The sequence below is a fragment of the Rhineura floridana genome, chromosome 21 (assembly GCF_030035675.1).
Source record: "Rhineura floridana isolate rRhiFlo1 chromosome 21, rRhiFlo1.hap2, whole genome shotgun sequence".
Taxonomy (NCBI): Eukaryota; Metazoa; Chordata; class Lepidosauria; order Squamata; family Rhineuridae; genus Rhineura; species Rhineura floridana.
Window position 1 is genome coordinate 13,171,641 of NC_084500.1, and position 105,948 is coordinate 13,277,588.

A 105,948-nucleotide genomic window follows, 5' to 3' on the forward strand; every position below is an offset into this window, starting at 1 on the left:
ACTGGCTCCTTATTTTCAGAGCTGGGTGCTGCCTGGCTGTAGGCTTTTGTGGGAGAGGGTCCTTGGCCTAGATTACCTCAATGAGACATCTCCCTGCATGGGCCCACCTCTTCCTTCGTGTCTGTCTGGTTCCCCTGCCCTGTTGGGCCCAGCCTGCAGAGCCAAATGGAACACGGGAAGCTGCCTTATACTGTCAGACATTTGCTCCATCTAGTTCAGTATCGGCTACACTGACTGGCAGCAACTCTACCGAGGCACAGCCCACTCAACGCAAATGTCAAACAATTTTAAAAAACATTCCCCAACCAACCAACCAACGCTTAAAGCGGCACTCTCTTTCCTAGCCTACCCACCATTTTATCATTTCTTGAACTTACAGAGGCTTGTGAAGGCATTTCTGTCAATCTCCTGCTCTGGCCAATCAGCTCAGCCAGTTCTAATCCAAAAGTGTAACTATGGCAAAGAGGGCCCACCTGGGCTGACTGCTTGTCAGGCCTACCAAGAAGGCCCCTGCTCTATCTGCTAAGAGGTTTATCCAGCACAGCCAGTAGAGCTAATGGAGGAGTCAGGCCTGCTTCAAGAACAGCCCAAATGGTAGCCTTAGCCTGGTTCTGAGCATACTTAGAGCTATTTCCCTGAAGGCCACATCTCCTCATTGGTAACCGGAGAAGCAATGGAGTGTTTCCTACTTTGAGGAACTTTTTTGTTTAGTATTTGTGTGTGTGTGTGTGACCTTGCTAGAGAGAGAGGGTAAGTAAGTAAGCAAGTTTCTATAATATCTATTTTTTTAACTTAATTTTACTTTTGCATTTATTTCTGTGAATTGGGAGGAGCAACAGTGGTTGATTTGTGTATGTGTTGCAACAAACTGTATCAACCATTTCCCTGCATTCACTTATTAAAAGCTGGATGGAGCAGAGCTGGTTGATCTGAGCCACCTGCAATTTCAGAGTATTTTTCAGAGTTTTTCCAGAAAACGTTATGTGGATCTGGTTCCTGCAAGCCTCTCCCCGAGTTTAAATTCAGAATATTTTCAGTAGAGAGGAATGGAGGGAAATCCTTGTGCTGTTCTACCTTTATGAGTTTTTCAGTGATTTCTAAAATGAAAAGTTAGAGCGCTCTGCGTGTCACGATGTGACTCCATATCCTTCCCCAGATGTTCGCTCTAAGCTCAGACATAACAGAGGCTGATTATGGTTAGTGTGGTGTGATGTACTCTGCACATGACCAGAGATTATTACTGAACATTTTCTGAGGCATGCATTGCATTTATGTTCTGCTGTCCTCTAATGTGTCCTGGCTTAAATTAAACAATTTTTTTTGGCCTTTTGATGGGAATACTTTGTGCTTTTAATTTAAAGGGCAAAGTGTTTTGGAACATGAAAAGTTAAATTGATTTTTTTGAGGGAAGAAAAACTGCATGTAACTGGAAGCAAGTGTTCCTCACATTTTTAAAGTTTTTCAGTGTGTGTTTCGCTATTTATTTATTTATTAAATTTGTATCCTGCCCTTCTTCCCAGAAGGAGCCCAGGGTGGCAAACAAACACGCTAAATGCACTATAAAACATCTTAAAAGCAAAAGACTTTAAAACATGTTAAAACAAAACATCTTAAAAAGAACTTTAAAAAAATGTGCAGGTGAAATCAATACATGCATTCAAAAACTCATGGCCTGTGGTATGGCTTAATTTCTAAATAAGAGCTATGGAGTCACTCATGTCTGAAAAGCAAAGTTGGCCCTCTTACATGGAACCTCATCCATCGGCCATAGAAGTGCAGAGAATGTATAGATATTTTAGTGAGGACACAGTGGCGCTCTGCACACGTGTAATGGAACGCTTCCCTACATAAGTGCTGTACAAGTCACATCGTGATGAAAACAGCGAGGTTAAAAACGAGTCAGACTGTCACCAGCTGCCACGGCAGAAACCTTCCACGTGCAAGGCAGATACTCTGCCACTGAGCTACAGCTGGGCAAGGGAATGGAGGCCTTGTTCCCTACTGCTGCTCGCTCCTTCAGAGAGGCCAGGTGAACAGGTAACAGGAAAGAGAACAATGGGGGCTGGGGGACTCCAGGAGTTGGCAGTGGGCCACATGACGTGTCCGGTGCTTCCAACCCCTGACACCAGCCCTGGCTGGAGAAAGCCTCCAGGGTCAGAGGTGTTGGAAATAAAACACCAACGCTTATGTAACAAGTAACCTGAATCAGTAGCGCAGGGGGAAGGGGGATAGACAAAAAAGCAACTTATTCTTCCGTCCCTCTTTAGCTCACTGATTCTTAGGGTCGCCATAAGTTGTCCTTCCCTTCTTTTCCTGTGAAGTCAGTCCGATACAGGGCCAGTGACTGCAAGCCTCATGACTGCAATGCATGGTTTTATTTCTTTGCAGTAATAAACCTTCAGTTTCTTTAGGAGGCAGTATCTACTAAAGATTTTGGAAAGCTATTTGTCTGTTCTCTACGCATTTTTGGACACCTCTTAAGATACCGTAGCAACATTGTGTATGGTGGCTCCTGGGGCCTGAGATTGAGAAGCAGGTTTCTGTCCGTGCAGTCGGATGCCGATTTTGAATCGAGATGGTGGACTGAACTTTCAACACTGCACTGATTATTTTGGGGTTCCCGAACAACGCCACCTACGAGGCTACTAGCGGGGCCTATGTGTCAGTTGCTGGGAACCGCAAGCGTGGAGAGTGCTGTTGTACACATTAGGGGCATCTGGTTGGCCACTGTGAGAACAGGATGCTGGACTTGATGGGCTGCTGGGCTGATCCAGCAAGGCTCTTCTTACGTTCTTTCTGGATTTATGCCTCCCCTTCCTCTCACTTAATGGCCATTTCCATGAGTCTGTGTCCCAGCAGCCCATGCAAAAGGAAGTGGGAGGAGCCTTGCCAGATATTACCTCCTCGATGGGATCAGATGTGTGATTTAGGGAGATTTCCCTTCTCGGGGCTTGCTTAAATTTAATTTGAGCCAGGATTACTATTAATAAAAGTATTGCCTTCAAGGCGATTCCGACTTATGGTGACCCTATGAATAGGGTTTTCATGAGGCTGATAGGCAGTGACTGGCTCAAGGTCACCCAGTGAGCTTCATGGCTATGTGGGGATTTGAACCCTGGTCTCCCAGGTTGTAGTCCAACACCTTAACCACTATACCACACTATTAATACTAGACCTCATAAGGACATACATGTGTCAGGCCATCTGCCCACTTCAGCCCAATATTGTCTGTTTCAGGGAATGCCAACTTGTTTGGGTCAGTGGGTACATTTGGAATGTTGAGGGGGACGTGGGTACCAGGTACAAAATGGCTGCCTTGGGGTGTAGGTGGCATAACTCAAAACGGTGGCCACATCTAAAAGAGCAGAAAAAGAGACAGGATCTCATAACAGCCCTCTCCACTTCCTCCCCAGTTGATGGGAAAAGGCATCTATATCTGCTGCCACCACCACACCTATTAACAGAGAGAAACTCTAGACCCTTCTCCTCTGCCCAGTTCCAGTGCAGAATTGCAAAACACTATCTAAGGTCACATCCACACCATACATTTAAAGCACCCTTTTATACCACTTTAGCAGTCGTAGCTTCCCCCAAAGAATCCTGGAAAGCTGTAGTTTGTTTGTCACAGAGCTACAGTTCCCAGCACCCTTCACATACTACAGTTCCCAGGCTACTTTGGCGGGAAGCCATGCACTGTTAAAGGGTGTGGATGTAACCTAACAGTCTAAGTGCTTTTGGAAGCTGAGATGTATATTTTCAGTACTCGCTCGATTCCTGGGATTGTTATGTGTTTTACTTGTTTTTAACATTGAATTTTAAGCCGTTGTAATGTGCTCTGGGACCGGCTGGTGAAGGGCAGGTGGTGGTAATAATAATAATAATTAGTAGTAATAATTAATAATACTAATATTAATCCTTAAAGACCAAATTTAGCATTGCTGCAGTGAAATACTCCTCACTTGATTTGTGAGCCAAATTCGGCCCTCCAAGCGCCTCTCTCCATCCCTTGGGACTCTCCCCAAGACACACGTGCTCTGCCCATGTTTGCCTCCGGCCCTGCCCACTACTGCCATGTGGCCCCCGGAAGGCTGTCTAGAAGGGAATGTGGCCCTTGGGCTGAAAAGGGGTCTCCCCCCTCAACCTGGGGCTTTAAACCAAATAAATGTTGCTGGAGGGAAACTGAGCTTTTTCTTTCATTTTTGTCAGCTTTCAAACACGGTTGAAGCAGCGAGCCTTGATGTTGATTGGAGAGTACATTTAGGAACAGCTCTGTGAGGCTGGCTAGGAAGAGGTTTAGTGGGTGGCTTTCAGCTTAGCAGCCGGTGCTGTGCAAGTGTTGACAGCAAGCAGGCTGATCAGCAGGAGGGGAAGGGAAATGTTGGCCTCTTAAGCAGCTTGACTTGTGGCAGATTTGTCGTCTTTCCTTGTAAGCTTGAATATCTGGAATATTAAACCATGACCACAATGAAGCTCTTAGGAAAATGGCACTCTCTGTTTCCAGCTTCTGCTCTTTCTGTCACCATATGTGGAATGATTTGCCTACGACCGTGTTTTAAAAAAGGTCAGGCAGCGTTCCATCTATCTGTATTTGGGGGCAGATAATTGGAAGCGCTTCTGTTTGTTTAACAGATCACTGCTGTTAAATTATCTGTTAAGCCTGCTGTGCGATACATACTAAACAAAGGTTGTCCCCCACCCAAATATCACACTAAGTGGCATCTGCAGCAAAATGTTGCAGCACATCCTTTTGACACTAAGCCCAACCTTTACAAAACTTATTCATTTGCTCAGGCTTTCCAAGTTGAATAGCTGGTCTCAATGGTTTTACATTTGGGCCTCTTTTTTTAGTTGAATGGATGCTGCTGTTTTTGTCTTTTTCGGCCCCTCTAAGCTGGCGGGGGGCTTTTGGTCGGTGTATTCAGCGAAATGTTATTGATGCAATAAGAGCGCGTTAGTGGTGGATTTATACTGGACTGTCCATGTGTCATTCCTCTTTATTCTGTGATGTGACCCCAGTATTACCACATTATTGCCATCTGGAGGGGTGCTCTTGCACTATAGCGCAGCAAAAGCTGGATCCCCCCCCCAAACAACCATGGAAGATTTGTGGTATAAAAAGCTACAGGATTTCAGCAGGAAGTTATGCACCAGTTGGAAACAAATCAGTATGTCCACCCTGATACTTCTGCAGGCACAAACAGTATTGACAGTAGGATCATGTATAACCACCCGAATACAATAATGAGCACCAATCATAATGAATGCACAATCAAAAAGATGTTGGGTGTGGTTCTTAGATTTTACTGTTGCACTTTATTGTATTCTTTTTAAGCACTTTGCTTCAGTGCTTGTGCTCTAAGACAGCACTGAAATGTTCTAGATTAACTTTATAAATTAAAAAAATAAATAAATTGAAGTTGAGCAACGCAAGGTCAAGAGCTAAGAAAGAAAAAGAACAGGACATCTTCGTTGTCTAAATTATTTTATTTGTGGCAGATTGTCTGGTTAATATTTTCTTCCCCAAAAATTAAAGTAAAGCCCTAGCTATTAAATTCCCCAAAAGGGCATGGAAAATGTCTCTGGATAAATCTCTCTATAAAACTTCAAAATAAACCTTCAAGAGCATATTACTTCTCTGGGTTTGGATGTCGACCGTCACTGTATATATCTTTTAAAAACCGAACATTAAAGAGTAAGCTTTCCTCTGGAAAAAAAAGGAAATGGTCACTCTTCTCCTGCTGAGACTTTTTGCCAACAAACTGCTGTTACAAGGGAGAAGAAATGAGAAGAGAAAGTGTCCGCATTGCCAAACAATATTTGGTTCACGTCTTCCGCCGTTTTAGTGTGCTTGGCTTCATCGATGTATATTGTTGTGAACTGGGCTTGCGGGTTTGTTTTGTGGATGCTGGACATCTTTGCCAAAGTAGCAGCAAAGTTATCTCCATGGGACATATAGGGTTAAGGCCTCCCCAATTATGGGGGTTGCTGGTTTAGTGCTTTGAACAAAAATGCATTGGAGGTTCGGCTGTCTTGAAAAGGAACTGAAGTGGACCACAGACAGAGATGGCTGACGCTCTTGCAGCATCTCATTCCCTTCTGCTCCTTGTTCGCTCCCTTCAAATCCCCCAGTAAGGCACGAAGGTTCTTCTTTCCCTCATGTAAACATCCGGCATAATGCCGTACGGAGTCTGTACCATTTTAACGGTGTTCCTCCCGTACAGCTTTCGTTCGTAGTCTATGAGCTGTCTCCAGAAGCCCACATTGGGATGTATGACTGGGCGTCTCGACTTCACCCAGTTGTAGGCCTCATACAGGCTGACGTTCTGGTACTTCATAAGGTAGGCGATGCAGAGGGTGGCCGATCGGCTGACGCCGGCCGCGCAGTGGACCAGGGTGACGCCGTGCTTCCGTGCCACGCTCTGGATCTTGTCAGCCACGCTGTCAAAGTACAGGGAGATGGGGGCGTTTGGCATGTCCGCCACAGGCACTTTGATGTACTCGAACTCGGGGAAGTTGTAATTGGGGAGCTCAATGGTGGCGTTGACAATGCAAGTGATCCCACGAGCCAGAAGGAGCTGCCGGTTGGCGGCCACGCTTCCCTTGCTGATGTACAGGAAGGGGGTGATCTGGGCAATGCCGCCCAGGGCCCCTTCGGAATACAAGCGAGGAGTCATTAGAGTTCGTGGCAGAGAATAGTGTCTTCGGGAGGTCATGAGGCGGGGGTCCTGGCGAGGGCCTTAGGCTTCCATTCCAGGTGCACAAACCCAGATTAAAAGTCTTGTCGTGATGTTCAGTGGAGTTCTGCCTGCGTCACTACTTCACCTGCAAAACGCAAAGGAGCAGCCGCTTTAAAAACATGCCCGTACATGCAGGAGAGCGATTAGAGCATCAAAGTTGCATGTGGCAGGGCTGCCTAGCTGTGTATCTGCCAATACAAGTTTGGTTTGTTTATTTTCATTTATTCGGTTTGGAGCCTGCCGTATCTCCCAAAGGAGCTTACTTCATGGGGTGGGGGAAACCGCGTGTGCTGCTTTTGATCACCTTGGAAGAAAGGCAGCACGATAATTAAAATAAAATAAAGACAGTCTGGGCCTATGGGCACATCTGCAAGCCAGAAAAACTGTTGTGGGCTCCTTGCGTGGACCGCAGCCACAGACGCACACAAACACTCATCCTCCCCTCCCCATCAGCAATTAGGTTGGAATAAAGTGTTTTTGCTTTTTCCCTAATTTCCCCCCCCCCTTTTTTTGGCGTGTGTATGTGTGGGAGATGTTCCTGAAGGGTGCTACAATGGGCTTCTTTTCTGGCTACAACAGAATGCTCTTTTCAAACTTAGTTGTGGTGCCTGGGGGGGGCATAATCAATGGTTTGAGGGGGATACATCTGAGGAGGAGAGGAGTGATCCTTTTTTCAGCTGGGGGAAACATACACACATCTGAAACCACCCCCTTGTAATTCGACTTAGAAGCCTTCTGTTGTAGCTTTGAAGCTTAATTGCAGGGGTGTGTGTATGTGGTGTTTTTTGGCAGGTGGGTCACAGTTTACTCTTCCCCCCCCCCAGCTGTGGCCCTCTTCCCCCACATCACCCCCACGGTGCAGTTAGGTTTGGGAAGAAAGCCCTATTGGCTCCAACAGAAGGCTTCTTTCAGGTAGGGCAAGGAGTAGGGGACCAGAGCCCTGCGAGCTCCCGGGAAAGGCCTCTGCGGGCACATGTGTGCTCACGGGTGCCATGTTGGTGACCCGTGGCATAGGGCTATATCCAATTGAGAGTCCCTCAAACCTTTTTAAAACTGAGCATTTTAAAAATTAAAATCTGACTTTCTGACGACTCCTGAACATTTCTGTGCGTGGACCGATAGGCAAAATAATAAGAATAAAAACTAGGCAGAGAGGAACTGTAGGCTAATAATAAGCTGTAATAGTAGCATGAGGGGGCAGGGGCTGTATGCCAAAAAAGAAAAAAAAAAGCCTGCATTTAGATGGCTTTTAAATAAGGGTAACAGTCAGTACTGCCTGCAGAGATCCTTGGGAAGTGTAGTTTTTCCTGCCTGTCCTTGTTCACATAACTAGATATGTGAAGGCCTGGGGGGAAAAACAGAAAAATTAGGGGGGGGGAAATCCCCCTCATTTTTTTCTGATTTATCGGAGGAGAAAGACTTTGGAAAAAATGGGGAAAAACCCCTGTGCTTTCATCCCCCCCCAATTTTCCCATTCACCCCTGCCCAGACCTTCACATCTCTACACTTGACTCTGACTGCATGCATGCCACACATTTAAAACACATGGCTTTATCCCAAAGAATCTTGGGAACTGGAGTTTACCCCTCCCAGAGCTACAATTCCTTGACAAAGGAATTAGGAATAGTTCCCAGGATGCTTTGGGAGAAGCCATGTGTGGCGTGTATGCAGCCTATAACTCCCGGGGTTGGTTGGTTAGTTTGTTACATTTATATCCTGCCTTTCCTCCAAGGAGCTCAAGGTGGCGTATGTGGTTCGCCTCCCAATGCATTTTATCCTCGCAACAACCTTGTGAGGTAGGTTAGGCTGAGAGGCTGTGACTGGCCCAAGGTCACCCAGCCAGCGAATCGGGATTTGAACCATTGTCTCCCAGGTCCTAGTCTGACGCTCTAACCACCACACCATGTTCAGGGAAAGCTATGCCCCCTGACCCCAGGGAATAATTTTACATGTCCAGGCACACCCTTGGTTGGGCTGCTTGGTTGCTGTAGCCAAGGTACCATTGCAGCATTATGAGGTAAGGAAGCATCTACAGGGTTGGGGGTGACTGTATCATTGGGGGCACATCCAGGTTTTGGGACGGGGGGCTTTGGTAGCCCTTTAGTTGACCCCTCTGCATTTTACTTGGGAGTTGGTGCCCGCTAGACCCAGCAGCTGCCATTTAAATTTCCCATAATGCCCCTGACTATAGCCTCACTCCAAGGAATTGTGGGTAATTTTAAAATAGTGGCTCCAAGTTGCCAGTTACTTTTTTTTTATAAGTGGGGTCCCACAACGGATGTCAAGCAGTGTAGGCCCTACCAAATTGCTGGGACCCTCAAGAGCTTCCCAAAGAAGCAGATACTAACCCATGCCCTATATTTAAAGCACGTTCAACATAAATTTAAAGCTCATGACTTCTCCCAAAGGATCGTGGAAACTAGTTTTCTCCTCACAGAGGTATAATCCTCAGCAACAGTTCCCACGATTCCTTGGGAGAAGTCATGCCACTCCCGCTTTAAGTGTGCTTTAAATGTATGGTGTGGAGTGGATCTGACTGCAGGGGAAAAGCAGCCACTGTTTCCAAGGTTAAATTATTTTTGTTTTATTTTATTTTTTTGTAAAAGCTGCTAAATAAATAAAAGCAGCAAGGCATTGTGTGCCTGGGGTTTTCATTTTCATGCGCTTGATTTAATAATCGCCTCAGGCACATAGAGTGCCTTGCTAGGCCCCCAAAACAAAACAAAAAGTCTTTGCACAACACCAGATAAATTCATGATGGCATATGGCTGCAATTGTGCTTGTTTTGCAGTGTGGTATTTTAATTCAAATGCCACAGAGAGCGGGCAGTGACATACAGCAGGGGTGGGTCCAGGAGCTGCAAGACCCAGGTTCAAATCCCTGCAGAGCCATGAAGCTCGCTGGGTGAACTTGGGTCAGTTGCTCTCTCTCAGCCCTCCTCTACCTCATAAGGTTGTTGTGCGAATGCAACGAGAGAGGGGAGAACTACGTATGCCATCCTAAGCTCCCTAGAGGAAGGGCTGGCTAAAATGTTATTAATAATGATAATAATAACACCTTAAAACATGCTTCCTCAAACTGATAGCTCTTTGGAATGTAACCTAAATCCCAGGAAGGTGCAGGAAGAAATTAAAAAAGCACTAGACTTTGGTGAGCAAGGGGAAGATTTGGCCTTGTTTGTATTTTCCTTTCTGTACTTTGGATTGATTTATTCCTCTTTCCCCCCTCCTTTCCTTGTATAGGATGTGAGTGGCGGGTGAGGATCCAGGAGATGGGGTGGAAATGGTTGGTGCTTGATGCTGAAAAAGCAAGAATGGAATAAAACTGAATTGGAAACACTTGGCTAATTAATTCATGCAGAAGCTTTGCACCATCTGAGCCATGGTTTTGTTGGAAGGCTTGTTTGGTTCCAAAAATGCTGGAGGGTGGAAGGAAACAGCTCTGGCTTGTTTGGCAGGATAAGTCCTCTGCAAAGGACAATAGAGGTAGCTGAATTCATCCGAGCCAACTTTTGGAGAGATAAAGGGCTGGTTCTCCCATGCATGTGCATATCAATCATTTTCTCTCTCATAAAAACATAAAAAGAGCTCTGCTAGATCAGGCCAGTGGCCCATCTAGCCCAGCATCCTGTTCTCACAGTGGCCAACCAGATGCCCCAAGGGGAAGTCCTCAAGCAGGACCTGAGCGCAACAGCAATCTCCCCACTTGTGATTCCCAGCAACTGATATTGAGAGTCATAATGCCTCTGACAGTGGAGATAGAACACAGAGCCATCATGGGAGGGAAGAGCAATAGTTCAACGTTGTGCCCATTTCACAGATGACATATTGAGGCTGAGAGAAAGTGATTGCATTTAATGGTGTCCAAGGACATGGCAACTTGTCTGGGATTTAGGGCTAGTCTATGCACATCAAGGAATTGTGTGATGCAAGCTTTCCTAAGACCAGTAATGTGTAGGGTCCCTTCTTGATAGTCACACCCCACACCCTCACAGGCATGCCCCCTTTTCCACTTTCCCTAATCTCCCCTGCTCTCCCTGTCATCTCGCGAGTCCACACTCCACTACAGGAGGCGTCCCTAGGAGCCAATCAGCATGAAAGGGGAGGCTGTGTGCTAGCTACTGAGAAGAGTCTTCTCAGTGTCTGACTTGCCTCCTTTCACCGTGATTGGCTCCAATCGGTACGAAAGTACAAGGACTCTTCTCAGTGGCTAACACACTCCCCTTTCATGCTAATTGGCTCATACATAGGGACCTGGCTGGGACCCTGGTCCCAAAAAGTAACGGGACTATGACTCCAGACAACTACACCCCTGCTCAAGACTGAACCACAGATCAGGCTGTGTGAGAGACAGGTAGGGGAATCCCGCATTTTTTAAAACATGTAAAAAAACAAGCCTATCAGCAGAAACGAGCCTAACCTTCTCTCTGATAAGCTTTGTTTCTTGGGCCCAGGCATTTAAATATATATTATATACACTTAGTTATATTTATATTTATTTATTCTCTCTCTCGTATATATCTGGAAGATTCAAACGTATAACTCTCCCCACCTGAAATGGTATAGTCCTGCAAAAAATGCACTGAGGGGTTCTGCTTGCAAGCCGGAGAGGGAGGTGGGGGGCCAAGTTATAGGAAGTTTGGGCGGCAGGCGCCGGAAGGGTGCTGCTAGCAGACCACGCCGAAATAGGGGAACACGGGACAGATGCATTATATCCATCCCATGTTCCGGGTCTGCTCAGAACCAGACGGAAACTGGGGGACGCAAGGTTCCTACCGACCTTCGACTGCTGTTATGTAATGCCAGGTCTGTGGCTCAGAAAACCTCGCTCATCCATGATACGATCTTGGATGGGCGCGCAGACCTGGCATGTATTACGGAAACTTGGCTGGACGAAGCCTCTGCTCCAATTCTTGAGGCCATGTGTCCGCCAGGTTTCCGTTACGCACAGCAGCCGAGGGTGGGAAGGCGGGGAGGGGGTGTGGCAGTCATCTATCGAGAGTCCTTGGTTTTTGCCAGACCTCCCCTCCATAGGACTCAATTTGTTGATTGTATGTACTGGAGGTTGGGCCCGAAGGGCAGTTTAGGGATCTTGCTGGTGTACCGCCCACCCCGCTGCACGGCAGATTCCCTGGCCGAGGTGCTGGAGGTGGTCTCGGCTGTACGGGCATTGTCCCCAGAGCTGTTGGTTCTGGGTGACTTTAACGTGCATGCCGAGGCCGCTCTCATAGGAGCCCCTCGGGATTTCCTGGAAACCATGGCTTCCTGGGAACTGTACCTAAGTAATACTGGGCCCACCCATGTAGCCGGTCATGCTCTCGACCTAGTATTTGTCCTGGGAGAGGAGAGAAGTGGTCTGAAGTTGGGAGTGATTCTTGCCACTCCTGTGTCATGGTCAGACCACTACCTGGTAAATATGGACTTCTCGTTGCCATGCCCCCTCCGCAGGGGTGAAGGACCTATTAAAATGGTCCGCCCTAGACGCCTGATGGATCCGGATGGATTCCTGACTGTGCTTGGGGAATTGGAACCTGCTGAAGGTCGCCCGGTCGAAACCCTGGTGAAGGAGTGGAACGTGGGGATCACCAGGGCATTAGACCGGGTGGCTCCGAAACGTCCTCTCCCCCTGAATAGAACTCAGCTAGCACCATGGTATACACCGCGGTTGCGTAGTCTGAGACAGGAGGTGAGACGACTAGAGCGCCGGTGGCGGAAATCCCGCTCCGAAGATGTCCGGACACAGGTTAGAGCAGCAGTAGCTGCCTACCAAGTGGCAATAAAGGTAGGAAAGAAGGCTTTCTTTGCTGCCTCTATTGCGTCTGCGGAGTGCTGTCCCAGGAGGCTGTTCCAGGTGGTCCGAAGCCTGGTCGGTCCAGTTGCTCAGGAACCCTTGGAACAGTCAAAGGCCTCCTGTGACTTATTAGCAAAACACTTCGCCGATAAAATCGAACACTTATGGAGCTCGATCCCGTGCACCGTGGACACAGTGGATGAACCAGAGTTGGCCAGTTGCATGCCGGTAAATTGGGATTGGTTTCGGCTTCTCCCTTCTGAGGAAGTGGACAAGGTGCTTTCATCTGTGAAGCCAACCACTTGTCTTACTGATCCTTGCCCTTCGTGGCTCCTTGTGAGCTGCAGAGAGAAATTGGGCGAGGGGATCAAAGCGGTGGTAAACGCATCCTTGAAAGAGGGTGTGATGCCATCAGCCTTCAAGGAGGCAATTGTAAAGCCCATCTTAAAGAAGCCCTCCTTGGATCCCCAAGTATTCGATAACTTCCGCCCAATTTCGAATCTGCCATTTCTGGGCAAGGTCATTGAGCGAGTGGTGGCCAACCAGTTGTCAGCACACTTGGATGAAACGGATTATTTGGATCCATACCAATCGGGTTTCAGGACTGGTCACGGAACTGAAACAGCCTTGGTCGCTCTGGTAGATGATTTGAGGAGGGCATTAGATAGGGGAGAATCCACCTTTCTTGTCCTCCTCGATCTCTCAGCGGCTTTTGATACTGTCGACCACAGTATCCTTCTGCTTCGCCTGGAGGGATTGGGAATTGGAGGCACTGTATTACAGCGGTTCCATTCCTTTCTCTCCGATAGGTACCAACAGGTAGCGTTGGGGGAGGAGGTATCAGACCCTTGGCCTCTCAATTGTGGTGTGCCACAGGGCTCTATCCTCTCTCCCATGCTATTTAACATCTATATGAAGCCGCTGGGGGCAATCATCAGGAGATTTGGGCTGCAGTGTCATCAATATGCGGATGACACTCAGCTCTATCTCTCATTTAAATCTTCACCAGAGTTGGCTGTGGAGACCTTGTCCAAGTGCCTGGAATCCGTGAGTGGATGGATGGGAAGGAACAAGCTGAAGTTGAACCCTGATAAGACCGAGGTACTACTTGTGGGGGACAAGAGAAGGTTGGGCGACATTGACCTGAAGTTCAACGGGGTGAGTCTACCCCTAAAGGACCAGGTCCGCAGCCTTGGGGTTGTGCTTGATTCCAGGCTGTCCATGGAGGCTCAGATTTCGGCAGTGAGCCGGGCAGCCTGGTACCAACTACACCTCATACGAAGGCTGCAACCCTACCTTCCTGTTCACCAGCTCCCACTAGTGGTACACGCCCTGGTCACCTCTCGTTTGGACTACTGTAATGCGCTCTGCGTGGGGATACCCTTGAAAACTGTCCGGAAATTACAACTGATACAAAATGCGGCGGCTCGACTACTTACGAATAGTCGCCGCCGAGATCACATCACACCAGTGTTGTTCGACCTACACTGGCTACCAGTTGTTTTCCGAGCCCAATTCAAGGTGTTGGTATTGACCTTTAAATCCCTACACGGTTCCGGCCCAGTTTATCTCACGGAGCGCCTTCAACGCCACCAATTATGCCGCCCAACAAGATCGGCCACACAGGGCCTTCTCTCAATCCCGCCAACAAAAACAGCCAGATTGGCGGGTACTAGAGAGAGGGCATTCTCAGTGGCGGCCCCCACTCTTTGGAACTCCCTCCCACAAGATCTCCGGCACGCCTCTTCCCTAAATGTGTTTCGGAAAGCCTTAAAGACCTGGCTCTTTCAGCAGGCCTTCGGGGTATCTGGGGAGGGTTAATTGTTATAACTGAAATGCCTCCTGCCCAGTTTTAATATTGTTGCTGCAGATGTGTTGTTTTTATATTGTATTACTGTATTTTATCAATTGTATTTTAACAATTTTGTAAGTCGCCTAGAGTGGCCATTGGCCAGATAGGCGACAAAGAAATTAAATTTATTATTATTATTATTACTTGCTGACCAGGAAGTTTCTCTTTCAACCCAGTGCTGCCATCACAATGTTGTTTAGGTTCACGGGGGTTCAGAGCTTCAGTTGGTTTTTTAAATTTCTTGCGCTGTTTCTGTTTGTGTGGGTTCTACACTGTACTGTATTTTACTCGCTGCCTATTTTAAAAGTGGGGCACCTCACCAGCTAGAAGAACAGAGTAAAAATATTGAGGAACAGCCTGACTATAATAGAGTTGGTATATAAGGTGTATAAGCGTCGAGAACTGGGAAGCCTTGGCCCATAAGCGTCCCAGTTGGAGGTCGGCCATTATCAAAGGTGCTATGGACTTTGAAGAAGCACGAGTACAGGGCGAAAGGGACAAACGAGCTAAGCGGAAGGCACGTCAAACAAATCCTCATCGTAACCATCTTCCATCTGGAAACCTATGTCCTCACTGGGAGGTTGTGTGGATCCAGAATTGGCCTCCACAGTCACTTACGGACTCACTGTTAAAGACCTTATCTTGGAAGACAATCTTACTCGGCCACGAGTGATCGCCAATGAATGAATAAGTGGTGATTCTGAGTACACACAGAATCTGAACTAAACAGGGTGTGGACTGTGAATTTCCTTGGCCATAAATGAACCCTGCATTTTTGCAAGCTCTAAAGCTCTGCAGACCAGGTTGCTGTGGCTTTGGTTCAAGTTGGCCCGAGCATCTTTCTGCAGCGAAGGTGAGCGGGGACAAAGCCAGAGGGCCATGCTAAGCGTTTTATTTTTAAAGTCGAATCCAAGGCTTCTGTTTGTTTATCCACAGCTCAGCTTTTCCAACTGGGAGGGAGTCAACTTTGTTAAGAGCTTCCTTGATATTTTCCTGCCCTTTTGAAGTTTTTCTTTTTCTTTTAAAGTGGCTTTGCGCTGGCACTCACAGCCAAGCCTAAAATGTCTTGTTAATAAATATGCTTTGGCGCAGAAGTGGGAAGGCTTAAGAATCTGATTCACACCCAAACTAATGGCAAATGTTGGAAATTACTAATTGCATCATTATTATTATTTGATTTATTAGTCGCTTGATACCCAAAGGTCTCCAAGTGACTTACAACAATGTTAAAAACAAAAGCTAATATATCATGCAAATGACAGGTGGGAGCATAACATAAGAACATAGAACAGGCTTGCTGGATCGAACAATGGCCCATCTAGTCTAGCATCCTGTTCTCACAGTAGCCAACCAGTTGCCAATGGGAAGCCTGTAAGTTGTTGAATCAGGGAGGATCTTGTAGAATTCTCTTGCCTTCTGTACTAACCAGTGCAGGCTGGTCCATTAAGGCAATGGGGACACTGCCCCTCCAAACAATGTCCTTAAAAACACACCCAACTATAAAAGCCCAACAACGCAAAATTCTAAAACTATCTGAAGGCAGTGGAAAATACATCATCTCATTAACTCTCGTCTAAGCCAGGAGTTAAAACCAAGAGCATATTTCAAATCCTAATAAGAGGCTGGGAGCTAGTTTTCAAAGGAAAGTTGTGTGTGTGAGAATAAAGAGTTGGTTTGCGTTTCTGAAAAACAACTTCAGTTAGTTTAGCACTCTGTTTTCTGGAAAGCATTTTTTAAATCTTAGCAGGCTTGGGGTAGTGCAGGGTGCAGAATCCATGGCCCTCCAGAAGTTGGGTTTTCCCATCACTGGAAAAGTAGGAAGCACAGCAGCGGTCTATTATAGCTTTGTTTTTAAAACAGCCATGTTTCTAGTCCTCAGCAATAATTTTAAAAATGTTTCTAAAATCTTGAGTTTCTACACTTTTTCTTTCCTTCCCGCCATACATTTTTCTGGTTATCCTTCCTAGCATCACAATGTTTTATCACCTTCACAAGGCCCACTTATAAGAGAAATCTATGATTGATTGGATTTCCCAATGTTAGTTGTTCTTGGTGCGGGTGTTTTCTATCAAGATGCAAAATTTGTATATAGGGCTCTGATGAAGTCACTACCTTTTTCTTTCTTTCTTGGAAGGCAGATTTCACTGTTTTGCCCCATTCCAAAGGCTGCTAGGCTTGTTCAGTCTCTGCTTAGCCTGAACAAAACTTCAAATTGCTTCATCCATCTGAAGAGGTGCCTTTATGACATCAGCATTTAACTTAGCCAGTCACCCTGAACTGAACTGTGTCATGTTTGAAAGGCTGTTGTGTAGAGTTACTTAGCACATTTAAAGCACATTTCTGCCCCCCCCCCCGCAAAAGAATCCTGGGAACCCTTGTTTGTTAAGGGTGTTGGGAATTCTGCCTTGTTAGGGGTAAACTATCTGCCAACATGAACAATGGTCCCAGTCATCCCTTAGGGTTCGGGGTGTGGGTATCAATAGATTCTTAACTTATAAAATCCCCAATTAAAATCAATTTGGCTATGAATAGCAATTCTCTCTCAGCTTCTGCATCTTGCCCAGATCTTAACAATCCTCAGAGAAACTGAGTGGGCCATTTCCAGTTAGAATGATCACTAGCAATAATGGAACGGCTTCTCTGCCAGTGTGGCCTGTTCCAGGTTTTTTTTTTGGGGGGGGGGGGAGGGGATGTCTTGGCCTAGTGCAGCGGTTCCCAGAATTTGTTCCCTGCAGACCACTTGAAAATTGCTGAGGGTCTTGGCAGACCACGTAAGGATTTTTCTGCCTGTTGTAGCAATTGCACTGTGCAGTGCTAGAATTCCACAGACTTCAAATTGCAGCACAAGAATCAAAAGCAGCAATAAAAATACAATTAAAAAATCAATATAGTATATAACGCAATGGATGTGCTATCTCCCGTCTTCAACCACAAGTCCACTCCATGCTGTGGATCGCTTGAATGAAGCTTGCGGACCACGGTTTAGGAACCTATGTGCCTGAAACTGCAGCCCCCTCCTATATCAGCCCTCCCCAGCAAGCTTATGCAGTCGTGCTATGACGCCAATCATGCCAGGCAGCAGCCATTTAAATTTCCCACAATGCAACAGAGTGACAGTATGTCAGCTGCACTGTGGGAAATTTAAGGGGCAGCTGGCCCAGGGCCAGTATTGGCAATGAACCCTGCAGGGGCTTCTGTAGCTGCCTGAGGGTGCTTTACGGTGATGCCAAGACTGTCTGGCGGCCTTTGAGAGCTGCTGCCACTGCTGTAACAGCATGCTATATATTGGGCTCAGATGGACCGATGGGTCTAATTCTGTATAAGGCAGGCCAATACATTCAAACACTGTATTAAGAAGCCCCTATAAACATATAAGGCAGTCCCCCCTCTGATATTGTTACCCTCCTGCTGCTAAATACCAATTTAAGTGACAAGATCTTATACTACTTGTTTCCGTCTCATTTTTTCCTCCTTAGTGGCAGTACAAGGCAGGTCCATATTATCCTTTTTTTTTTTTAACAGTGTTTTTAAAACTTCCTGGGGGAAAAAGTTTTCACACCAACCTGTCTGAAGAGGAGGAACCTCAGCACATAAGTAGAGGGTTCTGAGGGGGTTTCTAGGGTGCGCGTGGCATGTTGGCCAGGCCTTTGGAGCCTTGCATGTCTCCCTGCATGTACTGAGAGACTGCTCTAGGACGCCCGATGATGCTCTGGGGTTGGTTGCACATTGTAAGCAGAAGTGCTGGTTGTAGCCGGTGTGGTGTAGTGGTTAAAGTGTTGGCTCAGGAACTCAGGCAGCCCAGGGCAGATGGAAAATGGCCCATCTGGTCCAGCAACCTGTTTTCAAATTGGCCAACCAGATGCCTATGGCAGTGTTCTTCAGCCTTGGGTTCCCAGATGTTGTCAGACTGCTGCTCCCATCAACCCCAGCCAGCTTAGCCAGTGGTCAAGGACGATGGGAGTTGTAGTCCGACCACATCAGAGGGCCCAAGGTTGAAGAACGGTTACCTATGGGAAGCCCACAAGCAGGATCTGAGTGCAACAGACCTCTTCCCCACTTGCGATTCCCAGCATACTGCCTCCGACAGTGGAGGTAGGACATAGCTATTGTGGCTACCAGTAGCCGTTTCTCATAGCCTCCTTCACTCCATGGGATTAACTCTCCACTTGGCAAGCCAGCTGGCCAGCCTTTCTGTTCTGCTCAGATGATTCTGATGAGGATCCTGTACTTTTTTTCAGAGGGGGAGTGTGTTTATCTACTTTGCTTCATCACTGTGGAGAGACTGGCAGCCATCCATTTTCCGTAAGATTATGGGTTTGCAAAGACCCTCCTGGGCTGGGGGGGGGCGCAGGCCAAAGGCAAAGAGTCCTCTTTGATCTGCCACAGAAGCCTGGGCCGAGTGATAAGGAGATTCAGAGTTGCTTAGCATCATGAATCCCTGCTCTTGACCTCACAGGCTCAATCTGGAACTCGGGCGGCTGCGTCTTGATTGCCACGCTATGCCCAAAAGATACACCAAACCTCCACCTGTTGGGGTGCCATTCTTTGTTTTGCATTTAATGTTTAACTCCCTGTGAACTTCATTTGCTTTAATTTCTTCAGAGATTAAACCACAAGGTAGCAGCAAACTCTTTAGGTGGGGCTCTGCTATGATCAAATTATCAAAGCGGATGATGTGGCTACTTCATTGAGTTGGAGGGGGCCTTGTCCAACTTGGGGAAAGGGGGGCTGGAATTCAGCAGGGACTCAGTTATTATCATGGGAGTTTCAGTATTTCACCTTTTACTTCAGTTTCAGTTCTCAGTATTTAATCCCTACTCACTTAACGGAAAAGAATTTAGACCAGGGGTTCCAAACTTGTTCTTCCCCACCAACCACTTGAAAATTGCTAGGCGTCTTGGCAAGCCACTTGATCATTCTTTTCCTGCGTGTTGTAGCAATTGTAATGTGCTGTGCAAGATGATTTTTAATTGTATTTATTGCTTCTTTTATTGCTTATCTTTTATTTTATGGTAGTACAATTTAAAATTCCATAGAATTTAATTTGTAAATGTTCTTCACAGACACACTCTGGACCATCTGAATGGAGCTTGCAGGCCACTGTTTGGGAACCCCTGATTAAAAAAAGTAAGTGTCCATTTTTGAAAATGTTATTTTAATCAACTCTTATGGGCCGTATCCAGCTAGAGTAGATCCACTGAAAAGAACGGACTTAAGTTAGCCACACCCATTATTTTCTGTGGGTCTGAGTAGGATTAACTTTGGACAGAAGTTACAACCCTATAATGTAGGGAGCATAGGAAGCTGCCTTATACTGAGTCAAAGCATTGGTCCATCTAGCTCAGTACTGTCTACGCTGACTGGCAGCAGCTCTCCAGGATTTCAGGCAGGGAGTCTCTCCCAGCACTGGAAATGCTGGGGATTTAACCTAGGACCTTCTGCATGTAAGGTAGATGCTTTATTACTGAGCTGTGACTCTTCCCCAAAGGAATCTATCTATCTATCTATCTATCTAATCTATCTAATCTATCTAATCTATCTATCTAATCTATCTATCTATCTAATCTATCTAATCTATCTAATCTATCTATCTATCTATCTATCACACATACCATTAGATAGACTTCAGCAGACTCCAGAGCAAACCCAGATTTTTGTTTTATGTATGTTTGTCTTGTCTCTTGGCCTGGGTGCTTAACACTGAAAAATTGTCTGCGAGGAGCCACAATTTGTCGTGGCATGTTGGTTGCTTCATATTGTTGGGATGGGGGCACTACCTTGTTTTTAGGTTACAATTCCACCCTGGCCCAACCCTCTGCTTGATGCAGGAAATCTAGAACTAGAACAGATGTGGGGTACCTTTGGCCCTCCAGATGTTGCTGAACTCCAGCTCCCATCGTCCCTGGCCACGCTTGCTGCAGCCGATGGGAGCTGGAGTTCAGCAACATCTGGAGAGCGCAAAGGTTCTCTACCCCGGAGCTAGAGCGTCCCCAACAAATGGCTATCCAGCCTCTGCTTGGACCTCCAGTGAGAAACAGCCCATCTCCTGGACAGGTAATTGGTTCCACTGTCAACTGGCTCTTACCACTAACAGGGCCACTGAGAAGCAGGAGGGGAAACTTCAGCGTGCTGAGAGGAAACTTAAGGTTCATAGAAGTACGGGTAACCTTACAGAGGAAAGGGATCCCAGTGGGAACTCTGAAGAAACGGCGACATTTCTTAACTAAGAAAGAGCACCAGAGTTTGCTTTTTTTCCTCCTTCCTTGCCATCTTTTTTCCTTTTGTGTCGTGTCTTTTAGATAGTAAGCTTGAGGGCAGGGACGTGTAAGCCGCTCTGGGTGCCTTTTTTGGCTCAATAGCAGTATAAAAATGCTTAAAGTAAGTAAGCAAACCAAAAACAGCCCAATGAGTGCCCATTTAAAACTGTTGCGGGAGGAGCAAACAGAAAACCAAGGCTGTCAGTTGGTCCCAGGCTATGGTCTGAAGGCACATGAGGCCAGCACCAGGGTCGGGTCTGGTCAGTGCCTGGATGGGAGACTGCCTGGGAACCGTATGTAAGCCGCCTTGGGTTTCATAAAAAAAGAAAGGTGGGGTACAAATGTAATAAATAAATAAATAACAAAACCAAGGGTGAGAGAGAGGGAGGGAACAGAATGGAGTATTCTGGAAGCAAGCATGGCTGGCCCCAAACATTCCATACTGCAACATTTTGTTACAGGTCCCAAGCACCTCCAGTTATGACCCTTCTCGTAATTTAGGAAAGTCCAGTCTTGTGTTTTGAACCCAGGTTTAACCAAAGTCTGGGCTAGTCAGAGTTGGAATAAAGGAACATAGGAAGCTGCCTTATATTGAATCAGACTGTTGGTCCATCTAGCTCAGTATTGTCTACACTGACTGGCAGTGGCTCACCAGGGTGTCAGACTGGGAGTCTGTCCCAATCCTGCCTGGAGATGCTGCGGATTGAACCTGGGGCCTTCTGCATGCAGTACAGATGCTTTGCCAGTGTGCCATAGCCCAAAATGATGTCCTCTCGGCTCGCAAGGCAGAAGGCAGGGGCCATTGCTAGCCAATTGTTTTTATAGAGTTCTGTACTGGTGGCTTCAAATCACGGAACAGCGGGTTAAAAAAACCCACTGCAGCCAAGGTCCCCCCCCCCTTGTGGTTGGCTGGCACACGTCTGTTATTCTGTAGATAATTCTCTGCAGGCTTCATAAACTCATCTGGACAGTCATTCAGCAGAACTAACAGCAAATGAATTCCAATTTCCCCTCTGAATAGAAGCTCTTGGCCTTAAAAAATTATTGCATCTTTTTTTAAAGGAGCGTGGTATACAAACAAAGCGCAAGCTCTCTAATGGGAAAAGAATAAAGGAATGGGAAATATATATATTGAAGGGGCGGGGGTTCAGTTGATGTACCACAAATGCCAAAGCTCTTGATTCTAATGATAGTGAGGGAGTGTCTTGTATCGTTATTTTTCTGCACAGAAAAATAACAGGCGGTGGCCCTTATATTATAAAGGCTGCTGCCTGTAATGCTATATAAGGGCAACTGTGCGTGGGCACAGTGGTGCCCTGGAGGTCTTCCCCTGGTGCCTATTAAAACCGCTAAGGCTCCCACTCACTGCCCCCTTGAAAAATGCATAGAGTTGAAGTTTGGACGAGTGACACTATTTCCCACTTTCTCTTTTAGCTCTATGTGCTTTTCAAACTTCAGATGAATTCCACTGGGTCTGACTTTTCATTTTTCGAAGGGATCCAAGGAAGTGTGGGTGCATGCGCATGACGCTTTCAGTCTCTTGGGAGGGGGCTGATCCGAAACCCGGGGTGTGGGAGAGAGGAGAGGAGCTGGTGCCCACGGCACTAACTCAGAAATCCAAATGTGCCCCCTGGAAGGCCCCGAAAGGGTTGGTGACCCCTGTCTTACAGTATTAAAGTAAGCAGCTCTCCTAAATCCAGCACCAGAAAATATAAACAGGAGTGTAACCCCTGCAGTGCTCCAAATCCATCTGAGGTGAGGTGGTTGGCAACTCAGGGAAATGGCATTTTTAGGGTGTGGCAGCACCCCAGTGTTGGAACTGCCTCATGAGGGAGACTGGCCTGATGATTGCTCCGTTATTATTCCTGCACCCAGTAGAGACCTCTCTAATGAAATTGGAACTGGTAGTGGTGGTGTGGCTTTTAATTGCTGTGTCACTTTGGGGTTTTATTTTAATTGTTTGCTTCATATTATGTGTTTTATTCATCAGCTGCATGACTCGAAAGAGAGTCACCCTGAGGGAAGGGTCTTCAGAAAATTTAAATCCATGGTCATCTCAATGAGATCTTCACAAGTGGGCGGGTTCACATGAGAGAGTGTGGCCACATCTGCACCTTACATTTTCAAGCACTATTATACTATTGTGAATGCTCGTGCGTCCCCCTCCCAAAAAAACCCTGGGAATTGTAGTTTGTAATGGGTGCTGTTAGGAGATGCCCCTATTCCCCTCCCAGAGCTACAATTCCCAGAGTGATTCATCAGTCAATCCCTCTTCCCAGGGAACTCTGCAAACTGTAGCTCTGTAATGCGAAGGCTTGTTTCCTGAATGTTTTGGTAACAATCGCCCTTGTGTGTTTGGGATTGGGGTTAAGCCCTCCAGGTCAGAAGGGCACGTCTTCCTGTTGGGCTTGACGCCATTTCCACATTCAGCTACTGGCCCCAGTTCCAATTAAAGAGCTCTGCTTCATTAAAACACCCTGTTAATCATGCCCTTTTCTCTTAATTACATATAAGGGGAGGGGGGCATTTCCCTTAGACATCTCTTGAAGTTTAAAGTCTGGCCTTGAAGGGGAAAGGAGTGGTTCCTCAAGTAAAGACGGCCAGGCAGCCTAAATGAATTTGACGCCATCAAGCGTCCCTTCTCCTAGGACATGATGTGCTTTCGCCGTAGGGCAATATTTGCGTCTGGCAAACCAATCCCTCCCCTTTATTATCTTTTATGCCTTTGACTGTGAAGGCAAAGAAGGTCAAGTGGGCGATGGATTTGAGGGAGATGGCAAGTGATCACAGTTGTCAATGCTTTGCCAAGGGGATTGCCGATTTTGTATATATAGGGTTGCCTCCAGTGCTAGCCCTGCTCAGAGTAGACCTATGAAAGTTAATAGACTTGGCTAACATCGGTTCGTTACTTTCAGTGGGTATACTCCGAGTAGAACTAGCATGGTTATTGGCGGCCAGCTTGGCTGATGCTAAAGGATGATGGGAGATGTAGTCCAGAGACTTTGGGAGGGCCTCAGGTTCCACATCCCTGGCATAGACAATGGTAAACGCATGAATACGTGCCTGCATACCTTCTAGGAGAGGGGAACCATTGGCCCTCCAGATGTTCCTGAGCGACAACTCCCATCAGCCCCAGCAAGCATGGCCAGTGGCCAGGGATGATGTAGTCCAGCAGCACCTAGAGGGCCTAAGGTTCCCCACACCTGCTCTGACCCCATATGCCAACTGCTTGGGAATGGCTGCAGAGGCAAGCTTGTTTTTTTTTAAGTGCTCTTGCTGCAAATGAAGATAGATTTAGTTTTCTTTTATGATGCACATACAAAGGTAGAGGGGTGTAAAAACAAATAAGGTTCAGGTTTGTATTGTGTTTTCTGCAACAAGCCTCGGGCAGGGGTAGGCTGCCTATCTGCGATGTTGCAATTTCAAAATATTGCTTTTGACTTGCTCTTGGTGAGTTTTTTGTTTTTTTGGAGGGGGAGATTGTTTCTCTCCCTCCCTCCTTCTTTAATGTGCTTTAGGCTCCGTTTCTGTGCCTGGGTGCTCTGTTTGATGCGATAAGAGTTGGAGGCCAGAGCAGGTGCAGATTTGCCTCCGAGGGGAAAAAATCTTTAGCTTGAGATGAAGGTGCTTGGAAATCCATGTCAAACCAATAACGAAATGCCAGTCCTAGGTAGTGATATAAATAAAGGCAGGGGCAAGAAAGCAGAATCTGTGGGTTGTAGCCAACTAAGTCCTACTCAGAGGACACAAATTTAAACTAATGAACCTAATTTTAACCCATCAGATTTAGTGATATTTTTATGGATGCTTTTTTTGACTGATTTTATCTTTATGTGTTATATACTGCCTTGATAGATGTCTATGCAAGTGAAGATTATAAGTAAGTAGTCGTGTCTGTTGACTTCAGTGGGTCTACTCTGAGTAGGACTAGCATTGAACACACCCCTGTAGTCCTTATTTATTTTTTATTTTAATTTGTATTTGAGTGTGCGTATGCTAAAATGAACGCATCTATCCATCTTCAGTTCTCTCCGATTCTCCTTTTTCTGATCTTGAATTCAATTCTCCACATTTGCAGATTTATTTATTTTTTAAATCTTTATGGAAATTCTTAAGCATTGTAGTGTGAGTTTCTCCTAATGAACACATTTTTCTATGCAGTTTTGTATATTCTCTCTCTCTCTCTCTCTCACTCTCACACACACACACACACACACATTTTGTATCCATCGCTTGGCTGGAGAACTACATTGCAAAATTTGGAAAAGTGTGATTTTCCATTAAGAATAGAGCAGTTGGCTGCTTTTTGTGTCTGTTGAAAAGGGAAACTCCTGGTTGTGCCTGTTGAAGCCCGTTATGCAACAACTCAGATACCAAATATTGCTTTATTTGGTATTGCAGGTTTTCAATTTCATTGTTTGTTTATATACAGTATTTATTATTTTTTGTAAATTGCTGAGAGTCTGTCTTGGTATTAAGCAGTATGTGAACGTATGACATAACATAATACGTGAAGGATGGCTGTGTTTCAGTTCGCGTATTGTTTCAGAAAGTACAGATTTGGTTTATTAGCCTTTAAATGCACACTGAATCAAATTTCCCCCCAGATTCCTTGTGTGTACATGCACGGGTGTAAGGAACCTTTGGCTCTCCAGAATTTGCTGAATTTCAGCTCCCATCTTCCCATGCCATTGGCCATGTTTGTTGGGGCTGATGGGAGTTGCAGTTCAGTAGCATCTGGAAAGTTACAGACATCCCATTCCTGGTGTATATGCTATAAACCTTGGCTAGTTTTATAGGTGGACATCATCCTGGATTATAGCCCTCCTCAGGTTGGTGCCTTCCCAATGTTGTTGTACTACAGCTCCCATAATCCCTGGCCCCTGTCAATGGTGGCTGGGGCTGGAGGGCACCACGTTGGGGAAGAGGCTGGCTTAGACCATCTATCATGGGAGTCTGTGTTGAGGGAAGGCCAGTGAACCCTGTCCCTTTGCCCCTGGGGGTGTGAGACCTGGGTGTCGAGCATGTGGAGATTCAGTTCCTTTTCTCTCTCAACTGTACCTTGTTCAGGTTGTGGCCTCCTTTCTCTTTCTCTTAGAAGTTAATGGGAGGCACTTGAGAAGTTATCGAGCCAGGCGCCAGAGGGCATACACTAGTGCAAATTTGTTTTGGGGTCACTGAAGTTCCTTGGAAGCTTAGGCAAGGCTCCTTAAGAACAGGGGTTGGGAAACTGCAGGTCTGGGGGCTGAATCCGACCCTCCAGGCCTCTCTGCTTGGCCCTTGGAACTCTTCCCATGCCACACTCCTTACTCTCCCTGCTTCAAACTGAGAGTGTTTTTGCTTGGCTGGGATGCGTCCTGGAACTTTGATCATGCCTCTTCCTTACCTGGATGGAGGATGGAGGGACATGTGTGAATGTGTGTAGAAACTAGCCTGCTGCGCAAAGGTCAATTTTAAATTAGTTGCTCTGCCCACTTTTGCCTCTGGCTCCGCCCACCACTGGCATGTGGCCTCCGGAAGGTTGCCCAGAAAGGAACGTGGCCCTTGGACTGAAAATGTTCCCCACCTCTGCTTAAGGAGAGCAGTCAGTTAGGAGTTGTTGGAAAGATGGAAGAGTTTCTCAGCACTGATGCAGAGCTGGGTTCCCAAAAGGCAGGAAGTTTTGAAGACATGTCTCTGAATTTATCCAATGAGACGTAGCTAGATAAAGCACAGGAGGCTATCAAAATGGGGGTGTCAACTGCACAGGAAGTGGAATGGAGGAAGCTGCCTTCTGCTGAATTTTAGACTATTAGTGCTGTCTACACCAGGAATTCCCAAACTCTGGTCTGTGGACCATCAGTGGTCCATGAGCTTCATTCAGGTGATCTGATGGAGTGCCCACGCTACCTATTCATATTGGTTTCTAACTGTATTTTTATTCCTCTTATTTCTTATGTCGGGTTTCATTCTATGGAATTCAAACCGTAACGCAATAAAATACAATAGGTAAGAAATCAAAGAAGCAATAAAAATTACAATTAAAAATGTGCATGTAACAGCACATTACAGTTGCTACAACAGGCAGAAAAATGATTAAATGGTCCGCTAAGACCCTCAGAAATTGTCAAATGGTCCATGGAGAAAAAGGTTTGGGAACCCCTGGTCTGCACTGACTGGCAGCACCTCTCTGGGATTTCAGACAGGTGCCTTTTTCGGGCACAGGCTGGGGATTGAACCTGGGATCTTTTGCATGCAAAGCAATTGCTCTACCACTGAGCTATGTCCTTGTGAAAACCCATAGCATATCAGAGAAGCCAAGAAATCTGATGGCAAGATGTATTTTCTAAGCTTGGCACGAGAAATGTCGAACCTGGTGTGGGATGTTTATCTGACAAAAGAAATATTATTTTGTATGATGCGACATGTATTACAGTAAAACTTTTTTTAATGCTTCACAGAGGGTGCTGTCAGAGAGTAATAAGCTAATCGTCCTTTCCACAATGTGGACCTGAATTTATGGGCGCTTCTAGACGGCCTGTTTATTGAGCATCCGTTCCCATTTTGTGTGCAGGGAGATTTGGCGACGTCCATTTAATGAGCAAATCAGAATGAGAATTCTGATTCACTTGCAGGGAGGTTAGATGATGTGGTGTCAAAACAAGCATTACCCCACATTTTCCAGTCCATTTCCCTATCACTTTCTGTATCACAAAAAAAGTCTGGTCTTTTGGAGAAAGTGAGTTTTTGAGCTAGAGTGCCAAATAAACTATAATTGCACAACCTCAATTTGTGGGTATTTGATTGAATCCCACCTAAAAATAGCGGCAGTCTCTGGAAGCACCCTGTGGCTCAGGATAGCAGATCTGTAACGGTTCTCTCTCTCTCTAAAGCTGATCTCTGTGTATATATATAAACTCAAAGCTCCTATTCCTGTCTTTCCTAATCTAAGGGACCAAAGAGAAATATTATATTGATTTTCCCTAACAAGAGCCTTTTGTTTAAAAAGGGCCGAGGGAGATATAACTGACAGCTCTCTGGTAAAATGAGAATCAAGCCTTATGGAGAGCAGGGATGAAACAGAGGTTTGCATGAATTCCAATTTGTCCTAATTTATCCCCATCCCAAAATTAATCGCTCTGTGTGTGTGTGGATATAAAAATACAGATATTTAAGTGCAGAGTTATGTAAGGTGTGACTTTAAATCAAATATTAGATCGTCCCAGCTCTACTGTGGAGCTTTAACTAAACAAGGAATGAGGCTTCTCAATATGGTTTGGCTAGCTATGAAGGCATAATCTCTTCCTAATTTGCCACAAGGAAGACAGACACACAGACACACACACACACACACAGAGCCACAAGAACTCTAGTTTAGCCTGAAGATCTGTGTTTCTTTTTGGTATGCTTAGAATGATAGTTTCCTAGAAGCAATAAAAACATCAAAAGAACCCCACTGGATCAGGCCAAAGGGGGCCCATCTAATCCAGCGTCCTGTTCTCACAGTGGCCAACCAGATGCCCCAACAGGAACCCTGCAAGGAGGACCTATTTTCTGTTATTTTACCTTGAAAATTGAAGGTTTAAGAACCTTCTCAGGGTGGCTCATGTATAAAACTAAGCAATGCAATAAAAATACAGATGGCTAAGACTTCTAAATCTGTAGAAGCGTGGTGATAGAATAAAGTTAGCCTTCTCTCAAATTTCGGGTAGCATGCAAGGTATAAACTATATCCAGATAATAAAATCTAGCACATTGATTAAATGCTTTGTTGAAAACATCTGTGGAATATGCTGGAAAGCCGGGGACTTTTTTTTTGAAAAGAATGTTTTTGCCTAGCGCCGCAATAACATCAAACCTAGCCCCTTGAGAGCCTCCCTCGCAAGAGCATTCTATATTTTTAGAGCAGTGGTTCTAGGGCCTAACTTGAAAACCACAGCATCCCTCACAAGAACATACTCGCAGTGGGCGTCAGGCTTGCTTGTGGGGAAACTGGAAGCTTGGAATTCTGCTTTGAAGCAAACTACCGTTCCCCTGGTCAGGAAAACTGGTACGCTAGCACTGGGCCTGTTGGATTATGGGTACATCCTGTGACAAGCTGGACCTTAATTGCTTTTCAGGCCATGTAACTGGCCACCTGACGAGAGAAATTGTACACACTTATATAGCACACGCCTTCACTGATTGTGTATTTGTCTTAGGCATCCTTATGTGTAGCCAGAGTGTCACCATCCACACGTGAAAGGAGGGTGTCACCTGGCCCAGGGGAAGGGGGTACCCAGAGGTTTGCAAAAGTACAAGAAGTATTTTTTAAAAAGAAAAACCCAAAGAGATAGAGGAGGGATGGGTACTCTTAGTGGGCACTAGGGATAGGTGAGAAGTTCAATTCAGTTTGCATTTAAAGCTGAATTTATCATATTTGAGAATATGAGAACTGAAACACAGCCATCCTTCGAAATTCGCACTTATCCGAATTTTGTAATGCAGTTCTGTAAGCAATGTTTACAAAAATACATACTTTAGGGGAAATTGTGCACAAAACCAATACGTTGGTGAAAATACTGTGCCAAAATAAATTATATTAGGATAAATGGCTTGCAAAAATGTGTACATTAGTCCAAACTGCCTACAAAAAATGTATTTCTTAGGAGAAAATTGCACTAAAATGCTGGAGAATTTTCATGAGGATTTTTTTTTTAAAAAAAATTGCAAATTGCTGCAGAAATGGGGAGGACCACATTTAAGATTAGAAAAACTAGAAGCAGAGAGAACCGAAATGGGCAGATCATTCCGTCCCTGGTGGACACAGAATGCTAACTTGGAGAATTTGCAGCTTTGGGTCCCCCAAATGTTGCTGGACTACCATCGTCCCTAGCCATCTTAGCCGAGGGCCAGGGATGATGGGCGTTGTAAGCTATAGGCTGGTCCACTGGGGCTAGTGGGGCACTGCTCCACCAACCTTCGTCTGTCCTCAGCCAGCCCGCACCTGCCTGCCTTCTTACTGACAGCCAGTCACTGGCTGTCAGCTTCCTCCTCCTAGGCTCAGTGTTGCCCTTGTAGAACTCAGCAGGATGAAGGAGAGGAACTAAGCTAGATTTAATTGGCTTTGTTTGTCATTGGCTCTGGCTCTCCCTTGCCTTCCGCCCCACCAGTCCCAATGGGCATCAGCCACCATTGGTTGTAGATGTAGGGAGGGGAGGACAAAAAATACTGGGTGGGAAGGAGCATGTAATGGAGTATCCTGGATTGATTGGCTGGCTGGAACCCAGAACAGCAGCAGTTTGTTTACACTGCAACATTTTGTTGCAGGCCCTGCTTTAACTGGCTAGGCATGACGTGGATTTGCAGGGATCGGCACTGATCTTAGGATAGTGCATGGCTGCAGGCATAAGCTGTGCTCAGCTGTCAATCTGGCATCCAAAACAGCTGCCTTTCTGCAGCGGCCTAGGCGACATCTAGGCTAGAGTTCTTCCTGAGCAAAGTGTTGGAAATGTAATTTCAAGAATGCAGACTCTGTCTGGTTGAGAATGTGAAATAAGTTTCAAAAAGAGAGAAAGAAATTGGCCGAATGTGACAGCTGTGTAAGACACCTGAGAACCTCGTTCGCTGGTGAGGGTGTGCGGATCCAAGTTCTTAAAAGATACTTCCAGGGCAGATAGAGAGGTGAAATTTGCCATGCTTGCCAGCCTCACCCAAATGTTCAGATTTTTCTAAAAACCAAGTTGTAGGAATATAGGGAGCTGCCTTTTATTGAGTCAGACCATTGGGTCCATCTAGCTCAGTACTGTCTGCACTGACTGGCAGCGGCTCTCCAGGTTTCCAAGCAGGGGACATTCCTAGCCCTACTTGGACATGCCGGGGATTGACCCTGGGACCTTCTGCGTGCACGGCAGATGCTCTACCCACAGAGCTATGGCTCTACCTCTCTTTTTGAACACACACGTGTAGTGCTCAGCTTAGAGCGAACCAGAGCAAAGACAGGTTGGAACGTTAAGGGGGGGGAGTTCCGTTTCCCCTTCACTCCTTTAGTCAGCCATGGTTTGGGGAAGGGAAGAGGTTTCCGGTGGCAGCCAGGGGCCGCTTGCCGAATGCAAACTGGACATCATTAGATGAAATGGCAGGGGGGTCCTGAAGCCACCCCAGCTGTGGAATTGCTAGGTCACCTTAAAGCAGGGGTGAGGGACCTGCATGGTTGCCAGACATTGCCGGACTACAACTCCCGTCATCCCTGACCCTTGGCCGTAGTCTTTGTGGATACAAGAGAGGAGTGTCGAACTCCTCTAAGTTGGAGGACCAAACTCTCTCTGCCCAAGTTGATGCTGAGGAGTGACACTCAGAGCTATATTGGCAAAGGGAAGGCATTCACCTGGCACCTCTGGTGAGCTGTCTGTTTTTCAGTGTTTACAGCAGGGGGCGAGGAGCGCCTGTGCCCCTCCAGATGCTGTTGGACTCCGGCTCCCATCAGCCCCAGCCACCATGGCCAAGGACCAGGAACAATGGCAGTTGCAGTCCAACGACATCTGGAGGGGCACAGGTGTTCCGCGCCCCTGTTCTAATCTCTGATCTGCATGTGCGCGTGCGTGGCCAATTGGAGACTGGAGTGAGTCAAAAGCCAATCGCTCTTGGATTAATAAAACTCTTAGATGTATTATATGAGTCCGTCGATTGCTCCAAAATACTTTGCATGCGTTATCCTAGTTACCCTTACAACAGCCTGATAAAGTACGCTAGCGTTTTTTGTCCTAATTTTAGATGGTAGGTTGTAGCTGAGGGGATAGGGGCTTGTTTAAGGTCACCCATCTTTGATGGTGTGGACAATTGGGTGGGCATCTCCCTTCACGCCCGGCTTGACACCTGGCTGGTTGCGCTGGAGACAGGAATGCTGGATCTGACAGACCTTTTGGTCTTTTCCAGGGGTGGCTAACCCTAACCATTCACATGTTGAACTTGAGCTCCCACTGTTTTTCACCATTGGCCACGCTTGCTGAGGCTGATGGGAGTTGGAGTTCAGCAATGTCAGTGGTGGGCACCTGGTTCCCTATCCCTGGTCTAACACTACACAGTGTATATTATGGCTTGGATTCGAGAGATGTACATTCAAATCCCACCGTGTAAAAAATTACAAGCATCTCCCTTATCAAAATAATACATTGTGCATTAATACATTTAAAGCACATTCGGTGCACATTTAAAGCATGTAACCTCCTCCAAAGAATCATAGGAAGTATAGTTTGTTAAGGGTGTTGGGAAGTTGTAGCTCTGTGAGGGGAAAACTACAGTTCCCAGGATTCTTTAAGGGAAGTCATGTGCTTTAAATGTGTGTTGGATGTGCTTTAAATGTATGGTGTGGACCTTGTGTGTGAGACAGGTTGTCCACCCAGCATTAAAAAGCCGGTAAACTCAACTGCGTGGCCTAGTTAATGAAAAGGCTCAATTCCATCTGTAACCCGTTTAAATCAATAATTAACAACAGATCATTCTGACTGGCTGTCTGCCGTAAAAATGTCAGAAGGATGTGAGCCAGGAGGAGGGGAAGAAACAACCCTCAAAAGATATTTCACCATCTACTTTTTAAAAAAAGAACAGGGTAATTTGTTTTTCATTCCTTTTTAACAGAGAGGAGACTCTGCAAAAAATTGTATTTGGCTAAATCTTGACTCCCTTTCCACCCCCAACTGGGTTGCTCCCCCCCCCAAGTGATAACAAGGAGGGTGGATTCCACCCAAGCACGTTTGCACTACTCTGCATTATTACTAACAACCACTTCACACTAGGTAGGATACTTAGAACACCATACCAAAACGCACGCACACAAACCTCTTGGCAAATACCCTGGGGTGGTGGCAAGTTCTCTAGGGAAGGGCCGCAGCTAAGTGGCAGAGCATATGCTTTGCATGCAGGAAGCCCCCGGTTTGATCCCTGGCAGGGCTTAGGAGGAACCCTTTGCCTGGAACCCTGGAGAGCGGCTGCCAGTCAGTGTAAACAATATTGGGCTAGATGGACCAAGAGTCGTTCCATATGCTTCTGCTTAAAATAGATTCTTATGGGTGGGAGTTCAAGCCGCTTACATGGACAGAAGTACATCCAGGGTGTCCCCCCCCCCCAAATTTATTTATTTTGTACCGGACAAACCTTGCTAATCATGCTAAAATCCACCAGCCCTCCCTCTCTCCCTTGATTCCGCTTGCAGTTCACTTCCCAAACCAGCAGCACCCAGACTTCTTGGGCCAGCCTTTATGCCGATTGCATCACTTCTTAAACACACGCGTGCTCACTTTAGCATGTTCCCAAGGCACCTTGCCTACACTCTAATTAATGAGATGGAGAGGTGTCGTCCTTTGTTTCTCTCTCTCTCTCTATCCCCCCCCCCCAAAAAAAACCTGCTATCACAAGATCAGCCCAAGAGATCATGTTTTCAAGATTCCTCCTTCCTCCAAATGTTTTAAGGTCTGGAGCGGGCTTACCTGGTCTGGAGAAGCGTCAGCCCGAACAAGGTCCCTCCTGTCTGCTCTCACCAGTACAGCTGAGAGGCAGGCTGTCTCATCCTTGCTTATGAATGGGAGGACCGGTCTCTGGTCTTTGGGATTACTGAGCGCTGGGGAATGTGCCTGGAGGGGGGGGGAGCTGACAGCTGATCTCCAAGCTCCGCCTCTTTGCTCCTCCCCCCCCCAGCTCTTTGTGTGTGTCTGATGGTGTACAGGGTTACCAAGAGACGGTTGTGCAGGCTAAACCAGGCAAGCAGCGAGAGCCTATAATAAGCAAGATGAGTCAAAGCTTCTCCAGCTGTTTTTTTTCCTATTTTTAATTTTTAAAGGCACCGAGATGTGACGGCTCTTTGACAAACATGATTGGTGGGAGATTAATTTGAGCCAACGTCTGTTAAGGGCTCATCTGTGTTTGCAACGCACCCCCACCCACCCACCCCCACCAGCCAGCCCCGGGAGGACCTCTCGACCTTGCTGTGTTGAAGCGATGGATGGCAAATGATCAATAAATCGATCAATCCCTCTGGGCCTTGGCCCTGTGACGTAGGAACTTAGGAAGCTGCCATTTACTGAGTCAGACCACTGGTCCATCTGTTGGACCGGCAGCAGCTCTGCAGGGTTCCAGACAGCCTTATCCGGAGGGACCTTCTGCATGCAGGACAGATGCTTTAGCATCTGTGGCCCTCCAGCTGTTGTTGGGCTCCACATCCCCTCGGCCCCAGCCGGTGTGCCCAATGGCTAGAGGTAATGGCAGCTGTGGTCCATCAGCTTCTGGAGGGCCCCAGATTCTCCACGTGAAAGGAGTGAAATGCTCTGTGGACATAGGAAACCGCCTTATGCGGAGTCAGAATCCTTTGGTCCATCTTGCTCAGGGCTGTCTGCGCTGACTGGAAGCAGCTCTCTAGGGTTTCAGGCAGTGGCCTCTCCCAGCCCTACCTGGAGCTGCCAGGGATTGAACCCGGAACCTCCGGCATGCAAAGCAGATGCTTTGCTGCTCAGCTGCAGTCTCTCCCCAGAGTGGATTTCTCCGAGCCCAGGAGGTGAAAGGGCGATGTTTCAGCTGTTGTTTCCAGTTGCTCTGCCGGTGGTGGTGATCAGGATGGCGGCATCAGTTATAGTGCACAGCAGGTAGAGATTCGTTATAACTTAAAACTATGCAAGTGGGGTCTGCAACCGCAACAAAATGTTGCAGTGTGGAGTTCTCCTTTGCAGGATGCCAGCCAGCCATGCCCTTCTTCACACTGCATCTCCCACCCTCAGCCAGCTTTCTGTGCCCATTGATCATGGTTTGTTTTGGGGGCAGGTTGCCTCTTTTGCCCCCTTAAAGATTTTTTGTTCTCCTGCTAACCTTGGGGTTCCGCCTGTGACTGTTGACAGGCCTGGCGCCAGAGGGCAGCCGGGTTGGGCACTGGCCCGAGGGCCCAGGAACTCACAGGGGCCCTGGGCCTGGCACTCCTTCCACTGCCTGTCTTTCTTGCAGCGTGGGCCCACCGGCACCGCTATCGCCTTCACCTCCTCTGCGCTCGGCCGCCTGTCCCTGCAGCAGATGGAGGCTCTGGGTGCTCCACTGAGAGCCCTTCCACAGCCCCTGCCACCAGAAACACATCTGGCCTCCATGGTGCGGGAACCTTTGCCTTATGGACACTTGTGGTCACACACATAGAGGAGGGCCGCGATCTCGATCGTCCCAGAGTGCAGGACATGGAATAATGGGCTCAAGTTGCAGGAAGCCAGATTTCGACTGAACATCAGGAAAATCTTCCTAACTGTTAGAGCCATACGACAATGGAGCCAATTACCTAGAGAGGTAGTGGGCTTTCCGACACTGGAGGCAGCTGGACAGCCATCTGTCAGGAATGCTTTGATTTGGATTCCTGCATTGAGCAGGTGGTTGGTCTTCATGGCCTTATAGGCCCCTTCCAACTCTGCTATTCTATGATTCTATGTAGCTGCTGCGCGAGGCACCATGGGAGAGTGAGGTGAAGTTTCCTGTGGCACGGACGCTGCTTCTGAGGGGCAGGGCCTGATGTGTCCCGTAGGGAGGGGACGAGGGGTCCATTGTGCTACCTTCCTTGTGTGTGTGTGTGTTGGGGTGATATCCACACCATGCATTTGAAGCACTCTTATCTCTCTTTAACCATCATGGCTTCCCTCAAAGAATCCTGAGAACTGTCATTCGTTAAAGGTGCTGAGAGTTGTTAGGAGACCCCTGTTCCCCTCCCAGAGCTACAATTCCCAGAGTGGTTTAACTACCAGCCCTCCTTCCCAGGGAACTCTGGGTGTTATAGGTCTGGGAGGGATCTCGTTACCCAGGCGTGGGGAACCTTTGGCCCTCCAGGTGTTGCTGAGCTACAACTCCCGTCAGCCCCAGAAAACATGGCCAGTGGCCAGGGATGGTGGGGGTTGTAGTTCAGCAACATCTGGAGGGCCCAAAGGTTCCCCACACCTATCCTGACCATTTTCAGGAACGATGCAATTCACTGCCACGTTGTGATGACTGCTGGGTTGGATGGCTTTAGAGGGGGGGTGTCAGACAAATTCATGAAGGACGGAACTATCAATGACCACGTCACAATGGCTATTTTTTACCTCCACCGTCAGAGGAAGTATGCCTCTGAATGCTTGTTGCTGGGAATCATAAGCAGGGAGGGCGCTGTTGGACTCGGGTCCTGCTTGCGGGCTTCCCATGGGGGCATCTGGTTGGCCGCTGAGAGAACAGGATGCTGGACTAGATTTTATTTGTTTATTTATTGCATTTATATACCGCCCCATAGCCGAAGCTCTCTGGGCAGTTTACAACAATTAAAAACATTAAAAACAAATATACAAATTTAAAAACACATTTTTAAAAACAATTTAAAAACACATGCTAAAATGCTTGGGAGAAGAGGAAAGTCTTGACCTGGCGCCGAAAAGATAACAGTGTTGGCTCCAGACGCACCTCGTCAGGGGCATCATTCCATAATTTGGGGGCCACCACTGAGAAGGCCCCCTCTCCCTTGTTGCCATCCTCCGAGCTTCCCTCGTAGTGTAGATGGGCCTTTGGCCTGATCCAGTAGATAGGCCCTCCTTATGTTCTGCAGGGATCAAGTTCTAAAGCTGAGAAACGGTCCCAAGATTTTGTCTCTGCGGGACTTTGTGCCTTTTCAAAATGTTTAAAGGGCCCTGGCAGCTTCCTTACTTGCACCCTCAGCAGTTTCAAATAAGACCTCTGTGTAAGGTTGCCGTCCAACAGGAATTTTACAGGCTGGATAGAATTTCACCCCTCCGGGCCAGCTGCCAAGACGAGACAGGCTGGTGTTGGGTATGTGTGCGTGAGTGCTCATTCTAAGAATCCTCATTCCTCATCAGTTCCATTCAGGAAAGAACTTTGTAGGCGCTTAAGAAGCTGCCTTATATCAAGTCAGACCAGTGGTCCATCTAGCTCAGTATTGTCTACACTGACTGGCAGCAGCTCTCCAGCGTTTCAGACTGGGGGCATTCCCAGCCCAGCCTAGGATCCAACATGGGACCTTCTACATGCAAAGCAGATGCTCTGCCGCTGAGCCACAGCTGACATCAGCCCTGCAGAGGTGTCAAAATAATTTCTGAGGTCATGCAAGGCAGACCTGTATTATTCTTCCCATAATAATGTCGGGCTGAGGAAATAATTGCTTGCTCAAGTCAAGGCCACCTCGTGAGGTCAGGGCCGAGATGAGTCTCGAACCCAGGGCTTCCTGGTTCACAGCCTGGCCTTGTGAGCCACAAATGATCCGCTGTGATGTCATCAGTCACATGAGGCTGTCTGTGTATCGAAGCACACACAGAAGTGGTGTGTGTGTAAAACCATGGGGGAGTGGGAAGTAGAATGGCATATCTTTGAAAAGGGCAGGAGTGACCGGCTGGCTGGGACCCTAAACAGAAGTGCTCCACGCTGCAACATTTTGTTGCAGGTCCTGCTTGTTGTAATCATTAATAGTAGCAATAATGCCTTCTTGGTTACAAAGTGCTTTATATCATAGAATCATAGAATAGTAGAGTTGGAAGGGGCCTATAAGGCCATCGAGTCCAGTCCCCTGCTCAATGCAGGAATCCCACTTAAAGCATATACAGTATCTTGCAGTCGTTCTTATAAGGAAGCCCAGAATGATTTCCCCCTTATTGCAGATTGCGATGGTGGTGGGAAGGCCGCACAGTGAGTTGAGGTCATTGTTTTAACCAGGGGCTTCTTGGTGGACGGTTCAGTCTCCTCCAGATAGGCACCTGCCAACAGGTTCATGACACCTGCTGTCAGTCACAGGGTGCACTTGTCAATGTTGCGATGCCGGGCTCTGCCTTTCCCCAGATTAAAGGGAGGCCAACGGCGAGGTTTGGAAACTGGAGAGGGACTGGGTTGACGGGTTACTGCATCCTCTTATGCCCTTGGATGAATCACTGGCTCCAGACCAATGACGCCAGCCTTCTGTTGCTCGTACCATGCATAGAATGCGGCCGGACCAGTTTGCCGGTTAGTTGGAAGAGCAAGCATCCGGGTATCAGGTTTGCACTGGCTGATACCATTAATGCTTTACCTCTTGGGAAAACCTCAGGGCTTATTATTACGGGGGGAGGAGGAATGAGTACTGAGGACCAGCGACTCTGTCAGTTTCAGTTTCGCTCATTTTCTCATTTTTATTTCTTGTTTGTTCATTTAACAAAAAGCTTGGAAGTTGTTTAAAAACACTATATTAGAAGCTCAAGTGGAGTGCATACCGCAGATCAGAAAAGGTACCGCCAGGGCCAAGAAGATGCCAGCATGGTTAACGAGCAAAGTCAAGGAAGCTCTTAGAGGCAAAAAGTCTTCCTTCAGAAAATGGAAGTCTTGTCCGAATGAAGAAAATAAAAAGGAACACAAACTCTGGCAAAAGAAATGCAAGAAGACAATAAGGGATGCTAAAAAAGAATTTGAGGAGCACATTGCTAAGAACATAAAAACCAACAACAAAAAATTCTATAAATACATTCAAAGCAGGAGACCATCTAGGGAGACGATTGGACCCTTGGATGATAAGGGAGTCAAAGGTGTACTAAAGAACGATAAGGAGATTGCAGAGAAGCTAAATGAATTCTTTGCATCTGTCTTCACAGTGGAAGATATAGGGCAGATCCCTGAACCTGAACTAACATTTGCAGGAAGGGATTCTGAGGAACTGAGACAAATAGTGGTAACGAGAGAGGAAGTTCTAAGCTTAATGGACAATATAAAAACTGACAAATCACCGGGCCCGGATGGCATCCACCCGAGAGTTCTCAAAGATCTCAAATGTGAAATTGCTGATCTGCTAACTAAAATATGTAACTTGTCCCTCGGGTCCTCCTCTGTGCCTGAGGACTGGAAAGTGGCCAATGTAACGCCAATCTTCAAAAAGGGATCCAGAGGGGATCCCGGAAATTACAGGCCAGTTAGCTTAACTTCTGTCCCTGGAAAACTGGTAGAAAGTATTATTAAAGCTAGATTAACTAAGCACATAGAAGAACAAGCCTTGCTGAAGCAGAGCCAGCATGGCTTCTGCAAGGGAAAGTCCTGTCTCAGTAACCTATTAGAATTCTTTGAGAGTGTCAACAAGCATATAGATAGAGGTGATCCAGTGGACATAGTGTACTTAGACTTTCAAAAAGCGTTTGACAAGGTACCTCACCAAAGGCTTCTGAGGAAGCTTAGCAGTCATGGAATAAGAGGAGAGGTCCTCTTGTGGATAAGGAATTGGTTAAGAAGCAGAAAGCAGAGAGTAGGAATAAACGGACAGTTCTCCCAATGGAGGGCTGTAGAAAGTGGAGTCCCTCAAGGATCGGTATTGGGACCTGTACTTTTCAACTTGTTCATTAATGACCTAGAATTAGGAGTGAGCAGTGAAGTGGCCAAGTTTGCTGATGACACTAAATTGTTCAGGGTTGTTAAAACAAAAAGGGATTGTGAAGAGCTCCAAAAAGATCTCTCCAAACTGAGTGAATGGGCAGAAAAATGGCAAATGCAATTCAATATAAACAAGTGTAAAATTATGCATATTGGAGCAAAAAATCTGAATTTCACATATACGCTCATGGGGTCTGAACTGGCGGTGACCGACCAGGAGAGAGACCTCGGGGTTGTAGTGGACAGCACGATGAAAATGTCGACCCAGTGTGCGGCAGCTGTGAAAAAGGCAAATTCCATGCTAGCGATAATTAGGAAAGGTATTGAAAATAAAACAGCCGATATCATAATGCCGTTGTATAAATCTATGGTGCGGCCGCATTTGGAATACTGTGTACAGTTCTGGTCGCCTCATCTCAAAAAGGATATTATAGAGTTGGAAAAGGTTCAGAAGAGGGCAACCAGAATGATCAAGGGGATGGAGCGACTCCCTTACGAGGAAAGGTTGCAGTATTTGGGGCTTTTTAGTTTAGAGAAAAGGCGGGTCAGAGGAGACATGATAGAAGTGTATCAAATTATGCATGGCATTGAGAAAGTGGATAGAGAAAAGTTCTTCTCCCTCTCTCATAATACTAGAACTCGTGGACATTCAAAGAAGCTGAATGTTGGAAGATTCAGGACAGACAAAAGGAAGTACTTCTTTACTCAGCGCATAGTTAAACTATGGAATTTGCTCCCACAAGATGCAGTAATGGCCACCAGCTTGGATGGCTTTAAAAGAAGATTAGACCAATTCATGGAGGACAGGGCTATCAATGGCTACTAGCCGTGATGGCTGTGCTGTGCCACCCTAGTCAGAGGCAGCCTCAGGAGGGGAGAGTGTTCTTGCACTCGGGTCCTGCTTGCGGGCTTCCCCCAGGCACCTGGTTGGCCACTGTGAGAACAGGATGCTGGACTAGATGGGCCACTGGCCTGATCCAGCAGGCTCTTCTTATGTTCTTATGTTCTTAAACACTACTTGATTGCAGAAAATCTCTAAGTGGCTTACAAAAAAGCATTACTGTAAACCGCCCGGAGAGCTTCGGCTATGAGGCTGTGTACAAGTATAATAAATAAATACATAAATGATAATTACAACTGTCAATAAAAACAGTTAAAAGCAAATAATTTAAAACATTTTAAAAAAGGATCTAAAGCAACAGTAGACTAAAAGAGTTGAAAGCACATCAGCATCTGTGTGTCTGGATAGATAGACTATAAGCAAAGGTGCCTGCCTGATGTCAATAAGCAGTGAGTTGCAAAGCGTAGGTGCTGCCACAGTGAAAGATCAATGTCTTACAAGTGCGTAACGAGTATTATGTAGTACCTGTAACAGGGCCAATTCCACAGATTGAAGCGACCGAGTGTGCCCTTATGGGGTAAGGTGGTTCTGCAAGTGAACTGGCCCCAATCTGCGAAGGCTTTATATACCAATAGGAACACCATTTTTTCCAATCTTACACTCAGTTTTCTCCATATTTCCCTATCAGTTTGCTTTTGATTTATTTTTCTAAAGTCCTCATGAGAATTCAACAGCACTTTGGTATGAAATTCTCTCAACGTGCATATTTTTCTGTACCATTTCCCATAACATCCAGACATTTACAAAGCTATTTCCCCTAATGTAATGCATTTTTGTACCTTCTTTTCACGAATATATGCGCACTTTACCCTAGTATGTGCATTGCCGTGTGAATTTCGAAGGATGGCTGAGTTTCGGTTTGTATATCGTTTCAGAAAGTGCAAATGATGTTGGTTCACCTTTAAGTGCAAATGGAAGCAAATTTCTCCTTCATCCTTACTGAGAACTCAAAAATCGAAGCTTCTTATGCTGGTGGATGATGGATGGGTGAGAAATCAACCTGTGCAGCAGCACAGCGGCGTCACTGGGGCGGTGCAGCAGGTGCGGGCTGCACTGGGTGACACCACCAGATGGGGGTGACACCCAGAGCTGCCCCCCCAGGCATCGCCTAGGCACCAATGAGAGTCTTCGCATGGCCGGCTGCCTTCTTTGGCTGCTAGAGAAGACAATGAGGCGGCGGCGCGCTCCCAGGCCTTGTCGTTCGGCCGCGCGCTCCTAGAGGCCGCGGGTGTGTGATCGCTCAAGAGTCTGAGAGAGAAGGCGCTGCAGGCCGCACTGGGTGACACCAACCCTAGTGATGTCACTGCAGCAGCAAAAGGCCCCAACATAGGCCCCCTCCAGACTGGTGTGTTTTTTGCAGGTGTATTCTAGAACACAACAGTGCATTACTGGTGGATTTACACTGGACCGTCTGCATATCATTCCGCTGTATTATTTGTTCTGTGACGCTTTCCCAATATTACGCCATTATTACCATCAGGAGGGGCACTCCTGCAGTGGAGTAAATGAAAGGAGGACAATTGTTTTTTTTAAAAAAAAAATTAAATTGTGTTTTTTATTTTTTTGTGTGTTTTAAAATTTGTTTTTATTGTTTTTAATTGCTGTAAACCACCCAGAGTGCGTCAGCTATGGGGCGGTATATAAATGTAATAAATAAATAAACCCCATTTGTGGTATAGGAAGTTGGAGGATTTCAGCAGGAAGCCACAGGACGTGCACTGATTTAGAAATGAAGCAGTATGTCCACCCCGAAACATTGCAGGCACAAACAGTGTTGAAATCGGGACCACATGTAGCCTTCCAGATACCATCATGAGCACAAATGATTTATGAATACCCAATAAAAAGGATATCTGGAGGGGCCCAGAGTAGGGATGGAGTTCCCTACATGGTTCTGATCCGCTTGCATTCCAGTAGTCCGTTGCTTGATCCCGATCCGCCCTTTTTTTGTTCCTGCTTGCTCTCGCACTTGCTGGTTGGATCTGCTGTATATGTGTTTGGGTGATTTGATCCATGGTGGGGGTTTTTTGGGTGGCCAAAATTTCGTATTATCAACGTAGATACTTATGTAAATGACAACAGTATTTGACATGGTTTTTTGGCAGCGGGAATAACATTGTGTAATTTTTAGGTTGTTTACAGATCATAGTGTTCCACGTGGGTTTTTTTGGCAGCAGGAAAACAGTAATCATAACTGCAGTTACAAATGCAGCACCTGTGATTATGAAAATAACTCAGTGTAAAATAGGGGGAAAAGTTTGAAAGAATGAATTCTTGCCGATTTGCAGCCATGACTGCAAAATCTGTGCCGATTACAGCTGCGTCTCGCAGCAAAAAATGCCGGCCCAAAAAGGATGGTGAACTATTGAATTCAGCTGGAATCCTGTGCCAGGTCAAATTTAGTGGATATTCTGCCCCATCTCTAGCCCAGTGTCACATTTGACTTCAGAAGAGGAAATGTCTCCAAAATGAAGGGATTGGCTGGGGTGCACGTGGGGGAAATTGAAAGGCAAAGTCAAGAGGGTGAAACTCTCTCCGGAATGCTTGGTGGTTAGACAAAACAGAAGCTCAAGTAGAATATATATATCTCAGACCAGGAAAAGTACCAGTAAGTTCAAGAGGTCGCCGGCGTGGTTAACTGGCAGAGTCTAGGAAGCTATTTGAGGCAAGAAGGTTTCTTTCAAATGTGGTGAACAAAAAAGGAACACAAGCAGACAAGAAGGAATGCAGTAATAACAAAAAATTGAGGAACATATCGCTTAAAGCATTAGGAAAGGAGTTGCAAATGCAGCACCCCTGCAGTGGTGTCTTGAGGTCTTACCCTGGCACCCACAAAGCCTGTGAGTCTCCTCCATCTCACTCACTTGGTCATGCAGCAGTGGTGCGAATGGTTACCTTTTTCTCCCTTGAAAAACACGTAGAGCTGAAGAAGGAAGTTGGAAGTGTGCCTCTCTTTCCCACTTCCTCTTTCAGCTCTGTGTGCTTTTCAAGGAGGCTCAGATTATTTTTATGGGATTTGACTTTTACCCAGATCCCTTGGAAAAGCTAAATGTGTGCATGCAGGCACTTTCTTTCTGATTTGGGAGAGAAGTGGCCATATGGGGTGATGTCCATGGCAGTCACTCAAAAACCCAAATGTTCCCATGTGCCTAAAAAGGTTGGCGACCCCCTGCATTAAGACCACAAACAAAAATTATTTAAACGCATCAGAAGCAGGAAACCTGCTAAGGGAAGGCAGCTGAGTCACAGTACAACAAAGGAGATCAAGGTGTGCTCAAGGAGAATAAGGAAATTGCAGAGAAGCTGGATGAATTCTTTGTGTTTGTCTTCACTGTGGAAGATGGAAGGCAATTACCTATACCTCAACTAGGGGGATGGGGAGAAATTAGATACAGTTCACATTTTACGAAACAATACATGAACCAGAACACATCCGTCTTTCAAAATTTGCACTTCTCTGAATTTTGTAGTGCAGTTCAACCAAGTAACGTCTACAAGATGCATATCCTAGGGGGAAATGTGCATGTATTAGTGAAAACAACATACAAAAATGCATTGTGTTGGGGAAAATTGCTTTGCAGACGTGTATATTAGGGAAAATTACATATAAACCGGTGTGTATTTTTATTTATTTATTTATTGCACTTTTATACCGCCCCGTAGCCGAAGCTCTCTGGGCAGTTTACAGCAATCAAAAACATTAAAAGAAATACACAATTTAAAACACATCTTTTAAAAACAATTTAAAGCACAATTTTAAAATTTAAAACAATATAAAAACAATTTGATATTAAGAGAAATTCGCACTAAAATGCGGATGGATTTTCATGATGGCTTAAAAAAAAAAATTGGCAACTGGTGTGGAACTTAAGATAGGGAAAATGAGAAAATGAAATCGATACATTCACCCATCCCTAGCCTGAACTGACTTTTTCAGGAAGAGAGTCCGACACCCTGTGACAAAAAATGGTGACTTCCTAAGATTTCTCAGCGAGTGAAGTTTGACAACTTACAAGTTTAACAAACCACCAAGTATGGGTGGTGCTGCCCGAGAGAGTGCCACCTCTCCTCATTCTCGAACCCCGGGCTCATCAGTAAATGAAGCTGGATGTTGGAAGATTTAGGACAGACAAATGAAAGGATTTCCTCACGCCGCGCAGAGATAAACTCAGGGAATTTGCTACCACATGAGGTAGGGTTGGCCACCAACTTGGACGGCTTTACAGGGGGATTAGAGAGATTCGTAGAGGATAAGGCTTTCAACGGCTATTAGTCACAATGGCTAATGTGCTCTACCTCCCCTGTCGGAGGCAGTATGACTCTGAATGCCGAGCTGATGGAAATTGCAGGTGGGGAGAGTGCGGTTGCACTCAGGCTTTGCTTGTGGGTTTACCAGAAGAGGCATCGGATTAGCCACTGGGAGTCTGAGAGAACAGGAGACCGGTCTGATCCAGTAGGGCTCATCTTAATGTACACTTCCACCTTCCCCTCCTTTATCAATGAGATTTATCACAGTGCTCAAGTCTGGGCCCATTGACAAATGTGGTTCTTGCACGAGATTGAGATAGCACACACCCGCCCCGGGGCATGGCACCGCTCGCTGAGGTGTAGTTGGTGCTTATTAGAGCTCTGCACAAAAACGCTGACCTTGCTCTGTTGTCTGAGCTGAAAATTATATGCGTGCAAAGTGTTTCCCCTTTGGTATGTTCCTCCACTTAGAGAGGGCTGTGCGAGGGTGTGTAGAAGCAAGCCTACTGCGCAGGCATCCCATTTATGACCGTTGCTCCACCCACTTTTGCAACTGGCCCCGCCAACCACTGGCATGCAGCCTCCACGTAAATCTTGCCTTCTGCACAGTAAGCTAGTTTCTGTATGTAGTCCCACACCCGTCTTTATCCTTCAGACGGGCAAGCCACATTCCAACCAGGCAAAAGCACTCAAGGAGGGTGCAAAGTAGAGCTGGTAAAGGGTGTGGCCTGGGGAGATGGGGGTGTAGCTGAGGAGGAGGTGTAGCCTGGGGAGAGTCCCACAGGGCTGCTTTAGCCCCCCCCCAGCCTAAAGCTCTCAACCTTAGGCCTAACCAATCCCACAGGGCTGTTGCGAGGTTGTGCTTGCTGCTAATTAGCTACCAGACGAAGTTCAAGGACCTGGTTTTGGTGGATCAAGCTCTGTACAGCTTGGGATCAGGAGACCTGAAAGATTGTCTCATCGCTTTTGTATCAAGTTGATCCCTGGGCTCTGCAGGCAAAGGCCTCCTACAGATACCATCTTATCAGCAGGGACCGTTCCACATGATATAGGAACCGGGCCTTTCGTGTGGTGGCACCTATCTGTTGGAATTCCCTCTCCATTAGAGGTCTTTTTGGTGCCTACTGAAAACCTTCCTTTTCCAACAAGCCTTTCAAGTAGAGTCCTGGATCCCAGTCTGCATCAGTGTTGGAATTGTTTTTAGATGTTTTAATTGGAAGGGCGGGATGTAAATTTAATAAATAAATGTGTGGGGGGGATAATGACATACAGCATGTGGCAACTGGCAGTCAAAAGGCCAAATCTGCCCTCTGCTCCCCTCCCCCAGCGGTGCCACCTGGGCTCTTGCAATTTTGCCGATTGCCCCAAGTCAAGAGGGGCCATTTGTCATGTTGGGGGGGGGGGCTGTGGGTTCCAGGGCTCTGTTTTGTCAGTGCCTTGTCACACTTGTTTTCCAAGGTAGCAAATTCCTGAGCCAGAGGTTTAGGGTTAGATTTGGCGGGATTTTAGCCAGAAAACCTCTGACGCCCTGTTTTTCCCTTTTACTGCCAGCGCAGTAAGTCCTGTCTGTGCAGGCCTGCTGACTCACGTTGAGAGGGTTCTGTGTCGCAACGATTAAAAATGATTGAGAAAGCCATATGGTAGAAGCGACGTCACTTGCCTGTGTTTGTTTTGTTTAGAATTGAGCAGTATGTGGGATCTGGAGAAGGCTTCTTTGCGCCTTGCCTTAGCCAATGTTTTCTCCTATCACATCTCCCCCCCTCCCCAAAGTTACATATTTATTTATTACATTTGTATCCCACCTTTCCTCCAAGGAGCTCAAGGTGGTGTACCACCATGGTTCTCCCCCTCCCCATTTTATCCTCACAACAACCCTGTGAGGTAGGTTAAGCTGAGAGGCAGTGACTGGCCCCAAGGTCACTCAGCGAGCTCCATGGCCGAGCGGGGATTTGAACCCTGGTTGCCCAGGTCCCAGTCTGACACTCTAACCACTACACCACACTGGCTCTCTTAAAATCTTAAGAGAACAATAAGCAAATGAATGCATATTTTGTAGCAAATACAGTGAGAGTGTTTTGTGCTTATAGGTATATTTATTTATTCATTCCAGATATTTTATACACTGCTCAAATCTTCACAATTTCTAAGCTGTGTACATAAACATTTAAAAAACAAAAGCCATACAAACAATAATTAAAATAATTGTAAAAAAACCAGAAAACTATCTTTAAAATGTCTTCTAGGGTTGGGAAATCTATAAAGGTGGGTCGTAGCTCAGTGGTAAAGCATTTGTTTTGCATGCAGAAGACCCCAGGTTCAATTCCTGGCATCTTTAGGTAGGGCTGGGGAAAGATTTCCTGCCTGAAACTCTGGAGAGCCTCTGCCAGTCAGTGGGAACAGAACTAAGGTAGATGAACCAAAGGTCTGTTTTGATATAAGGGGGTTTCCTATGCGCCTAATTTCACCTCTTGTAGTGAGTTAGAGCAAAGCATTATGTGTGTGTGTGAATATGTATAATATGTGGAGATATATGTATATATATATATGAACTTAATTGTGATTAACAAAACAGAGGTTTTTGTTGTATTAACAAAACGTTTCAGCTTCCGCCTTCATCAGCTGCCAACATACAAATGCTGTTACCAAGGTGGCAGTTATAGAGCTTTGAGGATGGAATGCTCAGAGGGGCTTCATTTGCAGAAGCTAAGTACTGGTGGTACTGTCCGCCAGGGTCAGGCCATGTGGTGCCAATGTGTTCAGGGAGTAAATCCAAAAGTTCTCCCTTTTAGTCAGTGCTGCTGGATCTGCTGACATCTCTATCGCTGTAATGGAAAAGTCCAACAGGCTGTGACCCTCGATGTTAAAATGCTTTGCAACTAGTTGCTCCACTTTTTTTGGTCAAAATTGCCAACTTATGGTTCCTGAAGTGCGTGCGTAGATCAGTTGTGGTCTTTGTTATGTATTGAATATGACATCCTGGTCTTTTGCACTCGATGATGTAAACTATATTGCAGGACCTGGAGGTGATGTTCTGTTTGATGTAATATGTCCTGCCTGTCCTAGTGCTTGTAAAAGTAGCTGTCTCCCTGAGGTACACACAGGTGGTACAGCGTTTGGAGTGACAAGGATGAGACCCTGGCTTGGTGATCGGTGGCTTAAGCACAGCTCTCACCAACAGTCTGCGCAAATTAGGAGGTTGGCGAAATGCTACAACAGGAGGCCTGTTGATGACTCTAGCAAGATGTTCAGAGTTTGGCTGAACTATATATATAGTTTTCATTTGATTTCTTCTTCATGTATTGTAAAGAGCTATTCCCTTGGGTGTTTATGGTGCACAAGAATCACCAATGGTCATCTATGCTGGGGAGCATCCTGTAACTTGGACAAGGTTTGTGTGTGCATTTCCCCTCATTTGAGACAGCTGACGAGCCAAAAATAACTAAGGGCGCTTCCAGAGTGTTGGTATTTTCGAGTGGGATTCAATCACATATTGGCAAATTCAGGTTGTGTTATTACAATTGATTTGGTGCACTTGCGCAACAAACCCGCCTCTCCAAAAGGTAGGACTTATTGCGATAAGGAAAGTGATGGGGAAATGCTCATGAAAGTGTGGGATAACACTTGCTTCGATGCAACGTCGTGTGACCTCCCCGCAAACAAATCAGAATGAATGTTCATTAAATAGCCGACGTTGTCAAATCACCCGGCAAACAAATCAGGATGAATTCTCAATAAACAGCCAATGTTGTCTAACCTCCCTGCAAATGCTTAATATAAACAAGTCGCTTGGAAAGGACGTAACCTAGCTATGCGTTGGCAGCTGGTCTAATTAAAAAAAAAAGCATTATGGGCTAGTAACTTGTTAGTGAGGCTGTTCTGATGATGTTTGCTGTATAACATAATCCGGGCAGCAGAATCTGCCCTTTCTTGACATTTGTCTCTGGCTCTGGGCTGTGCAACAATCGTACTGTGAGATACGTTATTGTAGAAGCCATCAGCACTGGGGTGGGGAAGATCTCTCCATTTCTCTCATCTTTTTTAAAAATTATTTTTGTACAGCTTTGTTGTGCTCTGCTTAACAGCATGGTTCTGGACAAGAGCTCAGAGTTTTTTAAAAAAATAACCAGGGGACAATTTCAACATCACAAGGCAGACGAAAAAGGAAACAGCTCCAGACTGTTTCTGGTTTCCAGACGGAAGGCCTGGATAAACAGAGACAATGTTGGCTTGTGATATTTGGGGACATGCGCACTCTTTTTCTTTCAACCTCCCTCCCGTTATTTAAACCTTGCACATCTAGTGTTTGCCTTTCCCTGCTTCTGTAAAGTTTCTCATCTCAACCTTCACTGTCCTGTGTTGCCCAAATAGATTTTTTCTTTGCTATTCTTTTCCTATATGCTCTTGAGGTTAAAACCGGCACAATCTGTGCTAAAAAAGAGGGGGGAAAGCTGAAGACTTGTGCAGGTGCTCCACCTGCTTGCTTCCTTTTAAAAAATCATTTGACTTTTGGCCCAGGAGATAACGTTGATGGGTTTTTTGCTCTTGGGAGACCCCCGTCAAATGGGGGAAATCAAATGACCTGACTGTCACAGCTGGTTCCAAAGAGGTCAGCGCCTCCTTGCCTCTTCTCAAAAGGAAGGGCGGAGCGCCAGTTTGATCTCAGTGTGCTTTGCATGGTTGTCCATGCCTTGGTTCCTGAATCCTAACAGGTGGCAAATGGATCCAATCCTTGTGCTGAGGTCCTGATGCCCATCTCTCTCTTTCTTTTTTTCATAACTAGGGGGTTATTCAGCCTGATATTGGGCCAGGCCACTGGTCCACCTAGCTCAGTATTATCACGGTTCCCTCCAGATGTTGCTGGTTCAATCCCTGGTATCTCCAGGGAGGGCTGGGAAAGACTCCTGTCTGAAAATCCTGGAGAGCTGCTGCCCTTGTTTAGACAGCACTGAGCTAGATGCGCCAATGGTCTGGCTCAGTGTAGGCAGTTCCCTATGTTCCTAGGGGGTGAAGCACTAAGCCAAAGGTACCCAACTGTTTGGAAATCTAAGAAACTGTGGCGGGCATCACAAAATAACCATTTTACAGAAGAAAACTGATGATATTCAGGACCCCCCCCCCCAAAAAAGCCCAAATAAAGCACAGGGGAAAAAGCAGGCAACTCCCACTCACAATAAAAAATCTGAGGGTGCTGTGGTGCCCACGTGTACCACATTGGGAACCCCAGCACTAAGCTATTCATAGTCTCCCCCTCCCCCGAGTTCAAAATGGTACCTTAGTCTTCCTCCCTGCTGTCATCCTTACGTCTCAGCGATTTGTTGCCTGATCCAGCAGCCGTAGTTGGGGTGAACACCTCCTTTCCCGAGAGAGGCTTCCAGTGCCTTTTAAGGATGGCATAATGGGGCAAAATCAAAGAGGTATGGGCTTCTCCTCGTTCTTTTGGAAAAGATGTGTGTGCGGAATTGCCTTCCTACTGCATGACTATTAAGGGCACGAGAGCTCTGTTTGGAAAGGAGTTGCCGATTCTGTTAGCAGCCCTAATGACGGTGATGAAAACTTGATGACAAATACGCTATTCCGGGGCAGGAGAATCTAGTAAGCTTGCATGACCTTGAAGAACCACCTTTGTCAAGACTTTCCCCGGGAGATTCTGTACTGTCTTTTCCCTAGCAAAGCATAGCTTTCCATTCCCTCCTTGGCTAGTTTGGTGCTTTCCCTGCTTGAATTACAGTTCTCTGAGCCTGTTTGAAGTTCAGAGAAGGCACTCCTATGATTGTAGAATGTACCGTGGCTCAGCGGCAGGGCGCCTGCCGTGCATGCAGAAGGTCCCGGGTTCAGTCCTCAGTGGCATCTGCAGGTAGGGCTGGGATAGAAGCCTGGTCTGAAACCAGAGAGCCACTGCCAGTCAGTGCAGACAATACTGAGCTAGATGGGCCAATGGGCAGCTTCCTGTCTTACTGGATATTTAAGTTTATTAAGTTGAATTGCAGGGCTGGAGGCCAACGGAAGTAATACAGTAAAAATACAATACAAACATGATATAAATACAATAATTTATAATCAAACAAGGGGAATTAAAAACGTGCCTAAATGATATTTGTTGAGGCAATGTGATTTGCCCGAAGTTTTCTGGCTGCTATTATAAAAAGGGATACATTATGGGTTACTTCTCGGATATGGTCAGCCATTAAGAAAATAATTTTTTCATCAGGTGAGATAAGCCAGGGAATGTCTAGCCATTTCTTAAGGAATCTAGATCTTGGTTGGATATATATTGGGCAATAGAGCAATACATGAGGGAGGTCCTCCAGTGTTGGGTTACTGGATATTATGGGAAGTGTATTATGGAGAAGGGCCAGATCTCAGTGTTAGAGCATCTCCTTTGCATGCAGAAGGTCCCAGGTTCAATCCCTGGCATGTCCAAGTAGGGCTGGGAATGTTCACTGCCTGAAAACCTGGACAGCCGCTGCCAATCAGTGTTGACTGTACTGAGCTAGATGGACCAATCGTCTGACTTAGTCTAAGGCAGCTTCCCACGTTCCTAACCTAGGGGTGCCTGGAGCACTCTGGGCAAGAAAGTGCCACCGTGTCTTTGGGGAGGGGTTGTAGCTCAGCGATGGAGCATCTTCCGTCCTCTGCTTATTCAGTCCTTCATACCTCAGAGTCGGAGCCAACTAAATCCTACTCAGAGCAGACTCATTGAAATTAATGGACCTAAATGAGTTATATCCATCAACTTCAATAGGTCTACTCTGAGTAGGACTAGCATTGAATTTGCCCCTGAGCCTTCCTCTTTTAATCTATCCCCTGAACCTGACATTCACGATTTGGCAAAAATATGCCCTGCAAATTGAGCCGCACCGCACAAAGCAAGCACGTTCGCATATTCTACATGTGCGTAATTTTGCACGCTTTAAAAAAACACTGAATTCTTGATGCAGAATTTAGACACTTTGGAAATAGATGATGAATAGCGCTTATGATGTTCCAAATGTCTTCCTAAATTGACATACTCTGTCTCCCTCTCCCTCCCTTGTTGAATGTTGTAATTTTAGAATGGCGCAATTTGAACATGTGATGCAGTTTTTAGCTCCTCCAGCACGTGCCAAGCCTCTTGAAACAAACAAGTTTTTAAAGGCAGGCACTTGCAAAGGCTAGAAGGAGCTTCTCTGTCGGCTCTCCCACACAAAAGCTGAGCACAAAATGTGTTTTGAGAGCCGCTGTTTGGTGCTCGAGCCGTTTGTAGCTGCAAGGCAAAATTGAGAAACAAAACCAAACCCAACCTCTGCAGTTCCATCCTTTTTTTAATCGTTACAAGGGGTGTGAGAAACAAAGGCCCACTCCATACTTTAATAATAGATGTATACGTCCCACAGCTCTTTCCAAAAGTTCACAGCAGCAGAAGGCCAAGAAACGTTACTCAGCACAGTTAAAAAGCAAAACAGGAAAAGAAGCCCGTTTTGCGCAGAGAGCTCGTCACAATTCTCCAAGACTTAATATAATCTGAAGGGCCTCGGGAGTTGAAAGTGCTCGCCGGAGACGAAGCAACGGCTCACTGCTTTCCCCGTCAGACTTTGCTGATGTATCCTTCTCGGATCAGGAAGTCGTAGATCTTCCTGGTTTTGTTCACGTCGATCTTGATGAGGGCTCGGGCCTGGGCAAGCCTCAGGCCCCCTTGCTTGTGGCACTCGTTCACTAAGGCCGCTTTGTACTCTAAGTAGGCTCCAGGGACTAATCGAACTACCTGGCAGAGCTGGGAGAGGACGACACAGGTCATTAATTTAATAACAATAACAACAACAATTCTTACATTCTGCATCCCATCATACATTCTCTCTCTCTCTTCCCCCCCCAGCAAACTTCCTTAGGACTACATTTACTCAACAACTCCTTTGATTACAAGGGCCGCATTCCCTTCTAGGCAGCCTTTCAGGGGGCCACATGCCAGTGGCAAGAAGGGCCAGAGGCAAAAGCATCCAGAGCAATTAATGTAACTAATTTTCATCTTCTGTACTGTAGGTGAGTTTTTGCATGCATTCTCCTCTCGGTCCTCCATCCAGGCAAGCGAGAGGCATGATAAGTGTTGAAGGACATGTCCCAGCCAGGCACAAACACTCAAGGAGGGTGCAGAGGAGGGCCAGTGAGGGTTGTGGCCGGGGGGCCGTCTCAAGGGCCAGGCTGGGTGGGCTGGAGGGCCTCATTTGGCAGCGTACCAGACGCACCTGCACAAGGAGGGTGCCTTTCAGCATAGTCCGTCCGTTACAAATGCAAAGGAGAATGTCTAAGGAAGTGATAAGGCCTGTAGCCTGGTCACCAGAAGGAGGATGTGTTCACATAAGGTCTGGCCCGCGTGGGAGGAACAAACCCAGTCTTCTGAGACTCTGCTTGCGTTGGTGTATCTTGGAAAAGGGAGAAGCGGAGCTTGCCTGTGAACCGCACTAAGAAATATGAGTAACCTGGGGGGATTCGCAAGGACTGACTGAGCCCGATGGAGCGGCGCCAGGAAGGACAGCTGTCTCGTAATCCCCTGCAGTCAGACCAAGCCCGCTCCTTTTTATATCTTTTCCCTTAGCTCTGCCCAGTGATACAGAGAGGAGGAAGAGTTCTGTAAGGGAGTCCTTACATCCTGGAAGCTGATCACCAGGGAACCCCCCTAGTCTCTGCTGGAGACTGAAACAAGGCATCTACGAAAAGGTCTGCTGTCCAATTTAGCGAGGCGGCGAGAGCGCCAGCTGGTCCCCCCAAACTGTAGCTCGCATTTGAAGTTCCCAGTGCTATAATGACCCCACCGGAGACACCAGCTGCCTGTTTCCCCCCACCCCCTCTTCTCCCTTTTAATAAGGAAGAGCTCAGGCAGAACCCCCAGGGGGAACAAAACGGCAAGAGCAGAACTTCGAAGGGAAATGGAGCTCCTTCTCCACTCCGCAGACACGGCGTCTCACCTGTAACACCGGAAGGCACCGAGAAATGGCAATTTAGGAGCTATCTGGTGATCTGTCTTAACAGGGTTGAGAGAGCTTAAAGGGAAAAGGATTTGCCCGGGAGAAGCAACAGAAAGCAGCCCCAAAGGCATCAAGCGTATCAAGGGTCCCCAGAGGAAGTCAGGGAAGCTCTTGTGTGCTTTTCCTAAAATAAATCTTGGCCTCCTCCTTTCCCAGCAAATTCACTTTCTGCCCCCCCCACCTCCTGCTTCTTTACATTATAGCAGCACATGCATAGATCCACCCTTGTGTACACACGTCTCTTTCAATATAAGAATGGCTGAGCCAGTTGGGAGTGGGGGTATTCGGCCCCAGATAAGGCACTTGGTAACTGATGGACGTAGCCCTTCCGGCTGCGATCAGACAGGCTCCCCACCCTGTTGAACTTCTGACGCTTGGTGAAGACTTTTTATTTTGGGAGGCGTTTTATTACGGTCAATTCACGTGTCTTATTAGCTGGCGCAGGATGCTGGGGAAGGGCTGTTGCTCAGTGGCAGAGCACCTGCTTACTGTAGCCCGGCGAAGCCAACAGCACTTTAGACCCTGAGGTCGTTCTAGTCAGTCTTCATTCCCTATTTACCTCTTTTTCTTTCTCATTAAGTTTTTCCGTGCCGGGGAGACCAGTGAGGTTCAGTGGAGGTGCGCTCCTTCTGCCTGTGGGGAGACAATAAAAGCAACATAAATGCCAACTGCCATAGCTCTGAGAGTCAGCCTTTGCTCTTCCCGCACATGCTGCAATGGCAGGGGAGGAGGGAGTCAGGAGAGTCAAAATGGTGCACGCAGACAGCGTCATCAACACTTCTCAACATTTTTGTACTGCTTTGATGACTACCTGTAGGTCTGATCTGCCGTTCTGAGAGCACACGTACAAAAAAAGCCTCTGACAAAGGTTCACTGGAGTTGTAGTACAAAAAGGAACACTTAAGAGTATTAAGAAGAGCCTGGCTGCTGGATCAGGCCAAAGGAGGCTCATCTCATCCTGCATCCTGTTCTCATAGTGGCCAACCAGATGCCCCATTGGGAAGCCTGCAAGCAGGGCCTGAGCGCAAGAGCATTCTCCCCTCCTAGTTTCCAGAAACTGGTATGTAGAAGCATGCTGCCTCTGACAATGGAGAGCCATCAGGGCTAGTAGTCATTGACAGCCTTCTCCACCTCTATGGATTTGTCTAATACTCTTTCAAAGCCATCCACATTACTACTTCTTGTGAGAGTGGATTCTATAGTAACTATGTGCTGTTTCTTGGAGAGTTTATTTTAAAGAGAATGACTAGGACCCTCATCAGTGTGGGAACTGAAAAATCAAACTGACTTGGTACAGTTCAGGGGTGGGGAAGATGTGGCCTTCTAGATGTTGCTGTGGACTAAAACCTCCATCATCCCTGCTGGGTGGGGGCTGATGGGAGCTGGAGTTCCACATCTCCAATATAAGAAGAGGCATTCTTTGCTCTCTGGAGGGAATGCCTCTTCTAAATAGAGGGCTCTTCTTTCGTCTCTTGCATGCAGTGGAGAACACTTCTTGTTAGATCAGGGATGGGGAACAAGTGGCCCTCCAGGTTTTCCTGCATTAAAACTCCCATCATCTCTGACCGTTGGCCATGCTGGCTGGGGGCTGATGGGAGTTGGAAAGCTTCAGGGGGGCTTCGGGCTCCCCAGCCCCGGTATAGACTGAGGAGGCACAGAATGGATTTCAGCTAATATCAGAGACCAGGTTGTTGTATGTGGGTTTTTCCCCAAATCTGTTTTTGGGTGTGTGCCTTTGTGAGCTTGTCACAGCATCGGCTTCTGTGTTTGGGCAAATAATGCCTTTCATGTTTTGGAGGAAGTTGCAAAGTTTAGCACATGATTAGCACATCTTCTGCATGCAGAAGGTCCCAGGCTCAGTCCCAGGCATCTCCAGTGATGAAGGATTTCAGGTAGCAGAGCAGGAAAAGACTTGCATCTGAGAATTTGGGACAGCTGCTGCCAGTCAGAGTAGACAATACTGGGGTGGTGAACCAATAATATCAACATGTTTAATGTGCATTATGCTTTCCTTGTTTTTGTTTGTTCTTGCAGCAAACCTAGGAATTGCACCTTCAGGATGATGGATGAGAAGCCTAAGTCAGGACTAGACTAAAAATAAAAATAAAAAATGGACTGCCTTCAAGTCGATCCCGAACAGGGCTTTCGTGGTAAGCGGTGTTCAGAGGGGGTTCACCATTGCCTCCCTCTGAGGCTGAGAGGCAGGGACTGGCCCAAGGTCACCCAGGGAGCTTCACGGCTGTGTGGGGATTCCAACCCTGGTCTCCCAGGTCGTAGTCCAACACTGTAACCACTACACCACACTGCCTCTCGAGGACTAGACTAAGGCAGGTATTAAAGGGGGTGGGGTGGAGGAGAGGCTTTCTGGAAACCCACAATTGTGAGAAAAGTTTATGGGTTGAGGATCTGCAGTGACGTATCTGGGTTGTTGTGACCAGGATGAGGGCTCTCCATTAAAATGGAGAATGGGGGTTCAGTGTCTAGGCTGCAAACCTAACCATGTCTACTCAGAAGTAAGTCCCACTGAATTCAATGAATCTTACTCCCAAGTAAGCAGGGTGAGGATTGCAGCCACAATCTAATTTTATTTTGGTTTTGTTTTACATCAAGGACAAGGGAACCTGCAGTTCTCCAGATGTTGCTGGATTCCAGCTCCCCATCAGCCCCAGTGGCCAAGAATGACAGGAGTTGTTGTCCAGGAATAGCTTGGAGGGCCACAGGTTCTGCTGTGTATAATTGCATTTGATTGTAACGTACTCAAGCCTCTGGGACTGAGGAGGATTTAAAAAAAAAATCCAAATCAGCATGTTTATTTACTTAGCAGTTAAGCCCCGCTGAGCTCAGTGCTACTTAAGTGTATTAACTCGGGAGTAAGTGCAATTGAGTGTCATGGTATGAAATTCCAGGTAAACGTGTTTAGGACTGCAAGCTAAAGCAGAGAAAAGTAATTTGCCCAGGGAGTGGGTGGTTTAAGTGGGAATTTGAACCCAGTACATCCAGCTGCCAATGCAACAGGCTGGACCTTGGGCTGTCTTTGTTTATTTCCCAAAACCTGGACCACACTTGAATCTCACAGTGCACAAACTGGGTTGGTTTTGTGTGACTGAAACATGCCAATTAGGCTCTGCTTTTCCATTGAGGCTTGCAGTTACAGGCCACAGAGCTGAAACGTGCCTCCATTACTCACACCGAGGCTTATTCAGGCTGCGAGCTGCAATTGCTAGAAATGCGTTGCTGACTAATGGGCAAGAGCCCATATTAGAAAATGAGCTGTCGAGAAATCTTGCATGTTCTTCTTTTTAATAGCACCCACGTTCAGCAGCTTCCCTTTCACGCCTGTCTTGAGGGGCCCACAAACAACATAAACTACTAATGTGTTTTAATACATTCCTCACTTCAGCTCTGCTGACGTCATATATTACATATGGACCACTGGGTTTGGGAAGAGAAAAGCCAAGGGGGCCTCTTCATGGATTCCACAGGAGGGGAGAGTGCGCTTGCGCTCAGGTCCTGCTTGCGGGCTTCCCCTTGGGGCATCTGGTTGGCCACTGTGAGAGCGGGAGGATGGTCTAGATGGGCCACTGGCCTGATCCAACAAGGCTCTTCTTATATTTGGCCTCTTCTTATGTTCTCATGTTTTACGGTACGTGCAGAATTTATGAACGCTCCTAAAATGGCAAGGCGGAGACATAACAAGCGTATCAGGCAGATGCGTATCATAAGAACACAGGAAGCTGCCTTATACCGTCAGACCATCGGCTCCTCTAGCTCAGTATTGTTTACACTGACTGGCAGCAGCTTGCCACAGTTTCAGGCAGGGAATCTCTCCTAGCCCTACCTGGAGTTGCCATTGGGGATTGAACCTGGAACCTTGTGTGTGCAAGGCGGGTAGATGCTCTGCCCACTGAACGATGGCTTTGCCTCATGAAGGGGGCCAGAGACACAGCTCCCAGCCTCTGTACCTGCAAGCAGCCACATGCTTGTTTGCAACATGTGAATGGCCCCTTGCCATGGGCTACCAAGACTGACCTCGTGATCCTGGAAGGAAGGTAGGGGTGTGTGTGTGTGTGTCTATTCTGCTGGCATTCTGTTGGGGCATATTTTATTTATTATTGCATCTATATCCCGCCTTTCCTCCTAGACGCTCATGGTGGTGTACGTGGTTCTTCCCCCTTCTCCGTATTACCCTTTCAACAACAACCCAGTGGGGTAGAATAGGCTTGAGAGTTGGTGAGTGGCCGAGTGGGGATTGGAACACTGGTCACTCGCTCGCTCACATACCACATTGGCCCTCAAGGTTCTAGGAACATAGGAAATTTGGAAGCTGCCTTATACCACGTTAGCCCACCACCCGGTCCAGCTCACTCAGTGCTGTCTACATTGACTGGCAGTGGGGAAGGGACATAGCTCAGGGGCAGAGCATCTGCTCTGCATGCAGAAGGCCCCAGGTTCAATCCCTGGCATCTCTGGTGAGAATGTTCCCTGTCTGAAAACAGGGAAGAGCTGCTGCCAGTCAGTGCAGACAGTGCTGAGCTAGATAGGAGGGATGGCTTTCTGGTGCCTTTGTAGGGAAGGGAGCGTGCATAGGAGGAACCAGCAGTGGCCTGGGGGGACGTTTCAGCATAGGCACCCAAGGCCATTGTTCTAATACTGGGATAGGAGGTTGTGCATTAACTCTTAACGAGTATGGCTCATTTCCCCCATTTCTAACAGCGCTGAAAGGGATGGACAGTAGACATAAGGGCTATCACTGCAGGTAAAGCCTGAAAAATACTGACCTGAATTTGACGTAACTGGCATTGCAGGACTTAGGCCAGAATCGCTGAAAATGAAATGTTAAGAAAATTAAAATATGTTACAAATAAGCCTCGAGTAGCCCAAGAATGGGTCTCATACATTTCTCCACATTCTGAGCTCCTCGACGCAATGAGATTCCTGTAACATGTGTTCCGTTGGCCTTGAAGATGGCCACTATGCGACACGTGGGTGGTGATCAGGGCTGTGTGCCACCATTCAGTTGTGGCAAGACAGAGCCCACTGACAGGACGGGCAGGCACATGTCTGGCAAGTGGTCCAGGGCAGGGAAAAAGGCAGGCAGCGCTGGATGGAAACTAGTACAGCACAACAAGTAGAAGGAGGCCTTTCAGGACCCTGGACAGAGCCCAGCGAGCACAAGGCAGACCAAAAAAAAAAAAAAAAGAAGCTCCGTTTCTCTGGAGCCCTTCTATACTTCCAGGGTCTGACTACCTTTTGCTGGCTCTGTCCCTTTGCTAAGAAGTGCAGACCTTAAAGGGGCAAGCCTTAAAGGGGTTGCCTCTGGCCTGATGCCTAGCACTCCACTGCCTTGCCAAATGCATTGCCTGCCCTGAGGCCCTTAGGGGACTGCAGATGCAAGCTTCTCAATGGGATCTGGCTCTAGAGCTGCCATCTCCAGGGGGGTTAGGCTGGGGGGGGGACATTATCTCAAGCCTTCCTGTCTGCTGATTTCAGTGTTTCTAGAAGGTGGGATTACAACAAGCACAAGTGCAGGAAAGGGCCCAGAATATGGTAGTGGCTTCATAGAGATTTCACAAGAAGCAAGATACTAGTCCACAAGGTGGCAAAGTAATGCTTGAAAGCACATGGGCAATGCCTGCTGAATTCACAGAAGGCAGAGAGTTTCTGTTTTTATTTTTAGCATATGTTTACATGTTCTCCTAGTGATATTGCTCATCCTGGGTTTTTCCAGAATGGTCACATCTAGGTGAGGGAAACAGGAATGCCTGCTTGACCAGATTATGGCCTTAAAGTTGACTGCCTTCTCCTTTCTTTCACTAAGGAAGAGCCTTGGGCCTATTCAGATATTTCGTGGCATCACTGATACAGCCAGCTTTTTAAAAAAACGTATCCAGCCATTTGCGTTCTTTGGGAGGGGCTATTACGTCACCATTCCTACCTGTCCCTCGAAAAATGGCTTATTCTGGGTTTATGAAAGAGCTGCTCCATGTCAAATTTACTCCAGTTTCACTAAAAACAACAGCCCCAAACCCTAATGGTCTGCTCGACATACATATCTGCTTGCCGGCTGAGCCACTGCTGACAAGCGCTGCTGTCCTGGATGTACTGGAGGACTTCAGAAAGCATCGTGCGCTTCAGGCGCTCCTCCTCACGGGTCTCCTTCAGCCGGTCGTATGTCCTTGCACCTGCACCAACAAAACGTGTGTCGGTACCGGCGACAGAAGAGATCCTTGCAAAACGGCCAAACCTTCCAGTGTCGAGGGGGGAGGGCAGGGGGAAGCAGTATTCAGAGTAGACCCGTTGAAATGACTGAACCGAAGTGCGTCATGTCCATTCATTTCACTGGGTCTACTCTGAGACCCTGATGCCAGATACAGCCTTGTGTGTGTCACAGTAAAGGTCAAATGTGATCCATGTTGACGTTTATCTGTAAGTCTTAATGCTGTTCGAGGCCCAGCAGGAAGCACTGAAAAATTCTAACGTTTACTAATAGTACTAATTTACACGGGGAGCCTTTTTCAGCCTGAGGGCCACATTTCCTTCTGGGCAACTTTTCCGGGGGGGGGGGGGGGGGGGAAGGTGCGTCACATGCCAGTGGTAGGTGGGGCTAGAGGCAAAGTGGGCGGAGCAATGGATGTAAATTCCAGCTTTTTGTATAGTAGGCCAGTTACTCACTCCTCCCTCTCTGTTCTCCATCCAGGGAACCAAGAGGCATTGTCTGAGTTCAAGGACACAGTCCAGCCAGGCAAAACCACTTAAGAAATATAAAAATGTGGGGAGGGGGTGTAGTCTGGGGGGTTCTGCACCCCTGATTAACATGATCAACTTCCTGGGACTCAAGAGCTGGTCAAGGGCCTCCCATCCTATCAATGTATTACTGGCTTTTTTTAAAATTTGAGACTGAAGTGAACTCGGAGTTTGTTGTCTGGGATAATTTTTCATGAAAACAAGTCTTAACTGAAGATATCTGAAGGTTTAGAAACTCTTGTTTGAGAGACAGTTGTGAGCAGAGTCAAAAAGCCCTAAGCAAACATTTAGAAGCAACCTTTGCATTAAATGGTGTATAAATAATTGGTGATGGTGATGAGTGTTTGTCTGTTGACAGAGCACGGAGGTATCCCTAGGAAGAAGATGGAGTCTGATGACAAGATACATCGTTATTGCATCCCTCTGATGAAAGGCACTCAAGGGTTTGTGAGTCAACTAGGTAATTGTCCAGTACATTCAGAACTGGTCACTGCTGCAGAATTGAGCAATTGTCATGTGGGGCATTCCCTAAACCTATCAAGGATTCAGAGCAGCTCAAAGTGCTGTTCTACACCCACCCCACTGTACAATAAAGTGATACTCTACTGCCACCAAAGGAACACATTTCAGATGGAAATGGCTTATAATATGTAAGCACCACAGCAATGGCTAATTTATCTACAATATACTTACTGCAGAAATTGGTGATTCCTGCTGTCCTGTACTCCTGTAGCCGTTTGATTTCCCGTCGTAGCTCAAACTCCACTAGTTAGAATAACAGAGAGGGAGGGAGAGAGAATGAAAACCAAGTATAGTTTAAGCATGGCTCTTGTTAAAAGTCTGTCCTTCAAAGCAGGTATAGGATGAGGTTATTTCAACCTTGCAACAACTTTGCAAGATAAGTTAGGCCCAGTGGTGGGGAACTTGTGGCACCCCAGATGTTGTTGGACTCCAACTCCCATCATCACTGACCGTCGGCGGCCATGCTAGCTGGGAGTCCCAACATTTGGACAGCCACAGGTTCCCCATCTCTGAGCTAGGCTGAGAGAGTGTGACTTGATCAAGGTTCACCTTCAGGCAGAGCAGGAATCTGAATCCAGGCCTCCTTGAACCCAGCTCAGTACTCAATCCACTGTACTACACCGGCTCTTTGCACGCAATTGTTTAGCTGGAGTAGAACCTGGATCCCTTACAATGTCAGTTATGCCAAGTTTCTAGCTGTCTTTAATAGCAATTAGGTGCCAGCATTTGGGAGAGCAAGTTTCTAGTCTGCTAGAAGTGTGTTCTTCACGATCCACACAAAGAGCGGGGCGATAAGGAGAGCTGGCTCTCTCCTCTACATCTTGGTATTGGGGTGGCACAGTTTTTAAATGTGCAATAATTGATTCCTGTGGCTTGGATCTTTAAAACAAGAGGGCATATGTTAGGAAAGGGGTGGGGGAAAGGTCATTCGGGAAACCAAACCCCAATTCAGCACAAGTATTCTCAAGGTTAAAAACAGCATGTCCCATCTGGAAAACCACTTGGAGAAGCTCTAAAGTTTACATATTATGAGATAGTGGTTCCCATGCTTTTTTCGCCACGAGCTGCTTGAAAATTGCTGAGAGTTTTGGTGGACCACTTAACGTTTTATCTGCCTGTTGTAGCAATTGCAGTGTGCTGCATAGATGCTGTACGATTTTTAATTGCATTTTTACAGACACGCTGTGGACCACCTGAATGAAGCTCGGTCCACAGGCCACAATTGGGAACCCCTGCTCTGAAATGCTATATAAATGCTAACATTATTATTACTATTATTAACATTTATTTGCTTCTAAGTAATAAATGGAGATGGGGCAAGGAAGGAGAGGAGAGGAGGTCAGATCATCCTATCAGCTGCCGTATTTTCAGATACATGAACAACACGTGCACTTAATCACGCTAAGGGATGTTACTAGCTTAAATAAAAATCTTGCATAAGTAACTAATTAGAAAAGGTTTAGATTGAACTAAGACCACAGCTATCCAGAAACTGCCACTCCCATTACTGTGAAAGCACCTGGCAAGAGACACAGAGATGACTTTGATGTTGTTGATGTGGACTGGGAGTTTCATCAAACAGAAATAAGAGGAAATTTAGGGGGAATAATCATTTAAAGCTACCTCCACTGGAATGTAGATAGGTCAATTAAAGATGGTTAATTATGCAAACAACATGAGCAATTAGATGATGGAAGAGCGAGGCATCTTTATAAGGCAAAGCCACTTGCTGGCACAAGCTGTGGAATCTGCAAAGCATGACTCGACACACTTAACAGCAGCCTCGTAAAAATCAGTGGCATTCACTCAACTGAAACTTTTCCCGCAAGTCCTTCCTGGGACAGATTTTCCAATACTAAAACGCCTCTTTGAAGAACTGCAAAAATCCTGAAGATGAGGATCCTGTGAGATCCTCATTTCTGCCGCTATTTCTGCCTTACCTCCAAAAAAAGTGATGTTGACATGTTTGGGACGGTTGTCTGCAAAACCGAATATTCCGTTTTCATGCAGGTAGAATTATTTCTTATATTACCCTGCATCCTAAAATAGGTCAACGTTGTCCCCGTTTAAAAACACACGAGACTTGGCTCAGTGGTGTGTGGCTCCCTGGGGCTTATCGTGTATCTCATCAAAGCAGAGACCATTAGTAACCGTACTTGAATCCGAGCCAGTTTCTCTATTCTGGGCGATTGGGTTAATTCCACAACCTCTTGAGCAAGGTGTTGCTGCTGCTGCTGCTGTGTGCACATGCATCAGCAACAACTGTCTAGAAACTGGTTGCTTTGTTCCAGGGACACAAACCCTCAACTGTGAATATGCAGTTGCTTTGCTGCAAGACCTGAAACATTGCAGATATTTGGTGCATCCCTAGTAAGGCTAGCATGGGCAAGTAAAAATAAATACATCTGTTGTAGTTGGAATAGGCAGGCTTGTCAATTGCATAAAGCCATTCATTTGATAGAAGGTTTTGATACATTTTTTTCTTATGGGTTGTGTCCAACTAAGTTTTACTCAAAGCAGACCCAATGAAATGAATAGACCCAAGTTAGTCGCGTCCATTATTTTCAATCCGGGTCTACTCAAGAGGACTAGCATCGGATACAACCCTGTATCTGTTCAACATTGACAAACCGCTTATGCACCATCACTTATCTCAACATGACTGTTTTCCTTCTCTGACTTCTTGTCCTGAAACAAGGATGGGGAACAACAGATGTTGTTGGACTCCAACTCCCATCAGCTCCGTCCAGCATGGCCAGTGGGCTCAGGGATGATGGGAGTTGGAATCCAACAATATCTGGAGAGCCAAAGGTCTGACCGCCGTCTGAAAAAGGGGAGGACCCTCATGACACCATTGTCTTTCTTACCAGACTTGTGGCTGTTGAACAGCCCATAATGAAGTTATTTATATACCACCTATTTATATATGGCAGGCATGGCCAATGGCCAGGTGCGATGGGAGTTGAGAGTTTAGCACAGGTTCCCCACACCTGTCCTATGGTAACACACGACGAATCAGTAAAAGGGTCACCATTTCCAGCCTTTTCTTGTGCACCACAATTGTGGGGGAAACTATTTGTTCCAAGGATATTTTGGGGGGGGAGGGTACTCCCCCCCAACCACTTGAAAATTGCTGACGGTCTCAGTGGACCACTTAAATCAGTTTTCTGCCTGTTCTAGCAACTGTAATATGCTGTGCTAGGTCCTGCATGATTCTCGCTGTATTTTTTTATTGCTTTGATTCCTTAAATATTGTATTTTATTGTATCCCATATATTTCAAATGGCAATAAAATAAAATACAAGACATAACAGAAGCAATACAAACACAATTAAAAATAAATATGTATATTTCATGCAATGGGTGTGCCACTTCCCATCTTCAACCAGAAATCCACAGACATGCCACAGACCGCCTGACTGCTGCTCACGGACTACTGGTGGTCCACAGAGCAGAGTTTGGGAACCCCTGCTGTAGCTTGTGTATAGAGAGAACTCGTGCCTGATCTATACAGCATGAAAGAGGAACACAAACATGATAGACAAAAGACCAGGTGACGCCTACGTGCGTGGCTTTCTATGAATTTGTCATGGTCCATTGGTCCTAGGATCCTTGCAAAGCGCCTCATGGTCTCATAAAGATCCTGAACCTCTTTTGGGTATCTTCTTTCCAGAACTGCAAGACAGAGAAAGGTACATTCTTAGCAGAGGAGACAAATGTGGAGTCAAGAAGATGACGTGAACACAATGACTGAAGAGACTGGCCTCCGGCTGGATGGAGTCTTCGAACTAATTGAAGGTCAGACAGAAGCATCTCAGTCTAAAATTCCCAACGCTTAACAGCTGATTCTTGACCATGCTTCTTGTGTGGGCTCTCCAAGGCTCTGGTCTGTTGTCTAGTGGTGGCTGGTGCCCATTGGGAGTGGTGGGGCAGAAGGCCGGGAGGCCAACGGTAGGCAGAGGCAGAGCTCATGACAGGCAGAGCCAACTAATTCTGGTTTTGTCTGCATCCTCCTCCCTGCAGCATTCTGCCAGGGGCAACACTGAAACTAAGGAGGCGAAGGATGCAAGCAGTGTCATCTGTTTTTATAATTGTATATTTATGTTGCTGTAGCCCGCCCCGGGGCCTTACGGTGAAGGGCAGGTAAGAGATCTTACAAATAAACAAATAAAGCCTCCTGGTGGGCCACCATGGGAAACAGGGCGCTGGACTAGACAGGCCTTGGGTGTAATCCAGGGGTGTCTCCTTATGTCCTTCTACAACAGTTTGCCCCAAAGATAATTTCAGATATAGCAAATGTTATGTAAAGTGTGAATCAAACAGCATCGTTTCAGACTAATTTTAGGTAGCCAGCATGGCAATTAAGGCTGACACCTGAGGTACTCACTCTGAAACTTTCTGAGATTGATGAGTCCGTGGTCTCTTATAATTCTGTAATTGAAAGAGGAGATGCATCCTGAATTAAGGCCATCTTCTAACCATAAACAAGCAACCCTGCAGCAGAAAAGCTATTGAGGAATTTGCAAAGTCTCCCCCTTAATAAGATTTTCCAGAAAAGGCTTGGGGAAAACCTCTGTTAGGACTTGTTAGATACTTCCGCTTGCTTCAGGGCATGGCGATAGGTCTGCTCTACACGCACAGCAGAATGAGGTGCTAGAACCCTGCGGTGGCAGAGTGGGCAGGACCATAGGTCAGGGATGGAGCATCTGCCTTGTATGTGGAAGGTCCCAAGTTCAATCCCCGGCATCTCCAGGTAGGGCTGGGAGGGACCCTGCCCCAAACCCTGGAGAACTGCTGCTGGTTGGCATAGCCAACACTGAGCTAGATAGACCGATCTCAATATTTTGAGCTTTAAGGCACCTTCCTATGATCCCACGGCTAATAATTCAGGTTATGGATGTAATATGCGATTTTTAAAGTTCTCACCCATAAGATAACTGGTACTCCCCCCCTACACACACACACACACTCACAGCAGGGATAGGGGAAACCTGTGGCCCTCCGGGTGTTGCCAGACTGCAGTTCCCTTCATCTCTGACCACTGGCCATGCTGGCTGGGGCCGACGGGAGTCTGGCAACCTCTCGAGGGCCGCAGGTTCCCCATCGCTGCCCGACAGCATTAGGCACTGCCTGGGGGGAGGGGGTGTCAAGTATTTCAAGGTAGAAGAACCTGGTGTTTGGAGAGGCATAAACAACAGCAGCTAATGGCCCTTCTATTATGCTGGGAACCTTCCCTGTGGCACAGCACAGCCTTTTTTGATATTGGAGGGTGAGGAACGACAGGTGAGTCTCCTCCAACAGCATCCCGTCTTCAAATTATCCCACTGAAAAGGGCATCTTACGTGGGAGGAAGGGAAGGTGGCCGACTAGCCTAATTATTTTAATAAAGCACCCCAACTTTGACAAAGAGTGAGATCTTCACGGCATCACAAAATAATTCTACAGAGAGTCAGGTAATTGGCTAAGGCAATGAATGACACAGAAACGTTTGAATTAGCCAACTCGCCAGCAGCATGCTGTGAATGAGGCACTCTCAGACTGGAAGCTCATGGTAGCAAAGCTCACGATGTCCATTATTATCTGTGGAGTGCCGTGATTAGAAGATGAAGAGTGCTGATGACTATATACCCAGGATGTACATCATATGTACAGCAGGAGAGCAGATGGCTTGTTCACTTACTGGACATACATTTTTATCTTGTGCACCGCTTCAACGGCTTTATGCTACGAAGCGGGCTATAAATTTGTTAAATAATGCATAAAATCTGTCTACTTGGGGTTCTTGGATGCAGAATGTCTTGTGCGATGACTTGTTTCCATGCCTTCTGTGTTCCACCTCTGAGGGAGGTCTGCACAGTGGGGATGAGACAACAGGCCTTCCCTGTAGTAGGAAGGGCCGTCGCTCAGTGGTAGGGCGACTGCTTTGCGTACAGAAGGTCTCGGGTTCAAACCCTGGCATCTCTACACAGGTTGGGAGCAGAGCTTGGAAAAGTTACTTTTTTGAACTACAACTCCCATCAGCCCCAGCCAGCATGGTGCTGGCTGGGGCTGATGGGAGCTGTAGTTCAAAAAAGTAACTTTTCCAAGCTCTGGTTGGGAGAGACTCCCTGTGTGAAATCCTGGAGAGCAGCTGTCGGTCAGTGTAGACAATATCATCCTTCCTGTGTTCCTAGTAGCCCCGTTTATGGAACATTCTCCCCATAGAGGCCCATCCAGGGCCAACTTTGTCACTGTTCCACTGTTTGGGAAAGACATTTTTGTTTTCCTAGGCATCTGGACCACACCAATGATTTGACTGTACTGTTTAAATCCTTTGTTGATAACGCTCATGTGATTTTATTATCATGTTTTTAAAATTCATTTTAGGACGAAAGCGGCATAGAAATTTAATAAACCTAAACCTTGGTTATTGGGGGAGGGGGCGTAAAGACCCCCCCAAGAATGAATGAATGAAAGGTGGGGGGAGGAAAAGGCTTGGGATGCCTTGCTGTAGCTATATGCCAATAATACCTTCAGCGAAAAGCCTTCATCTCCAGAAAAAAAGCTCTAAATATTTGCCACATAACCCACTCTCCTCACCCATGCACCTCTTAAAGTTTGACCCCACTCCAACCTGGAGCAGACCCGTGACTGATCAACACAGCCCATCGTGTTTTAAACGGGCCCTTAGAAATGGCTATTTCACAAAATCCTTTGTCACAAAACGCATTAGGCACACTCAGCTCTGAAGGAATGAAGAAGGGGGGGGGAGCCAGGAACTCACTTTTTCCTTCGTTGCCTTTCCTTTAACCTTGAGTGATAGATATCTACAACTGCAATCTTCAAAGCTATGTAAGTTCGGGGGGGGGGAAGAAGAAGAGAAAAAAGAAAGAATAAATTATATATATAAATAGGAATTAGCACCAAGCTTATCTCCCAAATCCCCCCAACCACAAACTGGTTTCATTGCAACATGAAAAAGGGCGTAGGCCCTGGCAGGAAAGAGACTAGCTTGATCTTCTTTTGAGATGTTAAGAGAGAGAAAGAGAGAGAGAAACCATTCCAAGCCACTGCAATGGAAGCAGTTCAAAACTCTGTATGTGAACTGCTACTTTTTCTTTTAATTAATTTAATTAAAAAAAGAGTAACAATCAACTTGTTAACCCTAACAATACTGGTCCTTGGGGATAAGATTACAGCATCTACATTCTCAAGTCCGTCAGAATCTACCCAGCCATGTGACAATATCCGCACCATAGAGTGTTGTGATTGGCTGGAGGAAGGCCAAGTTCCTTACGGGAACGAAGGAACCTGAGCAATGGGAACCAAGACACGTCAACGTGATCCTGCTTAATCACCCTGAGACCTTTAATCACCGTACGATGTTGCGTCAAGTGCTCAGTCAGGGCTATATATCCCACACTCTATCCAGCCGCCGCCATCTCCCCTCCTGCTTACTGGAGTTTGTTGTCCCCGCCCAGTGCCATGCTGTTTCTAAGCAGGCTGCTGACACAACCACGGCTATTAATTCCTTATGGGCCACCCCTTGGCTTTGATCACTTTTGATGGAGAGTAACACAAGGACAGGGTCCAGTGCCATGTTTCAATTTGTTATGCCAGCGATATCCTTACTGCCACTCACTGAATGCCTCATTTTTCAGCTGCATCGCTTTGGATGCGTGTAATGTTCACACTGCACTGTTGGAGGCAGCCTGCCTCTGAATGCCAATTGCTGGGAATAACGCTGTGGTGCTCAGGTCCTGCTTTGTGGGCTTCCCGTTGGGGCATCTGGTTGGCCACTGTGAGAACAGGATGCTGGACTAGATGGGCCCCCTTTGGCCTCATTCAGCAGAACATCTGGTGTTCTCATATAGTTTCCATTACATTAGTAGACATTACTAGCTAGTAACCAGTCGCGATGGCTATGTTCTACCTTCACTGTTGGAGGCAGGGTGCCTCTGAATATCAATTGCTGGGAATCACATGTGGGGAGAGCGCTCTTGTGCTCAGGTCCTGCTTGCAGGCTTTACTTTGGGGCATCTGGTTGGCGACTGTGAGATGTGGATGCTGGACCAGATGGGGCCTTCGGTCTGACCCACAGCCAGGCTCTTCTTATATTCTTATGCTCGCTGTTCTAAACTGTTACTGCCAACAGATATATGGTGTGGTCTTTATCGTTTTAATGTATGCGTTGATGAATTTATAGTTTTACTATGTCAGGAGCCACCTTGGGAGGGCTTGATCTTCAGCAGGCCTAAAATTATCATATCTTTCCCCCTCCCCAAAAACCAAATCACCCTTACTAAAGCACATGTAGCTAAAAACTAGATAATAAAGGAAAACTTTGCTGTTTCAGGGATGGCTGATCCTGGTGTGGCTCTAAGAAAACGAAGGATCACAATTTTGACTGAGATTTTGGGGGGGTGTATGCACGCATGTGCAATCACGGACAGCATGGTGGGGCAGCAACGCTCACCTGACACGCCCCCCACAGCTGAGTTGTTGCTGCTTGCTGGGAGGAACAGGGGTGAGGCGACTGCTGAGCAAATCCAGCGCACCTGCAGGTGTGCTTGCCCTGTGCCACCTTCCTTGCCACCTCGCCAGCCAGTTGGCAGGTCAGGTCAGCACCACCGTCCCACCACACAAGTCTGCTACTGTGTGTGTTTGTGTGTGAGAATCAGCAAAGGAATGTAGTAAAAAACAAAAAATCAACTATATCATCGCAACAATGGGAGATATTTTCTAACTCCTCAAGATACAAAACTCACCATGTAAAAGGTCTGAATCATCCTCCACAAAGTCAATATCCCTTAAATCCCATTCAGCGTAGTTGTCAAACTCCTGTGGAAAGAAGATTTGAAAATTAAAGGACCCTGGTTAACTCCCAAGAACCTTCGTTTCCAGCTGGGATGGTAAGAAACAAACAAACAAGTGTTTTGCAACAACCCTTTCATTACTAGAGTCTTTAGGACAGCAAATGGCCTGAAGTGACAAGGAGAATGCCAGGAATTGCAAAAAGAACAGACAATCGGGTGTGTTGTAAGCCAGCTCGTCCTCCTGTGCCAGTTACAGGCCGCAGGATCAAAGGGGCTTCTGGTGCCTCCAGTGGAGGAGAAACCCACCACGTCACATTTCCCCTGTCCCAGCAGCAAGGGATCCACTTCTAGGATTGCTACCTCCTACCCCACCTAGGGTGGTATAGGAGTAGTGAATAAAATAAATAAAAGGAAGCAAAAGTTTTATTTCTGGATCCTGAGATGAATTTAGTAGGAAACTAATACCGATTACTCAGTTTATAATAATAATGATAATAACTACAGTAGCAAATTATTTGCAGCATCTCAGATGTCCAGCGAGTGCCTCTGCTGCACCTGTTGTGCGTTTAGTCATTCTTTCGGCTCCTCCACCTGGTTCCCAGTGGCATTACATTTTGTGGGGAACCTCAGGCCTCGACAAGGGCTGGTCTTCAGAGCATTCCCCAGGCCACACCCCTCACTGGGCTCTGCTTCACACCCTGAGTGTTTTTCCCTGGCTGGAACTGTCCTTGAACAATGATAATGCCTCTTGATTGGCTGGCTGGAGGACAGAAACGAGTGTGTGTAGAAACTATTATTTATTTATTTAAATTTATATCCTGCCCTTCCTCCCAGAAGGAGCCCAGGGTGGCATGATTGGGCAAAGGTAAAATTTACATCAGTTCCTCCGCCCACTTTTGCCTCTGGCCCCGCCCCCACTGGCCTGCGGCCTTCAGAAAGTCACATAGAAGGGAATGTAGCCCTTGGGCTGAAAAAGGTTCCTCAACCAACCTCTAAATCACCACCACCACCACGATCCAAAGATCCCCCCATTCATTCTAAAGCAGGTGTGGGGAATATTTGGCCCTACAGATGCTGCTGAACTACAACTGTCATCATCCTGGCCATTGGCTGCGTGTGCTGGGGCTGATGGGAGTTGTAGTTCAGCAAAATCTGGAGGGCCCAAAGGTTCCCCACACCTGCTCTAAAATATGATGACATGAGAAATATTCTGCAAGTGGACCTGAGGATATCATACACAGGGAACAGAAGTCTTTCATTAATTCATTTTTTAAAATTTACATACTTTTTCATTTCATTAATTTTTTTAACACTCTTCAGAGCTTCCAGCATGGTTCACAAAAACAAGAGTGATAAATAAAATGTTAAAATAGCAAACATTCATCATATCTGTTTCCAGTAGGAAAGGCAAAAGCAATCCCAGAAGAAGGCACTTACCTCAATGAAGTCTGCTTTTGTTATTTTGCTATATAGTTCAATAATTTAAACCTTCTTTGTTTCAGGTTTGGAGATGCTCATATTGTTTTTCCTTGATTTCAGAAAGTTGCCAAGGCCCAGTCTGAGTACATCAGAAGCCCTGCTGGATGAAGGCCAGTGGCCCATCCAGTCCAGGATCCAGCATTTTCGTAGTGGCCACCTAGATGCCCCAACAGGAAGCGTGAAGCAGGACCTACCTCAATGAAATCTGCCCTTGCTGGCATGTACCCGGCCATATCCCTAGAGAGCAGGGAATCAAAGGTAGGTCGTGGTGGATCTTCAGCAGCTGCGGGGAGGATGTGTGTGAAGAAAGCATGTTTTAGTACTTTGGCCAATTTTTAAAACCATTTGCACCTCCCCTCCCCTCAAAGCAATGGAGAGAAAACATGGTTGGAACAGTATATGGGAAATCAGTATACACACACACACACACACACATTTCAGAAACCACAAATCAGCAATCTGGAGAAAACAAGTGGAGCAACCAGTTGCAAAACATTTCAACACTGAGGGCCAGTCTGTTGGACTTTTCTATAACAGCGATAGAGATGCCAACGGATCCAGCAGCACTGACTAAAAGGGAGAACTTTTGGATTTACTCCCTGAACACATTGGCACCACATGGCCTGAACCTGGCGGACAGTACCACCAGTACTTAGCTTCTGCAAATGAAGCCCCTCTGAGCATTCCATCCTCAAAGCTCTCTAACTGCCACCTTGGTAACAGCATTTGTAGGTTGGCAGCTGATGAAGGCGGAAGCTGAAACGTTTTGTTAATATAATAAAAACCTGTTTGGTTAATTGCAATTACATTCATATATATTTTTAGGTGATTAATGGAATCCTTATAGGGATCCAGAGCAAGCTTTGGTTTGTTGCTTTCAAATCTGTCTCTCTATAAATATATTTTTAAAAGTTCTTTAGTTGTGATTTGCTATGAGTTTCTGTAGTGCTTCATTGCCTGCTTGTCTCTAACACTCCCATTCCTGTCTCCGAAGGCCCATCTCTAGACACAGAGGGTTGTAGCCAACCAAGTTTGACTCGGTGTAGACCCAATGAAATGAATGGACCTAAGGAGAGCCAGGATGGTGTAGTGGTTAGAGTGCCGGAGTAGGGTTCTAATCCCCACTCAGCCATTACGCTTGCTTGGGCCAGTTACCGTCTCCCAGCCTAACCTACCTCACAGGGTTGCTGTGAGGATAAAACGGAGAGGGAGAACCATGTATGCCACCTTGAGCTCCTTAGATGAAAGGTGGGCTATAAATGTAATCATAAATAAATAAATAAAAGTTACTCATGTCAGTAATTTCCAGTGGGTTTGCTCCATGTAGGATTAACATTGGATCCAACTTGGAGTCTTCTGGCACTTTAAAGACTTAACAAATTTGTTATGGCGTAAGCTACGGACCACAGGCCAGTTTCATCAGATGGATGAAGTGCGATGGCAAGGCCAAGAAAAACTTGTGTCATGATAAACTTGTCAGTCTGTTGTCAGAGAGAAGGTGCACGCTCTTAAGAACATGGGAAGCTCCCTTATACTGAGTCAGACTATGGGTCCACCAAGCTTAGTACTGCTTTCAGTGACTGGCAGCAGCTCTCCACGGTTTTCAAGCAGTGGGTCTACTCTTGAGTATGACTAACATTGGGAGACAGCCTGGACTGAGGGCATGGGAAACCCTGCCCCCGCCTCTGCAATAGACTCTTACAGTAAAATGGAATCGCTGTATCACTGTGCTGATTCTCTTCAGCTCGCTTCAGATTCAATAACGTGGATGCAAAGAGGGGATTGTTGATGAAGTGTTTCATGTAATGCTTTTCGCATTCCTCTTTTGTCTTTGTGTTCATTTGATTGGCTGCATCCTGCCTATAAGAGAGGCGGGGAAGAGAAAGAATTAAACACGGATCTGATCAATATATTTATTCCTCTATTTGTGTACCCACTGAAATCTGACAGATCTCGAAACTTGATTCCAGTGGTTCATCAGGCATAAAATTCTCACCAGTTTCCAAAGCCACAGTCCATCACAGCTTCTAGGAGAGCCATTTCTTCTTGAGCTGTCCAGGTAGGATCAAGGATGGGGAAGTTGGATGTCTGGAGAGATGGGAAAACATCGAATGGAATTCATTTCAAACGAGCTTATGATCCAGCAGGGCTCTTCCTATGTTCTTAAATCAGGTGTGGGGCACCTTTGGGCCCTCCACGTGTTGTCAAACTACAACCCCATCAGCTCCAGCAAGCATGGCCGCTGGCCAGGGATGATGGGAGTTGCAGTGACAGCAACATCTGGAAGGCCAAAGGCTCCCCACACTTGGCTTATAGCTCAATGACTCCCTCCAGAGGTCACATGCCGTATCTACTATATGCAATCGTAAATGTCCATTGCTGACTAATACGTATGCATGGCACAAAAAACAAAATACATTCTTCTAGTAGCTGGGAATAAGAGACCAAACTGCTGCTTATGTGTTGACAGTTTAAAAGCTCCAGCAGCACACTACAGGAATTTAAAATAATTATTTATGTAATGCAAATATCTCGCAAGCTATAATTACTGCTAGCTCCTGAAAATGTCATTACTAAGCACAACAAAGACCTCCTCATTAACACAACTGTGGCTGTAATTCCAGAAGTAACATTGACAAGACTGATTAAAACACACACAAAACAAAACAACCCCCTCCCCAAATAAACTGTTTAATGGGAAACCTGGTTTAGGAAAATGTACAGATGATTAACTAGTGTTTTCTGGTTAAGACTGTATGTGAGCAAAAACATTCTTGTTCCGCTAAGCGGTATGTAGCAAATCTTCTCATGCAGGAGTGGCTGGTCTATGGACTATATATATATATGGTGAACAAAGAGGTTTAAGTCCAGCCCAGCACCCTGATAGAGACGCAAATTGTCCCTTGCCCGGTCATCAGAATGGTCATTAGATGAAAGTCAAGGGGGCAACAATCTGGGGCTAATCTACAGAGATCCACTGAGGAGGGGCTCTGTATCCTATGTGCATATATGCAACAGTGTGCATGTGCGAGAGTGTGGTATAGCCACATCACCCGTGGGCACGTGGCCCCTGGAGGGAGCCTTGGGGGCCAAAAACAATTAGCCACCCCTGTTCGAATGGGATCTATTGCCTAGGGATCGACACAGACCACAAAAAGCAAGATAATCAGAATGGTGTATTTACCATGATTTCATAGGTGTGATCACTCTGGTGTTTCTTATATTCAAATCCTATTGTGAAGCACTGCAAAAAAAGAAAAAGGGGGGAAGAGGAGTTTGCCATATTACTTCCTTCCTCCTTTCTGTAGGCAGAATCATGGATGTTATACTGGAAGGAGCCTCTGGACATTTCCCTCAAACCATGCCCACCTGTCCATCAGCTGATGACACTGTGTGATGCCAGCTGATGGACAGGGGGTGGGGTTCAACCTTGCTGGGTGCTACAGCCTGATGTCAGATGGGTAGGTAGAATTCAAAAGCTGCCAAATTTGGTCCATGGGATGGAGGGTGGGGAGAGAAAAGATGTGGTCCCCGGAACCAAAAAAGGTTCCCCACCCGTTATACTGACTAAACAGGTAAGGAGAAAAGGACACAGGGTGATCTCTTTGATCAGAAACAAATGTTCCTTCACTACTGTTACAGTTCCCTTTGATTGGTGCTGTGTAATAAAACAGTGAAAATAAAATACAGGGGAAGGGGGCCAAGCCCACATAACACAGATGACTGTGGTTAACAGTCCCAGGCTGACAAGAAGACTGTTTTGGAAGAAAGAATAGTATGCTATTTGTTGACGACCCCGCTTACAAGGCTTTGTTGCCAGCCTGGAGCTGATAGCCCAAGGGTCGCCAACCCTTTGGGGCCAGCGAGCACATTTGGAATTATGAGAGTGCTGTGGATGCCAGTCACAAAATGGCTGCCACAGGTTGTGTGGCACATGACAAAATGGCTGCTAAAGGGGCATGGCATAATGGCGTCATTATAGGACAGGCCAAGAGAGTGCAAACAAGAACTGAGCAGGAAAAGCAACCAGTCTTTCACGTATGGTGGATTTTTGAGGGGATATTTACTGAGACCTTTTGTGGCCACCAAAGGAGACACTGGTAGGCATACAGGTCCTGTGGGCACCATATTGATGTCTCCCCTGCGTTAGCTGCTGCCAGCCATAAAGAAAAAGCAGCAGCAGGGGAGACCTTGTCTGTTTATATTCTGTAGGCTGCTTCCTGGTGATCCGTCAACTTGGCTCTCAACATCTTGGGAGAACGCCACAGACTTGGTAAGTTGATTCTCATAGTGTTCATTGCTCCCCTTATAAATGTAAGTTTACCTGCAAGCATAGCAAGAAGGGAGGAGGCCCACACTCTGCACACTTTATGTAAGGTTCTGCCAGGTACGAGGAGCACCCTCGGCATGGTGGCTTCTCAAAAGGGTCATCTGTGAAGCCAACAAGACGAATACATAAAATAGCTTGGGCACCATTTTCCAAAGCAAACTCCTTTGCTTGCTGTCAACCGAGTAACTGACAGAGCTATGCATATATATGTTAAAACACCCTGGATCAGGTGTGTGGAACCTTTGGTCCTCCAGATGTTTGCTGAACTACAACTCCCTTCACCCCTAGCCTTTGGCCATGCTTGCTAGGGCTGATGGGATTTGTTGTCGCAGCAACATCTGGAGGGCCAAAGGTTCCCCATACCTGTGCTACATGCTGGTTTATTGCAAATGATAACAGAGAGAGAAAATTAAGAAAAGCCTGCTGGATCAGGTCAATGACCCATCTAGTCCAGCATCCTATTCTCACAGTGCCCGACAAGATGCCCCAGTGGGAAGCCCACAAGCAACCAGGAGAGTCATATCCCGAGAGTTCAGCCAAAGCAGAATTACACTTCCCAACCAATTTAAAGATATAACTTAATACAGAAACTGTGTCTGCTTGGTTGGGTTATTAAATCCATTCAGTATGAGCTGACTTTGTGATAATGTTTTTGGTGGTGTTGTGATAGTGCCATCCCAAGGAGTGAGATCAAAGGATCTCATCAGATGCGTGTTATTCTAAGCTGGGTGTAGAGGGGAAAACCTGAAACAGTGGGTTCAAGTAGCAATGGAATGTAAAAAGAACTGCCAGTGGCGATTCAATTAAGTGCCTCCTCACAACAGCGGAGCCTGGTGATAAGGCAGTCATCTTAGGACAGCTAAATTAACTAACCCACATAGAAGGGCAGGAAACTATTGTCTTTATGCATGTCCAGACAGACAGAATTGTATGTCTTGTTGAGTTCTAATTCAGCGGTTTCGCTACTAGAGTCTCCTTTTGCCAGCTCAGCTCCACTCCACCATGAACAAAAAGGCAGGACAGATCTCTATGAAGCACGTGGTCTGCTTTTTGCTCATGGTGGAGTGGAGCTGAGCTGGCAGCAAGAGCTCACCTCTACAATGAGCTACGCAAAGAGGAGGATGGAAAGAAGTCTAAAACCAGCCTTTCCCTGCCTTTGGGTCCCCTGATGTTGCTGGACTACAACTCCCATCAGCCCCAGCCAGTATGGCCCATGGTCAGGGATTATGGGAAGTGTAGTCCAGCAACATGTGGGAGCCAAAGGTTGGGAAAGGGTGGTCTAAATCTCCAGCTTTGAATCAGGGTGGTTTTGTGCCATCAGATACACCAATCGGGTGGGCACCAAACCAGCTATGGAGACCTCAGCCACTAAAAATCAAGCAGATTCCTTTCTGTTCAACCCCATCCTGTGCTCTGTCACTTGGTGACCAGAGCAAGCCTGAGGAACCTTTGACCCTCCAGATGTTGCTGAACTACAGCTCCCATCAACCCTAGCAAGCAGGTATGGCCAGGTATGATGAGAGTTGCAGGTTCAGCAATATCTGGAGGGTAAAAGATTCCCCACACCTGCACAAGAGCATGACATAATGTAAAGAACTGGATTTTATTTTTAGGTAAGTGGAAGCTGTAACAAAATGTTGGCGGTATGGAGTGTTGCTGTTCAGTGCCTTCCTCCAAGATACTCCATTCTCTTCCCTACCACTACCTGGCTTTCTAACCCCCACCCCCAGTCAGCATTCTGTGGCCACTGAGCAGACTCAGCAGCCCTTACTGGGCTAGTTTTGACCGTTCCTTCTGCAGACCTTGGGGTTTTCCCGAGGCTGCTATCTCCTCCTTGCATATGGGTGGTGCCGTTTTGGCTATGTAAGGAATGGCACTCACTGCCTGTACATGAGAAACCAGAAAGAGGTTGTGGAGCCCCATATTCTTCCTTACATACTTCTGATCTAACCAAGTCCAATAGTGCTAAATACCAATATAGGGAAGGGGGGGTGATTCACTTTCCAGGAATTGTTTGCAATCTTCAAGTCTTCACTTACTGCTGAATGATGTCAGATGCTCCATGTTTCTCTTGGGTTCCCAAGATGTGCTTAAAAGCAACTATCTCTCCTTGAATGAAGGTTTTCAGAGTCACCCAGCCCCTGCAAAAAACAAAACAAAATACCCATTTGTAGTCTCCGGGAAGAAGAGTTCTGGGATCATCATAGTTACTCAAACAGATTGTTGATTGGTGGAGAAGAGTTGGAGAGTCCTCATTTGATAAGAAACCCAAAATATAGGACTCTTGTTATTGAAAGAGACGGACACTTTGGGGATTACTTATTTAAGGATAGGGAACCTGTGACCCTACAGATGTGGCTGGACTACAAATCCCCAGCTCCATCTGCACCGTACATTTAAAGCAGTGTCATACCACTTTAAACAGTCATGGCTTCCTCCCCCCCCAAAAGAATCCTGGGAACGTAGTTTAAGGGCGCTGAGAGTTATCAGGAGATCTCCCTCACAGAGCTACAATTCCCAGAGTTCCCTGGGAAGAGGGATTTATTGTTAAACCACTCAGGGAACTGTAGCTCTGTGAGGGAGATCTCTTGATAACTCTCAGCGCCCTTAAGCTACAGCCCCGAGGATTATTTGGAGGAAGCCATGACTGTTTACAGCACTATGACACTGCTTTAAACATATAGAGCAGATGTGGCCCCTTTCCTAAGCTACTTTTGTTATTTCTAGACGACTAATGTATTAAGCATTCATCCTGATTTGTTTCTGGGGAGGTTATAACAACGTCCCGTCAAGCAATCGTTATTCCACACTTTCTACTGCATTTCCTCATTACTTCCCCTACTATAAAAAGTAAAGAGTGTTTCTGCAAGTGGGTTTACTGCACAAGAGCACAGAATCCACTTCAGTTGCACAACTTGAATTTGCTGGTATGTGAATTAAAACCCACCTGCCAAATACAGTCTGGAAGTGTATGTTTTTAAAATAGAAAAGCAGGCTTGTCCTCCTCCATAAGGCATGTGTTTGAAATGCAATCTTTTTTGTATTTCTGATGAAAAAACTGAGGAAAACACCAAGGGCACACAACGTAAATGAAGTGAAGCACCTTTACATCCCACTGATTTCAAGGATGCATTTTAGGCTGCAATCCTAAACCTACTTTCAGGGGAGTGAACCCCATTGATACAACAGGACTTGCTTCTGAGTAAAAGATCTCCCATTGAAAACCAACAGGAAAGGAAAATCATTAATGTCTGGACTCCAACAACCTCCATGGGTGTTCGGTAGGCAGGTAGGTAGATAGATAGAACGGTGGTGGTACTGGGGATACCCTGCAAATATCTGCCAACTTCCGGACAGAAAGCAGTGTTAGTATGTTGCAACAAAACCAATGAAGAATCCTGTGGCATTTCAAAGACTACCAAATTTATGACGGCATATGCTTTTTGGATTCAAGTCCATTTCATCATTACAATTACATTGTGTTATTTTGATTCTCTGTTGTAAGCCAGATGACCCAATGATCTGATTCAGTGCTAAGAATTGGAAAGCCCAATGAAATAAATTGGACAGTCCAATTCCCCCTCCTGTTATTTGTGTGAAGTTGTGGCCTCTACTACGTCTCTTGTGAAGCCAGTCATTTAAGGATTGTTTTGTATTGCTTTTAAATGTCATTCTGTTGCTATACACTGCCGTGGTGTTTTGCGATAGGGTGGTATATAAATTTGTTGTTATATGCTTTCAAGTCAATTTTGATTCATGTGACCTTATGAATTAGTGACCTCCAATAGCATCTGTCATAAACCACCCTGTTCAGATCTTGTAAGTTCAGGTCTGTGGCTTCCTTTATGGAATCCATCCATCTCTTGTTTGGCCTTCCTCTTTTTCTACTCCCTCCTGTTGTTCCTAGCATTATTGTCTTTTCTAGTGAATCATGTCTTCTCATGATGTGTCCGAAGTATGATAACCTCAGTTTCATCATTTTAGCTTCTAGTGATAGTTCTGGCATAATTTGTTTTAACACCCAATTATCTGCCTTTTTTGCAGTCCACGGTATGTGCAAAGCTCTCCACATTTCAACACCACATTTCAAATGAGTTGATTTTTTTCTTATCTGCTTTTTTTCACTGTCCAACTTTCACATCCATACATAGAGATCGAGAATACCATATAAATATTATTATAAAAAAAGAAATACTACTCATCAGATTTCTGCCATAACGAGTTAAGTCTTTAAGGCCCGGGTGGGGGAACCTGTGGTCTTACAGATGTTGTCGGCTTCTGACTCAGACCAGCCAGTGTAGCCAATGGGTCAGGGGTGTTGGGGAGTCCAACAAGTTCCGGAAGGGCACAGGTTTCCCCCCCCTCCTCCTCCACTCACTGCTTTAAGGTGCTGACACGTTATCCTTATATTGTTCCAATGAGCAACTGGAGCCTGCGTGTGTGAACAGCAGGGGTTGTATTCAACAAGGGCCTGCTTGGGGGTAGACCCATTTGAAATCAGTGAACCTGAGTTAGTCACGTCCATTCATTAAGGTCAGGGGGGTCTACTCGGAGTAGCACTGAATGCCACTCAAGTACACATACACTATATATTTTTTTAAAAGTCCAGACCAAAAAAAAAAATGGAGGGAATCTCCCCCAATCACTGGACGCCTCCCAGAGGCCTCTTGACAGACCCTCTCTCACTTCTTCAAAACCAGAGCGACCCTTTTTTGCCCCTCCTGTTTCTTTAAGCTCCCCCTCCCCTCCTGAAACATCTACGTCACAACCACGCGCTCCCTCACTCGCTCTTTTGGCCAATGAGCGAAGCAGGCAGGTACGCGCGAGAGCCATCCTGCTCCTACCCCCTTCGCGCGTTCCCCCTCCCCGAACTCCTCCGCCTGTAACTTCCGCTCTTCCAGCACAGCCGCCTCGTCACGAAGCGCCCCGCCCCTTTTCTCCCGTCCCCACGGAAACACCGCCCCTCACCCCCGCTCCTTATTACCTTTCCTGCCTTTTCCTCCTCCGGTCGGAAGCTTATTCCCTTTGCCCGCTTTCCCGCTTTAATAACTAGGCGCGCTCCACGCAAAGAGGCAGCCCCTCCCCCTTTTCTCCTCAGTGTCGTCCGTTGCGCTCTCGTGCTGCCTCTCTCTGAAGAGTGCTCGGGCCCGGCGGGTGGCTGTGCACGTGGGCTGTCGAGGCCGCGCCCGCGTGCCCGCTCGCTCTTCCCTTTCCCTGTCTACCTTGCGGCGGCGCGCCTGGCCTGCCTCTGCTGGCGGGTGTGTACGGCGAGTGGCGTGCGTGTTTGCGAGCGGGGAAATATATCAGTGCAACAAAGGATCGTGGCAGCCGTAGAACAGATTTATCTGAAGAAACTGGGGATGGGCGAATCTGCTAACGTGGATTTCTGTCAGCTTCTCATATTCTTCCCCGTCTTCACAAGGTTTTGCGACTTTTTTTCAGTCCTCGTGAAAATTCATCAGCGTTTTAGTATGAATTCTTCCTAGTGTACACGTGTTTCTATGCGTTTTAGTTTTTTGCACAGCAATTTTTCCCTACAAAAGTGTTCTTTTCATGAATATATGCATTTTTATGGCAGTTCAAGACATTTTTGTTGGCTTAAGCACTTTTTATATATTTCAGGTTGATAACATCAACATAAGATGTACGGTAAAATAAACAATAAAATTGCAAACAAATAAAAAATGGACATCAAACAAGTCATACGTTTATAATACTATTTCACTCATTTTGACTACTTGCTAGCATATTTCAGTCACACAACTAAAATCAAAATCAAAATCACTTGGTCTGGGGGTAGTTGGCAGTTCTTTTGACAATATTGTATAAAGGGAGACCAGTTTTCCCATAATTTGTTCTTATAATCAATTTATGCTCTTTTAAAGATGCTTGCCAGGAGAGTATAGTATTTATCTGGAATACTTGTGTCCTGTGCTATAACCCCAAGACATTCTAATAGTGGCTTGCAAAGGATCTTCAAGTTAACCTCACATCAGAAGTGACAAAATTCAGATATTTTGCCACCTGCTCAGTAATAAATAAAGTGGTCCCCACAAAGAAGATACTCAGAAGAGTATCAGCATGAGGCATCCAAGAGGCAGCTCGACAGCCATCTTTCGGGTATGCTTTACCTTGGATTCCTGCCCCTTCCAACTCTACTATTCTATGATTCTATTATTCTATGTGTAGAATTCTGCTGAGCCTGTGGGGTCAGGTGGGCATAATGTTTTGGGTGATTTTTTAGATGTTTGGTCAACTTATTTAAAGAATGCAAATAAAACAAACATTTACAATAGCTAGTTGATAACAGCAATAATAAAATAATTCACTTGAGCCCCAGTTGAGACAAAATATTTTTAAAATAAACGTATTTTGAATACAAAACAAGGGAGGAAATAATTGTTTAGGAAACATATGTCAAGTATAAAAATTGAAAAATGACTGCCTGCCACTGGGTTTTTATATGTGTGTGAAACATACAGTATAGTGTTCATGGTAATGTGCGATATATGTGTGGGCAATAAGTTATGAGCGAGGTAGGGTAGCGTAAGGATTCAATATTTGGACATATGTAGAAAATATATATGTGTACAAACAAAATAGAAGTAAAATGAGCAATAAATCAAACAAAAATGCAGCACCTAAGCCCAAGCTGAGACATTCTTTTTTTTAAAAAAAGGAATATTTATTACATAAAGAGAAAATGAAACCACAGGCTTGAACTTACAAGATCTGAACAGGGTGGTTTACAACAGATGCTATTGGAGGTAGCTGATTCATAGGGTCACCATAAGCTGTAATTGACTTGGAAGGTGCGCGTGCATGTGCACGCGCGCACACACACACACACACACACACACACACACACACACACACACACACACACACACACACACACACACACACAAATGTATGTACTGTGATGACAAAAAGAAAAAAAAGACACAATAAATGAGAAAACAAGATTTATTTTACTTATTTCAGAAGTAATGCATAGACAATCCTGATCTAAGTTTTTTTGGGCTGTCATTGGTGCTTGATGTTACGTTTGTACCTGGAAAAACAAATGAAAAATCTCTGTTAATATACCAACAAATTAAACTCCCAGACACTAAACAGTACTGTTAACATGCAGATTGATTTTGACAGTTCGTTGAAGGAGTGGAGAAATAATTTCAAATTTTTGATTGCTGGATGCCGGAATCAAATATTTAGCAACTTACACAAGCTTCTTAGACGGCCACCAAATTGGATGGTTTTAAAAGGGGTTTATACAAATTAGTCACCAGTTGCTGGAGAGCACAAGTGGGGCGAGTGGTCTTGTGCTCAGGTTCTGCTTGTGGGGTTCCCATTGAGGCATCTGGTCGGCCTCTCTGGAAACAGGATGCTGAACTAAATGGGCCTTTGGTCTGATCCAGCAGAGGTCTTGTTATGTTCTTATAGTCAGGAAGTCTGTCCAGTTGAATGGAATAAACACAACTAAATTGTTTTTTTTAAAAAAAACCTCTGTGACAGACCAGGATGGGTGTTCTGAGTGATGCAGGACTTGTGGTTTTATTATTCATTTTCTTCTTCTCTTTTGCTTTTCTTTTTCGTGCAGCGACGAGCGATTGCATCCAATGAGGACATGAACACTGAGTAAAGGAGAAGAAACCATTATCAGAATGGCCAGGCTCAAAAAAACCCTCCACCAACTGTCTGTCACTAAAGGCCATCCCCAAGCCTTTGTCTTTAAGACAGCTTGATGCTGTCCAGGTGAGGGCCTCCTGCAGATACCATCTTATCAAGAGGTTCGTTCTGTACAACATAGGAAATGGACCTTTAGCGTGGCGGCACCTACCCTGTGGAACTCCCTACCCTTAAATATTAGACAGGTGCAATCTCTGTTATCTTTTTGGTGTCTATTGAAGTCCTTCCTCTTTCAACAAGCCTTTTAAGTTGAGACCTTATCCCAGTCTGCTTCTGTGTTGGAATTGCTTCTAATATGTTTTTAACCCTTTTTTAAAAACAGTATGTTTTTTAATCTTTTTTTTAAAGATGTCTTCAAAGCTTTTTAAAAAAATGTTTTTAAAGTTGTTTTGTTTTAATGTATTTTAGTCTGGTTTTATGATGTTTTAAAGTGTTTTTAGTGCTTTTGTTTACCGCCCTGGGCTCCTGCTGGGAAGAAGGGTGGGATATACATTAAATAATAATAAATAACTAAATATCTGGGCCATGGTGGCTGGTGCCCTTTGGGACTGGTAGGGCAGAAGGCAGAGAGGCCAACTCTAGGTGGAGCCAGAGCCAATGACAGGCAGAGGCAATTAATTTTTCTCCATCCACCTCCCTGTTGACTTCTAAGGTTGAGTACACACCACATGTTGAAAGCATATCTTTTCACCCAAAGAATCCTGGGAACTGCAGTTTGCTCCTTACAGAGCTACGGCTCCTAGCACCCTTACAAACTACCATTCCCAGGATTCTTTTTTGGGTGGGGGAATGTGTAGGGAGGAGCCATTGCATCCATGTATAGTGTGTATACATGGATGCTTAAATGTATATAGTGTATGCAACATAAAAGAGGAGGAAGGTGGCCATCAATGCCATTCTCTGGACTGCTTGGGAAGGGCCATAGCTCAGTGACAGAGCATCTGCCTTGCGTGCAGAAGGTCCTAAGTTCAATCCCCGGCATCTCCAGGTAGGACTGGGAGAGAACTCTGCCGGAAACCCTGGAAAGCCACTGCCAGTCAGTGTAGACAATGCTAAGCTAAATGGACCAATGGTCTGAATCAGTATAAGGTGGCTTTCTGTGTACCTTTTTGGCAGGTTGGGGCTGGCTGAGTGCAGGCTAAGGCTCATGGGGCAATGCCCCATTGGCCCTAATGGACTAGCCTCCACTGTATTTTGGACTATAACTCCCACCAATCCCAGCCAGTTGAAGGCATACAAGTCTGCTTGTCCTTCACTCAGTGGCGTCTCACCTGCTGTGCTCCCTATGCCTTTGAACTGACAAAGTTCTCAGTCCCAAGGAAAGGTGCCTGTAAGGATCATGGCTGTTGTTCTATGGGCCCTACTGCTGGTTCAGTAGCCTCCTGCCTGCCAGCCTCAGACTCCATGGGCTCATGATCACCAGTACCGGGCTCATGATCACCAGTACCTGGCTCAAAGCCAGGAACCTGGGGTGCTTCCAGATGACCTGTTTGTTGGACAATCATTCTCATTTGTTTGCCGGGTGGGGGAGGCCTGGGTGATGTTGGCTTTTTAATGAGCATTCATACTGATACGTTTGTGGGGGGGTTAGACAACGGTGCATCAAGGCATGTGTTTTACCCCACATTTTCCAATACATTTACCCATCACTTTCCTTATTGCAAAAAATCTGATATTTAGGGAAAGCAGGTTTGTTGTGCAAGACCTCCCAATCAATTGTAACCTCACCACCTGAATTTGCCAGAATGTGACTGAATCCCACTCAAAAATAGCAACAGCTTGGAAGTGTCCCTGGTCCAGCTTCTTAGCCAGTGGCCCTGTAGCCTCTAATTTAGTGTTTGCCCACACCCTGCACATTTAAAGCACGACTTCCCCCAAAGAATCCTGGGAACTGTAGTTTGTTATGGCTACTGGGAATTGTAGCTTTGTTAGGGATAAACTACAGTTCCCAGGATTCTTTGGGGGAAGGCATGTGCCTTTAATGTATGATGTGCATTCAGCCAGTGTCCTGGTCACTGCTGGACTGGGTTCACATTAGGTATTGAGGCATATTAACACTTTAAAACTCCCAAGAGAAGCCCACCTTGTCCATCTTTTCAGTGACTTAACACTATATGTCAAAATATTTTCCCCACTTTCCACAGATACCGTCATTTTCCATGGGGCTTGAACAGGCCAGGGCATAAAATTGTGCCATTTTTTGCTAAACTTGAAATCCTTTGCAAATTGTTGCACTGGCACAAGGAAACTTACCGGATAGGGGACTTCACACACAATGAATACCATAAAGGCTAGCATCAGAGGTATCAGGATGCACAAGATGGCTATCTTCATGAAGAGGCTCATCTGTTTCCTGTGTCTCATCTCATCTGTGTCTGGAAACAGAAAGAGAAACAAGGACTCTCAGCACAAAACAGGTAATATAATGGAAACCATGAGCTCTATTGTGGTCTCAAGACGTTTTGGGGCCTGAAGTGGAAAATTCAAGTGGTTCTTTCCCACCTCTCAATGAGGAACTGGGGAGAAATATGATTCCATTCCAATTTAAAGATGCATCTATCAAATTTGTACTTTCTGAAATAATATGAGAACTGAAACACAGATATCCTTCAAAATTTGCACTGATCCAAATTTTGCGATGCAGCTCGCTAACCAAACATACAAAAATGCATTATAGTAGGTGAAATCGCTTGCAAAAATGCATACGTTAGTCAAAACTGTATACAAAAATGTGTTTATTAGGAGACATTCACACTGAAAAGCTGATGAGTTTTTCATGAAATTTTTAAATAAAAAAATAGCAAATTGCTAAGAAATGTGGAAAACTAAACTGAGAAACCGAGAGAGCCGAAATTCACAGATCCTTCCGTCCCTATTCTCAATACATACTCTGCTTGTACTTATTAATTTCACTAGGACTGTCAGCAGCTATGGGATGGATCCCATCAGTTCACAGGAGATGTGTGCAGAACACATCCTTGGAGAATTATGCCCCTCAGGTCAAATCTGTTTTATCTGACATGCAAAAAAGTTAATATCTAAAATTATTCTGAAAACATGTAACAGTATAAGGCTGCAATCCAATACACGCTTACCTGGGAGTAAGTACCATTGAACCCAGTGGATCTTACTTCTGAATAGGCATGTTTGGATTGCAGCCTAAGTCTCTCCTGGCTTTCCCCCCTGCAATATAGTACAGTATGTAGTTCTTTCGGCTACTTACTCTTCAACATGTGAAACTGAAAAAAAAAATTAGTTACCATATGTTCCATTAATTTTGTTTTCATTTGTGGATTCCACTCTTGCAAAATTTCCATTCTTAGTTTGATTACTGCTGATGACACAATCTGACACACCAGGCAGAAGTACTGTGAACAGAAATTGAGATCTGAAAGAAGTATACCAAGACTGCCTGAAAGCTGTAAGATGTGTAAGTGCATGCAGGTGATGTTTAATTGCCAAGGGGTTGGACTATGACCTGGGAGACCAGGGTTTGAATCCCCACACAGCCGTTAAGCTCACAGGGTGACCTTGGGCTAGCCACTGCCTCTCAGCCTCAGAGGAAGGCAATGGTAAGCCACCTCTGCATACCGTTCAGAAAACCCTATTCATAGAGTTGCCATAAGTCGGAATCAACTTGAAGGCTGTTCATTTCCATTTTTGTTTAAATTAGAAGTATTGTAAAAGAATGCTTACTTCTTGCAATCCCCTCTCCCGCCCACATTATACAAGTATTTCTAAAAAAACTGACTGGCAGTTGCTCCATGTCACTGGCTAAATGACAGTGATGTCACAGAATATTCAAAAACATGCTCATTGTTACAAGGAAAGCATAATGTATGTATCTACTTCTATTCCCTCCAGAGTTGTATTCCTTTAGTAGTTAGCAAGTATGGGAGGGAACCTTAACCCTGGGGGCCAAATGTGGCCCTCCAGGCTCTCTCTTTTGTCTGTGGGACTCTCCACAGGCCCCTTCCATCTCTGGGTCACACCACACACTAACCCTGCTTTGCACTGTCCTCAGGTGCTTATGCCTGGCTGGAATTCATCTTTGAACAAATTATGATACTGTATGTTGCTCGCCTGGATGGCACTGGAGGAGGGAGAGATGATCAGAAACCTCTGACTGAAATGTACCCTATGTACAAAGGTTGGAGTGACAGCCACTTTTGCCTCTAATCCCACGCACTGCTAGAATTTAGTCCCCAGAAGTTGCTCCATGAGTAATGTGGCCCTCTGGCTAAAAAAGGTTCCCCACATCTGACTGTCTTCTTAATTCCTCCAATGTCACGTAGGTTTGTATTTAAGTAATTCCTACTCAAAGTAGACCCATTGAAATTAATGAACTTAATTGGTTATGCTCATTAACTTCAGTGGGTCTACTCTGAATAGGACTAGCTCAGAATACCACCCAGAATGTTTATGTCAACCCTGTGCATTTGATATGTCTTCTGTGAGGGAGGTAGAAGGTTGCTTTGGAGGGACTGAAAAACCTCAGACAAGACTGGCAGCAGGAAAAAGGGTGGTGGGAAAACTTAGGAGCTGCGGAAGCAGCAAAGGGCCTGTAGCAGTGGTTCTCAAACTTTTTTGGTTCGGGGCGCACTGTAAACATATATAGAAATTTTCTGGCGCACTTTGTGTACAAAATTAAAAATATATTAATATATTTTAAACTATGAATAAAAATAACTTAAACTATAGAAAACTATTACCTTAAATTAAGCATGGTCATGTGAGACACGAGCTTGATGTTTTTTGGCGACCTTTTCAATGTCAGGACATATATGAGATAAACATACCCTCATTTCATCTTCAATGCATTGGAGTCTTTCTCTTTTTTTGCATTTAATGTTAGTTAATGAAGAAAATCCTAATTCACACAGGTATGATGTAGAAAACTGCATCAAAATGGACAAAGCTTTTTTAGCTACCAAAGGATATTCTCTAATTGAAATCAAAATTTTTTGATAGACAACTCTTCATGTTTGATTTTTAGTAGTTGGTACAGCCACAGCCCAGCTCTCCTGCCACACTTTTGGGTTTTATAGCTGGCCAAGGAGAGCGGCTGCTTCCTTACCTAATTCTGCCATGCATGGTTTCCCTTCATCTCGCCTCAGTGTCTAGGTTTGTACTTACAGGCTGGTCAGCAGAATTCCAGAGTGGACCAGGGATGTAAGATTTCAGCTGCGTGTTAACATTTTCAACGACTCTCTCTGCTTCCATGACAATTCCTCTATCTACAAATGGGTTTCTTCGCGGCACACCTAGCCCCCTCTTGCGGCGCACCAGTGTGCCGCGGCACACCATTTGAGAACCACTGGCCTATAGGATTGGGAACTGAGGCGGCACAGAAGCCAAGAAGTGAGAGAGACTAAGGACAGAATCCTCTGGAGATCTGGTTGTTGAGCTTATGCAAGTCCAACCCCCTGCTCAATGCAGGAATCCGAATTAAAGCATACCCAGGAGGTGGCTGTTGAGCTGCCTCTTGAAGGCCTCCAGTGTTGGAGAGCCCACCACCTCCCCAGGCAATTTATTCCATTGCCGTACCGCTCTAACAGTTAGGAAGTTTTTCCTGATGTTCGTCTGAAATCTGGCTTCCTATAACTTGAGCCCAGTACTCTGTGTCCTGCACTTTTCACATATTATTATACTCATATTATATGCATATACACTCTAGCTTTCCTAAAGTAACCAGCACAGATCCATATAACAATGCATAATACTGTGTAAAAATAGCTATGTATTAATACTTATAAAATTATGCTGCAGAAATATACTATTTATTTATTAATTAAATGTATTTATTAAATGTATATCCTGCCCTTCCAGATAGGGATGGGGAATCTTTTTCAGCCCAAGCACCACATTCCCTTCTGGGGAGGAGGCACATGCCAGGGGTGGGTAGGACCAGAAACAAAAGTGAGCAGAGCAACTAATGTAAATTTTATCTTTGTACGGTAGGCTAACATGTGGATACACTTATACACCTTTCTCTGTCCTCCTTCCTGACAAGCAAGAAGCATTATCAGAGTTTAAGGACACATTCCAGCCAGGCAAAAAAACGCTTGGGCTGTGAAGCAGGTCCAGTGAGGGGCACTTCCTGGGGAGAGTTCTGAGGGCCAGATACAGAGCCCTGGAGGGCCGCATTTGGCCATCAGGCCTGAGGTTCCCAATGCCTATCACAGATGGAGAGGAGGTGGGTCATACGAAATGGAAAAAAGGAAAGAGGTCAAAAGTGGACAGTGTGTGGCCCTCAAGCGCCCTTTCTGTTTCCTTTACTGTTTTATTACCTTTTCCCACAAGGCTAACTTCTGCCTGACTCTGGAGGCTCCTTTTATGATTGGCTGATAACAAGCAGCATTTAGCAGCACAGTTCCTCTTGTCCTGATCAGCGATTTGTTTCAGGCTGTAGAGAAGATGCATAGTTTTTAGTTTCCCACTGTACATCTTTTCGGAAACAAGGAAGTGTATTTGCACAAGGCCTTGAGGTCCAGAACACTGCAAAGCAGCCACTGTGTGGTTTCTGGTTAGCTCCTCTCTCGATTCTTTTTCAATTTCTGCAGAAAGAAAAAGTAGAAGATCAAAGCCAGTTGTTACTTAAGAGGGAATTAATTAATTAATCAGATGTGCTAGAATTCTGCCCAGTTTGGATTTGTTACAAAATTTTCCATTAATTCGCTTATTCTCTATTGTTGCAGATTGGGTTTTTATGTAGCGATTTTTCACAGCTATTTTCGGAAATGAATTTTTGAAAAAACAATCTGCCTCTGAAATATTGATATTAAGAATGATCATTTTATCAATATTTCCTTTCATTTATTGATTTATTTTCATTTATTGATATTTCTTTTCAAAATACTGATTTTCCTTTCAAAGTATCTATATTTCCTTTAAAATGTTCAATATTAATATCAATATTTTTGCGAGGGAAAAAACCTGGATTGGTAAAAGCTGTGGCTAGAAAACAAAGAATGAACTTGAATCTATACCGGCCTGTTAGGCCGACACCTGTCCTATGTAGCTGCTTGTTTGCATCTTTCAAACCTTCCTTGCTTCATCTTTTCACTTCTTTGTGCACTTCTCTTGGTTTAAAAGGAGATGCAGACTCACAGGTGAGCTTATTCTGTGGGGTGGGAATCTTCCAGCCTCTGGGCATGGGTCCCAATTTGGCTTGCCTTTATTGTACAAATCCGTGATGCGACCACATTTGGACTACTGTGTACAGTTCTGGTTGCCTCAGTTCAAAAACAGATATTGTAGAGCTAGAAAAGGTTCAGAAAAGTTCAACCAAAATGATGAAGAGGATGGAGCAACTCCCCTATGAGGACAGGTTGCAACATTTGGGGATTTTTAGAGAAAAGGCGAGTCAGGCAACTTGACAGAGTGCATAAAATTATGCATGGCAAGGAGAAAGCGGCTAGAGAAATGTTTTTATCCCTCTCTCATAACACTAGAACTTGGGAACATCCAATGAAGCTGAGCGTTGGGAGCTTCAGGACAGATAAAAGGAAGTCCTCCTTCACACAGCGCATAGCTAAAGCTCTGGAATTCTCTCCCCTAACATGTAGTGATGGCCACCAACTTAAAAGAGAATTAGTCAAATTCACAGGGGGTAGTGGCTACTGACCCTGCTGGCTACCTTTTACCTCCACTGGCGGAGGCAGGATACCTATGAATTCCAGTTGCTTGGAATCACAAATGGGGAGAGTGCTGTTGCGTTCAAGTCCCACTTGTGACCTTTGTACTGGGCATTTGATTGAGAACAGGATGCTGGATTAGATGTTGTTCCTCACTCCCACGGATGGGTTCCTGGTTGCTCATCTGCTGTGCCCACTGGCCTGTGTGTGATGTTGTTTAATGCCAGATTGATACACAATAAGACCACTTATCCATGATTTGATCATGGATGAGGGTGCCGACTTGGTGTGCATTATCGAGACCTGGGTGGGTGAGCTGGGAGGAGTTGACATGACCCAGCTTTGCCCACCTGGATACTCAGTGCAACACCAGCACAGGCTGTGGGGGGAAGGGGTTGCTGTGGTCTACAGAACTTTCATCTGTGTCACCAGGAAACCACTCTGTCTTGGAGCTGGCTGTGAGGGCGGGCACCTGGTGTCGGCCGAGGAGACAGTAAACAAGGGTTGCTGCTGGTGTACTGTTCACCCTGTTGTCCAGTAGCTTCTCTGACCGAGCTGGCAGAGGCCATCTCGGCTGTGGTATTGGACGAGCCCAGAACAATAGTCCTGGGAGATTTCAGTGTCCATGCTGAGGCTGCCTCTAGTGTTCATTATGACCATGGGACTGTCCCAAGTTGTCACTGGTCCGCCACATAGGGCAGGACACACTCTCAATTTGGTTTTTGCTTCAGATGGGGGAAGAATGGTCTGGAGGTGGGTGGTGGTGGGTGTCACCCCACTGTGATGGTCAGACCACTTCCTGGTGAAGGTTAGACTTGCAGCTCCAATCTTCCCCTGCAGGGGTGGTGGACAGATTAAGATGGTCCACCCCTGGAGACTAATGGAATCCACTGGATTTCTGAACACCCTGGGGGAGTTTCCAGTAGATAGAGCAGGTGACCCTGTTGAAGCCCTCGTTATGCTGTGGAACAATTAGATGCGTTGGGCTCTTAACACAGTTGCCCCTGAGCAGCCTCTCTGGCATTGTGGAGCCCATTTTGCACCTTGGTACACTAGTGAACCAAAAGCAATGAAACAGGCTGGACGATGGCTAGAACGCAAGTGGTGAAAGACATGCTGTGAGGTGACTGAGCACAAGTAAAACATCATAACCATGCCTACTGTGTGGCGGTGAAGAAGGTTCCCTTTTCTGCCTCAAATGCATCCTCAAGTAGCCATCTAGTGGAGCTTTTTCATATTGTCAGAGATCTGTTAACATCAACTCCAGGAAATGGAGTTTTTAGACCCTTCGGAAGCCTATTGTGAATTGTTCGCAATGCAAGCCACTTTGAAGGTAAAGTTGCTCACCTCCGTAGCTATCTTCATGCCCCATCTACTGTTATTGTTGTTGTTATTTATTAGATTGATATCCCGCCCTTCCTCCCAGTAGGAGCTCAGGGCAGCTGAGGTTCCCAGTGCAACATCTGTTGCAACTTCTTGGGATCAGTTTCAGTAGATGTGGCCTGATGACATGGACAAGGGGCTTGCGATGATGTGGCCAGCAATGTGCCCTCTCGACACTTGCCCTTCTTACCTTATTAAAGCTTGCTGAGGGGGTATGACCAAGTGGATCCAGGGTGTGGTCAATGCGTCTTAGCGAGAGGGAGTGGTCCCAGCTGCCCTGAAAGTGGTGGTGACCCCACTTCTCCTGAGAAAGCCCACCTTGGGCCCGTTGGTTTGTGACAATTACCATCTGGCTGCACCTTCCTTTTTAGGTAAGATGATCGAGGGGGTTGTGGTGCAGCAGTTGCAAGTACTCTTGGATGAACAAGATTATCTAGACCTACGTGAATCTGGCTTTAGGCCTGGTTATGGGACTAAATCAGCCTTGATTGCTCTGATGGATGACCTTTATCGGGAGGACAGAGGGAGTGCGACCCTGTTATTCTTACTTAATCTCTCAGCGACTTTTAATACCATTGACCATGGTATCCTTCTGGGCCCTATTTCTCTGTAAGATCTGACTCGGGAGAGGTCGTGCAAGCCCTGGACTTAGTGCTGGGCTAATGAGGGCCAATATACTGAGTCTGAATCCTAGCAAGACGCAGGCACTGTGGGTTGGCCTGAGTTCTGATGATTGGTCAGTTGCCTGCTTTGGATGGGATCGTACTCCTTCTTAAATAGCAGGTTCATAGTCTGGGGGTGCTTCTGGATCTGTCTTTGTCACTAGAGGCACAGGTGACCTCAGTGACTAGAAGTGCTTTTTACCAGTGTTAGCTGGTAAATGAGCTGTGGCCGTTGCTGGACCAGGATAACCTGACCACTGTTGTCGGTGTGTTGGTAACCTCCAGGCTGGATTATTGTAATGCGCTCTATGTGGGGCTGCCGTTGAGGTTGGTCCAGAAGCTGCAACTGGTGTAAAATGCAGCGGTGTGGCTGCTCATTGGGGCAGGGTATTGCCAACATGTTACCCTGCTCCTGATAGAATTGCACTGGCTGCCCATTTGCTACCGGGCTACGCTAAAGGTTCTACTGTTGGTGTACAAAGCCCTACGCAGCTTAGGACCAGGATACCTGAACGATCGTCTTACCCCTTATATACACCCAGTCGATTACTATGCTCTGCAGGTGAGGGTCTCCTGCAGATACCATCTTATCAGGAGGTCCGTTCTGCACAACATAGGAAGCAGACCTTTAGTGTTGTGGCACCAACACTTTGGAATTCTCTCCTCTTAAATATTAGAAAGGCATTATCTCTGTGATCTTTTTGGAGCTTATCGAAGACCTCCTTCTTTCAACAAACCTTTTAAATAGAGACCTTATACCAGTCTGCATCTATGCTGGAATTGCTTTTTAAGATGTTATTAAAGCTTTTTAAAAGATGTTTTGTTTTAATATGTTTTAAAGTCTTTTGTTTTTAACAGGGCCAGCCCCACGAATGCCAGGCCCTTGGGCACCAGCCTACCCTGGGCCCCGGCACCCCCTTCCGCGATTCACAGCCGGATTGCTACCGCAGATCGCCCGCCATTCCCTCGCTCAACCTACCTTTCTTGGCTGTGTTTTGCGGCTGTGTGTACTGCACCCACAGGGCTGCCCTTAACCAAGATGGCGGCCGAGCTTTTCCTAAGGGGCTGAAGCCTCTGCCGCCATCTTGGGTGCCAAGGATCACGGAAGGGGAGCAAAGGAGCTCCATAGGGGCCCCTGTAGCTCCAGGAACCATCGGCCAGGGCCCCACCTGCCCACCCTTTGAAGCCGGCCCTGGTTTTTAATATGTTTTAAAGTACTTTTAAAGTTTTTGTTTGCTGCCCTGGGCTCCTTCTGGGAGGAAGGACGGGATATAAACTTAATAAATAAATACAGAGAGAGAGAGATTATCAAATGACAGAGGAGGGAAAGATCAGAATACATGGGTAAGACAGTCTCTATGACAGGCAGTAAATGGCTTTCGGGGCCCACTTCTCCTTGCCAGGCCCCTGCATTTGGCTCATGATCTCAATCACACTGTTTAAACCAGGAGTGGGGAATATGCGGCCGCCCCCAGATGTTGCTGGACCACAACTCTCATGATCCCTTCCCAATGGCCGTGTTGCCTGCGGCTGATGGGAGTTGGTTCCCCACTCCTGCTTTAAACAGACGGATGCAAAGCATTGCCTTTTGGGGAAATCTCAGCAATAATGGGGCTTCCCTATTGGAGAAAGCCTTCCTGAAGGCTCCCTACCTTTCAGTATGATGAATATTCTTTCTGTGTTTTTTGGAAAGATCTTGGAGTATCTTTGCAGGTAACAGCCATAGTTCTGGAGTCCTGAAAGGAAAGGGCAAAATGGATTAAAAACCATATATAGGTGAACATTCATTTCCAGCTGTTTGTTACTTCTGTGGCTGAGAATGGTGTTGGAAGTGCAACAGCAGAGATCATTCAGTGTGTAACTTAAGAGTTAATTTTGTTAGGTTAAATCCAAGTAGCCAAGAGAGGGGCAAATGGAGGTGTTGCTTAGCAACCAGGCAGAGTGGCATGATCTTCACTGAGGTAGTATGTGCTCTGATATGTAGTTCTGAGAGATCTAAGGCCAAACCTCTGTGTTCCTTTCTCCTCAAAGTATATGTTGCTTTTGTTGAATTTTGCTCAGTAAAGGACTTTTTATCTCTGGACTCCATCTGTGTTATTTAAGTGACTTTGCTAGAAATTAGTCTCCCCCTTGCCTTGATGTTATAATGGTCTTTGCCACCTCTTTGCTCCCCCCCCCAAAGAGTTTTTTCTGGAGTTGGTCTCCATATCAGGGAAAAAACAGCTTTCAGAGGGGAGATATTTAACTTTCCTCCAGGTGGCTCCTGTTTTTTGTCTGCAGCTGGAACCTGCAGTGGGAAAATCACCAGAGGAGATGCCATGGTGATTTTCATTGAAAAAGTAGCAGGTTTGGAAAGGGTTCTCTGCTCCAGATGAACTCCACTTGAAATTGCTTTTCCATAGAAGAAACATCTACTCTGTGCGTGTTTACCCACATTTCTGTGAGAAAAATGGCTGCATACACACCATACACTTAAAGCACATTTGAAATACATCCTGCTCCCCCCCCAAAAAAGAATAATGGGAGCTGTAGTTTACCCCACACAGAGCTACAATTCCCAGCACACTTAACAGACTACAGTTCCCAAGATGATTTTTTTTTTTTTTGAGGCTGGGATGTGCTCTAAATGTATGGTGTGTACCTGTACACAGCCAACCTAATTTTGCCCCAAAGCAGATGGGGGTTGAAAAGCAGTTTGGCTGGATCAAGCCCTTGGATTCCTCCACTCCACAAAGTTTTTAGAGAGGAACTGGCACATTTAAACCACATGGCATCCCCCAAACAGTCCTGGGGACTGTAGTGTACTCCTCCTGGAGCTATAGTTTCAGCATTCCTTTACAAACAACAGTTTCCAGGATTCTTGGGAAAGTCATGTGCTTTAAATGTATGTTGTGTACCTAGCCTTGAACCTTGGTCTTTCATGTCCTAATTCACCACTCTAACCACTGCTCCACAGTGGCTGTGCACACTTATTATTTGACCGTATTAATAAAGATTTGGATTATTAGGGAATAAGGGAGCTCAGTGGGACTTACTTCCGAGTTAAAAATATATTGTGCATATTTCACTGTGGGTAGAAACATACTCACTGTTCTGTTGAATCTAGTATGCCTCCACCTCTCTCCTGAAAATGGGGGCACACAACTCTACTCATATCCTGCCCCTTTTTACTGTAAAACCTGGTGGGAGCAGCTCAAGCGCATTTTTTAATAATTCAGCTTCAAAGAGATTTTGCAACTGATTGGCAAATCAACCCATTCCCCCTCCCCAGGTATGTCTAATGGAAATGCTTTGATCTGGCAACTAGTATGTTTACAGTCTGAAAAAGAAAAGCCACTTTTTATTTTTGTGGGGGCTTTCTTGTAAGATTTGTTGGTTTTTTCCCATTACCTTTTGCACTGGAATCTAGAATAATTGCTTCTTTTTTAAAAAACAGAAAGAAACGATCCACTTACCTTGCTGACTGAAGTCTTGTATCAGTGATAAACTAAACAACAGTATAATAGCCATAATGTTGGAATGAGAATGTGCTCCTGATTTGCAGTCCAATTCCTTGCTTTCCTTTTTTCTGTAAGTGTATGCTGATTTGGGGTCGGGAGTGAGGTTGTTTATTGATGTGACTTTACAATTAAATGATCACGATTACGCCAATTTAAAATTCCTGTAATCAGAAAATACTGACTACAATCAGACAATACCGACTGTTTCCTCCTTTGTTTTAGGAATTCATTCCATTTCAAGATCTTACATTGCCATTACCAGGGATGTGCGCCTTTAGGTAATAACTTCTTTAGGTATTTCCTATAGGTAATAAATTATAAGTAGAGTGTCCACAAATTAAATTAAAGCTTTACAGAAGGAATTTGGTCCTCTAGAGATCTCAGCCTATTTATCCACTGACAAAATACTCTCATCTATGCCCTGAAGCCTTGTATAAACTTTGTTCTATTCCATTGTGTTGTATCCAGTTCTAGAGTGGCTAGGCTATGTTGCTTCTGGAATTTGGGTTGTTCCCAGACAACCTGTTCGTAAGGATGGAAAGATCTGTCCGTTTTGTTTCTTTCCATTTCTCATTTTCCCAGTCTTTAGTTCTGTGGCAATTTGCATTTTTTTTAATCCTCATGAAAATTCTTCAGCATTTTAGTGTGAATTTCTCCTACTAAACACATTTTTGTATGCAGTTTTGACTAATCTACATATTTTTGAAAGCAGTTTTCACTTTTATTGCCTTTTGTATGTTTTTCACTAATACATGCATTTTTGTAAACACTGTTTGGCTAGAGAAAATGTCAGATAAGTGCAAATTTTGAAGGATGGCTGTATTTTGGTTCTCATATTGTTTCAGAAAGTGTGAATTTGATAAATTCAGCTGTTAGTGTGAACCGAATCATGTTCCTCCGCCATCCCTACCTGTTTATTGAGCCTTCATCCTGATTTGTTGCGGGGGGAGAGAGGTTATACATCAAGGTTGCATCAAGCAAGTGTTATTTCCAGTGCATTTCCCCACCACTTTCCATATCACAAAAAGTCCAGTTTGGGGGGGAAATGGGTTTGTTGTGCAAAAGTGCCAAATCAACGTCAGTTGCACAATCTGAATTTGCCAGTATGTGATTGACTCCCACATGAAAATGGTGGCAGCCTGGAAGTGCTCTTGGGAATCTAACCCTAGCTAGAAATGTGTGAGAGAGAATGATTTGAAGTTGGTAGTTTCTAGTTCCTTATCTCAAGTTCGAAACACAGCTCATTCAGAAACAAGTGTCTGTATCCCTGAACTTCCAAGTCAGCTTTGGAATACTCCATAAGAGTTCTATAGTGTTTACTATGATCAATTACTACGTCTTAGATTTTTTTATTTTATTCAACTGGCTGCCTGATTGATGTTGACATCTGACAGAGCCTTTTCAGTGGTGGCTCCCTGTTTCTGGATGCCCTCCCAAGAGAGATGTGTCTGTCTCCCTCATTATTGACTTTCAGGAGGAATTTGATGGCTGAAGGAGACTGTTCCTGGCAACCCAGAGGTCTAGAGATCACTGGATGGAAGAATATTTTTATCTGTAATTGTATTTAGACTGCAGTTTGTTTGTTAAAATGTTGTGTTGATGAATTTGCTGCCCTGAGCTCCTTTGGGAGGAAGGGTGGGAGATATATTCAACACATGATAATAAAATGAATACATATTTTTGTAAGAATCTCATTTCTACAACGTTGAATGTGATAGGTTTTCACTTTATTGTTTGCCCACAGAGAATCATAGAATAGTAGAGTTGGAAGGGGCTGTGATGTTCCTATATTAATGTATATATGGTAAGTGTTGTTGTTTAGAAGATACATGGTAAGTGGAGTGAAAGAGGGGGAGTGAATGGGCAGTAGAATGCGAGATGATTGGCTGAGTGTTTAAAATGGCTGAATGTATAAAAGGAAGAGTGAGAGTGGAATCTGGGGGGGAGAAGAGAACTGAGTGGGTTGCTTGGTGGGGTTTAGAGAGTTGTTTGCCAGGAGGGAGGTGGAGTTCGGATTAGTATTGAGTAAAACCATATGCTTATGTGCCTTAAGAAGAAATCTTGTTAATCTTGTTAGCTTTGTTATCTGTAATAAATACTTAATTTGGTTTACCAAAGGCCTGATCGTTGGCTGGGGTTTCACAGACCAGAAGGGAGGGTAAGGTAATGACCAAGGCTGAAGGGGAACTGTAACAAATGGTAGCAGCGGTGAAGAGAATAACAATACCAGTATTCAGAGTCTCTGGGAATACTAGTATTGGGACGTTACTGGTGGTTGCCTAGCAGGGGGATCTGTTGAGATCTGTGCTAGAGCGGGGAGAGAAACCATAAGAGAGAGCGGTCCGGACTGGTGGAGTCCCTGGTGGTGCCTAGTGACAGGCAGTAACCACGCGCAGGTAGGAACCTGACAGGGAGAGCCAGGGAAGGGCCGTCACAGGGGCCTACAAGGCCATCGAGCCCAACCCCCCCCCCAAGCAGATGTTTGTAAAAATATGAATCACACCCTGACCAACTTGCACCTTAAAAACATTTCTGGGTTCCTGGATGCCTTGAGCATGATAGCTTCACTTTGCAAAGAAATCACCCTTCAGTCCCTTTTGCGGCTCTTGGTTTAAGCCTCCAAGAGCCACAAAAGGGACTGAAGTCGGATTTGAGATTCATGTTTTCTTTTTCTGTTTCTTGCCACAAGGTGGCGATAGAAATTGGCTTTGTGGCTTAGCTTTTTTTGTGTACGTTTTAAGAAAACTGATTTCACTTCCATCAATCGGCAAGGTAATAATAATATTTATTTATTTATTTATTTATTTATTGTGCTTATATACCGCCCCATACTCGAAGCTCTCTGGGCAGTTTACAGTAACTAATAATAGCGATGTCAAAGTTTTTTAACATGAAGAGTTAAACAATTGTGGCATTTACTGTGTTGTTGTTGTTAGAGTAATAGTATTTGGAACACAGGTTGCTTTCAGACTGTCACTATTTTCAGGTGGAATTCAAAATTACCTGCAAATTCTGATCGCACAATTAAAGCCGATTTGGAGTTCTTGAGCAACAAACTCCCTCTCCCTCCCCCTTCACACTGGACTTTTTGTGATAAGCAAATGAACAGAAAATGCACTGGAAAGAATGGCATAACCATACTTAGATCCGTTATGTTTTGGGGAGCAGAGTCCCCGCAGGGTCCCTATGTCTCCAGATTCCTACAAGCCAAACAGCAAAAAAGGGGAGTGTGCTAGCCACTGAGAAGAGTTCTCTAACATACTTCCTTTTCTTTTTCTGCTGAGTGGAGCCAATCAGAGTGAGGCAGCCACTGAGAGTCTTCTCAGTAGCTAACACTCTCCTCTTTCGTGCTTATGGGCTCCTAGGGATGTCTGTTGTGGGAGAAGGCATTAACAAGGATCCAATTCTTAACCCCGCAGCAAAAAAAGTGGGGAGCAGTCATGGCTGTGACTATCTTGAAGGGATCCTGAATTTGCCACTACACTACTAGGGATAACACCTGCTTGACACAATGTCAGCTAATTTCTCCTCAGACTAATCAGTATGAATTCTCGTTAAATAGCCCATGTTGTCTAGTCTCTCTGCAAACAAATCAAGATGAATGCTCATTAACCAGGTCGCCTGGTAGTGGCCATAAACTGCTTCTTTAGAATGACTTTGCAAAAACCTCAGATAGGTAGAAATGGGCTGTTATTTATTTATTCATTCATTCATTTATTCATTCATTCATTCTATTTGTATGTCGCTTTTCCACACAAATGTGCCCAAAGTGACTCAAAACACAAAAGAAAAAATGCCTATCAATATAACATGACAATAACAGTCCAACGACTATTCAGACGCAATATAACAGTCCAAACAAAGAATCCATTTTGATAACCTAAATGTTATAACATTTAAAATACATTATAAAATGCACCATCAGATCATACGAAACAGAGACAGACGTGAAAAACATTTCGGGTACAGTGAAATAGCAACAAAAATATAAGCAGTAGCCGGTCCTTCAAAAATGCCAAATGCTGGACACAGCAAGCAAATTCCTTCAAGCCTGAAGTAAAATGTTTTCTCTCCTCCCATGGTGTTAAGGCTGGTGTTATCAGGCAGAGAGGGAGGGTTCCAGGAGATGTTTCTTGGGGGTGTGGTATACCGGCGCATCTCTTCTGCTCCCTTCTGCTTCACAACACGCTTGGGCCATTCTGTTTCCAGGTGGAGCCATTGCAAGTTGTCTAATTCCTTTCACTTTGCAGCAATGACTGAGGAGATTCCTTGATATATATATTTATTTTTGGGGGGAGGACAAAAAAATCAGGAGCAGCTCCACAGTAGCCACAGAAATATTAATTTGAACACATTGCTTTGCACATGTCTGCGTGGGGGCAAACATGGCTCCATCCATAGTTGCCTGTAGCTTAACAAACATTCTTAGTAGTGGAGCAGGTCTTCCACACCACTGAAAAGCCAGCCCTGTCCATTTTCAGTGCTGCTATTTTATCATCTGCTTTGCTATGAAAAATAAAATTCAGCTGCAGGTGTGTCACATACACCATAGGTGCTGTAGGACCTACCACAGTGCTGCTAATCCTGCTCCACCGGGGGAGGAGGATAGTGCCACTGTCACACACATCCCACAGCTACCACAGGACCTATAAATGTGGGTAAGCAGTGGCAGCTGCCCAATGACACACTTTCTGTGGGTGCACAATTCCGCCATTCCCTGCTTTGTGATTTGTGTGCATGCTCACTGAAGTGACCAGATAGCAGGTGGGTAATATGAGAAAAGAACAAATGCAAAATAAGCGCATTTAGTAATGCTCTGCCCACTTTTGTGGACAGGATATAGATGTAAATACATAAAATTCAGGAAGGTGTGGAAGGAGCTGTGCTATCCTGGATTCTGATTAAAGTGGAATGAGAAGGAAAAGAAATCAGCAGAAGGCTTCTTATGGAAGTGCCCTGGCTTGCTTGTGCATGCCCTCTGCTCCTGGCATGCCACACTATTGGGGTTGAGCTAGATGACCTCTTGGGATACCTTCCAGCCTGGTTTGCAGAAGACAGAGTGAAAAGAGGCAAATTAGCCAAATGCCTTTCATTGCTATGGAGATAGTTTTAGCTGGACTCTTCTAAAATAAGAAAACCTTTTGGAAAGGGAACTTCTCCCTCCCATCTACAGAATCCAAGATATCACACAACAGTGTGCTCTCAAGTTCTCCAAAACTCTTCATCAGGTTAGATAATAAACTAAGTAATTGGGCAGAGTAGTTGGCTGATGCTGAAGCCATGTTGTCTGCACCTGGTCACAGTTTCAAGAAGGAATTGGGGAGGAGGCAGCAGACATTCAAATGAGACTAGTAGGAAAGGATTAGGTTGCACTTAGGCTTGCTCGGAAGTAGAATTAATAATGGCTGATTGCCCATCTCTGGAATGACAATAACTTGCCCCTCCTTTAGGGGAAAGACACTGGTTCCTTCAAAGGCTTTATGCTGCCATCACTCCAACCAAAAGCCTGTGGGCATGACTATCTGATGGAGTGCCTCCAACGCCACCAATTATGCCGCCTGACAAGATCAGCCACACAGGGCCTTCTCTCAGTCCCACCAACTAAAACAGCTAGGCTGGTGGGGACGAGAGAGAGGGCCTTCTCAGTGGCGGCCCCCACTGTCTGGAACTCCCTCCCATATGATCTTCGACATGCCCCTTCCCTGAATGTATTCCGCCAGGCCTTGAAGACCTGGCTTTTGAGACAGGCCTTCGGGACTTCCGGGGAGGGTTAATATTTTTGACTAATTGCCTGCTACTCTGAACTGTCACTGTTTTACTGTTTTATTGTTGTACTGTATTTATTATGATGTATTTTAATTGAGTTGTACGTCGCCTAGAGTGACCATTGGCCAGATAGGCGACTTATAAATTAAAATTATTATTATTAAATTATTATTATTATTAGGGGGCAGGGGAGGTCAGTCAAGTGAGGAGACACTGGGCAGGCTGTGGCACTGAGACCCCCCCCCAAAACGTGGCCTGACCCACTGGTGGTCCCTGGCCCACTGTTTGAGAAACACTGTCCTAGTGCATTAGAGTGTGGATATCCACTTATTCTCAACCTGTATGTTTGTAAATAAATTCAAATATTAAAAAACAAAAGAAGATAAGAAGATCCTGCCAGATGAGGTCAGTGGCCCATCTAGTCCACCATCCTGTTCTCACAGTGGCCAACCAGATACTCATGGGAAGAAAAAAGCAAGCACTGAGTTCAGTGGAGGCTGGCCCATTAGGGCAGGTGGGACACTGTGGTCAGCCAGACCCACCTGTCTGCCTTCTCACTTACAACCAGTCCAGGGGATGGCACTGCCTGTTGGATTTCTCCTCCTTAATCTCAGTGTCTTCCTGTTTGTAGAACTCAGCAGTGAGGAGGATGGTGTCAAAACTAGAATTAGTTAGTTCTGCCTGTCATTGGGTCTGTCTCCATCTACTCTTGGTCTTTCTGCCTTTTGTCCCACCAGTTCTAGTGGGTGCCAGCCACCACTGCCTGAGGCCAACAGTACTCTCCTCACTTGTGATTCCAGGGAGGAAGAACATAGCCATCAGGGTTAGTAGCCACTGACAGCCTTATCCTCCATAAATATGATTGAAAAATGAAATGGACTGCCTTCAAGTCAATCCCAATTTATGGCGACCCTAAGAATAGGGTTTTCCTGGTAAGCGGTATTCAGAGGGGGTTTACCATTGCCTTCCTCTGCGGCTGAGAGGCAGTGACTGGCCCAAGGTCACCCAGTGAGCTTCATGTCTGTGTGGGGATTCGAACCCTGGTCTCCCAGGTCGTAGTCCAACACTCTTAACTACTATGCCACCACTGGCTGTCATAAATGTGATTAAAAAGGTAAAGGTGTCCCCGCACCTGTAGTGCGAGTCATTTCCGACTCTTAGGGTGAAGTCTTGCGACGTTTACTAGGTAGACCGTATATATGGGGTGGTATTGCCAGTTCCTACCCTGGCCTTTCTTTACCCCCCAGCATATGCCGGGTACTCATTTTACCGACCACGGATGGATGGAAGGCTGAGTGGACCTCAACCTCTTTTACCGGAGATTCGACTTCCTTCTTCCGTTGGAATCGAACTCCGGCCGTGAGCAGAGCTTTCGGCTGCGTTACCGCCGCTTACCACTCTGCGCCAAATGTGATCAATCCTTCATAAATTTCTCATGAATTTGAGCAGAGGTCACCGACATGGGTGCCCTGGGGCCCTTAAAGTCTTTTCCTAGCACCCACAAAGTCTCTGAGCCTCTCCCCTTACTGCTCCCTTGGTCATGAGATTCTGAGGGTGGTTACCTTTTTCTTCCTTGAAAAGTACATAGAGTTGAAGGAGGAAGTTGGAAGTGTGATGATCTTTCCCACTTCCTCATGCAGCTCTCTGTGGTTTTCAAGGCTCAGATTATTTCTACTGGATCTGACTTTTACTCAGATCCTTTGGGAAAGTGAAGTGCATTTGCATGCGCTGTATTTCTGACATCCTGGAGAGCTGCTGCCAGTTAGTGCAGACCATACTGAGCTAGATGGGTCAAGAGGCTAACTCCTAAAAGCTTATGCATTATCTTGAAAAACACCAAGGACCTTGGTTTTTGTGTGTCTTGTGGCATGTTACAGATGAACAAACTTAATACGATGTAAGTTTTCTTGGATTCATGAGAACACTTGGTGCATCTGATGAAATGGACTGTGGTCCACGAAAACCATAAAAAATGTGTTAATCAAAGTGCCGTGAGTCTCTTGGACTATTTAAATCACAATACTTCCTCCAAAGAATGCTGGGAACTGTAATCCGTTAAAGGTGCTGGGAATTGTTACTCTGTGAGAGGTAAACTATAGTTCCCAGCATTCTTTGGGAGGTCTGGTGTAAATGTGCTTTAATTGTATGGTGTGTACTGTGTATGTAGCCAGACAGCTATTCTTCTGGAAATTATGTTGCCACCACCACACATACACACACAAATTGGCTTTCTCTTGGTCATTATAGATTTGCTAGTCCTTTGTTCTTGGCCTGCTTTTTGTTGTGATCGGCTTTTTGTTTATTCCCTGACTAATTAACAAACATTCTCCTTGTCTCCCCCCCCCCAAAAAAAAATAGTTGGCACTGGGTTTGATTACATGGGGCAATTCAGTATTTATCAGTGAATGGATAAAGTGGCAGAATCTGTTTAGGTCTTAGCCCAGCGTGCTAAGAAGAGTGAATCAGTCGTCCGACATCGCTGCTGATTATTTTGCAATGTGTTGGGAAGCTTGGATGCCTGAAATGCCAGTGGTCAGGGAGTGGCTCCGGCAATCTTCTTTATCCCTCTAACTTGTGCTTTCTGCAATGCATAAAGCAGGAACAACTGTACCTTTTGAAACCTAGCCCAACTTTCAGCATACTGTGGTATTTTAGGCGGACGACGACTGTGTGTGTACTGCAGTTTCAAATCAAATTTTCCCCTCTTTTTCAGACATGCTTGGTTGGGAGTTGCAGTTCTATTAAGTGGGTACTGTAAGGAATATTGAAAGCTATAGTCAGACCATTGGTCTATCCCGGTCAGTATTGCCTATACTGACTGGCAGCAGCTCTCCAGGGTTTCAAGCAGGGGTCTTTTCCAGTCCTACCTGGAGATGCCGGGGATTGAACCTAGGATCTTCTGAATGCAAAGCAAGTTAATAAAAATGGGTATATGTGGGCCCATCTGCATTGTACATTTTAAGCCCTATTTTACCACTTTAAACAATCATGGCTTCCCCCATAGAGTCCTGGGAGACCCCTGTTCCCCTGACAGAGCTACAATTCCCAGAGTTCCCTGGGAAGAGAGATTGACTGTTAAATCACTCTAAGAATTGTAGCTCGTTGAGGGGAATAGGGGTCTCCTAAAACTCTCTGCACCCATAACAAACTACAGATTCTGGGATTATTTGGGGGAAGCAATGACTGTTAAAGTGGTATAATAGTCCTTTAAATGTATAGTGCAGATGGGGCCACAAACCAAACCAGTTGGTGTCCAGCAACATCTGCAGGGCCACAGGTTCCCTATCACTGGATAAAAGAGGTGCAGATAGGCTCCCTACTAGTCCATGAAATGTACACCATGATTAGTCTATTCATCTCTTCAGTGTCTCGATTCTCTTTGCGGTTTGCCCTACACAAGTCTAACGTGACTACTATTCATTTGGAAAAACAAAGGAAGAAGCAGGTATTCCCTCTGCGGGAAGAAGCAACAGTTCAGTGGCAGAGCGCATGTTTTGAATGCGAACATTCCCAGGTTCAGTTCCTTGTACATCTGGTTCAAGGCTCGAAGGTAGCCTGCCTGACCGGAGAATACCTTTGCCTGAGACCAGAGTTGGCTGGTGCCCATTGGACCAGACCCAATGACAGGCGGGGCTAACTAATTGTAGTTTAGTCCCCATCCTCCTCCCTGCTGAATTCCACAAGAGTCAACACTGAGGCAACACTGGAGATGGCAGGCAGTGCCGACCCCTGGTCTAGTTGTCAGTAAAAAGGCAGGCAGGTGGAGGCTGGCTGAGGGCAGAGTGGGGATGGTGGGGTAGCTCCCCATTTGCCCTCATGAGCCAGGCTCCACTGCCGAGACCTTGAGGAGATGTGCTGTCAGCTGGAGCAGACGGAATGTGGCAAGATGATCACGCTCTTGTCACGCACCACAGAAGGAAGCAGGGTGTGCACTCGATCCCACAGTCACAGCATGCCAGCCAGCCAGCAGGATGGGCAGAGAGCCAATGCTGGCTAAAGCCTCTGGCTGTGGAAATCAATCCACACCATGTATTTAAAGCAACATTTAAAGCACATGGCTTCCCCTAAACTAAGAATCATGGAAAATGTAGTTTACCACCCCCCTGAGCTTCAGTTCCTGGCACCCTTAACAAACTACACTCCCCATGAGTTCTTGGGATAAACCATTGCTTTAAATGTATGGTGTGATGTGACTTCATTTTTGAAGTGTGGACATGCCCTTTGAAATGAATGGGACCCCTTTTCTTTTTAACAATAAAAATTGCAGGCAGGGGGGCCCTGACTCGGGTTGGGACTGCAGCAGGGGGAAATTTAAAGCCCC

General features: G+C 45.8%; 3 protein-coding genes and 1 long non-coding RNA gene across 7 annotated transcripts; 2 read left to right on the forward strand and 2 right to left on the reverse strand.

Annotated features, from left to right (window-relative positions):
* The first annotated feature begins 467 nt into the window (after positions 1–467).
* On the forward strand, positions 468–55,258 carry LOC133374258 (uncharacterized). The gene is made up of 3 exons (XR_009759847.1): positions 468–750; positions 19,443–19,506; positions 55,155–55,258. It is a non-coding gene; the product is annotated as an uncharacterized LOC133374258 (long non-coding RNA).
* DUSP14 (dual specificity phosphatase 14) lies at positions 5,466–33,187 on the reverse strand. Its single transcript, XM_061604924.1, has 2 exons — positions 33,080–33,187; positions 5,466–6,822 (listed from the first exon to the last, which is right to left on the reverse strand). Exon 2 carries the CDS (start codon positions 6,711–6,713, stop codon positions 6,117–6,119), a length of 597 nt encoding a protein of 198 aa, XP_061460908.1. The 5' UTR covers positions 6,714–6,822; positions 33,080–33,187; the 3' UTR covers positions 5,466–6,116.
* TADA2A (transcriptional adaptor 2A) lies at positions 51,405–80,250 on the reverse strand. 4 transcript variants are annotated; one of them, XM_061604919.1, is made up of 16 exons: positions 79,975–80,250; positions 77,029–77,131; positions 74,985–75,099; positions 73,845–73,904; positions 72,657–72,748; positions 72,363–72,520; positions 70,855–70,943; positions 69,134–69,206; positions 67,150–67,213; positions 64,774–64,817; positions 63,951–64,061; positions 60,558–60,629; positions 59,170–59,302; positions 57,899–57,942; positions 53,680–53,753; positions 51,405–51,871 (listed from the first exon to the last, which is right to left on the reverse strand). In XM_061604919.1, the coding sequence occupies exons 2-16, from the start codon at positions 77,052–77,054 to the stop codon at positions 51,686–51,688; spliced, it is 1,341 nt and encodes a 446-aa protein (XP_061460903.1). In that variant the 5' UTR covers positions 77,055–77,131; positions 79,975–80,250; the 3' UTR covers positions 51,405–51,685. The 4 variants fall into 4 exon arrangements, with proteins under 4 accessions (XP_061460903.1, XP_061460905.1, XP_061460904.1 ...); XM_061604921.1 differs by having other exon boundaries at positions 74,985–75,091; positions 77,030–77,131; positions 79,975–80,244; XM_061604920.1 differs by lacking the exon at positions 79,975–80,250 and adding an exon at positions 79,369–79,637.
* Positions 78,261–82,936, forward strand: LOC133374485 (uncharacterized). The gene is made up of 4 exons (XM_061605509.1): positions 78,261–78,271; positions 79,725–79,806; positions 79,892–80,412; positions 82,591–82,936. Exons 1-4 carry the CDS (start codon positions 78,261–78,263, stop codon positions 82,619–82,621), a joined length of 645 nt encoding a protein of 214 aa, XP_061461493.1. The 3' UTR covers positions 82,622–82,936.
* The last annotated feature ends 23,012 nt before the right edge of the window (positions 82,937–105,948 follow it).

Bases quoted from the DNA above. Each gene is read 5' to 3' on its own strand.
- DUSP14 (XM_061604924.1), bottom strand. From the start codon at position 6,713: ATGACCTCCCGAAGACACTATTCTCTGCCACGAACTCTAATGACTCCT.
- LOC133374485 (XM_061605509.1), top strand. The intron at 79,807-79,891 runs GTACGCGCGAGA...CCGCTCTTCCAG, and splicing joins CCAATGAGCGAAGCAGGCAG to CACAGCCGCCTCGTCACGAA. The intron at 80,413-82,590 runs GTTTTGCGACTT...TTTTTCGTGCAG, and splicing joins TTCTTCCCCGTCTTCACAAG to CGACGAGCGATTGCATCCAA.
- TADA2A (XM_061604919.1), bottom strand. From the start codon at position 77,054: ATGGAGCATCTGACATCATTCAGCAG. The intron at 57,943-59,169 runs GTATGTCGAGCA...TTTCATTTTCAG, and splicing joins CTCAGCCGGCAAGCAGATAT to CGATTCTGGCCTAAGTCCTG. The intron at 53,754-57,898 runs GTCAGTATTTTT...GTCTCCCCACAG, and splicing joins GCCAGTTACGTCAAATTCAG to GCAGAAGGAGCGCACCTCCA.